Here is a 126,951-nt window from a genome sequence, read left to right on the forward strand (position 1 = left end):
TGTCCTCAGCCAAAAGCTACACTTGAGCAATCCCTGTTTAATCCAGCTCTCACTCACCACAATGCGACACCTCAACAGCCAGGCAGAGAATCAGCTGGGGCATCTCGTGTTGAGGATGGAAAACTTTGGGAAAGGAGGCTGGGTGAATCAGGCCTACAGTGGCTCTCCTGCACCTATCAGACCGCCCGTCACACCGTCTACACCCCTCAGCCCATTGCCACAGCTCTTTGGAGAACATGAACCAAATAATCTGCCTAACCCCTATTGGTGAGGATAAAGTGCGAACCAACCCCCCAGATGAGAAGAAGTCTGGAGAATTCTTCTCCTTTCTCTTGAAGAGCTGTCAAGGTAAGAAGAACCATCTTTTTTTCTGTTTTCCATGCTAGATTGTTTATTTAACTTTAAAACTTTAACGTTTTTAATGATGGATTAATTCAAATAAATGAATACTTTAATAATATTGTTATTATAATAATTATTATTTTTTAATATTACAGTATATTACCATTTCAATATTATTACCTTTTTAACAACATAAATTACAAGTGTCCTGAGTGGTCCTATACTGCATTTATAATTTACAAGTTAAATATTTTGAACCTTAAGTTGTAATATTTTTTAATTTCTAATGATAATTAAATGATAAAACATGTATATAAAATTATTTAAAAGTTAATAACAAATAAATAAATATAGTAAAGTAATGTAAAAGTTTTTCTTTGGTTTGGTAGGACTGTGGGGAACAGCTCTAAAGAACACAAAGGAGAATCCTGAGCTCAATGTCAAAGCAAATCTCAAAGAACTGCTCATCTACATTGTTTTTCTAGTGGATTTGGTGTCTGTGTAAGGTATTAGGTTGATTGTATGATATACTGTCTGAATGATGTGTTTGTATCAGTGGTTGGTTACCTGTTGCACAAACACCTGTTTAGAGGATGAAACCACTAAACGGATTCATTGATAATGGATAAATATATAACCAGGAATATTAAGTCAGACAGATCCACTATCTCCATGAAAAGCATATATGAATCTAAAATTGCTATAGTGTGATTACTTGCTCTTCTGTCTTTTGATTGCACTGAATGTAATCCTGTTTATATTGTGCTCCATCCAATTATGATCCAGAGATGTTATCGCTTAAAGTGCTTGTAAAATGTCCCCTGCCCTCCTTTTAAAACACCACTGCAATTGTTTCCATGGAAAAATTAGTCCTGAAGGACACAACCAGGACGCTGCTGATAAGAGCTCAGGTCAGGCAATTGCGCGGCTTTGTCTGTGCGAGTCACTTGTTTCTGGGGGCAATTTGTGTGCTCAAACAAGTACCCTTTGCAGCTTCATGACGTTGAGCATTGCAATGGATCAACTTGAATGAAGTGATGTCCTTTAATCTGACAGTGGTGAATGGTGGTAGCACTCTGTGCAAAGTGCAATAAGTGATGTTTTGTTACTGATTGTAACCTGTTTCTCAAGCAGTTGACCTATGCTGACCAGCGCGCCCCTACTATTACTCAACAAAAGCTATGACCAATCTCTTTGGGAACGGTGGACACTGGAATCAGCTTTTTCCTCCATTTGCACCAGGATGGCATGTGTGGACAGTGAGTTTAATCTGCTTCCTCTTATTCAGATTTGGAATGAAGACTCAGGATTTTAAAGTAGAACTGTCCTCTATTTATCAAGTATTACATAATTCTAAACAAAAAAATTTTTGCGTTTCCAGGTCATTTTTAAAGTATAGTGTGTTCCAACACACAACTTTCACATCTTGTATGTTGCCGAATATATTTCTATAGTATTATATACCTATTATAGATATAAAAGATAGACGTATGATATGTTATTATATATCCTCTATACTGATATACTACACATCAAAAATATACGAAATTTAATTATTATATTAAATATATACTGATTTATATAGAGTTATATATATAGTATAACTAAATGACATCTCCAGAAACTTAATTGAAACAAGAAAACAAACCATATCGTACATAATATATATATCATTATATATGATAAACACACACCATTTTTTTTTGGAACAAATGAAAATAAACTAGCTCAAAATATTGGATAACAACTATGATAATATGCTTTTAGCTCAAAATATATGCTTAATTTTCAGTTTTTTGGGTGTTGCCTAATCACCTACATTCTCTTCATATAATATTCGTTAGTATATTCTTTTATATAATACTATAATATTTACTAACAACTTCTAATAGTACATTAAAAAATGATCTTGGGTAATCCACATTAATATTTTCTATTAGTATTTTCAATGATTTTTAGATTTGTTGTTTTAATATTGTTTAGGATTAATATTTATGTGTACTTTTAAGTATGTTTATTTTTTTTCTAGGTTAGAACGAAAAATTAAAAACATCATCATAAATGTTTTTACTATTCATGGACGGAATTCCAATACAGTAGCCAACAGTCCCCTCTGACTCATCATTTTTGTCTCTAATCTTTTGCAAGTACATGGAGGGTCCATTACTTGACAGCCTGTACATGTGCCAAGTGGTATAATGATGAAACCTCTTCCGAAGGAAATCAGTCCTTCATTTACTAACGAGAACTTGTTGTTAGGAGTCCCTCGCATTCGACAAGGCTCAAAGTGAAGAACAACGCCTGCAAGGTGCACAAACGACATTCCCGCAGGAGATTATGGAGTTTTTTGTTTAACGTGTATACAGTGACACAAAGGAGGATTGACCAGCATGTTTTGGACTGATCCAACCGGAACAGCGGTATGTGACATTTGTTAGGTGCGGTCTTATTAACATTCATATTCTCTGCTCTTTCTGGTGGTACTGAAATGTATTTAGTTTTTAAATATAATCTCATTATTCTTCAGCTGGCAGTACCAATTCAGAAAAAGAAGCATCAAAGGGTCGAATCACTGAGGGATCCACTGACCACATACAGCTGGGAGCAGGGCCATATTATCAAGACCTGGGCCAAGAGACCAAAGCAAGAGAGCCGCTGCTAATCCTGCACGGATCCTCAAAGACAACCTGGGCTCGATCATGGAACCCTCGGGTTCTGTTCACTTGACTTCACTGCATACAATGGCCAACATCAACCGCTTCTTGCGTTCTAAGGTACTTGACCTAAGTCAACATCATACAAGCATTCATTTACAATGACTTTTGCTTTTGTTCTGCATGTCCAAGAATCATATATTTGCTCTGGTTAATCAATAAAATTAATAGATAATAATAATACTGTGCTACATCTGTTATTTAACATAAACGGTCCGTTTTCGAGTACAAGGCATACCTAAAGATACTGTACGTCTTATTACCTAGGTTATTTAATTTAGATCTTTTTTATTTATATATCTATTATAATTAGAAGTTAATAAAGAAAACAAACATAAAATAAAATTATAAACATAATTATGAAATAAGTAATATTAAGCAATCTGATTTAATTTATTATTTTATTCTTGCATATATATAACAATAATATAGTAATATAGATCATTAAACACTCACTGTTTTCTTCTTCCTTCATATTAGTGGTTGAAATTTTCCAGCTACCTGGGGAGCAATTCCAATCCTACCCAGATCGTACTGTAAAGCTGATTCGTTACGTCCACCACGTGGGATTTCTTCATCATCGGCTGCGAGATTTCGTGTTCTGTGTCTTCATACTCTATTACACTGTAAGAGGAGATGTCTGGAATTCCGAATCCACAAACCTGTCCCATTTCAATGCACTGGAACATACTAGATATATTAGTGATACGGTAGGAGGAAAACTGACATCATCCATCATTATCAAAAGTATTCTGGCACAATAATAAACAAATCATCATATGATTTGGTAAAACATTATTTGACAAGAGCAGACTCTAATAGTATCTGTGCTTTTTTTATCAGCGTTGCTTTGGTGGCTAGACTAGTCTTCACGTGCATTTCGGGAACCATCAAATTTGATGAGATACTTGGAAACCTTCTAGAAATCCCTGACATCTATCCTGATTTTGAGTTTCTTGCCATTTTTGGCAAACCCAGTACACACCAACATGAATGCAGTAAATTGTGTTTTTTTTGCGTTGGATTAAGGTAAATTTCCTTTCTTTCTTTCTGTTGTCATTTTTTAAAAAAATATATATTGTAAAATATATTAACAATGTGGCCCATTGTTGATATTGTGATGGCTTCAATCTTGTGCAGATCTTCAAGTACATCAGTGTTCAATAAGACGAAGACCCAGCTTACATCCACACTGGCTCCGCTGTGCTTAGACATCTTTGGATTCGTCCATTTGGTGTTCTTCATTGTGTTCTTTGCATATGCTCCATCTGGGTTTATCTGCTCTTGGGAATGGAAGTTGAAACATTCAGCCACATTTAACAAGTGCATGTACAGGGATTTTTTTAGGGGGGGGGGGGGAAAATCATATAACACTATTTATAATTTTTTGTTTTTAGTGTTTATTGGGTCAGTCAGGAGCTTAAGAGAAAATTAATGTTTAATGCTTTTAATATGTTCTCTCTGCAGTTTCACACAGTTTGCGAATCATCCTTGGGAGATTTCGATTATGTCCGGGCCATTATGTGACCCTGTGTCGGTGCAAAACACCAGTAGGTACTTGGACCATATACACTTTGTTTCTCCTAATGGGTTGCTTTGTCCGTCCTTTGTGTTTACTGGTAATAGTCTTCAGGTCGCAATGTGGCAATAATTGTTTTGTTCTAAATCATAATTTTCTTTTATCAATTATACCTAATAACCTGATGGTCGCTCCAGAACATGGTTTCGGGCCATCATCAATGATACTTACTCGGAGGTGAACCGTCAGAACGCGCTTCTGCAGAAGTATGAGTTCCAGATTGCAGATCTCATCAACAGGTGCGTCACGCCACCAGTGCATACAGTAGCTACATCTAAAAATATATTCATTTGATGTTTGGAAAGCTGTGTAACACCACAAAAACCTACACTGTTTGTGATTAGATTTTTTAAATGGTGCTTAAGGAAATTATGCTGTTAATTTTAGGAGTGTATGAAAAGTATCCCTTCATGAAACTGAACCTAGAAAAAAGAAAAGATCTCTGATGTTTCAGAAAGCCGCTGGATTCAGGTTCAAGTGAGCTACAGTTGAAAGATTGCAAGGGATGCAATTACGAAGAGGAAGAGTCTCAGGTGAAACACTAAACAACTTCAACGTATATTCCCCCACATTGATGCCGTAAAGAACTCCACGTATTCTTCGTGTTGTTTGTCCCACATCTTCAGAAGGTGGTCCTGCTTACCATGAGTATCACAGCCACTTTCTCCAGATTTTGAACCAGGATGTGAACCAGAACTTGGGACAAGCAGGTGAGCAGGAGAGAATGAAACAATGAGGCTGGAGAGAAAAAAGTGTGTGGTTTGATTTATATTTTTGTTTACAACGGCTGGTTTGGGCAAGTTAATTGTTGCCTTCATGGTGACCCTCTCTTAATATAATATGGAAGATTTTTTTATATTTGATTTAGTTACCTTTACGTTTTATATCCATTTAGCAGACACTTTTATATCCAAGCCACTTACAAATGAGGCGCAAGATTATAGCAATACAACCAACAACAAAAAAGAGGGCAACAATATATAAGGGGTTTGATGACAATATCCGGGTTAGTCTAAACGCGTACACATGAGTGCTTTACCGCCTCTTTCCATTCATCTTCTCATTAGGACACACTCCGCGAGCTCCGTATCTTGAAACATGGTGCGAATCAGCAGAGGACCCAGAAGAAGCCAGTTCCCTGGGTCGTTCAGAGGTTGTGTGCTCAAAATCAATTGTTTTCCACTTCTCTGTCAGTAGCAAAAACCTCAGGATGTGTTCATGTTTGGTATTATTTAATACTAACTATTTATGAGTTTTGATTTATATCTTTTTGGTTTAACGATTACTTCAAGCTTTTACTAAATTTATGTGCTTTTTCTCATTTTTTATATTTAGCTTTATTTTTAAATTTAGCAAAATTTCCACTTAAGAGTTTATATTAATATATCTTTTACTTCAGCTTTTAACATGCTCCTGTTTCATTTGCAGGGCGTGTAGATACATTTCAGGCTGATGCTGTAGTGTTTTCTGACTTGATTTCTAAGTAATTTTTTTCCTTTCCATTCCAGACTGGTTCACAAAGTTGCCCAGCCTTTGAAATTATCTTGATCAACTATATGGTCCAAAACTGGATGGTTATCATGGAGACAATGAGCCTTCAGACATTCAGCACAGACCACAAGGAACCGCGGATAGGCGAGACTGACTAGAGATTATGTGAGTTTTTTAGATCTAGAGAAGTTATAACCTCATACCACAATGAATTTTAGATATGCAATTTTTAAATTTACAAATAAACAACATTTTCGAAGATTGAAATACATTAATCTGGCAATATTATAGAAGATTAAGATAAACCATTCGACCTGTATTGTGACAGAAATCCAAGACCGCATCTTCAGGAGGGAATATCAGGTTAACCCTGTAAAGATCCTTGGCTCAGGACCTGCATCTTGTCATTAGCTGCTCCGATGGTAATATGATGACTCGTTTTGTACTCAGACGGCGGATGGCCAGTTCGTCATGGACAGGTAGTTCCTGGCACATCACTTGAGTCATCAAAACCTGAGTTTAAACTGACTAGAATAGGCTTCCAATCTAACCTGGTCTGTGGATAAACATAATGCGAAACGCTGACTAGTAGACGAAGAAGGTATTTACTGATAATAGAGTAGTAACTACCGTTAACAGCCAGCCAGCAGACACGCAGAAATATACGTCTCATAATGATGTTTTACATGTCGAGTACGCCCTCTTTTTTTTCTTTTCTCTTCTTCCCCTCTCTCTTTTTTTTTTCTTCAGCCATTAAAGAAGTGATATTAGCAGACAAGTCTGATTATCTTCCCCTGTAAAAGCTTGCTTAAATGTTTGAGCAGTTTAATTGATGTGATTGTGGATTCATGTCAAAATACAATTTTTTTCCCCTCTCGTTTCGGGGAGTTTCAGCTGTGTCCGGCTAACGATAACTATTTCTGTACGAAAACCTTCCTTCATTTTGAAGAATGCGTTTTCATGAATACTTAGTTCTCATTAAGAAATTCTTCTGTTCATCTCCATAATTCTCATGGCTAACAGATTCTTTCCAATCATATAGTATGGAAACTTCACTGAGAGCTAAATTTGTGGAATAGAGTTGACCGTTGTGGTGGTACATTTGAACATACTCTGTTATGAAATCTTGGCATGTATAATTACTCGTTGGAAAGTTAATAGCTACTGGTAGAGATGTTTTTCCTCTTTCTGCGTTTCCTTTACTTTTGTGATATGACCCACTTGTAATGGTATTTATATGTGAAGCACATCACGCTGATAAACTAATATATATATTATATATATATATATATATATATATATATTTATATATCTCTATATATATCTATATATAATATATATATTATATATATAGATATTAGATATAATCTCTCTATCTATATATAGATATCATCTATCTATCTATCTACTATCTCTTGGAACATATTGTGTGTATATTTTAAAAGATATTTAGGTAATATTTATCTTTCTATTCTTCCTTCCTAATGCCAATAAAGCAATTAAATAACTGAAACAGCAAACACAAATGGTGATTACATATGTTTGAAAGCACACATAATTCCGTTTAAAAAAACATTGTTTCTTCTTGCTAAATGTTCATTTATTGGCTCATTTACCACTAAAAAGAAAACGTGGACAACTGGCTAAGATGTATTTCGACACACTTTCTGCCTTTTACATTCAATGCTTTGAGCAACCTCAATATTATGGTTTGAACATGCAATTCTTAACACCTAACCCCCATGAAAAAAAAAAGAAGAAAAAAACTTCCAAACCTTTTCTTCTGGCTACTCATCAATGCCACGACCGCATATTTGTTAAAACAGCAAAGGGGAACAATTTACAGTAGTCTCTCTACAAATAAATCTACAGCTCTCTACGAGGGTCTCAAAGTGTTCAATTCGAAATGCAGTGTGTGTGACCGGGCAAAAATTAAGGCTTGCTTGTAAATGTCAGTCACACATGTAACATTTTGTCTAACATACGCTGCATTAGTTCTGGCAAAAGTCCGTCAAGTAGAGGCCCATGCTTTGAAACCTTACCCAGGCCAAGATATCAAAAGATATTTACAGGTATGGCCATCATGACCTTTCTCCATAGTGAACGCAAGAGATTTCACTGTCTGTAAATTGGAGTAAAAAGATACATTATACACACAGTATCAAAGAGCTCTAGAATCGGAGGAGAACAGGGAGCTAATGTGGATTAAATATATACCACTGCACATAGAAATTCATTTACACGTCAACATTTACAAGACACAGGTCCAATGAACCCCCAAAAAGTGCCTTTACTTACATTTGTTTGCCAAATCAGAATTCAGAATGAATTTTTTTTTGTTGTTGTTGCTGTTTGTTGTTTTTGTACAAAATGTAAAGTCCATTCTGTAATGAATAACCAAACGCATGATCAGCTATTCAGGAAGAGAAAACAAAAAGAAAATACTTTGTTCAAAAAACCATTTAAACCACAGGCTTTCTGTAATGCACCTGTGAAGTTCCTGAAGCTAGGTTTTAAGGGAAAAATCAGCAGTTTTCCTCAAGATACGCAGTAAAAATAGGTGAAGGGCAAGAGATCCAATACATCTCCTATTCCACTAAAAACAGGGGAACAAATCTCGTGAATGAATTCAGATTTCCCATTGAAGGGGCTCATCTCAATTGCCTCTTTAATCTAAATTTGAATCTTTACAATAAAGCGATTCCTGCTTCAGATCCAAAGCTTGTAGGAAAAAAAAGATAATGTGCACCTATTAGTCTTTAGCAACCCTCCTGTGAGAGCAGGGATATAAAGAATTGAGAGGCATGTGTTATGAAGAAACAAGGTCAGATCACTGTGTCTGGTACCCAGCCATGCCAAAGTTAGCCTGGTTCATCACTGGGCCAGGCTGAGCCTGAGAGGGTTGCGTCCCAAAACCTCCCACCCAGGCCGGGGACTGTGATTGTCTAGAACAACGAAGAGTGGACGTAAACATTTTCAAGTTCCTGCATATGTAAAACATAATACATAACACACACACAAAAAAAATTATATATATAAAAAACTTACTCTACACCAAATCCTTGCTGATTCCATGTTTTGCCCGTACATTCCATAGGAGGGCACCTGCCAGCCATTCGTCATGTACTGACCGTATTGTTGAGGATTTTCCATACATTTGAGTTCCAGTGTCCCCACTGACCATACTCCATCTGTGATTGGAAAAATCAAGAACTTGAACTTTTTACTTGGTGTGTCTAGGTAAAAACATATGCTGGCCTGATTCAAACAACGTCAGTATGGGAAGAATTTAATACCAAATTAAAATGAGAATATGATAAAGCAAATTCACAAGAATTACCGGCTGAACATTTTTGGCCATGTCAGGTGACTCTTTGCCCCAGTAGCACTTCACAACATGACCTTCGATGGTGGTGCCATTCACTGAGACGATGGCATGAGCAGCACTTTCATGAGAGGAGAACCTGAGAGAAAATGATGCTGCTGTATGTCATGCTGTCTTTGTCACCACATGGCTAATTAAATCTTGACACTCCTTTAAAAATAACAAATCTATAATGCATAACAGAAAATAATAAAGAAAAACTAAGAAACATTTCTTATAATTAATGTAAAAAAAATAAATAAGAGATGTGCTGCTTAATATTTTTACAGAATCTGATACTTTTTTTCAGGGACCTTGAATAGAAAGGTCAAAAGAACAGCATTTACTTAAATTAGAAATCTTTTGTAACATTATAAATTTCCTTACTGTAACTACTGCTCAATTTAATGTGTCTTTGCTCTTTAAAAAAATAAATAAACGCACTGTCCACAAACGAGGTGTTTTTTTTTTTTAAGCTTTAGATATGTAATAAGACTAAGAGGTTGAAATTCTTTTTTTTTTTATACATCATTTTATGCTGCCCCACTTTTGGGAAATCAATGAAATATTAGGCTGACATTTAGCCTTTTTGACATTGCCAATTATTACTATTATTAAGTACAAATGGTAACAGCCATTGAGTACAAGTCATCATCCACTCTGCTCTCTCGATATCAACCCTTACTAGTTAACCACAACAAGCAACCATTCACATCTTGAAACATAATTACAGGTGCTTCTACAATATTTTACATTACACACAGACTGTGGACAACCTGTCTAAATATAAGAAAACTAAAAACAGAGAAATAGTTGAATCATACCTGATAAAAGAATAACCCTTCTCTGGAAAAACTCTGATCTCCATTATCTGTCCGAACGGAGAAAACGTCTGTCGCATAAGGTGTTCTGTTTGAAGAGAACAGTGTAAGTCACATGACAAAGCACTAAGAGCGAGCGTGCATACTAATACTCAGAACGGGAGCGTAAACGAGCAAGTGCAGACGTACCTGTGAGACCTGACTGAATGCCACCGCAGTACACCGTGCAGTTCTGAGGACTCGACTGGTTCACCACCTCATCAAATCGCAGCTGCTTGGAGCTGTCTGGAAGTCCCCCCAATTCAGTCATGTTAATTCAGCTCAACTCTAAAGACAGCAAACTAATAAAAGACAGAGTGGATCAAAATCTGGCTTACTGTCTTGCACACTCTTGGGGGCTGGAGGTTTCCGAGTTGCCCAGTTAGTCCGGATTTGCCGTCCACCGAGCCACTGACCCCCCATGTGTACTATGGCATTCTCAGCATCCTAGAAAAGAAGAAACAAACATAAATTTAAAGCGAAAAAACAAAACTATAATCTCTCAGCAACACTTCTAATCATTTATTAGTTCATCTGTGTAATTAGGAAACTACCCACATAAATGTCCTAGTTTTGCTTATAATTACTTTTACTAAACTGACTAAAAAATATTACTCTCAAACAGAAAACCACTAACAACAGTCTGACTCATTCCAGTAGGCTGAATATCTGTAATACTACAGCTAAAATATTGAATTGTAGTAAACAGAAATAGAATAACCTTCACTCTGTGTTCCTGTACTGGAGCCTTACCAGTTTGTTATAGAAGGACACAAATCCATACCCCTTTGATTTCCCTGTTGTCATATCCTTCACCACTCGTGCATCCCTGCAAGAAAAACGTAACAATGGAAAAGTCAGTCCACAGACAGCGTGCTAGAGGATCTCCAGACTCAAAAGTGTGTCCACTTTTCAGTAAAACAAATACTAAAATATATATTTTTTTTGCTATGATATAGTAAGTTAATATAAAAAAAAATACACTAACACTGTACTGAGAAACACTGCTATGATATCCTAAGTTAATGTATATATATATATATAATATATAAAATAAAAAACAAGTACAAACTAGTCATGCAACCTACACTACTGCATGTATATTTAAAAGCTCCTGCAAAGATTTCAACTTTTCCTGTGACACAACATAATGATCCACTCTTCATCTTAATCACTAGTACTCAATCTCTCATAGCATCAATGTCATTACCATGCATTCCTAATTTGAACAGTTGTTGATCTACTCTCTCTAATTCTACTCAAGAGTACATAGAAATATCAAAAGAGAAAAGGAATTAAACGGCATACATGGCCTGTTAACAGATTTCTTTATTTTTCCTGGTCAATTCTTTACCACCAATATGGAGTTTGGGAAGCTGCAAATTTCGAGAAATTAACATTTTCAGAATTTAGAAGAATCAAACTATCAACACAACTAGGAAAAACCATCATAAAACAGTTTTTACAAGCAAATATTAATGAATTATCTGAGGTTTGTTAAAAGTCTACACTACGTCAGCGTTAATAGGAAAATACTGCAGTATACAAATATGAAAAGCAAAGAGTAAATAGAAAAAAATCTACATCTGAGTTCCCAGAGTGCACAGTTCCTTGCTGTTAGCCTTCAAGCTCCTGTCCAATCCTATGAGCATTTCTGTAAAATAACCAGAGCTCTATTAACTGACACTCAGAGCTAAAGGAGACTCTGAAAAGTTTGCACAGTAGCAGTGTATCATGTTTTGGGAAATCAAAACTACTTACCAATTTTGGAAAAGCGGTGGAGATTAGTGATGAAAAAATTTTAAGGTGCACTTTACAACAGATCGATCCGGGGGGACACAATATTGACTATACTGCCCTGTGCTTGCTGATAATACCCAACACGGGGACTATTAAAATCATCAATGTATTAAATATTAAATTTAGACCAAAATTAAGGTCTCTAAAACACTATGACATCCCGTTCTCAACTGCTGTGACAAACAACTGTGCAGCTTTAAAGAGACAAGAAAGTATTTCATATATGAAAGTTTCATTACTGACAGAAATCTAATCACAGCACAAATGACAAATGTAAAGTAAATTTTTATCTTTGCAACAATTTCTTACCAAAATATGTAAATGTTGAGAAACACCAACAACAAAAACAATGCATTTTAAAAGCAAATGACTAAATAAACTTTGAAACCGTTTCCAAGATTTTAGGAAAACAGGGGACAAAAAAAAAAAAATAATATACAGAGATCATTTGGCTCAAAGTAACCAAAAACCACCAACTTGACATTATTCAGACATTCCACAAAAAGGGTGTGATTTCTGGGAACTTACGAGATTTTCCCAAAAGGGTGCAAATGCAGCTCTGATGTCATCGGTTGTGATCTCAGGGCTCAAATCTCCCACAAAAACATGAAAGTGATCTGCAGAAGGATGACATTTAACACATGTAACTACATTTAAGAAGAATCAACCACTATTGGCATAATACAAAAAAACTTACTGGATGTGTCTTTCTTCTGACTGCTAGGAGTGGTTGCCCAATTTACCTTGACTTCCTGTTAATAAAATACACTTCTTGAAGGCATCATCTTTGGTAACGTGAGATTCAGGGTTCAATGCTTCACAATAAACATTGTTATACTTGATGTACCTTCCCCAAAATCTTCCTTCCGTTCATGGCGGCCAAAGCAGCTGCGGCGTCTCTGTGTTCAAAGAACTCCACAAAGCAATACGGATCATTGCTAGTATGCTGCAAAACAGAAAATCCAATAGAGTTCACCTTCCTGCTGCTATCGGACTGCTGAGAAGAAAAGCCAGGAAAATATATTATTGCAAAGTCATGGGTATTGTGTGGAAGACTGTTTAATATTTTCAGTCGTCACTTTGCCATTCTGGTGTGATTTTAAGAAAATGTAAGAAAACCTTTGATTTGTCTGTTCAAATATAGCTTTAAAAGCAAATGTATTCCAAACATTAATGCTAATGTGTAGTTTGATTTCATTTCCACACAAACCCATTTACATTGACACTAACATTTCAGGGAACGTTTGGAAAAAATGTCATTTGTGATGGTTGTTTACCTCTGTTATCATTTTACAACTTTTACATGGCCCGATCTGAGTAAATAACTGAAGGATCAAGTTCTCGGTTACATCTCTTGAAAGATTCCCCACGTAGCTGAAAATGCAGATAAAACATATATTAAAAATTATAAACAGTAACTATAGACTGGCCCACATAATTTAAACAGATAACACAATAAGATAATTAGCATTTTTAATAAGATCATCTACTCTAGGTGTAAAAAAAAAAAAAAAAAAAAAGAAGTGCATCTTTAAATGAGTCAGGCATACATCGGACAGCCCCTTTATGCCCAAATGACCTCAGGACGGGAACACATTACCCACAACACTGAACTAATGAAACCTATGAGCGACAGTTAAACAACGAGTTAATTCACGAGATGTTTTTTATCCTACATTGTAGAACCAAACACAAAATTCATACTTAAAGTAAAAACAGCAGGCCTGAGATTAGATAACAGGCCTGTACTAAAACAGCAGACGGTGACATGCTCGTTCAAACACATGAATACTGAATATGATAGTTTACTGATGCACACATTAAAGCCATATACCATAACTTCTGAAATGCATTACAAGTTTAGCTTTGTTCATTACATTTGCCTTGCATTTAATTGTTTTGATGACTAGCCGGTTTGCCTAATTAGCCGCTAGCTTAGCTTAATCATGCTACGGCTATGTTTCCCACAAACGCCGGAAAAAATAAAGGCTTGCAGATCTTTCCGCTGCATGTAAAGTCTGCGATAAGGACTGACCGAAACTCTGCCTATTATAAGCAGTGATTACTAACAGCACACGATGTCAACAACGTTGGAAGGACGTCGTTTCTGGAGCTAAATTAGCTGTTAGATAGAAGTGTGTCAGTAGTGCTGTAGATTATTCGCTGAGCACTGACAGGGTTTGTGTTTTCAGCTACTTACAGGGTTTTTGGGTGGCTCTCGTCTTCCATTCTCGGATGCCGGAAGGAGTGCTACCAAAACTTGTTTTCAGTATCTCAGATGTGGTTTATTTTTAGGATGAACAATACTGGACTGGTGTTATTTTCAATCTTGAGTAGAAAATGGCGGAACCCGGCCAGTCAGGAAGACAGTCACTGCGCATGCGCAGAAACACAAACAGCCGGCTCTGGAGGGCGACGGATCTGACAGATTTATTCAGCCTAGCCTTTCAGGGCTTTTTGTTTATAGTGACCACTTGTTAGAGCTCCAATGAATGCCTTAAGTATTTGACAAAAAAAAATAAAAAATAAAAATAAAACACTTAAAATAACACAGAGACCCACTGAACCCAGGTAATATTTAGTGATTATTAGTGTACTGATTACATTGCAGAAATGTTGTTCAGGAATGAAAAGGTATTTCCCCCCATGTGTATTGTGATAAAAAATAAAAATTGTTGCAATGTATTGTTATATATTTAAGGGCATGTGTGATTTTTAGTTTTACAGTTCACATATTGAAAAATACAGGAATTTGACTTCACACGAATAGCTTGCGTTTTAGAATTTTTTAACAATGTCACAAACCTGGTTTCAGTCCTGATTTTTTTTTTTATATATTAATATTTATACTAGTTCAGTGTATTATTAGTGTATATTATTTCCTCTTCTTAACATAAAAACCAAATAATTTCGGATCATAGAAGCAAAACAATGACAGAGATCAGACAGGTTTTCCCTGAAATGTGTCAATACTGCCTGTCTTAACGTTAAAAGAGCAACAAGTGTGCTCGGTCTAATAAACCGAGGTGGAGGGGATTAAAGTGTCAGGGAGGATCTGTGTCCGGACGGTCAAAGGGTAATTTTTGGTCACACACGTGGGCTTGAACCCTCAGCTAGAAGTTTCTCGGTAGTCTTCAGAAGGACCCTGCTGCTTCGAGAAACCCGTCCCCGTTTACAGCACGTCATCAGACGGACCCTTTAAAGCGTCTGTGGCGGCTGTAATGGCACAATATTCGGGAGCGAAGCAATATCAGAGTATGAAAACACTGTCTCCAGTCGAAACGATGGCAACTAACGATCCTCTGCCACCGGGGTGGGAGATCAAAATCGACCCGCAGACAGGTTGGCCGTTTTTTGTGGATCACAACAATCGCACAACGACGTGGAGCGATCCGAGGCATGACACGAAAAAGGTAAGACAGGTTTTGATTTTGCTTTTGGAAGTTGCGCTGTCAAACGTGAGCGTTTTTCAGGCGATTTTAAAAATGCAGAACAACATATGACGTGCTTTATAGATTACTTGGGCATTGTGGCATTTCAGAGGGTGTTTCATCGAAAAAGACAGTTTTGTTGAGTGCGTAGGCTACGATCCCACTCAGTACATCCACATCATACTTGATCAGACACCGACTGTCTAGGGTAGAGGAGCCACGCACTTGATATTCGCCGAAGCTCGCGCGTGAATCGCTGTCAGCTCTGTGGAAATAGCGCGTCGCGTGCATTTAAACGGCCTGACGGCGCATAAACGGGCGAAATATATAAGTGTGATGATCTCAGCTGAAGTGATCAGTATGTGACGCACTGCAGTCATATGTGAGAGTGTTAGAACGACTCCACAATGTTTATTTAAAGCCTCGAGAACTATGCACACTGCGCTTGTTCTCCTCATCCCTGGAACCGCACACAGCGCGCTAACGCGTTCCTCAAAGTTTTCCTTACATGGGGTTTCAGAAAGATCCGCCCACTCACCGATTCTGTCATTCCCAATGAATGGGCTTGAAAGTTACAAACTGGAAGTGTCAGACTGTTCTCCGCACACCAGGTTCAGGAGGTAAAAAATGTTGGGGGGAACACGGGGGCTTGCCAGTTGGCATCTTTCATTAGATAGATCAACACTTGTCCGAGGTTAGTGTCACCAAGAATCTGCTGGAAAGACACAGCTGCCAGGAGATAAACTGAGCGCTACTCTTGGCGTCTGTGTCAAAAAAACAAGAAAAAAACAGAGGGCATGAGGTCATATACACTAACCAGCCTATTCTCTCTGTTTAGCATCTTGGTTTTGAATCTTTTTTTAAAACTATGTTAACTGTCTTAATTTCATAACATTATAAACCTTAAATCAGGCATCTTTAACCTATTTGAGGCCTGGACCGATGCGTATTGAGTGCTGAATTTTGAGCTTGGCCTGTAATAACATGCATATATTGCCACATAAATGTCTTTAACATATTTTGTTACGTTTACAATACAGTGCAGAGATTTGTACATTACATTTTTATTGAAGATGGAAAATAAAGCAATTAGCTGAACTTTAACTTTAAGCATTTAGTATAAGTTGAGGTCATATTAATGAAATTTCAGCTGAATTTTGCAATCATTGTCAATTGTCAGTAGTGTAGCAAGGAATAAAACAGTCTCTTTCAAAACAAGCATCTTTCTGTTGGGCAACACAACAAATCATGTGACCAAACTGAACTCGAGTGAAATCTTCGCAGGGAACTTTTTTGCCATAGTTAAATGTGAACTCCCAGTCACGTAGACTCCGATTGAAATGACTTGTAATGATTGTAAATGTGACCAAACCTTCATTCAGGGATAATTGCCTCCCCGTTGAAAACCTCTGTCTTAAATTATGTAGCAGCTCTGCTGTTTCAACATCAGAATGGGTGTTTCATGATGATTTGTTCGGGATTTTGTTTCGTTTGATGTTTGTTGTGTCTGTGCAACTGTGATTTACATAGATGAGTAAGGGAGGCCCTCCCCCTCACAAAGAGTATTTTAAGACACAGTGTCAACAGCACAGGAACCCATTGAAAAATGCTACATAGAGTGAGTCATGGCATTAGAATCGGCAGCATTCAGGGTATATCCTGTAAGCCAATGCCATCGCTTAACAGTTGCTGTGCACAGTGAGTTTTTTACCCACTCATGTTTCATGTTTGTTCCCGGACTGCCTCATCATTGAGAGATGGTGGACTGACCTTTCTGTGTCAAACAGATGAGAGAAGACCCAAGACATAAACTGAGTTTTACACTTAAGTATTGAACTGAAGCAGTGACTGAGCCTACTAACATGCTCGTTCGTTGCCTGCAATAACATATAATATAATTTTACATTAGACAGATATACAATGGGTGGAATTTGCAAATGACAAATTTTGACTGATGTGACGCTAATAGGAAAAATGTAGCAAGTGGAAAATACTGTTAATCATCACATAATGTGCCATATGGAGTATCTATATCTAATACAAGAGTTCATAAAATGTGTATCATCATAACTGATAATACTAAGGTTAATACAGGAGTACTTCCTTTTTCAGTTCAGATTAATCATGAGAACAAAAAACGTCTACACACCACTATCTCTGGCTTGTTTTTAATATTTTTGGCCATAGCCAAATCATTGGTGCAAGTCAAAATATTTTGTCATGCTGTCTGTAATTCTATTTTTGATAATTGGAGCTTTATCAATAACCCTGTCAACCACATGCTCGAGTTATTTGCCTTCTCCTGCAAAACAATTTGTCGTATAGCTTCTACATACTTCAGCAGAGCCGAACTGAAGAGCATCATCAGAGGTTATATAAGCATTACTGGTATTATGATGCTAAATATTTTGTCTCGTCATTACATGAGGATACAAGTATTATGAATATAAATAGTGAGTTCATTTTGAATAGACTTGATCTGTTTACTTATGTTTTTTTTAAATGTGTTTTTCAGATTTTTTTAAATGGCCCCTCTATGTCCCCTGAGTCACCTCAGGACATGCACAAATCCTTTATTCAAGAGATGAGGCAACCAATGCTACGCCAGGGCTACATCCCCATCCCAGTCTCCCATGAAAACACTGAACCCAGGTTGCAGCAGTATCCGAGTTTCTCCTACATCCATCCAGTAGTGCAGCAAAATTTGAGAACAGATGGACGTACGCCTTCCCCGACCCCAACAGCACACTGTCGGCCTCGATCTCCAGTGCAGTCCCCATCAGAGGCATGTTTGTCTTGCTCACCTGCTTCACATGGGCCTGAGGTAAGACCATTAGGAGTCAGATATCTCTATTAGACATGGCAGTCTCCGTCAGGTCAGGATATGGATTCATTGTGAAAGGTTTGCATTAATTCATGTACTTTGCTTCCGAAGTTTTCATTTTTAAGTTTTCCTTGGGCCCTGTATTTTCTTTTCAAAATGTGAAAAATTGAGTCTTATAGGTTGCTGAAAAATGACAGCTGCTAAAAGTTGCGACATAAACACACATTATTGCTGAATCATATGTTCTGTCTGTATTTACTCTGGCACTTCACGTGAGGGTGTGTCGACCCTCGCCCACATTTTGAATTTTCAAAATAAGTTTATTTAATAGTACTTTATATATATGTTACATTTTATTTTATATTAAAAATATTTTATATATTTATACATTTCTTTTTTTCTTCTTATCTTTATTTTTATTTAATCAAAAATACAGTAAAAACAGAAATATTGTGCAATAGTTTTATCTCAAGCAACTTACAAAAGAGGAACAAAGCAACTCATCAAAGAGTCTACGATCGCAGTAATACACAATGCTAGATTCAAAAAAAGCATTTACTTGAAATAGAATCGATTTATTGCTTCCTTGCTGAATAAAAGTATTAATTTCTTTCAAAAAATATTACTTTTCCCAAACTTTTGAATGCTAGGGTATACATTTCTAGCTATTTCCGAAGTCAAACTATATTTTTATTTGCATCAGGTTCATCAACAACAGGGCACACACAGACAAATGAGTGGCCTTCATCAACAGCCCCGACCCAGCAATACAGGTCTCCGGACAGGCTACATCCCCATTCCCGTGATCCACGAGGGTATAGGGTGTGCCTCACAACACCAGCCAAGCCAAAGTTCTCATCCTATGCGAGAAAAAATCCCAATCTACCGTGAACAAGTGCCCATTCAGATTCAACAGAATAAAACTGCCAGTCCTATCCCGGTCCCCTTGAGGGCCAGTCACCAGTCATGTCTCAGATCATGGGAGAGAGACCCCAGGTACGCGTGCTATTTATTAATATTTTATAAATAGCTGGTGACTTACATAAGCTCAAGCCATCTTGTACATTTATGTTAATTTATGTAACATTTAGTGTGAGAAATACTAGTGTTCAGAATTAATGTATGAAATTGAACTTAAGTGAATTTGTTACTATTGCCAGGTCCAGCAACACATTGGACACGCAGCAATACCACCTAAAGCTGAACAACCAGTCGAAGAAATTGTCAGACCGCCTGCATTTGAGATTCCCATTCAAAGAGTGAGTGATGTTCCTCAGCAAATACATCATCACCCAGTACTACAACAACAACAACCTACGCAAGCACCCCAGCCAAAAGCACAACAAACCGTACCGCAGTCACCACAGTTATCAGAGACATCCAATATTACCATACAAGTTCCTCCAGCACCAGAACCCCAGGAAACCACTGCCCCTCAAACACCTCAAGAGGTCCCACCCCCACAATTCCAACCTGAGGAGACTTCAGAACAAGATCTGAGCCACCCAGGACTGATCAAAGTGCAGCAGATATTGGAACGTGTGGAGAACCTGGCACAAGATGTGAAAAGTTTCGATGGGAAGAAAAATGATAAAAGATACTTGATGCTGGAGGAGATGCTGACCAAACAACTTCTGGCTCTGGACTCCATAGATCCTGAAGGTCGCCCAGATGTGCGTCAGGCTCGAAGGGATGGTGTCCGCAGAGTTCAGACCATTCTAGATGAACTGGAGATGTTTGGAGAGCCGACAGAAGGGCTGGCTTGTGACACATACCCTGAGTCGAGTATGATTGACCAGGCAAACTCAGAGAAGGTCAAGGAGATTTTATAATTGCACAAAGAAGGCACAAATTTGAGAAGAACACTAATCAAATCTCCATTCTTGTTTTTACTTGCGCAATTATTATTAGTTGCATGCATGAATAATTGAAGTTTTCTGTTGGAAATGATCTAACGTGATTTGTTTACTGAGTGTAATCATGTGTGCTGTTATGTGATGCTGCTGTTGTCAAATCACACCATGCAAGTGTCTTGTAGCAAAAGACAAAGTGGTGACAGGTTATGTTCAAAAACAAATAAAAACGAGGCCTTGAACAGAAGAAAGTATTTTAACATTCAAAAAGTATCTTTTGTACCATGTTGAATGAATGAATGATAAAATGTTTTTGAATATTCCTCAAGAAGTTGTTAATGAAGAAGTGGGCTGTTATAGTGAAACGTTTTATTTGATTTTTTAAAATTTTCATTTGTGGGTAAAAAAGAAACAAAGGCATTCATTTTGATTTTGGCATATTAGAAGGTTTATATATATATATATATATATATATATATATATATATATATATATATATATATATATATATATATATATATATATATATATTATATAATATATTATTCATGCCTTTAAATATAAATATTTTAACATCATGCAGGAGAATAATTAATGTTGAAAGTGAGCTTTGCTGACAGAATTCCCTATGATGGTTTGAATGCTTGTCAGTATTATTATTTGTTGAATGACAGTGGTACAAATGATGATATATTTTTATTCTATTTTTCTGTGCCAAAATGAACATTTCCAGTATTAAGAATGTTCAAATGTTGAATTAAAAAAAAAAAAAAACATTATTAAATTCTGACTGAATATATGGTTGCCCTATGATTAAGGGCCTGGGACTTATGATTAAAGCAGCCCGGATCACTCCAAAGTTATGGTGATTTATGAACTCGACAGGTACCAAAACAATCACATTTTATGAACCTTGTGCCCTTGAGGAAGGCAACTTAAACACTTGCTCTAAGGGACTAGAAATTAGTGCACCAAAAATGACTTTGTATAATGTGTCAGCTCAGTTCAGTTTAAAACAAAGTGCTGTATGTCTCACATGACTGTTGTGAGACCTTCTTTTTATCTCAATGACCTGTTACTGACTCTGATATCGTACTAATACTGCAAACAAAACTGGTTTCAAATTCTGTTTTGTGAAATAGTATGCAATGTTCATTGTTCACAGCTTGGTTATTTGCAGTTTGTTAAAATGTCGACATGATATGGTGACATAAGCATGACTGCAAATACAATATAATAAAGCACTTTGCTTACATAAAGTTGTATGGTGTGTAATATACAACCACTTTTTTTAATGTACACTGTGAAGAGTAACTTTATATGGATCATCAAATGGCTTATTAGATATCATTCTACAGTGTTAACCGTATTATAGGGCAAGATTATAGTATTATGCTTACTAAGACTGTGCATAAAATGCATAAAAATTAAGAATAATGTAATATCATCTGTTTTTAAGAATGATATAATAAACATCAATATTTACAAACAAATTATGAATTCACAGTTGTAAGAAAGAGGTATAGTTTTACATGTAGGTCAAGCTGAATCACAGTGATTAAAAAGGTGATTAAATTCATCAAAAAAAAAAAATGTTAAGAAATGAGTCAGCCTTAAAAAATAGAGTCTTAGGCGTATTTGCAGAAAAAATGTTTCTTAAAAACTCAAATGAGACCAGGGCATTATGTAATCAGTTGGGGATATTATTACATCTAGATGCATTTAATTCCTTTTAGGATACGATTCAAAGGCTGTAATGTACAAAGGCATTGTGGAGAGCTACAGCTACAGCTTTACCAGCCAGATAGCAAGCAATGCTGACTACTGCATCTCTCCAGTCGTTTTAGAATTGATAAAAAAAAAATAATAATATAGTCTATCTTATATTACTATTAATTTAAAAGAAATCCTAAACAAAAAGTTAGGTGGTCTTATAAAAACATGTTCATAAGGCCTACAATTCTGTGAGTTTCAAGAGGATTTTACTATGTGGTTATTTCATATGACTTTTTTTATATGATTCCTATGGAAACATTGGATATTTTTTTGGGACCATTCACACAGAACCTGTGTCTGCATTCAAAAACATGAGGCAGGGCAGCTGAATGGGAAAACACAAAGGCAAGTAACGTGATTTTAATTGGGTTTTGGCACTTGCTATGAGAACATTAAAAAAATCAAGAACATGATTCAAAAAGGTTAACGGTCCTAAAAAGCCACACTTGTTCTTCTCATGGTCAAAAATGACTGCATTGGAAACATATGGGAAACAAATTTCAAGTAGCTAGTGGAAATGTTTGGTACTGCTCCCAATCAAAATCTTTCTGAATGCTCTTTTTTTGTGATATCCATCTCAAATTTGGGACACAACTTGTTTAGATGTATGCTTTCTATTTCTATTTAATATAAAAAAAAATTAAAATTTATTTTTTTTGCACATTTTTCATAATAAAACTTAAACTAAACTCACTTTAATTTAACACTTAAGTAACTAACTTTTTTCACTTAAGGAATAATATCCAAGTGTCTTTAAAAGAGAACAATTTTTTTCCTTCATTCAATCATTTGATGCACCATAATGATTCTAAAGAAAATAATTCATATAATTCATTTCGCACAATGCTCAACAGACAGACTCATTATTATAACTTATTTAGACCCACACAACAACCATAGATTACTTTATAGGCTTGGCTTGGAATAATGCCAACTTTTTCAACCCTTCAAACATGGCACCAGTATTATATTATTGAATCAGGTAATCAGTTATATAAGTGTCTTCAAAATACAATTGCAAAGTAACGATCTAACATAAAACAATAGGCTACATCAAAACAATTAAGTAACCTTCTGCAGGTGGGGCATCTCAGTCACAGATGAACTATGATGTGCGGCGTGACGGAGGAAGTCACGTGTGTGAATAACTGGAGGAAATTGTTTCAGTCGCCGCTGCTCTCCTCAGTGGAAATATTAGACAGCAGTTGCGGGGAGGCAGTAGGAGTCTGAGATTTTCGGTGACGCTGGGCGGAGCTTACATGAATATTCATGAGTTTCCTGTTTCGCGTTAAAGCGTCTCTGATAATATTAGTGCGTTGTCACTGAAACATAAACGATTTTCAAAAAGGTATGTTTTAGCCTAGAATGACATTATGCTTAGTGTATTGTTGTTTTTATTACTATTGTTAATATGCAAAATAATTTAAAGATTGTGATTGTCGTAATGATTTACCTGATGTAGGCTACGCTCCAAATGAGCCTACAAAACAATTAAGCATTTTTATAATATTAAGAGTCCTTAAAATGTGTCGTTTATTAACTGTTCCAAAATGTATCTGTTGTGCCATAATAAAATGTATGATGATTATTCTGTCATTCCTAATCGTTTGCTCAATCATTCAAAAAAATGTTTTTAATAACAAAGCAAAAGATGAATTTTTTTTAATGCACACATGAACTGGAATATAAAACATTCTTAATCTCTGTATTTATTTCTTTATTTGTCTAAAAAATATACATTTAGTAGATAAAATGCACTATATAGTTAAACAAAAGTGTACAAATGTCTTTATACACTTTATTATTGTATTTAATCATATACACATTGTGGTGCACTTGACAATCATTTTGACTCAAATGTGTATTGGTCAAGTTTTGAAATCCACAACCTTGCAGTACTTAACAATTTTTTTGCTTATTTTCTACAAACTTATAAACAATTAAAATGTTTTGTAGTTTAATAGAAAGTGGCTATATCAAAACATACAGTAATTTGTATATTTTCATTTCAAAGATAAAAGTAGATTGCTTTTGCTGAATAAAGACTTCAACTGATTCGGTGTTAAAAGTTTTATTAACCGATGTGGTGAAGACATTACATAAATGACATTTACTACACACCTGTATAAATATAAAATACATGGTCATGTTTTGAAAAAAAAAAAAAAAAAAAAAAACAGGTGAAAGCTACACAAGGATGTAACAACTTGTATATGTGTTCAGGGATAGGCCTACTGATCAACATAAGCAAGCACATGTTATATGGACTTCTGTTTTAAGTAAATTATTAAATACATTATTAAAGTAAATTCCTTTATGAACAAGAAATGGCAAACAGAAAAATTTATGCACCATGAACAAACTCAATGAAATCAGTCTAAATGTTGGGAGAAGAAAACATGCTTCCAAATCAATGGGATCATATTGTTTATACCACTGCAGAATAAGCCATTCAAGAATGACCCACATGTTTTTAATATTAGTGGAATATCCACCAACATGAAACTTTTTTACAAAACCCTTTATCCATGAAACATGTTTTATTAGGTTGTGCTTGGTTTGATTACCTTTGATTATCTTGATTCCAAAAGTGTGGATTTCAGGAACAAAATGTAGTAAAACTTTAAAACTGGTTAAATAATACAACATTTGTATCAAATAGTAGGCTATACAAGTTTTTTTATTTTGCATATGATTTGTTTAACTATTACACTGATAAAGTACACATCCACCATCCCCTGCATCAGATAAAAAAGCAAAAGTTAATTCTGAGAACGTTTACGCATGTCTTCATCTATGTGTGCAATAGTGGCCTCATATATAACTTGACAAAAATATAAGTCTCCCCCATTAGAAGAGCTTGTAAGCTATAGGAAAAAAATAACAGGCAGAAGTGCAAGTATCAAACTCTGCTGATTTGTAACAGATATATTAATTACAAACAAACAGCTTCTCCACATGAACTGTAGGCTGTCATGCACTTCCATGTGACACCTTTTTTAAGGAGAAAAAAAAGTTAAATAGTTGTTACTACATAAGAGTCTTTATATCGTTCTTCATTTCTCACCTTACAGTCTTACAATACAGTGAGCAAGTTTGTGCCACCATATGCTACACAACTTCAAATGACATACTTTTCATAGCAAAACAGAGGAATATGAGAAAATATTTAACAGCTACTGGCCCATTTACTTGTAGCGTATTCTAACGATAGGCTGCTTCTGGCAAATCAGTGGCTGTAATCGTTGAGTAAACATTTAAAACAGCAAACAATAACATTTTGTGCACAAACGAACAATTATATTCAACATTTGCTTATCTTCGTTAGAAGCTGAAACGTAATTAACCTACCTTGTTGAACAGTTTTTGTGATCCGGTGAAAACGTACTAATATTATCAGAGACGCTTTAACGCGAAACAGGAAACTCATGAATATTCATGTAAGCTCCGCCCAGCGTCACCGAAAATCTCAGACACCGAATATTTCAGAACACCGGCACTAGAGGAGATTTTAAGAGAAAGAATATTTAAGTGACACTAAATGCACCGACGACTCATTTTCGATGATCGGCTAGTAGCTCACATAAAGACATGATGCGTTATCAGATTATTATAAAAATTTACACAAGTACACAGCTAGCAGGCTAGCTGGCGTCTATTGGACTGCCAGTGGACGAAAAAAAAGCGAGCTGTCGCATTTCCTCGTTTCTCGGATCGGGAACAAATCCAGCGGTTTGGTGTCGAGAAGCTCGTATGTTTTGGTGAACATGGAGCTGTTTCAAGCTAAAGATCATTATATTCTCCAGAGCGGAGATAACGCGCTGTGGTGCAGCAGGAAGGATGGATCTATGGCCGTGAGACCGGGTAATTCTTACATCACTTTCTTATACACTGTACATGTGTTTAATGTTTCCGTTTTCACTGTCTACATTGTTGCCATTTCTTGTGCATAATAGCTGGTCACTATACGCTGCTCCAAAACAGAGACCAGATGAGTAATTTGTGCTCCTTTTGGAGAAGTTGGCTATTTAAAATCATTGTGAAATTGTACAGACATTAAAGAGATGGAAATGTTATTTTCATATTTGTCGATTGAGGCTGCTGTCTGAAAGATGCCCAGTTGTTTTGTTTTCATTGCCCTACTTTTAAAGCAGCGGCGCGTGTTGACATGCGTGTCAGTGCAGACCTCTGGTGATGTTTTTGGTAGGATTTCGTGCCTAAAACCCCTTTTTCTTACTACAATCATTTGGGGTTTGAGCGTTTGTATGTTTTGGTCAAGGGCGTTTAGATGTCAGCCTAAGACTCTTAAAGGGATAGTTCACATAAAAATGAGAATTCTGTCAGTATTTACTCACCATGTTATTCCAGACCTGTATGACTTACTTTCTTCAGTATATGTTAGACTGAATGCTAGGCACTGTCAGGCTCAGTTATGATTACGTCTTCATCTTTTTTTCCCAAATAATGAAAGTGAATGGTGAAAGCCTTTCATTCTCTAAAAATCTGCCTAAAATCTCCTTTTGTGTTCCAAAGGAAGAGTCATACAACCCCTGATAGCACACGTACATCACAGAGACGTCTGCATGTACATCTACAAGATGTATTTTTTTGAGCGTGTTTGCTCATGTGCATCTAGAAAATGTTTTTAAGATGTTTATGATTTAGAATGTATGTAAAACTGACATCTTAAAGACGTTTTTCAGATTAAGCGATATTTAACAGACATCTTGCAGATGTATGTGTGCTATCTGGGAATTAAGGGTGAGTAAATGAAATTAAATGGCTACTATATAATACAATAAACAAAAAGAATATTTTGTATAATATATTTTATATATATTTAGTTTATTTTTGCATTGGGTCCAGTTTGACATTACTCTTTCCCAATGGTGCAGGCTGCATCTGTGAATAATAATAATATTTAAGCAGTTTACAGGGCTTACAAGTGACAACCAAATGGCCTTAATTAAACAGTGATAAAATGTCAGTTGTAAATAAATATTTAAATGTCCACTGTTGATGTATTTATAAATATGCTGGCCAGAGCTAATGCTGTGAGGTGTTGCACAGGGGAATTATATAGTTACACTGTTAAATGGCGAAGGTTAAAGTGAGAGTCAGACATGTGACTGTTCTTCTGGAGAAAGAACACAGGCACAGTAGATAGTCAAATGAGAGTTTTCTGCCCAGGCTTTAAACCAAGAATTTACTAGGTACCGACGCACTTCTCTAACCTTATATAAAATGGTTTGCATGCTCAACCATGACATGTGTTTAACTCTCACAATGCAACCCTTTGTTCCATTTTTGGTCATCTTACCTTTAAAATATTTACCTATCCACATCACTTTTATATCTTGTCAAGTCTAGAACTAGATGGTCAGCTAGTCCATCTCTCCGAGTATCAGAGACACTACAGCCTGTGAAGATTTGGAGGAGTTCTAGTTGTTTTTGAGCATGTGCATGCAGCCAGGCTGATCGGGTTTAGGTTTCAGTGCTTTTCCATTATTTAACTGGATAAGGGTTTCCACTGTATGCAATAATGCATGATGCCTACAGTCTCGGTTCTTTTGAATGAATTCCTAACACAATGCATCATGCCATAATTGCCATCTTGGCTGAGTGAGGATATACAACTATAGTAATTACTACTGTGTTTATTATTTATTATTCAGTGGTTTAGTGTGGCAGATTAAAGAATATTTCAACCAAAAAGTAAAATTTATTAGCATTACATCACATGCTCAACAATGGTTCCTCTGCAGGGAATGGCTGCTGTCAGAGTGAGAGTCCGAACAGCTGATAAAACATCTCAATAATCCACAAGTAATCCATATGACTCCAGTCCATCAGTTAATGGCTTGTGAAGTGAAAAGCTTTGTGTTTGTGAAACACAGATGTATTCATAATCCAAAAACACGCTTCCAAATGTCAAATTAAAGGCTATCCACTTCAAACTTCTATTAGAGACACATGTGAGATCACACTGATGTATTTTTAATTACAAATTGTATTATAATTATAACAATTTGAGTGCAGTTTTAAATGTCAGAATTTCTTATTATTTGGTAATCGTTCCTATTAAGTCATTGGGGCTACCAAGACATCATTCAACTCCATGGATGTACCAGCATGGCCTAGTAGTTGGAGATCTTCCCTCAGACTGGAATGATCCCCAGAGCCAGGTTCATGGTCATTATGGAGGGTTTTTAGCAGCTTCATGATGCAGCTCATCCAGCTCCGACCCATTCATCATCAGACTGTGAACATCTGATGGTTGAGTGCAGGACAGCAGCAAAAGTACAGAGAGCATCTACTTCCAAACTGGATTTCTCTCAGATGATTGTAGGAGCCATAAAGCTACCATACACTTAGACGCTCCAAAAAACAAACAAACAAAACATTTTACGCATGACATTTCAGACCCTGAACAACACTCATAACGATGCAGGTGATGCTAATCAATCAGCTTTTAAGAGGAGCTACTCAGCAAGTTTGTGACTCAAGTCAGCAGTCATCATTGTCAGGAACCTGCCTCAGAAATGCCTTGGAAAGTTTTTTGCAATCAATTGTGAGCAGCCACATAACCTTGGAAAGTCAAATGAAACTCTGATGCTTCTTCTGTCCCAGATGCAGTGCTGAAAAAAAAAAAAAAATTGTGTATAAATAAAAATAATAAAGATGCTAAGACGTTCAATTGTATGTGTAACGATTATAAATAAATATATATATTAGGAACTGCAACACTTATGACTTTAATTTTCATCCTCCTTTCAGCAACAGAGCTGCTGCTAGCATGGAATCCTGTCTGTCTGGGCCTTGTAGAAGGTATTATTGGAAAAATACAGCTTCATGCCGGTAAGTCTAATCATCAGACTTGTATATTTACTGTATAAAGGATGAGAATGCCATTTTAAAACTCTAATATTTGTAATACATTTGGTGACTCTTGGACTAAAACAGACTTCTAATGTTGTTATTGCTAAAATACCATTCATATTGAATTGATTTAATAGGAAGAAACTGGGTACCAGGCACTCATTGATTAACATAATGAAAGGCAGCTCCAGCCCCAGAAATATCAGCTTAATTTGGTTTATTACTCTTTTGCAATTTCTAAATGTCTTTCAGTGCTTTGTTGCCTATCTGTTCTTATGGAGCTTTATCAGGTTAAATACAGTGATGTTGAATGATTGCCATATTTACATACAATAATATTCAAAGAATATTGTGGATTCATAAAAGATCTACATATAGACATCCATTTCCATAGAGACCAGTTAACTAAACAAATGCCTTTCACTAGGTAAAAAAAGGAAGGTCTTGAGGGATTTTTTTCCACAGAAGTGAAATGATGACATGCATCATACTTTCATTTCACCATTCATTGGCTGATTTGAGAAGCCGTTGTTAACAGGTTGACTTTATATGTATAATGTTATTATAATCTCGGTCTCTCTTCCTTTTTCAGAGAAACCCTTGCTGATGTCTGTATATGCATGGTGCATTTTGTACTATTATTGATGGATAAAATAATTAGTTGACCTTTTATGCTTGGTTTCAGTTTTTTCAGTGCAAACTACACAGATAAATGAGCCATATGAGTTTGTAGCTACATATTCTACGTGCCTTACGTAACCTAATCCGGTGGGCAAACCTGATATTTCCTTGCACCGCTCCTACAAAGAACCCAGGCTGTTCTCATTAAATTTTCCAACCAAACATCTTAGAGTTGCCTGCGTCCTGGTGTGCTTTTATCTATGGATTTACATGAACTTGTCAGTGAAAGTATGACTGCATCACGCCTATCTTTGAAGTCATTGTTATGAGAATGTTTGCCATAGGAATGAATCATGCCAGATAAAGCAGGAAAATGAGGTGTGGAACTCTGTACTCATGACACACTCCCCCCACCTTTGGGCAGATCTTCCTCTGGGCCTGATTCTGATTCGCCAGAAAGCACTGGTGGGCCAGTTGCCAGGAGACCACAAAGTCTACAAGATCACCAAGATTGTAGTCATTCCACTCTCAGAGGATGAACCACAGGATCTGGAATTAGAGGTGACTAATGCTGACTGTTTGGTTCAAAATGTTCTCCATGCTGGATCTGATTAAACTCGGTATAGAAGTCAAAAGTCATATGAATAGATGTGTTGCTCTAACATTTCAACCGTTATTTCTTGTCATTGTCCTTGTTGGTAGACATTAATTTATTGGATCCTGTTAGAATTTACTGAACTCCTTCCCAAATTCCCAAGAGTATTTCAGCCCTCTTGTGTAGTAAATGGTTGACGTACAATTAGGTGCAAGAGTAGTGGTGTGTGTTTCTAAGGGGCTCCAGAGGAAGCATGATGTTTCTAAGAAGTCAGTCTCTCAGCAGATCCTCTGGGATTGAAAGAAGATGTTTAACCATGTAAGTGAAACAGTCAGAGGTCACTGTAATCCATTCTCCTGGCACGCTATCTCAGCTTGAGTAGTTTATCACAGAATAATTGCCCTCTCTTACTTTGGAATAGCAGCCTGCCTGTGTAGTTTGTCTTTAGCTGTTCTGTTTTATGGGCACATGAATCTGTTCTGGCATCAGCATCAGGCTAGTTTTAGCACACATCTTGGCACCCCCGTTAGTTTTAATTACAGGAATTAATTTAGCAGAATTTTACAGATGGACTTTGAGCAGGGAAACCGAGATGTTCATGTACTACATTTGTACTAGGTATAAATTTTTGAACTATTTAGCTTTGTTTGTAATGGTACCAGATAGTTAGCACTACCAAAAGAAGTCAACTGTTCTTTTTCCTCTCTTTCACTTTCAGCTCTGTAAAAAGCATCATTTTGGAATCAACAAACCGGAGAAATCACCCAGTCCACCGGACGACTCCAAGTTTCTGTTAAAAAAAACCCTGAGTCAGATCAAATCTAATGTTGCCGTTCCCATCAAGAAAAAGGTTGAGGGCTGTTTTGAAATTTTGGTCATTGGTATCAATACAAAATCATTTTGAGGACTAACTATTCCCATTTCACTTCAATCTGTTGACATTACATTGACATGTTAGTATGGTTATGTAAAATCATAAAAGCAGAACCTCCTGATTCTTCCATAAATTGGCATCTCTTTAACTTAGAACTGTCTCTTGAACCTCATTTTGTATGTTCACTCCCATGCAGTATTCCCCTGCCTTTCAGGTAAAAGAGAATAAAGAGAAGGAACGTCTGGAGAGGCGGCTGCTTGATGAGCTCTATAAGATATCATGGACTCGGATTCATTTTTACTATAGTCTTCTACCTATGACCTCACCAAATACAGTTCAGCGACAGGGAGAGTTAGGCAAGTCAGATCAGCCCTTGTGGAAAAAGGTGAGAAGCTGGGTTATTGTTTTACATACAGTAGTTCAAAATGTAAAAAAAAAAAGTGTTCTCAAGGGTGTGATTTAAGGTCGCAATTTAAATGTAGTTATTAGTTGTTTATTAACCCTTTCTGATTTTCATTGAGCAACAGATTAAGAAAGATTGAAAAAGACTGACTTGAGGATAATAAATAAATTTAAAATGTGTTGTTATTGATATTGGTGACAGTTATGTAAATTACTTTAGAGAGCAAGAAGTGCTTTGAGTGACGATGGGGTCCACTATTTTTACACTCGTCCCACACATAGAGGATGCAAAAATAATTTTAAGCCAAGATTCATTTCTATTTCTTAAAGAATAGCTCATTATATTTAGACACTTCCTGGAACAAAATAGTCGAGTGCTAACAGATCATGTATCTGTTATTTCCGAGGATGCAGCTACATTAAAAAACAATGAAACAAAGACAGAAGGAAAGAAGTGGTAGTGAGTGGAGTCACCACAGTGTTGTTATTAGTAATTAAAACTAAATGATTAAAAAATGGTTTTGTTAATATTGAAATAAAGCTGATCTAGGATATGAATATTTAATATATATATATATATATATATATATATAGATATATGAAAAAAATTACAAGATATACTAAAATTACTGAAACTGAAAATAGAAATATTTTTTAAACAAACTTATCAAAATGGAAAAACATTGTAAAACAAAAACTGTTTAATAAAAACTTAAAACTAGAATTAAATTGAAAACTGAAAATATAAAAAAAAAAGTAACATTTTAATAAAGGTAATTTTCAATTCCACTTCCTGCTTCTCTGTATGTTATAATAAAAAGACATTTCCACATTTACCATCTTACAAAGAATACTGATCCACTCAGAATACTGATCCACATAATATATTTTTGTTCCTTTTAGGTGGATGATAGATTCTGGAAACAAGCACATGATCAAAGATTCTCATAGACTTGCAGGTGGCAAAAACTGTTTTCTCAAATTTCTTGAAATTTTAATTGTTAATATTTGAATATGCATACCTATTAAACCTTGTTTCCGGCATGAAATAAAATAATGTAATTGCGTCTTTTTTCCCTCACAATTATGACATTTTTTCTTGCTAATGGGAGCGTATATCTCATAATTCTGTCTTTTTCCCCCCCTCAGAATTCTGAGTTTATTTCTACTTTTTTTCCCCCTTAGAATTACACTTAATTATAATTTTCATTCTCTGGTGGAAAAACTCTTCTATACCAGCCCTGAATGGTAATAATACAAGATGTCCTTTTTTGCAGGTGCCTCAAGTGGAACTTTTGGGTTGATTCCTATCATCAAAGGGTTCGTGCAAGTGGAGGAGCTGGTGGTGAACTAATAACGAGAGCTCTGATGAAGAGAGAAGCAGCCGGAGGGGACACCTTGCAGGAATACACTTGTGTGGATGATATTCACACCCCGCTTCACTGTGGCCCTCATCTCCAGACGACAGCCGTCACGTGCAGGTAGGTACAGACTAATTAATAAAGGCAAGTAATTCATATTTACTCACCATGCTGTAAAAATTATAATAATATCACTTGTGTTTTCCATCTACAAGGAATGCGCTACAAGCGGAGGCGGGGTGGATACTGATGGAACGTGGCCAACTATGTGGAAGGACGGGAGCAGATAATCCACGTGCACAGTCACACGCTGTCCTTTGTACAACGAGGCTTTGTCCCTGTGTTTTGGAGCCAAGCTGGGTATAGCTACAAACCCCAGACATCGGAATAGGAGAAAGGTGAAAGTGTATCCGTGTAATCGATTCTATCTTCAAATAATAAATGAGATCTAAACTCGCAGCACAGTCTAGCACTTTCTTTTATAGACAAAGCTATCACTGTGATGCAATCAGTGTAGCCATTGTCTGGAAATGTTGTTAGTCCTGTGGATGGCGTCAGATGTATGGAACTGGAGTTGCAACTGCTTTCATGGTTGAATTATAGTGCTCAGAGGAAATGTTGTGGCTCAGGTGTGATAATTCAGAGCTTTACTGTGATGCTTCTGCAGTGCTGTTTCTATATGATGGTTATATCACAGATGTGCTTTGTTGCAGGAGAAGAGGGAGGGAGACTATGCCTTATTTTTTGCTCTCACTTTGAACAGCAAGTTCAGATTACAAAAAAACTGGTAAGGTGTGTTTTAAAATAGAACAATTTCAGCGAGGTGAAATTACTATTATTTTTTTAAAAAGTTATATAGAAAGTAGTGCTATTCATCAAATTAAAAATTTTAAACATGATTAGTGTCAATGTGGTTCACAGTTAATGCATTCTGCTCTTTTTGTAAGACTATAAATGTGTGGGTAATTAATGGATTGTGTGAATGACATTTGTAGTGAAATAATGTGTAATATATAATATAATACTAGATAGAGGTCCTTAAGCTCACCAAGGCTGCATGTATTTGATTAAAAAAAAAATCAGTAAAAACAGTAATATTGTAAATTTTTATTACAATTGAAAATAACTGTTTCCTATTTAAATATATTGAAAATGTAATTTATTCTTATGATGGCAAAGCTGAAATTTCTGCAGCCATTACGCCAGTCTTCAGTGTCAACAATTCTAATGTGCTGATTTGGTGCAACAGTTGTTATGCTTAATATTTTTGTGGAAAAGGATTTTGAAATGGGAAAGCTTTTGTCATATTTTAAATGTCTTTCCTGTCACTTTTGATCAATTTAAATGTGTCATTGCTGAATGAAAGTATAATTAAAAAAAATAAACATTTAAATGCGTGGATCATAAGCAATAATATTTTTCAATAAAAGAAATTGAAATGTTTTTTGGTAATTTAGCACTGATTTTCTTCCCCCTCATCAGGTGATCATTAATTTAGGTGGACCAAACATGGACGCAGGAAAAGATTGATGGTGATGCTTACCTCAAACAAGTGCCCTGCTGTACAATAATACCAACCATAACATATGTTTCATTTGACTTCCACGAGCACTGGTAAGAACCCCAAAGTGTGATGATCTAAAGATCAGCCCATGCCTGATGATTTTACAAAAGAAGTCTGTTACAGATAAATCTCAAACAGCAGATTGTCTTCTTTGTCTCTTCCCAGTCGAGGAATGAAGTTTGCGAATGTGCAGACTCTCCACTGATGCACATCTTGACATTATCCGGACATGAGATGGGCCTGGTGAGTCTTTCATTTGCTCAGAAGACCTAATTCTCTCATAAGAACCGCTTTTGCTTCCGAGTAAGTTAATATCATTGATTTGCAAATAGGGTGGACAAGCAGGAGTCATCTGTGAACAGGAAGGCATCTTCCGGGTTAACTGCATGGATTGCTTAGACAGAACTAATGTGGTACAGGCAGCTATCGCCCGCGTGGTCATGGAACAGCAGGTATTCAAATTCACCTTTTAGATTTGAACACTCCACACAGATAAGTTCACATAAAAATTCAAGTTGTTTTTTGGAGAAGATCATGTGCTAAATGCCTTAAGGGTGTACATAAAAATGTGGCTTCTAGGAGCGCTTGCATATTGCAGCCACAGAACAGTGCAGTGTCTTTGCCTCACTCAGCTGCTCTCAGTATGCCGGTACATTTCAAAGAGTCTTTTGATCTGTTTGGTTCCAGCTGAAAAAAACTTGGTGTAATGCCACCCGAGCAGCCACTGCCCCTCAAAGTGTTTACAGGGATCGATCAGGTGATGTGGGCCAACAATGGAGACACTATTAGCCGTCAGTATGCTGGCACAGCTGCCCTAAAAGGTAATAGACTAAATGCCTCTGCCATGATTTTATGTTGTCCCCATTGCCCATTTACTTCACCATCTGTCAGCATGTAGTATCTAGTTTGCAGATTGACAAGTCAATCTTTTAACTGATTACCTTATTGTGAGTGACTGTTTTGTATAATTTTTATGTTTTTTATATTTGCCCATTTTTTATATTGATATATATATATATTATATATTATATAGACCTTATATATATATCTATATATTATATATATATATATATATTCCCCAAAAAATCATTAAATACATTTTGCTTTCAGTTCTATAAATTTATATGGATGTAAAAAAAAAAAAAATCATAATTTAATAAAATAAGCAATACATTTACTCATTTTATACAATATCTAAAAAAAATACTATTTAATTTAATAAAATATATATAAAAAAAAAGAAAAAAAATATGTATTTATTTTTTACATTTTGTAATTGTATTTTGTTGTTTAATTTGGGGGACCTCTAGTTTATTCCCTCAGTGTCTTTTTAAGGAGTAAAAACTGACACTAAAACTTTTAATCTCATGGCTGCCTGAAGTAGGACAGTGATGACCACCCAAGGAGTTTGTCAGCTTTTTCTGATGTATGCAATCTGTTGTGTAGGGCGATTTCACACGAACAGGAGAGCGAAGGTTAGCGGGGGTGATGAAGGATGGTGTGAACTCAGCTAATCGTTACTATCTGAACCGCTTCAGAGACGCCTACCGGCAGGCCGTCATTGGTCAGTATGAAAACTTCTCCTTTTTAGGTATACAATGCTAATATCCCAGCTCAGTGCCTCATCTGCTGTGTACTGTATCTCCGTTCCTCCCAGATCTTATGATGGGCCTTCCAGTAAACAGAAGACCTGTACTCCATCTTCAGCAAAGAGAAGGAGCATGAGGAGAAAGAGAAGGAGCAAGAGAGCCAAAGAGGAGCTCAGGAGCAGGTCAGCCTCCTGCTGCAGACATACATGCAGCTGCTGCTGCCTGATGATGAGAAGTTTCACGGTGGATGGGCACTTATCGACTGTGATCCAAGGTGAGAGCCCTCCACATCATCATGCAGTGCTTTGGAGAGAGTTCTCATTTCAAGCAAATTGTATGATGCTGTTTCAGAAAATTAAGGGACTGTTCACACTGAAGGCATTTTTGTGTTAAAAAATGCAAGACACATGGCAATTAAATGAAAATGAACTTTTTTAACAATTAGAATGCTATATCTTGCAAGAGCATCTGTCTAATGCATGATAAAAATGAAAAAGCAGCACAGTGGAATGCAAAAATGCATTCTGTGTTAACAGGCCCTTAAAATGGTATAATCATATCTTTTTCATTTATTTATTTGGAAATATTTATTGCAACTTAAGAATAAAATATATACAATAATATTCAACGTATTAAAATAAAACTGCCATAATAGTGAATAGTAAACATTTATTATGAAGCATGATTTAAACATTTATATTGTTAGTTTACTCTTCCTCCTACAGTTTATTGTCAATGGCTCAGAGGTACTTGTACAAATGTTTTTTTGTATTTTTTTTCCTATTTGGTTGTATAATAATTGTTTGGGCGACGGGAGCCATATTTCCTCCATTCTTTCGAGCAGTTTATTTGGTGGTAGGTCATGGTGAAAGATGCCTGAAAAAAACTGTTAGTGATTGGGTTGGAATCATCTTAAATCTTTGCACAAGGTTAGCTCTGTCCATATGTAATGCTTATTTGAGGTAATGTTTACACAAGGTATACTCAAATAAGCATGATAGATATGGTCAGAAAGAAATTCTAGTAAAATTTCATTCATTTTGCAAGGCATTGTCTATTGTTTCTCTTTCTCCAGGGTTTAATGGTACTCTGTTTATTGGCCTCTCTTTCATGTCGACCTTTTATTATACAGTTTTTTTTCCTCTATTAGTCTTATAGATGCCACTCACAAAGATGTTGACGTTCTTTTTGCTGTTGTCCAACTGTGCATATTATGTAGCCTAGTAAGTGCAATTTCTCCCAATGTTTATGTTTTTAAAAATAAGAAATCCTTTTTCTTGGCATCGGTTTAGTAATGCCACTTCACTTTGCTGTTGCTGTTTAGTTATGATGAGGAGGCGGACAAAGTCAACCAGTACCAGAGGCTAAGTTTAGAAGGACTTGAAAAGATCGAAATTGGTAAGAGCTTGTAGATAAACTTGTGGGTGTCATTTTTGTCCTATTAAATCAAAATGTTCTGTGATATCATGACAGTTTGCCAATGTTTGTCTTTTTAGGTCCAGAACCGACTCTTTTCGGAAAGCCTAAATACTGCTGCATGCGACTGCACTATAAGAACAGGGAGACGAGCGGTTACTTCCATACGCTGAGGGCTGTCACACGAAATCCAGAAGATGATGGAAAAGGGTTGTGCTGGGATACCATGATTTTGTTTTAGCCACTAGTTTTGTATTGCATAATTTAATTCTGTGATTGACATTATGGGTTAAGTTGGTAAAAGATATAACTTGGCTGTCTGTATGCTGATGTAGCATTTTGTGTTTGTTAAATAATTTATCCTTTCCTCTGCACTTGTTGGGTTGTTTGCATTTCAGACACACTTCAGTGCATTGCGGAAATGCTTCGTATTACAAAGCAAGCTATGGGGCTTGACGTCCAAGTTATTGAGAAGAAACTAGAGAGGTAAAAGGAAAAAAAAAAAACTTTTGTGAATTTCTTCAGAAAATGGCTTTGCTCACATTGCAGGGGTTGATTTTCTGATCCTAAACCAGTTTTCAGTGAAATGTGTTTTTTTCTGCTATCTTTAACAAAGACAAATTGTGCTGGATTGTTGGTTTGTGATTAATCTTGCTTTAATTGCTTTGTTTCAGGAGACACAGCAGACCACATGAGGATATAATGGGAATACAAGGGAAAGCCGTGGACCAAGTCCTTGGGTCTGGTTTTGCTCAAGGCAAAAGTTTCCTTTTGAACAAATTTTTCAACACTAAACCAGAAAGTAAAGCAGACAAAGACTAACGTCAACATTGGAAACTACAAGCCCTTGAGGAAACTAGGGACCTTCTCAAAGCCTGAGGTAAAAGTGAAACTTCCTCAAGCCAAATTTGCATATGAACCTCTGGAAATCAGACAGCAGTTTAGAGACTCATGATGGCAATACGGGTTCAGCAGCCCTGAAAGACCTTAACAACGAACATTCTTCAGAGATTTCCTCTGATTCTGATTCATACAACTCTGACGAGCAGCGTTGTTCAGCTTCTCGGGAAAACGTAGACTATGTGCTTCCTAGCTGTGGAGTTGTAGCATCTGTACCGCGACTCGGCAGTCGCTCGCAGTCAATTGGCAGCAGCGTCGAGCTTTGCAGTGCCCTCTGTCTCATCCGAGTCACAGGCTGTGATGACAAGACACCAGAAAGCTTGTCAGTTGGCCTGGATGGCCAGTCTACTGGGGGCTGCCTCGGAGGCAGAGGAAGCAATTCTGATTGACTTCGGGACACCTATCGATGCGTACTGCCACAAGTTCGTCCAGGATGCCAAGACCAAACCAATAGAGGTGTTCGAGGAAGTGGCTCCAGCACCCAAACCACAAGCACCTCAAGCCCCCTCAGCTCCAGACGCAAAGCTGGGGTCTTCAAATTCCCAACAGCAGCTTCCTCGCCCATCTCAGCTTGAGGTAGAGTCCTCTGTCCATGGGGCAAATCTTCTGACTGTTCAACCTGCAGGCTCTGCCACATCATGTGGGTCACAAAAGAGTCTGGAAGGCGTCACAGGACCTTCCCCTGCAGACGCCAACGGAAGCCGCGTCGTGTCACCCTTTGCAAAGATCAGGAGCTCCATGGTGCAGGTGGCTAGTTTTAACCCAGTGCCGGACTTACCCAAGGCATCAACTTTGCTGTAGCAAAAGTACAGAAAAGCCCAGAACCAGACGCTGTCAACGAAACCCAAGAGAACGAATTGCGAGCCATGTTTACACAGTGCCAGACAAGGATCATTCAGATATAACGTGTTTAGCAGATGTATTTTTTAGCATTAGATTGTGACTTCCAGTACAGTAACGGTAGCATAAGCTCACAAAAGTCAAGCCACACTCCTGATTTCCCCTCCAGTTAACCAAACCAAAGTTAACAGCCAGTGTTGAGTAGTAAGTAGTAGGTCTAAGATTAACCCGAGTTGAATCCTATACATCTCTGTTTTGCATGTAAAGAAGTAACTCTGAGTTGGATTACGACAGGCAAGTTTAATTGCATGTCGAGACCCAAGACCATAGAAATGTCATGTGACCCCAGTTGTGCAGTGAAATTCACTGGCTGTCGTACAGTAGCTGTAACTAAAATCTTTCCCGATTGGAATATCTATCAGTGGGCGGCTTAATATTTCACGTTAGACAACCAGACCGTACAGTTATGTGGATATCTTTGATGTGGTGTTTGTTCAAAAAATATACCAAAATAGGACCAGAGTAGTTGTATAGGATCTATGGTCAAATAATATTATTCAGCTGTAAGTATTGTATGTAAGTACTGTAGTAGATTCCTTTAAAACTCTCCAGTTAAGATGTTTATAGACAGAATTATATTTACATGCTCTTCAGTTTATAATCATAGCCGATGGAAACAAGATGCCCTCAGTTCTTTTGGGCTCTGTGTGATGCAATCATGCAACAATCATTCGGTCTCAAACAAAACGTTCCGTTTCATAGCATTAGCAGACAATTAAAAGCAAGGTTTTTGACAAGTCTACCTATAAATCTGTTTCCATTCAAGTCATTCAGGTTACATTTATGTTCTGTCTATAATATCTATGCCATGTCTTCAGATTTGATTTGGCTTGCAGATCATTTGGTTTCAAAATTGAGAAGTGATTAGATCATCGTTTTGAAGCCTTACTCCAAAAATGTTAGTTTTGGAAAAAATATCAAACCTTATCGGGTGATATCCAGTGGATCCTAGTCAATTATGCATTAATTACTGTTGTTTAAGTGCAGATCCTGTGGGAGGTGATGTGTGTGTATCAATAGATTCAATATCTTAGTTGGTAATTAATATCAAAGGTCTGAATAAGACACTGTGATCTCACATGAACATCAATGAGAACATTATATTGGCTTTTAGAGCTGGTTTATCAGTTTTTTGGGCCACAGTTTTTTAAAAATCCACTATGATCTTTGTTTCTCACAAACGTTATTTCTCACTCGTCTTTCTCTCACATGTACTGTAGCATAGAGTTACTGTGCAAGAGGCAGTGGGTTACCCAATCTTCTTGCAGTGCATGCACATTCAGACATTCCTGGAGCTGGTACGTGGTTTTGATAACCTTCTGAGATTGGAACTGTCTGAGCTTTAATATATGGTGGTGGCTGTTATGCAATAGTGAAAATACATGTGCAGTAGTTTTGGTGGTAAGCAGAATTTTGTTACTTTTTTTTTTTACCATTTAAGATGGCGTGCACTGGACTGCACTCTTTTTTGCTTTGAACGTGAAATGTTCTTCTTGGTAATCTTGAAGAACATTCCTCTTGTTTTGGAGGTGGGGCATATTATGTTTTTGGTTATATATGAATTTTTAATTTTCTATGCATAAAGACTTGCACTGTCCTTGTGGTGGTTCCCCCAAAAAATCTTAAATGTTGCAGTTTGTCACAAAGTGCTTTTTTTCCACTTTTTATTTTCAATGTTTGTAACTGAACTGACATGTATTACATTTAGTCTTTTGTTTGTAAATCATTTTCAGCTTCTTCCCATTTGTATATTGTCCTCCATAAATGTTTGTGAATTTTCAACTATTGTACCCAACATCTTATTGCAGAGTATTTTTCAAGTGAATTAATGTTCTCAAGCTTATTCCCCAGTACTTTTCCTATGTTAATAATAATAATATGTAAACTGCTGTATTTTAAAATGTTATGGGATGTGCCTGGGAGGATTTTTTAAGTAAATATTTAAAACAAAATAAACTGTCATTTTGATTTATTCACAACTTTGATTACAAATTAACTAGAATATAAGCATTTCAACTAGCTTATTTTGAACAGTTGGAGAATCTTTTTCTCACTGAACACTGCAGATATCACTTGAGAAATGTTTTTTCCTAGCACTCCGCTCACAGATCTCACTGTAACCTCTCCTTACAGTGTCAGTATGTGGCTCCTCCCAGAGAAGACCTCAGAATTGCCCAGAGCTTCACTATATTACATTCTTTGCATTCAGATGAAGTCTGAGAGGTTTGTGACTCCTCCAGTCACGTTATAACAGAAGAGTAATCTGGTGTTGCACTGCCCAAGACATTCAACATGAACGTGTCATCACTTGCACTTTCAGGCCTTTGCTATTTTTAACTCTAAACATGCTGATGAACCTTCTTGTAAAGCTGTTTTTAACTTCATGATTTTAATTTATAGTAATACGTCAGACCAACAAGGTCCTTGAGTGTTAGAATATATATTGCTTTGACAACTGATATTCGCATAGTTGGTAACATGTTACAGTCCCATTAGTTAAATTAATTTACATTAACTAAAATAAGCAATGCATTTTTTTTTTTACAGTATTTACTAATCTTTGTCAACTTAGTTTATTTTTCATGTTTAGGTCCACTAAATAACATCAACATATACTCATTTTAATAATGTATTAGTAAATGTTCAAATGAACTACTTAAAATCAGTAACTGCTTTAGAAGTATTTTTCATTGTTAGCTCATGTTAACTAATGTACTGTACTAGTTAACAAATGAAACCTCATGGTGAAAGTGCTATCCAACATTTTAAATAAGACTATATATACAAAGTTCTCAAAACTTTATTTTTCCTATACCCTTGTGCCATAAGTGTACATATTTGCTGTAAGGCAGTTATTTGTCACATCCGCTCCATATAAATGGTTAATACACAAAGTATCAAAAACAAAATTTTATAATAATCTTCACCAGTGTCTGTAAGGTTTCCCGCATTTAAAATGAAGTAAAAAAAAAAAAAAAACTGAACTGTACAAGAATAGTCATACGAAAACATTACATTTTAATCCAAAATATAAACAAGTATGAAACGGTTTATGTAAGTAGTAATATTTTTTAAGGCTCATTTCCATTCACCAACATTTCTGCTGCTGTGTTCTACTCATTCTCAACGCCTCTAGCTGCTTTGGCTTTCATCCAGCCATCTTCTAGACAGTGTGTTCTGCCCATTACTTAATGAGAGCGAACCTGAAACAGAATCCAAATTAGTATTTAATTGTCTTATTATGGATAACATAACTAGATTAGTTTGTGAAAGCGCAATTCAAAAAACTCACCTCGCAACAACCAGCAGCCTATGGAGGTCTTCCGCAGACATACCTCTGAGGGTCATCTTTTCTCATTTCTACAAAGTCCTCTTCTACTTGCCTACAGATCAAGAGCACCAAGCACAAGGCAAAGAATATTATTATGATGAACAGAACAATCATCTCTAAATTTTTTATTTTTTTTCCCCCTCCACTGGAGTTTTGGTTTTTTTTTCTTTTGTCTGTTTCATTTTGTTTGGGGTTTAAAAGAAAATTTTTATTAAGATTATCAGTTTGACAGCACTGACTAAATTGGAACTAAATAGTGCTGGATAATAACAACTGTCTTCTCTAGAGCTGCTTTATTGCTGAATTGAGTTCATTTCATAATTGATGAACTCTGCAAAACTGAACTGACTATTGGCTGCATCTTCTGTAGGTCTTGTTTCATAATTTGATTAAGTTTGCACTATTACTGAACTAAACTGAATCAATGCTGAACCTGACTTGGGCTGAATCTTGTGTAGAGCTGCTTTATAGATTAAATTGTATTACTTTCACAGCTAAAGAGCTTTGCAACATTAAAACTGTTATTTTCTTATTACTGTGAATCTCTGCTTTGAACGATCTGTACTGTATAAAGCACTATAAAAATAAAGGTGACTTAAAATGCTGACCTTTGTGATCTATCTGAAATGGTGTAGTTTAGAGCACGTGCCACACTCAGATAAATGCGATACTTGTTGAGCTGAGATGGAACCTGCGCCACCTGGACGGCGCTCAGGTACTTCCTCCAGGTTAGGTGGGTTCAGGTGGGCCGCAGGTGAACCTGACAGTCAGACTGAGAGAGCAAAGAAGAAAATCTTTGCAAGGACTCCTTTAAAAGTTTGTACTTTCTAATGTGCCTCGTTTTTAAAATGAACGAGCACTGATTATTTAAAGTTCTCATTTGTCATGTCAGAAGCCATTAAGGAGTCATGAAACTACTTCTAATAAACCTTCAGTGCCTTTTTAAACTGTAAAAAACTGTGTATCGGAGCTTCATGCTATTAAATAAGTGGCCTGTTCTGGCCTCTCCCTCTAATGTCCTTGTGTGGTAGAATTGCCGCCATGGCAACTAGAGAGCTGACATACAGGAATAGCACAGCACATTCCACAGGACTGTTAGCATCACGGCAAAGCCACGATTAGAGCCTAGCCAGGGAGCTGACGACAACCCTGTGGACTGTAATGGAAATATTAGGCTGTCTTTACAACTGCCCGATGGAAACAACTCCCAGGGGAGAGGCATTCAACCCCAAGTCATTTTCACCTGTTGAAAATTAAGATGCCGGTCTCTCTAATTCAGCCCAAATACGTGTGGTAATATTTTAATAATATAAAACAATGAAGAGACTCAGGCCTGATGTTCTTACCGGGAGGAGCGATCGGCACCCTCAGATAGTGATAAGCACGTTAATATTGCAGGAGAATTCCATCTGGGTGGTAGTTGAAGTCGTAATCAACCTTCTGCCAAGTGATCAGGTTCCCCAGCGCGGTGATGTTTCGCACACCTACACCCAGGACAGATAGTACACAAAGCGCTGTGTCTCTATGAACAACTCGTAAGATAAATACAACGACTGAACAACACAGAGCAATACATTCTGAAACTTTTCCTTTAGGCACGCAAATATCTCTGCCAGAGATTAGATAAGTGTAAGTATATGAACACAGAATGTCAAGTTATTAAATGGCGACTCTCAATTGTAAAGGTAAGCCTAGTTAGGACTGCTCTATGCCTTCTGAAAATTCACAATGCTGCATAAATGCCAGATTAAATTAAGCCTGCATTGATCCACCTCAACACAATATCAAAGTATTAAAATATACAGATGTAACTGCTCTGTAAATGCATTCATGCCACCTCTGAGCAGCATTTAAACAATCTGTGCAAAGACACCTAAACACCACTTCAGAATCACTTCTGTGGCACCTCTGCATTGTAAATTTGGCATAAAACTAATTAGGTCTATGTACATCTCAGTAAAAATAAAAAGGGATTTTTTTTCTTTTATTATTTTTAGATTGCTAATAATACATAAATGTCAAAACCACAAGCAGCCACTTCTTGACAACAAACACCAGACTTCCTGCTCATATGGTAGAGTCCAAAAGTGAGATCACCATTTCTCAAAATGAATATGGAGTACAAATTTTTTATTTTAAATTTTTTTTTATGCAATTCAATTCACTTGGGGTTTAAGTGTAGATGTGAAATGAACATGAATGTCTCTCTTTTGACAATGACAACAGCACTCAAGCTGCATGAACTCCACAGGTTTGTGTTAAGTCTAAAACCTGTGGATCATGTTCTCCAGCATGATACGAGAATGATCCATAGATCATCTTGAGCTTCAATGGAAGCAAGAACCTCTAGTGTTGCATGATCAATGTCACATATTTTCTTTAGGTTTACCTAGAAATAGTGCATTTCACATATATTTGCCCTTATTTTTGTCAATCCAAATGAAGGTAATCTGATTTCAGATTCTGAACTTTCTGTTTCTGAAAGTTCCTCTAAACTTTACAATCCAATTCACATTTATTTATATGCGACATTAAGAGCTACAGCACCCCTGTTCAACAAAATCAAAAATTTCATTCGGATTGAACTCAAATAGATTTAGGTGTTTAGATCAAGTCTTTTCAGACTGACTGAGACATGATTATGATGAAAAAACAGATTATTAGCCTGAAACCATTGGAAATATCAAGCCACAGTGGAGTCCCACCCCCCTACTGTACATCTAGTCAGCACAGTTCTTTCCCCAGTCGATAATCAGCGCTCTATCACCTGTGGCGTCCAGTTTGGCCCTGCTCCAGCTGGGTCCTCATCCAGAAACAATGAGGGTTGTTATTGGCCAGCTGAAGAAGTCCACCCACTCACCAGGTGCGGGTAGCTGTGTAATCTTTCCGGGGCACCATCCTCTGGTTTGTTCATGTTATGCAGGCTCATGCATAGCCGGTCATGACTTATGACTAGCAAGAAAGTGGAATCAAGTTTCAAAAGTATAAGTAATACTACTACTATTAAAAGTAATATAACTTGACGATTTATAAAAGCTCAATCTAGATGACTTACAGATGGCACAAGCTGTTGGATGACCTTGTAAAGATGCTCAGTGTATGGAGAGCTGTGGGACAGCCACACTGAGATTCAAGGTAAATTTCCCAAAGGAAAGGACATCCCCCGTCTGCTGTATCTACAATAAAAACACAGGCAAAACTTTACGATGTGTAGTTAGACTGAAGGACTACTGATAACTATGTTTGTGTATGAAATGTCACTCTTCTTGTGAAATGGAAAATTGATCTCAAAAAATGAGGTAAATAAATGGCATAGGACTTTCCACACAATGCCACAAAAGCAATAAATAATATAGTTGAATTTGGTTTGCTATAACTTAAACAGGGACTCCAGAAACCAGAAATGAGAGACGTACACATTAGAGCGATAGAGATGAGATGGAGTATGAGGAGCGAGGTGAATCCCCCAAAAGGACATGTGTGAGGTAGGTGAGCAGCTCTGCTCTGATTGAAGCCCCAGTTCCCCAAGAACACTGCTTAAATCTGAAGGACAGCATTCACAGATATACAACATCAGCAACTGTCTGAACAGATAGATACAGAAGTTCAATAGTTGCTGCCAGTTTGATTCTAAATAACTTTGAAAAATTTATTTAAAATTTCTTTTTAACATTTTATAAGAAATTAATTAGTACTTACTACTTGTCCAAATAAATAGTCAACAATTAAGAACAACGATTTTCTTATTTTAATCTTCATGACAATATTTTTGTTTAATATTAATGACATAATGGACAGTAGCAGCTCTATTTAACTGCTTTCACACCAGTGTTGTTAATGTTAACTGAAACTATTAAAAATCATTCTCATTTACACGAAACAAAGCTGAAATAAAATTATACAAACATTAAATGAAATAAAAAAAACAAAAAAACAAAAATATGAAACAAGAAAATTAGAAATGTTGCCCTCGGCAACTAAGTTGAAGTAATCCAATTAGTTATTAATTAGTATTAGTATTAAAAACTAGTATTTAATAAGTTTATAAACTATAAAACTAAATGAAAAATCTATGGTAACACTTAAAGCGTTTATGATAAAATGCATTATCATTATTCATAATGTGTTGTAAAACCTTATATAGTGTATAATTACAACCAAATTTAAAATGCATAGTGTAACAATGACTTGATAAGTGTTATAATCTATTAAACTGGTTGTTACAATTAGTCATGAGATTGTACAATGCATTATAAGGTGCATTACAAGACATAATTACTGCACTTAAAACTACTTTTATCATCGGCTTATTCATAAAGGTTTTAAGTAAAGTGTTACCAAATATATAAATGACAAATTAACAATCACCAAAACTTAAAATGAAAGTGAATATATATAAAAATTCAAATAAAAAGATCCTTATAATTTCTTACAGTCGCCGTTATTCTCCAAGACACTAGAGGGCAGTAGTGGGTTATTGTGCACTAGAGGCTGGGCATACAGCATATGCAGTCGTGGTAACAAGTGATGCTGTGGGGCTGTGAACTCTTTGCTCCTCCACAGTCTCCATGCCTTCTGTGGGGTGCAGCAGCGAAGACGCCTCTCTGAAGACAATGAAACAAATGTATTACAGTTTATCTTTACAAAACGTCTTATTGCAATTACAACTATCCCAAAATGATGCTCAGATTACCTCTCATCTGCAATCACGCTCAAGGCAGGGTCCACAGAAAGGATGCCAAATACTTCCAACATGTCATTCAGTTTGAAACCGTCCCAATCCTCATATTACCTGCCAATTACAGAGGATGGCCGAGTTACATTGCTGTCAGTGTGGGTGAGGAACAATTCAGCGGAGCGAACTATCATATTATTGCAAAGAAATTACAACGTTTAACATGTGTCTGCTCAAGACAACTTGATTATAGTGTTAGTCTAAAAAGTGGCTGCCATTAAAAAATGTCAATCTATGAAAAAACTATTTAATTGAGAGTGTGTCAAGATGATGGTTTAAGATGAACCTTAACAAGACAGGCTGGGCCCTTTTCTCCAGGCAAAGGGAAGTTGAGGTCCAGACTGGATGTGCAGTGTGATGGAGAGAGTCGTGGCTGGGAGCTTCTGTCTCCTGACGCTTCGGCTCAATGTTCCCATGAGACTCTGCAGAGCTCTGAGCTCCTGTTCAAGACGAACGCAAATCATTTTTTAATCTTGAACATATGATAGATAAAAGAACAAATCTAAGAATCTAAACTAATGTAATCTTAAATGATAGATGAAAGAAAAAAAAAAAGTCTACACACTCACTGGAACTGCATTCTTCAGACTGATGAACTTCATTTTTCCTTCTTACCTTGACTAACACCTTTCATCTATTGGGGCTGTGTGGTCCATCTCATCGTCCTCTTCATAGCTGCGCTTGTGCCTGTTTTGGGACATAGGAGGTGGAGGGCACCACTCTGGGCCTGACTGGTACCTGCGTAGCTGTTCTGAGCTGTTAAAGATAGCTTAACTTTTATACTGGTCAATAAGAAAAAGGGAAACCACCAATCACATGCTGTGTAAACTTATTTGAAGTGGAAACCAAACCAGTTTCTGGGTCCATGTGAAGGATATTTCCTTAACCCACTGAGATTCTCCTGGGATGGGAACACAATAAAAGGTCTGTCTCTCTGAAGTAACTGTGTTTTCTTGAGTTGAAGTCCCACCTGCTGATATAAAGTACAGTTTTCTTATGTCTATTTAACCCTAATATTATTTCCAGGTCATTAAATTTTTTAATACAGGTTAACATATGACATTTTTTTCTCGAAGTTTTGTGACTTTCTTATTTAGGGGTCATGAAAATGCCTGAAAATGTCGGTAAAATAATTATATTACAATTATGATATTTGTGGGGTCAGCGTTAAACAGCTGTACAGTGACATAAAAGCTATTTTTTTTGGGATGTATTTTGTTTTGCTAATTTCTCAGCTACCCTTTGAGGGACTTTACATTTATGCATTTGGCTGATGCTTCTATTTGAAGAAACTTTTTTTTTTAAAGTAACCGTGTTTATAAATATTCACATTTTATGAACAAATAAAATGTTTAAAAATATTTGATACAGTTTTAAAAATCATTAAAATCATAATTTTAAAAATCACTCATGTTTATAATGTGTGAAAAGTAGTAATGTTAGAATGTTTTACACCATTTTTCATACTGTGATTTTTAGTAAATATTTATTTAATCAAATAAGGGTCAATATGACCCCGACCATAAAAATTGTAACACAGTTTTGAACATAACAGAAACATGCTTTTAACACGCCTATGAGTTTTGATCTGAAATAAATATAAAACAACTTCTCCAGACCTAGCATATAAATACACTGGTGTATGTTTACATGTTAACAAGCCAAATATTTACTCCCCCACCCTCTGTAATATCTTGTGTATTTTTCCACATTTTACCTGCTGTGAGTAAGGACAAGTTTAGAAATTATTCAAAAAATGCTTTATCATCTCAAAACACCCAAAGGTGGAAAACCAGCTGCTTTTGTTATGCATGTCATTGAGTTTTAAAAAAAGCAATAAAAAAAAAAACCTAGGCAAATGTGTTTCTATTAGACATCTTTAGAAGTACTTACTTTAGAGTCTAACGTGGGATCATTTGTCTCATAAACACCCATGAAAAATTCTGGATCAAACATATCCTGGACCATGCAACGAAATTTCACGAGGCTATTAGGCTTCAGGTAGTGCAGGGGAACATCATTCAGAGATGGAACCTGGAAAAAACACAAAAAGAATGACACCAAAGTCAAACAGGTGAGCTTGAGGACTGATCTCGCACTAAAACCATTATTTTTCTGGTTAATAATTAAGACAGTCACCACAGAACCCCCCATTGTTGACTACGCACAGCTGTAAAAATAACATGCTTGATAACGCCCACGGCCGGTTTTTATGGCAAAGGAACCGGTTTATTGCATAATATTCATGTCATCTGTCAAAACAAAGCACTCCTCATATCTGCACACAGAGGACTAGCCACTATCCTAAACATAAGAACACAGTTTCATTTATTTCAGCAAGAATAGCGCATAACTCATGTGTCAATATACTTAAAATGTCATAAAATAAGATTTTATATAGCTAAATTTACCCATGTATGAGCGTCGTTTTGGTTTCAGTTTTCTCTTTGAAATACTTCCACAACTTTCCTTTTCTCTCCAGTCTGGCAGGTGTTCACTCTGGCTGCAGGAACACAAAGCATAGCCACATTTTAGAAAAGTTATTTATACATGGTTATTCACAGTGTAATGCAGGCTACTACATGGAAACTGATTTACAAAGTGTAGCAAATTATGACGATCACACGCTCCTCTGATGAAATAACGTTACAAGCATAAGTATCAAAAAGTATCTTACCAAACAGCCCCTCGACAACACCCAGTGGGTCACTGATCCAGTCGTGAACCGTAGGCATCGCTGCTTGATTTTGAAACACGAAATTTAATACTACTACTTCTTTGACTTGTTCATGCAGAGCACGCTTCAGAGTTCAGCAGAGCACAACACACAGTGGCGGGAAAATTGCGTCATAAAAACTACCACGTGGTTGGGAGTTTGGGTGATAAAAACTACCAATTTTTTTTGCGTCATAAAAACTACCACGTGACACCGGCGCATGATCTTTCTTCGGCTTTGACTAGTATTGTATTTATTGGTATATAAAATGGGTCTAACAAACAAACCTCTTCTACAAACAATTTGCATACATTTATACATGTATTTACATGTAAATTAATTTATTAATTAATAATAATAATAATAATAATAAGTTATACTAAATTGTAATACGTTAATAATATCATATTAATAGTAAGTTATTTGTGTTCAAGTATCAAAATGATTGATTTAAAGAGTTTCCTTAAAATGCCTAAAGTTTGACATTTATTGAACTATTCGTGTAAGAAGTACATGTTTGTACATATTTGAAGAAATATATAAAAAAAGATTAGTGTTTGAAAGTAAAGTGTTTTTATTTCCTAGCATCACAACCGTTTTTAAAACAAAAACGAAAGAAATTATACTATCGATGTTGTGTGTCATTGATTACTTTTGCCTTGGTACGTCAACGTCACGCAGATCTGTATATCATATAGTAGCTGTCAGAGCATTTTACCGGATGAACTTCTCAGACTATCAATGAAGTGTAAATCTGTAAAAATCCAGAGCTCCCCTTTATCTACCGTGCCGAACCAGGAAGTGTTGGCTGTTCCGACTGGAGGACAAGCTACGTGTAATATTTGACTGAAAATGGCTGATAGGAAAGCCAATAACATCCCCAGCAGCAGCGCAAATCTGCTGTTTTCAGGGGCTCCGGAGTTCAACTTCAGCCTGCCCTTCATACCCGTCAGCCAGGCCACCGGCCCCGCGGTCTTATCCGGAGGTGAGCCTATAAAGTCTTCAAATGAGCTGCTTTAGTGGCTAGTGATTTTAGCTTTCCTCTGTTTTCAGCTCAGAGGGCTTTGCTGTTTATGATAATTAGCTCATGCTTTCTGTAAGATTATTTTACTCTGATATCCAGTAAACATAAACCCGCATTTTGGTCAAATATTTTAAGAATTTTGTATTGATTTTATTTGCTTGATCAGTAAAGTAGAAGAACAGTTGACGTTACATATACATTTATATACGTGGCAAAGTATGTCCTAAAAGATAGCAGTGTGAAATTATCAAAATTATGAGATTACATTATCACTCACTATCCCCGAAACCACCTGTCATCAAACCGTAACTTAATTTAAATTAACACTTAATTAAAAAAACACAGAAATATCACATGTTTGTTTTAAAGAACCATTATTGCTATTTTATTACAAAAGGATGAGGTTCATTTTAAAAATGCCATATGCCAATAAAAAAGCTTCCTCTTTATAAAAACTGTCAGATATTTATGAAAACATTTATACAATCAAGAAATATCAAAGTCAGTCTTATCTCGAAGCTCCTTGAAGCTTTTCATATTTCACCTGTGATGACTTTAAAAACATCACAAACAGCTGACTAACCGATTATATTTAAAACAAATTTTCTTTGTCGTCCTCTGTGAAGATGATGTCAGTGAAGTTGGAGAAGAAGACAGTTTTCTTGGCCAGACATCTTCAGCAGCTCCTCAAGCCTCCACGTTCAATTATTTTGCCAACACCACTAACAGCAGCGACCCGTTTGCGTCTATAGGGCAGCAGCAGCCATGCCCGCCTCCAGCCGCCACCGTCATTTCCATCAACAACAAGCCCATTGCCTGCATCCATTGCAGCTAGCCTGCCTCTAAACCCACCAGTAACTCACATGAACCCCGTTCAGCAGTATGGCAGTGTTACTAATCAAATCCCTGTGGGTACATACACTCATCCACCTAATGCACACCACTCCTCCTCCTCCTCCTCCCCAGAGCTCCCAGCAGTCCTATAATCCATACCGTCACACAGCTGCCAGTAGCAAAGCTAGTCCGTACCTCATGGCTCCTGAATTACAGCAGCAGCCCCCCAGCCAAACACCCCAGCATCTAAACCCTTATTCTCAGGCCACACCAGCTCCCTCATTTCCAGACTCCACACACAGCGTTCACCAAGGTTGGTCATCAATGTTATATTTGTCTTTTAATCAATAGCTCTTAAATTTATAGTTGCAAATAAGAGGGATTTTACTGGCCCTGTCATATTTGAAATATGGTCTGCTGCCACAGTCTACAGAGACTGACTTCAGATACAATCTTGAGGATGCATTATATATTCTAACATATCAGTTATACTGTATGTATATTAAAATTATTCGATTTTTTTTTTATGTCACTTTATACTTTATTTATATTGGCCATTTACTGGATTTTTAATTGTTCCTACTCATTTCCTCCTTTATAGGTTACCTTTGCTGTCTAATTTAGTAATTTTAGTACTTCAACTTATTTCACTTAAACATTTTTGTTTGTTTTTTAAGTAAGTTTTCAGCTGATTTTATTATTATTATTATTATTATTTTTAGCTCTATTTCAATGAATGAAAATATTTTTTAATACTTTTGGTTAACAATAGTGATAAATATAATGTTGTGATAACTAAATTTATTTATTAAACATTTAAAATTAGTTATTAGTTAGTTTTATTTATTTATTTATTTTAGTTTGGAATATTTTATTTTTTTAGACCATTTTAATATCAGCTATTTGTTGGTTGTCAGCTGTAGCATAATAATCGGATTAGATTTATATAAATTAGAATTGTTATATTGCAACCCTGTATGTGTGTATATATATATATATATATATAAAAATAAAAATGCCAGTTTTAGCAAAGTCTTTTTAGAGTCTTTAAAAGCATGCATAGGAAAACAGTTTTAAAAAGGATTTGTACTTTGTCCATATAGTGATTTGGTATTTTTCAGCCTCCCCCAACACAGATTCCACCACCCCCTACAACGGCCAACATGACTGGACCATTAGTCCCTGCCAACTCAATGGTGCCATATGCTTACAATGTTTATGAACCTGTTCAACCTCACTGGTTCTTCTGCAAACAAGTGGAGTCAAAGATGGTTTGGCTTCCCTTTAGTATTCTGGATTCCATTTGCTTGGAAGAAACTTTCAACTCTGGTAAGACAGGAAGGGTTTTCATCAAACCCTCTTACACTGGCAGGAATAATTGTACAAGGCTCTGGCAATATTTTGGTATTAGCTCTTTCTGGCTTTTGATGTATGAAGCCTGCTTTTTACTTTTACGATATCTTAAGTTGAGTAATGTTAGGCTAAATGGAACTGCATCTGTCACTGTAATTTAATTTGTTTGAGATTAACTGGATTGTATTTTTCATGCATGCCAAGCATGTGGCCACGCTTAATCTTTTTCACAACTGAAATCTGTTGCTTCAGTTCAGCCAGATCCAGAAAATGTGATTGTGTGTACGGACGGAGGGCGCTATGATGTGCAGCTGTATGACCGCACACGGACCTCCGTGTATTGGGAGGAAGAGCCCACTGAGGTCCCGCGCTGTACATGGTTCTACAAAGGAGACACAGACAGTCGCTTCATCCCCTATTCAGAAGAATTCAGTGAGAAGCTGGAGGTTTGTGCTCCTCTATACATTTTTCTCATCAGTATTCACAATGCCGATTATCAGGATGCCATTTTAACTGCTCAATGTTATGTATGTTAAACAGGCAGAATATAAGAAGGCTGTTACCACTAATCAGTGGCACCGCCGACTGGAATTCCCTTCTGGCGAGACCATCGTAATGCACAATCCAAAGGTAAAATGATTCAATGCTTTTAGCAAGAAAAGACTCTACATATTAAACGATGTTTCTGTAGCATAAATCTGATTGGTTCCTCCTCAGGTGATTGTGCAGTTTCAGCCGTCTGCCATGCCTGATGAGTGGGGCACGACACAGGATGGTCAGACCCGACCTCGGGTTGTCAAGAGAGGTGTGGACGATGATCATGATGACGTTCCTGATGGTAAATGCGTCTTTTTGACCTCAGAGTTCTTGTTTTCTGACTTTATCCAGCCAAACTGGGTGATTGCTTCTGCTGTTTCTCACTTTAAAGTCAAAATGTTTCAAAACACAAACTGTCAAACAGTCCTCCACCTTCAAATGATTATTTAAAGGTATTATTAGGTATTAGGTATTATTTAAAGGAAAGTGCATAACATACCAGAATCATTGAAGAATGTTGTGTTTTCCTGTCTAGGTGAGATGCCTCAGGTGGATCATCTGGTGTTTATGGTGCATGGCATAGGCCCAGTCTGTGACCTGAGGTTTAGGAGCATGGTGGAGTGTGGTATGTTACACCAGTTTAGACTCCAGATGAATACAAATTTGTCTTTTCAGTTCAAAGTCAGTTATAAAGTCACGATTTAGGCCAGTTGTTTTAGTAGAAACAAATATCGCTGTTTCTATGTAAATCCTTAGACAATATATATTGCTTTTTTCAGTCAAACTGTGTTTGTGTTCACAGTGGATGACTTCCGCAGTGTGTCCTTGAAGTTGTTGCAGAGTCATTTCAAGAAGGCCCGTGAAGATCATCTTATTATTAGTGTTGTGTAGTTTTTGCCTGTGCAGTGGCACACGGCTCACGGTGATGCTACGGGGGGTTGACAGGTAGAGACACAACATTCAGCCACATTCAAGAGAACTTTTACTTGAATGCTGTATATCAGGCCTAAAACTAGTGTTTACATTTTTGCTTTTGCCGTGACCCTTCAGCTACCAATATGTAATTGAAATGTAATATATGATCAGTTATATTAAAAGAATACATTACCGTTCAAAGGGTTGTGATTTAAGAAATTAAAAGTTATATTCAGTAAAGAAGATAAACTGATCAAAAGTGAAAGTGACGTGACATACAGCCAAGTATGGTCACCCATACTAGGAATTCGTGCTCCGGAATGTGTGCTTTGGGGCACAATTTCCCCCAAAATATTAAGCACCACAACCATTTTCAACATTGAAAGAAATAAGGATGTTTCTTGAGCAGCAAACCGGCATATTAGAATGAGTTTTGAAGAATGATGTGATACCGACTGGAATAAATGGAGGAAATATAGACTGGATTAAAATGAAAATTCACTTTTGCCATAATGATAATTTATTAAATAATCAAAAAAAAGTCAATTAAAAATAGTAATAATGTTTTAATTTTTTTACTGGATTTTTGATCAAATAAATGTCTTGGTGGGCTTAAGAGACTTCTTTCAAAAACATGAAAAAATCACACCCACCTCAAAATTTTGAATTGAAGTATAATTTTAAAGCACACTATCTTGTATTAAATTTGCTTATCCCTCTGTGAAAAAAACAAAATGATAATTTGTTGGTCCGAAAATTAGAAACTTTTTCTTAAGAAACATGTTTTGTTGAGGTTACTGAAAAAAAAAAAATGTTGTCAGGATGTTTTTTCTTTCCACTTGGTGCTGCTTTGAAATGCTCTTGAAATCTCCATACTGTTCTGTATTATCACATCATCTTGTTTTGTATTTTTTTTTTACAAAAATATTTTTTTGTCTTTTATGTTTTTAATCATCTAGGAGGATAAAGAAGGTTACTCTGCCCAGCACAGGTCGTTTGCGTCACTTCACTAATGAAACCCTCTTAGATGTTCTCTTCTACAACAGTCCAACCTACTGCCAGACCATTATGGACACCGTGGCTTTTGAGATCAACCGCTTACATGCACTCTTCATGCAAAGAAACCCAGACTTCAAAGGCAGAGTGTCCGTGGCTGGACACAGCTTGGGTGAGAATCCTTTGCTTTTACATGCTTTAACTCTAGTGAGTAAAAAAAAAAAAACACCATGTACTGAACTGAACTAGAACTGATATTGTTTTATTACAATTTTCTTTCAATTCATTATTTCCCCAAATCTGTAGGCTCTTTGATACTTTTTGATCTGCTGTCCAATCAGAAGACCGGCTCACCTTTAGCAGGTCCAGGGACCATTGGAAGTGCTGTGCCTAATGTGAAACAGGTATCAGTACATTTTGATTGAAGATAACCATAAAATGCTCAACATATGACATGTTCTGTTTTATGGAATCCCAGGAACACACAGATGACTTATAAACTTTATTTGAATATTGTTTAATTGCTGTAGGTAAGTCCTGTCGTCCAGGCCAATGAAGTGCCTACTGTAGCGGCTGCTGAGGAAGAGCCTAAAGAGGAAGAAGAGGAGATTGGCAACCTGTCATCAGTTCTGGAGATGTTGGGGTTGTCTGATTATCTGAGCACGTTTGAAACTGAGAAGATTGATGTTGAGTCTCTGGTGAGAGCATTTAAAATTTTATTTTTTTAACATTGTAATTTTTTTTAAACAGAATATGCAACTCATCACGGCTATTTCTCCATCTCTGTTGCAGCTGTTGTGCACAATAGATGATCTGAAGGAAATGGGTATTCCTCTAGGGCCACGTAAAAAACTTGCCAATTTTGTCAAGGAGAAGTCTGCAAAACAGGCATATTTTCAATAGTCTTTAAATTGCATCTGGTAGTGTTTGCACTTTTTATTTGTCCAATTTCATGTGACACTTTGAAACACATTTGTTTCTTGGCAGATGGCCCGAAAGGCTGTGAAAGAGAAGACTGTAGAAAAAGAGGAACCAAAAAAGACCCATCCTCCTGTTCAGACTGAGCCCACACCGGATTTTGCCGTCAGCAAACTGCCAGCAGGAAGGACCATGTCCTCAATCCATGTGGATTACAACTATTTTGAAATAGGCACAGGGCAGGTAAAGCTCGAACACAGACCATGCCAAATTGCTCTATGGATCAAGATGCTTGAATGAAGGTATCTTGTCAGAACCTGATTGTGGGTCTGATGTGCGAACATGCTCTGCAATCTTGGATGTTCTTCTCCAGGTGTCGGTGGTATATCATGCTCTGGACTTTGAACCGGTGAATTTCTTTGCTCTCGGTTCTCCGATCGGAATGTTTCTGACAGTGCGTGGAGTGGAGAAAATCGAAGAGTCTTACCAGCTTCCCACCTGCAAAGGGTTCTTCAATATCTACCATCCAGTAAGTAGTGTCTTAGCTTGTCTTATGTTTCTCTACAACAGCATCTGATCTTTTGAAAACCAAAATTGTTTAGGACTAAAGTGTCAGTGTAAATGAAGAAAAATGCACACCAAAATGTTTAGCTTTTAACGTTCTCACTGTTAGCTATGTTGCTAATGCATTAATGTTATTGTGCACTCAGCAGAAATGGATCCAGTTGCATACAGAATTGAACCCATGATATTACCTGACATTGAGCTGGAGCCGGTTTTGATCCCTCATCATAAAGGGAGAAAGAGGCTTCATCTCGGTATGTATTAGACAATTTCTGTGCATTTCATGCATTTAAGTATTTTAGGTCGTGAGTGATATTTATTTGATTTATTTTGTGTGTGTCTTGTGTCCAGAATTAAAAGAGAGTTTATCCAGGATGGGCTCTGACCTAAAGCAAGGCTTCATCAGCTCTCTGAAGAGTGCTTGGCAGACTCTGAATGAGTTTGCCCGCGCTCACACCTCGTCTGCTCAACTGCATGAACAGCTCGCCATGGTCGCCAGTCAAATCAAAGAGCAGAAGAGGAAAAGCAGCGAGGGGAAGGTAAGTTAACCACAGTGAATATCCTCTTACCCTTCTCCGTTTCATCATTTCAGTGTGCACACTTCATCTCAAGCTCAAAATCTGAATCTCACTGTTTGTTTGCAGAGGAGGATAAGATGGTCGAGAGTCCTGAACCTCAGAAGGAAGAGGAGACACAAGTAAAAATGGGCATGCTGAACGGAGGGAATCGCGTCGACTACGTCCTGCAAGAGAAACCCATCGAGAGCTTCAATGAATACCTGTTTGCACTCCAAAGTCATCTGTGTTACTGGTATGTGATGTTCCTTAACAATATCATTATGTACTTGCATTGTCATGTTGTGTTTTACAAACAGAATCTTTTGTCTCTCTTCTCAGGGAATCTGAAGATACAGCTCTGCTTCTCCTCAAGGAAATTTACAAGACCATGAACATACACCCAGATCAGCCAGTGCATTGATGTAATGCTCATTAAAACTCTTCATCAGAAATCACACTACTTTGAAGATAAAATAATATTTTAAACAGTTTTCAACTCAGACTGTCTTTTCTAGTAGTCTATATTAAGATGAATACACTTGTATTATTCCATGTGTCTTAAATTAAGAATATAAATAGTGGATTTCAATAACATCACAATGGTTTAAAATGGCATTTTCGTAGCTTATAGAGCTGGGAATGTTTGAGTGCAATTACAAATGGTATTAACAAAACCTTTATTATCTAGAGTTAGTGAAGAAATCACTATGCTGTGTAAAAACTACAACCAACAAGTCATAATAAACTGAACTGTTAGTAGCTATTGTGTTGCTCTGGCTTTTTAGATCATCACAGTTATCTTCAGTATATATTTAAAAAATGTATATTTATTGGCACATAGAATTTGCTTCCAAAACTTTTATGACAGTGTATCATAAGCCCCTGACTGTTAGTGCTATGGCACTGACCAGTGTTCTCACACATGGTGCACTGTAAAAGTTTGATTTGATGCATCAAAATGCATATCGGGTCCATGCCATCTCAAACACATGGAAGACTTTTCTCAAAGTCTGAATACTGTTCCAACACAGACACTGCCAACAGTATAAATCCAGCACAGCAAGTTTAACCACATCCATCTGTAGATTAGCAACGGATCTCCCTTTTTGTCACAGTGCATACATTTTCAATAGAAATAATTAAAAAATGTAACGTATGGCTCTGTCAATTATTTGCAAAATCAAAAAACAAAGACATGCTGCATCTGTTGCATTCAATTCATTAAGACAGCTTGCACTGTTTTTCATGAATGAGGTCCAAACAATTTCTCTGCATTTCAGGTCATCTTCAGTAACTCATTTTTTCTAGTCATCATTCACACGTAGTTAAAAAGTCTTTCTAGTGCAGAACACCTCAAATTTAAATTGGCATTAAAGCAAATTATTCCAGAACGTAAATTAAATTCTCAATTATGTAAACAGTTTACGTAGTACCTATCCGTACCATCCTTCCACCACACTTAAGTCTTTTTTTTGCTGTCATAAGGTCTTCAGTAATCCATTGATTATTATTTAGAGTTGACTTGATGTTCAAATAATACCAAAAATGTCCGTTTGACCTATTTCTTCATTGCTATGTCAACAAAGTTGTGCTCCGTATTGTTGATTCTGTAGTCAATTCATTCTGCTGGTCTGCTCTGGGTTTTGTAGGCCTGCTTTCGAAGGTGAGTCTCGATCTCCTCCCTGAACACCAGCATGCCCAGGTGAGAGTGTGAAGCCTCATTCATGGCCTTGGACTGGATGCACATGCGGTACTGTTCTGGGGTCAGTTCATCTGCACACTGCTTCTCATGCCACAGGTGGAAGAGGCCTGATACAGGCATGCGGATCACAATCTGATCACTCCGTAGATACTTCCTGTACAAGTGCACATCTTCTACACCCCAGCCTTTCACTTCCAGATCAAATCCTCCTAGAAAAGAGAAACTGTGAGTTTATTTATATGAAACATAGAAACATTATATGTAATTTGATTTATCTGATGCATTGATTTTAAATTACGCCGGAATAAATGTATGTATTGATTCATTATTTCATTTTACTTTACAACAAGAAGAGTTACAAATTAAAATTACGGACATATTTGAAATTCTTAAAAATTTATTTTGTTATAAATCTAAAACTTTTTCCACAATAAAATACTCACTGACTTACCAATGCTGAGGAAGTCAGAGCGATACTGACAAGTCATGCCAAATCCAAAATCCCTCCAGAATCCGGCATCTTTTTTATGAATCTGTAAACAGCATACAACTGCATTATTCACCTTTGTATCAGTAGAAAGCCATACATTCTACAAAGATGTAGGTTCATAGAAAAATCTTGATGTACATACCAGCAGACTTTCAATGGGGGGCGGAAACTCAAGATTTCCATAAACTATAGCTGGATTGTACAAACTGAAAACCACCGGGTAGAAAACTCGTTTTCCTTCCAGGGAGAAAAAAAAAATCACTTTTATTATGAAATTAAATGGAAATTTGTATTTTTATTATAAACCTTTTAGTGTATAAAAAAAATTGAGGCATGACAACAAATCCTATTATTACTGCTTAGTTGGAAACCAAAATGAAAGAGTGCACACAAACAAACATTCAAACTTAATCCTATAGTGCAATTAAACAACAGTGCAAAACGAAAGAAATACAGATGTTTTATCTAGTAATGGGTCCATGAATTTTCAGATATAAATGCTTGTTGAGATGACAGACCTGAAGCTGTATTGAGACGACAGGTGCTAAGAAATTCCAGTGTGAAGTAGATGTCAACATCACAGAAGAACATCAACACATCCTCCCCCTTCTCCCACGCGTGAGCTCCAATGTCCAGACCGCGGCCACGCGAAAACTCCTCATCCACAGGGATCAGAGTGTAGTTACTGAAGTTTTCCTCACTGGAGATCATGAATAGATTATGTTTTAATCTAGTTTTCTCCATTCAGGATGTTGGCAAACACAGAATGCTTCAGTCAGACTATACACATAAAATATTAATATTTGCAAAGCTCAAACCTGGACATTATCCTCAGAGACACCTTCACCTCCTTCAAGCCCGTCTGCCCAAAATACACCACTGTGAGATGCACCCGCTTGTCCTGCTGTATACAAACCTCCCTGCCCACAGAAAACATTCTCTGATCACGACATTTCCAAAACTTCCAAAGGGAAAACCGCACTGGGAAACATTCCCTTGTAAAACTGTGTAACATCTGGCTGTGTTGCTGCTACCCACACAACTTTAGAAGTTCAACCATATTATCTGCAACACACAAAAACACACTGACACACATTCCCAGAATCTCTTTTACATGCTCCGTCCCATTTTTTTGTTTGAAATGTCAATAGGAATCTGCACAACTGGGAGTTATGTATGTGTAAAAACGAAAAAATTCCCACATAGATTTTGCCTCGGGTTCAAGTTGCAATTTGCCACTACTTGGTTTGAAAGCAAGTTGTGTGTAATCTGTGCTTCACTAAACTTTTGACAATTGATCTTTTTGCTGTGAAATTTTATCCAAATTTGTGCTGCAGAGATTATGTATTTTTTTCGATCAAAACCTTGAAACGAGTTCAGAACCTCCAGTTCCAGTTTTCTGAAGTCAATGGGTTTTTCTGAAATGGTTTTTGGTTAAATGCCTCAAATATGTTCTGTGGTTAACACAAGCTCAGTATACCTTCACATTTTATTATATGGCATAAAATACATCAATTAGAATCCTTCCTTCGCGATTTTTAAAGTTTTTAATTGTCTTGAAAAAGTGGCTAAATGTGACTTCAGAGGTTGTTGGGGCTGAACTGGTAAACTCGTCTACTCACTAGTTGCTTTTACAGCCTCATTATCACATTCTTGCAAACTATTCTAACTCAAATTTTCAGGGGAAAAAAAAAGACTGAAAGAGTTGTCAGCATCTTAATGCCCGAGAGGCTGAAGTCATGCCAATGTGGTGTAGTTTGTTTATAGCCTACGTTTAGCTTCCTACTTCTGGTGAATGTATTTGTTTTTGTGTTCATTTGTGAAGACTACTATAATGGAAAAAAGTGTGTAAGACTCATAAACCTCATACTGCTTGTTTTCAACGCAAAAGCTAATGGAAAAACTTTTTTTTTTTTTTTTTGATGATGCTAACCTCCAGTTTGGCTTACAATTTTTTTTTGTAAATACAAAAAATGTCCACAAATTCTACAGTGACCTCTTCACCTGAAGTTGTGCAAGAACTGAACAAAGCCTTCAGTGCGGCCTGACAGTGGCACTATGATGTTAATGACTGTGCTGGCGGTGTCTACAGACGTGCTCCTCACTTTCATGAGGGGCCCGAACGGACGAAAGAGCGTGACGTGACGGTACTCATGGGAATTTTCTTTAGCGAAGTAGAGCTCATACATAGTGCCTTTGTCCCTCTCGGTTCTGTAGAGTCCTGCCAAGCATAGCAAATACACAAGAGCAGCTTGGGAGTTACTGAATATTTTGTGCAGTGCAAAGTTTCACACCACCTTTATTTTTCTCAAACTCAACAAGCGCTGTTAAGTACACGCAAATCCCTAACCACATTGTGCGTTAAGCACATAAAGTAGTGCATACTTCTTCTGAACAGCTTTTACCTTCAAAAAAATGGCTTTCAGTGAACGTCTGCCTCTGCATGGGGATGTTGTCCTCCTGTCCGTCATCTTCCTCTGGGTTATTAATAATATCCAAACCTGCTTCTATCACCTCCACCAGCTCATCCCTCCGGTCCTTCCGCACAGGCTTCTCCTCAGGATGGCGCGTCAGGCCCATTTCCAGCTGGTACACTTTTGTGGTGGTGAAGCTCTCGAAGGGCACCAGTGCATACTCGCTCGGCAGCCTCGCTCCCGTGTTTACCTCCGCCTTGTCGATTTGTGAGTGCAAGTACTCCAAGAGGTCACCAGGCTCTTGATCTCTGCCATCAATCAGGCTCTGTGGTCCGGGCCCCTCCTTTTTTTCTTGAAGCACCCTGAGTTTCTCGCTCATCTCTTGGAGTTCTTGTTTGAGCTGCGCGATCTGTCTCTTGAGGCTGCCCGCTCGGCTGAGATGCCGCTCTTCCTTCTCCTGCAGGAGGGCCTGGTAATACTCCTTTCCATACGGATCTCCTCCCAGGCCGGGCAGCACCTGGCTCACATCCGCAGGCGGCGTGCACTCCAGCAGGTAAGCAAACAGCAGGAGTACAAAGACCAAAAATATCCCCAGGAGAAGCCAGCGCGCCCGCCCCTGCAGCGGAAGCCCCCGCCTGGGCATATCTGAGAGGCAGGGTGCTCTTCACCAGCCACCGTTTTGCATTCCCACCCTGACAAGATGTAAGCTTTAGGGAGGATGAAGTCTTTCACATTAATCCATTCCCAAGTGAAGCGGCTGAATAGGGGAGCGCGTAGTAGAGTCTCATTTCTCTTGTAATCATGCTCCTCTCACACTACAGCACACTGAACATGTTCAGATTCCTCAGAGATGTGTGACCACATACCGTCGACAACCTGTCATCCTGCTTTCCTCACTATTCCCCTCTACGAGAAATAATTAATCTAAAAAGAGATTACAATAATTAATAATATATTTTCCTTATCAGTATATTTAGACTAAACACAAAAAAAAAAAAAAATGTGGACCAGACAAGATGATAAAAATATATAAAATAATTTAACGCCCAGTAGTGCCTTGCTGTTTAACTTCAGAACAGTTAATACAACAAATTGTGATATATCCATACTAATAATGTATAATCTATTACGTGTTATCGTGTTAAGACGTTAATGATAACTTAAAAGTTTTAACAAAAGTTAAAGATCAATATTTCATATACAAGTATTTATTAATTTGGCAAGTAGCTGTGTTTTTATCGGGGGGTCGCACACCTGATCAGATCACGCTGTTTATTTTGCCGACAGCCTGTACACATTATCCCATACACTGAATTTTATGAATTTTATGCACATGTACAAATATGTAAAACGCAATTCTTCCTCTAGCTATATAACGTTCCGTGCTTGCGCCTCATTATAAACTAGCACCTAAGACTCTGAATAAAACTAATTAAGTTTGTTTCTAAATCGGCAAAAAAATACACCTTTACGCGCACAGGGAAACATCTGGCTGACTGATCTGTGGCAAAATGTTGTTGCACGCACAAGAAAAATCTAACGTTACCAATATAACTTGTGGAAGAAAACGTCGAGGTTGAATTTGTTTTAAAAAATAAACACGGAAATGTGCGACACTTACCTCGGTAGTTGTAACTGTATGAGGCTTTCTGTACCCGCTTCTTCATGCAACTGTTCAACAGAATACCGAGCATAATAAACGTAGGAGCAGATCGCCACGGGGCAATGAAGAAAGTAAGCACAATAAAAACGCAGGTTACTTCCGCTAGGAGCCGCAGAATTTCAAAATAAAAGCCCGTCTAGATGTTTTACAAAACCTATGGTTAACAAAATTCACTATAATTATGCCATTTTTGAAATTCTGCTTTGAAGATTAAAACCACTTCCTTTTTTTTAAATGGTGTGTGATGTGTATAGGTTTGTATTTTTTCTCTATTCGTGCTGCTGCTCCACTTACGCCAGGAAAAACGTTTAATGTGAGTCCCATCTGATTTAAATAAATCTTCCTATTCATAGAGCAACACGACAAACTGAATGAAACCTCACATTGATGGTTTCATGCCAAATTACATATTTACACAGGGTACTTTGGACTTGCTTTTCATATCATTAATAAATAAATTAATTCATTCATTTTTGTGGTCAAAGTATAGAAATGTGTCATGAAATCCATGCCTCAAACCTTAGGATGTCAGGATGAACAAATGTTACCACATTTGAATCTACTTGTGTAAATAATTAGACCTATTCTTTGTAACTCTTTAATGAAGTCTGAGATTGTAATAGCATAAAAACACATAAAACTTGACATCTTCTAACAGTTTTATTGATTGAAAAGTAAAGTTTTGACAACATAATGAGGAATCACACTCAGTTTTATGTATTGTAGTTATTGTTGCACAATGAAAATGAAATCACCATATGACATTAAATTAAAAATATCAATACTCTGTTATGGCAATATTCATAACTCGTAGTTACCACAGAGCAAAATAGCAACATTTAAAAAAACATAAAGTAATTGATTCTGTCACATAATCAAGAAGAAACAAACTCAGCTTTTTTTTTCCCAAATAAACATATCCAATCTTTGCAGCAAACATCTGCAGTAAGTGATGGTAAAGAAGCTCCCTTTAATTCCTGGAGTGGGACCAAGATTGTCTTGGTCATGCATTTATAACTGGTGTTTTCTAACAGAAGCGGCACAGGCACTTAAACATGGACATTAAACTGTACAGAGTCATGCAGTGATACAACACGGCTGACAGGGCCTTGTGGTAACAATCACCTATGAGCTGCGTGAAGCATGTTTTATGCAATTACAGCCAATTTAAAATCTATTACCATCCTCCCATCTTCTACACAACAGCAGAAATAAAAGGGAACCGACTTTATCATCAAACAACATATATACAGTATCATATAAATATATACACATCTCACCCACCCCCCACGTCTTTTTTCCACCACTGATTTTGGTTTGCTTTTTTAACTATCGAGCGTGTCCACAATTTTTGCGGGAGAATGCAAAGCCATCCAGTTTGCATAAACACTATCATTGGCATATCTTGTAAAGACAGGGTTAGTGGCATCGAGTCTGTTGAGCGGTACCGGGCTCTTCTCTGGCCAGTTCGGGGTATGACATGCCTAAAAAACGAGAACATATCATTTTTCTGCACTGAGGAAGCATTAAGTCCAGACAGTAAGGCTCTCAAACGAAAACTCAGCCTCAGCTTTTGAGCATTAAACAGCATGAAACAGCATGAATGAAGATTTTGAGCATGTGGTAAATAGAAGCATGAATGATTCTTTGGTCCTTTGAGTGCTTTTGGTCATTCATGTCAATATTTCCACTGAGGTGACACCATCTATTCTATGGGGGGGGGGGGGACATCATCATGACATCAGTATTGTTACTGCTGTTGGTCTTTGCCAGTTTATGTACAATCATTTTAAATGAAACAGATATTCAGTACTCTACTAAAAGTTTTTTTGTGTACTCCCAGAAATAACTGACATCAAGGAGTCTCTGCATAGCAACTGCCTTACTGCTGGCCGTTTTATTGCTTACTGTTAATGCCATCATTTTGGGGAGAGCTAACAGAGTCTTGCATATCTTGATATATGATCTAAAAGAAGAGTTTAATTCAAAAGCCTTACTGCTTTCAGAACTGACTCCATCTACTGTAAACACTCATTTTCTGTAATATGTTCAGAATATTACAGAGAGAGCACATCCAGAGCACACGGGACCTGTTTCAAATGTAAAACTTAACCTAAAGTGCTGCAAACCAGTAGAAAAATACACACATCTTACAAATAATATTTTTTTCTAACTGAACATAATACACGTTAAGTTTTGTGTATATAAATGAAAATGCTTTATTTATTTATTTTATCAGTAGTAATAATATTGTACATTAAAGCTTTTTAAAATGAATATTTCAAATAGTAGAGTACATCGGAAGCAGGTCCAAATGAAACATCTGATCCCTAGATCCAGACACTAGAGCACTAACTGAATCTATAAAACATGAACAGTATTCATAAGTCAGTGGCAACCATGCCCTTAGCACAATCACAGCACTTCCAATGGAAGGCAAAAACATAAAGTGATTTTGTTCCCTGTATTAGAATCGAGTAAATGCATGGGAAATTCTACCATAGAGCTTGTTTTCAATCCAAGTGGAGGGGAGGGTTCGAGGGAGAGGGGCGTTACTACAGTCCACTAAAGGTGTATCCTCTTCAGAGAGGGAGTCGTCATACAGCAGGGCGTCTGCTGGCGTGGAGGCTGCGAGATCCAGATAGTCCTGATGAAGGGAAACACGCAGTTATGAAAATCGGACTAGGGGTACCATAACTCTTCAGTGTAACATCACATACTTCATCATCAAATTACATTAGTTGCTAAAGGTTAGCATAACAAAATGAATGACAGTACATTTAAGTATAAATATGGCCAGCCTGACATTTAATTTATTCTAAAATATAACAGCTTTTTTTTTGGTGTCAAGTTGCTGACAGTTCATCTGTGTTCATCCATTGTTTTCACATTGTTTTAACATCATCACTTACCTTGGAGAATTACATTTTTATGGCATCATAAATGAATAAACATAGACTACCATTCAAAACTTTGGGGCCGGTAAGAATTTTTAAATAATTTTTGAAAAAAGTCTCTTATGCTCAACCAGGCTGCATTTATTGAATTGAAAATAGAGTAAAACAACAACAACAACAACAACAAAACAATAACTGCTTAATATTTTTGTGGAAATTGTGATACATTTTTTAGGATTCTTTGATGAATATAAAGTTTAAAGGAACAGCATTTACTTCGCTTTATATTCTTTTAATGTGTCCTTGTGGAATAAAAGTACTTGTATCTTACTGACCCCAAACTTTTGAATCGTAATGTATGTATAAAGTAATTAGTGTGTAATTACTATTTTAATTGGGATGTTTGACTTAAAGTTCATACATGATTTGTGAAGTTCATCAGAAGTGTCTGTGTGTGATGTGACAGAACGTATTTGTTGTATTCTTACTCTGCTTTTTCACCATCATCTTCTCAAGTTCTTTGCTGATGTCTGAGAAAGTAGGACGCTTATCTGGCTCTTGTTACCAACAACGAAGCATCAGATTGTACCTATATTACATAACAGAGCATTCATCAACTGATACAGAACATCTCTTTAAGTACATGTTGTGTCCATAATATTGTATGAGACATTCTAAAGTCATATAAAGCAAAATATGCTAACTTAAATGTTAAAAGACTATATAAATATCCCATGATGACATATTGGTTTTAGAAAATGATTTGTTCATTCAGCTCTCAAATCTACAACCCATTCAATTGATGTACACACATTTCATCCGTGCAATTCTCTGGCTTCTCCATCCTGTAGCCCGTCTTCAGAAGGTTGAAAAGCCGTTCTGGAGCGATGCCTGGGTAGGGGTTTCCACCCAAAGTTACAATCTCCCATAAGAGGACACCAAAAGACCAGCTAATGCAAGAAAACAGAGAGAGAGAGAGATGAGAGATTGTACTGTAAAGTTATAGTGGAATAAATCCTCACTTTAAAAAATATTTGTTACTTGACATTTCTTTGTAATTATTTGTGAAAATGACTAGCAATTTCTGAGTAAATCATACAGACGATTTAATTGTATTCAGACATGCTGCATTACTTACACATCACTTTGTGTGGTGTAGATGTGATCAAACAAAGATTCTATAGCCATCCATTTAACAGGAATACGACCCTAGAAATTGAGAGCACATTATGACATAGAGTATTAAGACGGTTTTCTCAAGCACAAATATTTAAATATCTGTAAAGCATAGGATGTAACAAGTTTGCCACAGTTAAAATTAAAAAAAATCAACAAGATATATCAACCTTGCTCCTCTTCACATATGAATCTTCCTCATAAACATCTCGAGATAAACCAAAGTCGGATATTTTCATCTTCCTTCCCTCTGCCACCAGCACATTCCTGGCAGCCAGGTCTCTGTGAACAAGCTAAACATATTTTCTCTCATTATAACTTTGTTCTTTAAAAGAAAACATTAAATATTCAGTGATGGATATTCGCTAAACTGCTGACACACCTTCATTTCAGCCAGGTATTGCATTCCTCTGGAGATCTGCCATGCAAAGGAGATGAGGTCACCCATGGTCAGAGCTCTCTCATCTGGGTTTTCCAAATAGCTGGAGTTGCGGTTGGCATCATTGCCCATGTAGCTGGGTCCAACTTTCCGGCTCTCTCTCAGGAAGTTGCGCAGTGAGCCATACTTTGCGTATTCAACGATTAAGTATAATGGACCTGAACAGATAAGCTTATATGAGCACACAAGGTAACTAAAAAAAAATGCATGCCAGATTAAACATAGATTTTTTTTACTAAAATGTCTTACCATCCTGGCTGCAAGCTCCATACATTTTTATCACATGAGGGTGATTAACCTGCTTGAGCAACGTGAACTCTGACAGGAGGTCTCGAAGCTCACTGTGAGATGCATTTTCTGTGGTGAAAAAAAAATGAATGCTTAGGAGTCATTACACAATTTTTAAAACTAATCCAGCTTTTGATCTGATTTTGAGTTGCATACCTTTCAACATCTTTACAGCAACTGTAGTGTATCCAGCTTTTCCTTTGAGCCGGAAAGCCGTGGCCTTCACAACCTTCCCAAACTCTCCTTCTCCAAGAGTCTTACCCAGCACTAGGTTCTTTCGAGGGAACTCCCACTTTGGATCTTCCTGTTAATAGAAAGGATAAAAAAAAATCTTTACACATCAAACAATCTCATTAATCAGTAAATCATTTCATTAATCAGTTCCAATTTATACCAAAAACATCATCATGCATGAATTAACTATGTACGTAAAGACCAAGTAAGTAAAGACACTGAGCAAGACTTACGGGTATTTTGAAGGTTTCAATGGCCACCTGATTCTCCATGGAATCTAGAGAAGCTCGACGAACATTATTGGCTGAGTAACTGATTGGGTAGGATTGGGCTGGTCGGCGGAAAGTCATTTCAGCTGAGGCGATGGGAGGCTTAGTTGTGCTCTTGTGGTAACAGTGGATAAAGTACGAGGACAGGACAATGGAGACAATGAAGGAGAGGAGGACACCAGTTGCAATGATGGTCTTACACATTTCTTCACACATAGAGTCTGAAAAACAATTACAAACAATGCAATGGATTTTTTTTTTTTTGGGCAATTTAATTTTGTTTTAACTACATTCTACAGATGTTTACATATTGCCCTCAAGAAAAAAAAAACCTAAATGTACATATACATGAAAATTAACCAGTTGTAATGAAACTCAGGATGTCCTGAGCATTTAAACTGACCATAGTTCTTCAGTAAAGGGTAAATTGTACTTATTTTCTCTTCTGGGAACCATGTAAATATCTTCTGTAGCTTCTAAAGGGCAAAAAAAATCACCTTCTGATTCATCCTTTTCACAGAAGCACTTTCCTGAAAAACAGTAGCAGGTCCCATGTCCAGCTTTGATTCCATACAGGTCCCTCTCGTAACCCCCAATTATAGGCTGACCTGACAAAAAGACACATTTATTGTTATAGTTGCTGCACTTTCTAAAAAAGCACAATTGCAGAATTATGCTGGTCTAACTAAAATGAATGTAAACTATTTTTTTTTTTTTTAATATTAAATAAAAAGGCACAAAAAACACACACACACAATAAAAACTCAAATTTTATCTCACTGGAGCAATCCTGAGGACATATGGATATGTTTTTGCTCTCAATGGCATCACAGTAAGCATCTGGACACGTTCGGAGGTCAGGGGAACAGGTGGAATATTTTCTAGATATTCCTGCAAAGGTAATACAATGACACAATTTGTCCTTTTGAATGATAGAAACAGCTCCACAGTAATACGGTAAGTGCAGTGTATTGGATTCAAGGGAATTGTGGGTAACCTTTATCTCTGCCTTGTCTCCACTGGCATGCTGTTGGGGCTCCCAGGCCTCGAGACGCCTCACACTCCCCTCGCTGTCTCTTTTCTGCACAAGGCAAAACACGCTGCTCATCCAGCTTCATGAGATTTGCTACATGGCACAATCAGATAGGAAAAACCTGGATCAGCAGCTGTTGCATTCACCACTGTCATTCTGGCCGTAAGCCCTGTGACCTGTTGACCTTACCTTCACCCTCAAAAATAACGACGAGCTGCGTCTTGGCCTGAAACTTGCTCTGCTGTTCCTCAGCAATAACTACATACTGCAGCTCTTGGCACTGTTGTCTGCGTAACACCTCAGTGTCGTTCACATAGAGCACACCGGTCTTCTCATTCGGGGTCTGTGCAAGGCCAACTGCCCTATAACATGACTGAGCATCGGCAGAGATGTTCCTGTCTGCGATCTCTAACTGATAAGTGACATCAATGCCCTTAAACTTCAGACAGTTCTCCACCCCAGACACTTCCAACTCTAAAAAAGACACAAACGATACATTAGTGTCTATCATCTGGAGTAATCTGTGAGGTAAATTGCAATTTCTTTTATAATCTAAGAAATTTCAAATAAAAAATACAGCAAAAAAAAAAATAAATAAATAAAACATTGCAATTTCCATGTTACATGGAAAATGTATTGATATTTGTGAATTGTGATGGTTATAGTTTTTCTTATGGCTATTTAACCATCTATTGCCATTTCACACAGCAATAGGGGTCAAAAAATCTAATTGTGTTTTTATCATACATAGCCAATAGAAAACAAGACGCTGTATGCTCAGTGTCGTAACGACAGCTTTAAGGCAGCATTTACCTAAAATGTTTACTTTCGTTACATAAACTCATCCTCAAGCAATCAAAGATAGATAAGTTTGTTTATTCATCAGAACAGATTTGGGGAAATTTAGCATTGCATCACTTGGAACCTCTACAGTAAATGGATGTTATCAGAATAAGAGTCCAAACAACTGATAAAAATATCACAATAATCCACACAACTCCAGTTTAAAGTTAAAATGTCTTAATGATGGATTTGTTTCTTATAAGCACACCTACTGTACGTTAATTGATGGGCTGGAGTTGTGTGGATTACTTGTGTGATTTATTGTGACGTTTTTATTAGCTGTTTAAACTTTCATTCTGTCGGCACCCATTCACTGTAGAGGATCCATTGGTAAGCAAGAGATGCAATGCTAAATTTCTCCAAATCTAATTAGATGAAGAAACAAACTCATCTACATCTTGGATGGTTGAATGGTGAGGAAATTGTTACTTTTGAATTAACTATTCCTGTATTAATGTTTAAATAATGTTTAATAATAGCTATATTGTTTAATATATACAGACAATAGCACTTCTCTACTCCTGCTTGCACATGTTCAAAATGACTAAAAACATCATTAATGCACCTGGGAGTATGTTGTAGCTTTCAGTGACATTGTGAAGAAGTAGGTGATATTGGAGAAGTGAATAGGAACCGGCAGGATAGTCACATTGAAATGTAACAGCACTGTTCCCTCTGGGCCTGGGAAGGTGGTGTCACTGACTAGGTAGTCCAACTGAAATGAGCGTTGCTCTGTCACAGACAGATTCTGACTGAGTTTCAACTCTGAGGGCAGAAAACAGAATAAAGAACAATTCAGTACATAATCTAAAAAAGCTATTCAATTATGGTGCACTCAGTAATTGTTTCACAGTTGTCTTGGACTTGTACAGGACTCATATCGGACGCTTATACAGCAGCAGCAGTTTCAGAGCTTTAAATGGTTAAAGCTAGAACTTTTTTTTAAAATTTGAACAAATTTTTAAAACACTAGGCATAATATGCTTTATACACAGAGAAAAAACTAAATGACTGGGGATCACACAACTAGAATTTCAGTTTATTCCCAACACATGTGCCTTGTTGACATGACAGATTAAAGCAAAAAAGTGTTCTACGTTCGGCTCAAAATATCAAACATGTTTGATATACTGTCAGTTTATTAATATTTGGTGAATCAACATAATTGCTTATGTGAGTGTACAGTACATGATTTTTTACTTATTAAAAAAGTAGTTTTCTTAATTTATTTATGTGTAAAAAAGTTAAAAATTTAATTTTATTTCTTATACTCACTGTATTCATGAACTGTCCCGCGGACATTTCCAAAGATGGCTTTTTCTTCCCTAAATTTGTGTTCAATAGTAAAAGTGTTTCTGATCCAGGAGTCATTCGTCATTAAGGTGCCCACTAATTTATTCTGAATTAGGTTGTGGGGTTAAACAGGCGTTGTGTCCCTGTCGTATACAAACAGAGTTCCATAGACAGTACCCTACAAAAGGAAACAGACTTCCATTATTCAATACTTTCATATTTCTTATACAGTATATGATCGTAAAAAGTCTATGAAGATGTGAGACAGTTATGTTTACAGTGCCTTATACCTACCTCACTGCGGTTAAACTCTATTTTGATGTCCTCAGTGTCAGTCCCATTCATGTAAGGAGGATTATCGTCCTCATCATAGATGTTCACGTGCAGAGAACTGAAGAACTTCTCCAGCTTTTCTTCTGTTCGTATCATACACACTAAATCCAGATGGTACACTTCACTCTCCTCACGGTCCACGGGTGCCGTGACCACCAGTTCAGAAGTGGAGCTGTCAACAGCAAATGGAGCTGGAGAGACTGAATTTAATACAAGAAATAACAGAAAATGAATCTCAATATACTGTAATATGCAGAAAGACTTAATATTTACACTGGGTTTGGTTTGTACCTGTTTCCACTGCATAACTGATGGTGTAGTTGGGGCAAATGTTCATGTGTGTAAAGCGCCGGAGCTGCCGCAGGGCCCCTTGCAGACGATTCTCTGTGATGTGGGGGTTTGAAACCTTGTCAGGAAAACACAGTGTTTTCAGCTCGACCTGACCACAGGAGGGCGCTGTGTCATTAATGAATATCAGTTTGACCTCCACTGTTGGAAGGAAGCGGCATATAGCTTTCTGCATGGGCACTGAAGAGACTCCGACCTTCAGGTTGATATCCTTCACAGGCCTGACCGAGCTGCTGCCTGCAGGACAGACATTGTGAGGTATGTTTTTTTTTTTTTTTTGGAATGAGGCATGTGTCCTTTAACAAGAGTGTAATTTATCCCAATGTTAAACTGTCAAGGTTCTCTAGAGGACACTATCATGAATCACATTACATTGCACTGCAAAAAAAAAAATATAAAAAATAAATAAAAATCAATGTATATATATATATATATATATATATATATATATATATATATATATAGTAATCAATATTTTCCATTGTTTTCTAGTAAAAATATCTAAACTATTAAAAAATCTTTTTGTTTTAGGATTTTTAGAGAATATTTAAATAGAGTACTTAAGACTTGTAATATTTCTTACCTCATTGGCAAATTGTTTATCTTATTTAAAGCAAAAACTAAATTTAGTGGATGTACATATAAAGAATCAAAACAATTTGCAAACTTAATAAATAAAGACATATTCTTGGAAATCAAAGATATTTATTATGCTTTTGCTTCATCAAATTAAGTAAGTTTTAAGCATGTTTAGATATTTTACTGGAAAAAAAATAAAACTATCATTAATATAATAAATACTTAATATAGCTTTAATATATAAGCACAAAACTTTGATACAGGAGACAGTATCACTTACATTAAAATAATGGTTTATAATAGATTATATGATATATCAGCAAAATATTGAGTAACATTACAGGAGAATATAAATTTAAATAAATATACTATATTTAAATAAAGCCATGTCAAACTCACGTATACTACTGAAGTCACTCCACTCCAGGGTTTTATTCATTGAAAGGACCCCAGTTGCCTCATCCATGTGAAACCATGATGCGTAAGTGTCTCTATGGGTGCACAAGGTGAAATAGGGCCTCTCTGTAGGGCTTTCCGGCATTGAATGGACCTGAAGGACCGGTGATCCCTGTAGCTGACCCACATAGATGCTTTCTGTGTACACCCTTTGAGGAAAATACAGTCCAAGGTGAACCTGTCCAAAATACACATGAAATGTCACACTTTGTTCATTGTGGACATTCATTTAAACACTTCCCATAATCATGAAAGCAATATTTCAGCTTCAGGCAATTTTGAGATGTTCCTACTTCAAAAAAACACAAAAAAAATATCCTTCAAATAATGTTTACAGGTGGTATTTTGTGCAAGTGCATTTGGTAAAGCAATATTCGACTGTTGATTCTCTCTAAGTGATTTTAAAAAAACATTCAATTAAAAAAAAAACTCATTTAACCTTTGGCGCTCATAATGCATTCACAAGTTTGAAATTAACTCTATCATATGTTCCTTTATTGATCTGGTGCTTATCTCAAATCTGTTGTACAACAGAAACGTCCATGCAAGCAGCCAGTTTACGCAATGAACTCATTAAACACATCCGCTTTTCTGTTGAAATAGCCCTCACTCCTCTGTCATCGAAAAATGAAACAGCTTCTCATATGACATTGACACTAGTCTTTTAATGAATTTCTCACATGGTCAATATGATGTGGTCTCCGATTCTCCTTGGTTTCACCTTGGGAAGTTTAATTACAGTGGATAACATAATACTGCCTAGAAATGAATCATTACCTGCAGGGCGAGTGTGGATGGAGGTGGGGTGGGTGGGGAGGGAAGGGTAATCTATAAAACACTGTAAGATCCCCATGTGTTTTACCAGTAAATGGAGATGCAAGTGTTCAGGCTGTAATTATATCTCTCCTGTGTTCCTGTCCGACGACGGTGGGCGGCCACTTAGGAACGTACTAATATCATTAGCAGACAGCAAAACTTAGATTTTCTATTTCTGTTGCTGCAGTTGAAGCCTTGTCTCTGGTTTCAGACATTGATTTAATTTTGCTGTGCTGGGATGACAGGAGGCCGGATTGATGGATACAATGTGGCCAACCTTCCTGAAGGATGGAGACACGGTCAGGAACACTACAACCCTTTTTATTAAATGCCTTGTCAGACACAAAGACAACACAGAACTGGTTTGTGTTCTTTTTATTTAGGGGGTCGCCAGTCACATTTGCAGACATAAAACATTCTTTGAAGACCTCATGAATTCAAAATTAAACTTCTGCAGTTTTGTAGTGGATCTAGCTTTGAAGCCATCAGTATGCTAGTGTACTGCTAAAAGGTGAGAAAAAGCTTAGCAGATACAGAAACACACTTATACAATTACATTTATCATGTAAGGAAACAGAACACAAAATGTTGATGATTTCATCTCACATTCTCAAATTTTTATCCAATCAAATTCCCTTCCCCCTAATGTCACCTGCTGAGGGATGAAGTAGTTTTGTTTTATTATTAAGATGTGATAAAACTGTATAAAGTGTTGCATGACCAGGCCCTGAAACCCAAAAAGTACTTGAAAATTCATTGCCTTAAAAGAAGCTGTCAGAGCTGTTAGCTGAAATCCATGTTGTATTTCAGGTGCGTCTTTCAGTGAAAGTTGTAAGTACCAAGTGTGCTTGGTTCATAAACCATAGCCGCAGGAGAGCTGAGGGATGGCAGCATTAATCTTAGCTGATGCAGATACTGTGTTGAACAAGCCACTGGATTTTGCCGTGACACTCATTTATCATCCGGTGTCAGTGTATCAGGTGGAGCGCTTAGCAGCACTATGCCACTCTGACATTCAGAGCAGCACTGATAGCATTTACTTTCATTTGTACTTAAATAAACACATGAAATTGGAGTAGTTGTGTGGTCCTTCTGGGACAAGGATTCTCAGACTAAGAACAATGTAATACAAGCAGAACATTGCCTTGTTGTTCTACTCTAGGATTCAGGGATTTTGACAGACAGTCACAAATTATAGAAGCATATAGACAAGGGCGATCACTTATCCAAATATGTCTATATACCGCAGTGTATACACAGTACATACATACAGAATACACAGCAGGCATATTTTCTGTATGCATAGAATACCTTTTAAAACATGTGCTATATACAACAAAGCACACTGGAACACTGTATCCCACAATGCAATGCTTTCAACTTGGCCCCGGCATTATGTGTGATGAATAAACCATAAGTAAGTACAGCCATGATTTTTGACATTAATTAATCGGACAGCCAAAAAAGTTGACATTATTATACATTTTTCTGACAAAAGTGGATTAAAAATGCAATAAAACTCTGGACCATATACTGTATGTTATCACAGAAGATAGAGAAGTATAGAAGTGTTGGCCAGAACCAAATGTTTGCAGTGATTAATGATCAAATGTCGACAAGGATCCAACAAGCATGAATAAATTGCTCTAACAACACTGCATCTTCAATGTATCAATCAGTTTCTCTCCTTAATTATTCACGTAAATGTTGTGTGATTAAATTTAATGAAGAACAAAGTAAGCACTGTTTAAGAGTTTAAATATGTCGATCTTTGTCAGTGGTTCAAAGCATGTGTACAGTATGTACATTCATTTCACATTAAGCATTTAAAGAAAACCATTAACTTTCAAATTGTTACACTTTTCTAAAACCTTTTAAACTCAATAATCAGTGTTTTGATGGCCCGAGCCAAGGTAAGAAATAATCTTGAGTCATTTGACTTCTAAACTTTTGTGGTGTGGCAGCTGCAAACTACAGCTATCCAACTGATTTGAATCATTCCAAATTCAATTTATTTCCAGGCCGTAAGCCAACAGAAAGCAGTTTATATCAAGCTAATTAACTCACGGAATCAAAAACAGTACAAAGGAGGAATGATGCTATGACATCACAAGACTGACCATGAGGTTTTCAGTGAGTCAAGTACAACAGGATGTGGGATGTTGGACGAGCATTATGCGAGTATTAAGGTGTCGGCAGAAGGACGGATGTTTGGAGTTATGACTGATCACTTGATCAGATTGAGCTCACTGCTCTGACCTCTCACAGCCACATCATGGATCATGGTTGTAAACACTATGATGCAATCTGACATATTGATTTCAGCTCACAGGCGAAATTGACTTTGAACCTAACGTGTACATACACACAAACAAGACAGGAAAAGCTTAACAAGTTAAATCCTGTGTCATATTAATTTTGAATTATACATTATATGAAACAACTGCACATTATTTCCATCAGTGATTTGTTCACTGTTGTTATGGGACAAAAGAAGGTGTGCCAGCTCTCTTCATCTTAACCTAGAGTGACTCTTGAGTCTGCTACTTGAATCATTTCTGATGATTCAACAATCTTATCAAATGACAAGAGACCAATCCGTTCTAAATAAATCCACAGTCATTGCAGAGCATTCATTTAAAATCAAACAGACATACGCGATGACCTGAATTAGCATCAGTCTCTACAATGGTGAGGCCTGCATTTTTTCAAGCAAGATCTCTCAGCAAGAGAACAGGTTAATGGATATACGACCTCTGGACCGGACTGCTCAAAGACAGGATGTCAATTAGCTCAACATGCACACCGCCACACAAATGTACCATCTATATGAGATCATGGGAGCTGGAAGAGTGCATGGGTCTTTCTTGCCATTTCCTTGAAGTCGTCAAAAGGCGGGAAACAAGCAGTCAGAGCAATCCACTTTCCATAATCCACTTACTCCTCAAAGGGCTCCATTCATGACATGCTGTATGTAAACACAGGGATGTGTTTGTTGCAATCACTAGCATTCCCATATAGCTTCATGTCTGCAGCTACAATGGCTGTAAATATCACTGTAGTGTAATCTTGATAATGATTCAGTCTGACAAACAGAACTTATATCTGTTGGGATCATCATAAGGCATGCTGATCTTGGTCTATTGCCCCCTGCCCTTTTGGCCAAGGTCAATGTGCAGAGCATCTGTCCCCAGTGATGTCCCAAACTGAGAAGTAGCAGGCCAATCAATAGCAATATTAATCAACAGTCGAGCACATTCAGCCGATAACCATAAAATAACAATAATAATAATAATATTATTATTATTTCCAATAACAATATTAAACAATTTTCACATTATAATTAATTTCAATGTGTCTAATAAAAAATACAAATAAAATAAAAATCAAGTATAAAAATTATGCTGATTATTCCATACAGATTATTCCATCTTTTATCCTAAATCAAGATCCATAAGAGACACTATGGATGTAGTGTAAGAGGACTAATCAAAGTAAACATACTTAATTACTAAGCAAATGATTAAGACTCAATCTCTATAATATAGTAATGAGAATCATTACTCTGTGACCACAACGATTTAATTAACTAAAAGGCTGCCAATTATGCTATAATTCAATACGGGACTATTATTTTTGATTATTATGGTTAAATTCCCCTCACTCTAATGTGCACGGGTCCCTTTTCTTCAGTATGCGACACTGAGAAGGTTTAAGATAGCAGAGTGATTTAAAAAGACAAGAATCGTACAATTAAATTATTGTATTAGCCAAATGCAACATGGTAGATTTCTATAATAGAATCTGAAAAGAGTACAATTAAACATACCTAAAGTGTATATCTAAAGCTGTTATCAAACAGCAACATTATCGATCATCATCAGAAATGCAATGTAATTCAGCATCCCATTAACGTAAGCACGGAATGGACGTTTGTCATTAAGTAATCTAATTTCACATATCCTGTGGGATAAGGCAGTATGTGTTTGTATTTACTTTATAATCTCTTTTGGGATTGGATGGGACATTAGAGCTCATAAATGAGGGACCTTTGAACAACATGTTCTCTTGGATGGTATCATTACGATAAGCAATTTCCAACATTATTCACTTGATGTTATAATATATATATATATATATATATATAATAATAATCCAGAGACAGAGACAAAACAACAGTCAAGATTATACTAAACACAGAAACAAAACCTGGATGCCTTTTTTCTATTCGTCTTTGGTTTGTTTTTTTTGTTTTTTTGTTTTTTTAGAATATTCTGAAATAACCTCCAGTATGATTCATTACTCAGGATGTCCCTCAGTGTTCCCCTCCACTGCTTCAAACACATACTCACAATTTTTTATGACTTTTACTTGCTGAGTCTTAAAATTCAGAGTGCATGGTTGAAATGGACCAGTGGGTGAATTTACCATGGACTATTGAGTTTGAGCTGTTAGGTCATAAAGAGCTGGCATTTCCTAAATGCTAAGTTCTTGCATTTTAAAAGTGCAATGTAAAACCAACCACATCTTGAAAATATGTAACCTAAAATGTAAATTAAGTGTTTTCATTCAAATCAGAATGAACTGACTTCACTGATATATTTGATTACACCAACAAGACTGAATTTAAAGATTAGAGCAGGTATAAATTAGCAAATTACTAATGTTTCAGTGAAAAGGATTACAGTATTAATGCCAAGGTTGCATCTGAATTTTTAAAAGTCTCAGTGTAGTTCGGACTCCACTGACTCATTTCCAGGTAATGAATGAATCTCAAAATGACAGCCATTCAGAATTTAGCACCTTTTCCCCCTTCAAACACACACAAGACCAAACGAGGACAGTTAGGTCCTAACTAAGCCGTTGTGTTGGTTGCTCATTGTTGTAAATGATCAGTCCAACACACCATGCATCAATGGCCACAAGAAAATAACATGTAAAAGACCCATGTAGAAATCGAGAGCCCCAAACGCCTTGGGACAAAATTTCAATCAATGTCTTCTTGTCCTGCAAAGCAAATTAGATTCCACTGATGCACGGGGTAGAAATGTGACCCATAACTAACTGAGGGATCTGGGCTACGACTCCAATAGGTACAAAAGCTGTGCAATTAGTCCGAATGTGGTTTCTGGTGATTCCTTAATGTCCACGGCACACAATGGATCATCATGAGGAAAACAGCCTTTATTACGATACTGAAACAACACTATTGGCGCCATTTCTACCTGCTCTAACCCTTCAGGTTACTTTTGATGGTGTATCCTAATGCATTTAGAAGGATTCAGTCATAAATAATATTTTTGACTTGAATAAAATCACTTAATTTACATTAGATTAGTTTTTTAAAACATGTATCAGTATAATGTGTGTACAAGACAATACATCTTACTTATGGTTTACTTTTGTAACACCTTTACAACCTTAAGTAATATGCTTTTAAAAATACAGTACAAAATTTAGCTAAAATTTGAAAATTGTAGGTCATTGAGCTTCATTAAAGATTTAAATGAAAGATTTGGCCTATAGAGTTTCTCATTTTCTTTAGGGTATGAACAATCTACATAGAGAATAAGAAAGTAACTACCGACATCTGTTTTTCAAATCATGGTGAAAGTAGAGATGACGATGGGGAAAATCACAGGTTTTATATACACTGCTCAAGACAGACTAAACTAAATCATTTAATGCAATAAGGTACAAAAAACATTGTAATGTATCAACTGGCATTTATCGGTCTACAATGACAGTTGATGAAAATGATTGTGCTGATGCAGGATGGGCTGGGGTGGGGAAGGATTGTGAGGTGGTCTGAACTTGATTCCCTAATGTTACTTCCCATCGGATGGCCAATCTCCTGTGGCCTGGTCATGAGGAAAGTCCTCTTGGGTTTTAGAAGTCAGAAGCCATGGCACTCCAACAGATAAAATAACAGGGTCAAAGCTGTGTATCCACAAATCAATGCCTCACACACAATACGTGACATGGGGTCTGGACTTATTTTATGCAAACAACTAGTGTGATGGATAGCTATGGGCAGCTGTGTAACTTTAGAGGTCAAAGGATATATTTGATTATTAATTGCACATATACTCTCCTTCATGAAAAAAGTTCATCATCTTATTAGTCATTCATTACTTTAAACATTTTTATTTCTGTAATTACACATGCAGCATTTACTGCTGAAAATAAACAGTATGTACAGATGATAGTGACAAAAAAAGATTAACTGATGTCTTTTGCTACCATATATTTGGTGACTGGGCAAAGTTTCTGTTTTTCATACACTCTTAAAAATAAAGGTTCTTTGGTTCAAATGCATGGCTCCATAAAGAACCTTTAACATCCATGGAACCTTTCCATAAAGGTTCTTTATGGTGTAAAAAGGTTCTTCACATTAAGAAAAAAACTGTTCAGTGAAAAGTTCTTTGGGGAAACAAAAATGGTGCTTCTATGACAACATGCAACAACCCCCTTTTGGAACTTTCATTTTTAAAGGTTAATAGGAAATAAAGAAAGAAATTTATGCCAAGAAAGTCTGATCAACAGAAAACAAGAGCTCTTGCTCTTTACACTATATTCAAGGACAAACAACTGTTTAACACTGCCAAACAAACTGTTGTTTAAATGTCAAACTATCAAACCAAGTGTGGTGACACCAGACAGAGATACATGATTACATGTATACCCAGCATGGACAAAAACCTATTGCTTTTGTCATCATCCATTTTCATGGGATGGCTTGTCATAAAATAGATGAGATCCATTTTGCGAGAGGCGCTGCCAACCATCCTGTGTCTTTAATGAGGGGGTTTTAAGCCTCATCTGTTATCAGAGCTGTGTACTCTATTATTTTACTGGCAGTATTTTCCTTTTGGAAGACAAACAAATTGTGTTTGCCCAGAGCTAAGCACACCTGCTGCACACCTGCCCTCTGACCACCTCTCGGCACCAGGCTTTTCCTTTCCTCACAGGAAAGAATCAAGGTGCTTCCGCATGATCTCTAACAAAGGTTAAAACAGGAGCCCTTCAGTAGGATAATCACCCCCTGGTGATTATCAAGGCAATATTCATTTAAATGTTTATTAAGGTAAATTGCTAAAGTCAAAACCTCTCAGAAAATTATGAATAATGCTAATTACTAAGTAAAAAAGATTAACAGTATATCAGCTCACATTAAAAACATAATGTCTGGTTGTGTCTGCAAAACTAACAAGGTTTATATAGTTAGTTTATTATTTTTTTCATTCACTAAAATGCTTAATTATAAGTTATTTAATAAGTAACTCCCTTCAATGTGATCTAGCCACACAATGCATTATGTATTATCTAGTAATATCATGATATCAAAAACTTGCATGACAACATGCAAACATGCCTCGTTTGAAAAAATAAACAATAAACTGCTTCCAACAGACCTTATCATTGCTGATTTTACTTGTATTTCAAGAAATTTACCATTTCGATTGCACAATTCCTGGTAGGTTATTAGGACCGATATACTTGATGAGTCAACAAGACCATTAAAATGCAATTTCCCGTCATCATTTAGACTGAGAGATTCAGTTAACATCAGAATGCATCTTTGGTTGTTTTGTCACTTTTCACTCTTTAAGTAATGTTCATTCAGTCATTAAATAACCTCACCACCATCAACACCATTCAGGAACCACTATTGAGCGAAGACAAATGCAACACTTTTGCATTCACACACTGCCAAATGTCTTCCGAATGACCAGAATAGCTGTAAAACCTCTGCTATGTTCCACTTTTGTCTGTATTCAAGCTGTTGCGATGTGACCATTCCTTTTTAATACCAACTGGCCACACACTGAGATTTAAGATCTATTCAGGAACGAGTTGGACTCTAGTTAACTCCAGTTATTTTGAGAGAGAGGTGTGTTAGTACAGTTGGGCAGAGGGGTTTTAAATGGGATTATGATATAATGATGTATAGAGACATGCGTATTGCTTGCATGAACCATGTGGCACATTAGAGTTGTACATATTTTGGCTTCAGCACCAGATTGCCTCTACAAAACTGTCTGGTAAATCTCTCCAGTAGCATTCAGTGGTCTTTGAATGGGGGTGGGGAGTGAAGATGCAGACCCCATGCATATACAGATTCTGTATTGTCTGTTTTTTGGAGTCAGCATAATTAGAAAATAGGATGCAAAATAAAACTAAATGTAAGTAACATGATAAATAAAATGTGTTTCATAAAATTTATGATATATGTTATTAAAAGCAGTGACAAAAACTGTAAAATACAATACTTTGCTCTTCATTACTCGAATTAATAGGCCTACATAATTTACAGAAAGTAAAAGTGACTTATATTCTTGCTTGTTTTATATAATACTCTTCATAATAATAATAATAATAATAATAATAATAATAATAATAATATAGTAATAATAATAATAATACACTTTTCAGCAAATAATCGGAATAATATTAGATTTCTCAACAAAATGAACAAATAAAAAAAATTCCATGAATCAACAAACTTCTAAACAAAACACGAGAACAGTATTCAATGGTTCTGTGTTCTGTTTCAAGTTTTATAGATCTTTTTATTTGTTTTAGCACAAGAATGCCTACCTGCCAAGCATTTCTGCCAGAAGCACCTCCACTGGTTATGATACCACTTCTTGGACCATGATATTGTCTCATCAAAACCTAGTAAGCAACCTATATACACCTTTAAAACAAGTTGTTTTCAGGATCGGGTCAGCAAAATAATCCTCAACCATTTTAACCCAAAAAACAATTTAAACTATTTAGGGTTCATTTGAGATGAAAACAAGTTCATGATGTCACATTACAGGTTCTAACGAGCTGTGGATTCTTGGCTGTAGAAGGGAATAAAAATGTCTCTGAGGAACGTAAGGTTCGCTCAAAACGCAGTCTAGTTAGGCAGCTCTCTAGGTTTTGAGACACAGCCCTTGTGTTGTCACTGAAGGATGCACAGAGGCGACAAATTCTATTTGAGTTAAAATACGACAAGTGAAGTGCTCAAGTATACAGCCTCTGAACAGTAATTCACCATTTCTAGCTCTCAACAGTTATTTACCCCAAACAAAGAGGGCTAAATAGCGTAGATTTAGCGCGAGGTGACATCAGACTGTTATGGAGTAAATCCTAACCTTCAGGACAGGAGAAGCAGAAGCAGGAGCAGCGCGATGTCTCCCCCAAACGATTCCCGCGTAGTTCCCATACTTGTCAATCATAAGTGTAATTTCACAATGAACAGACAAAAGTATTTTGATTCCTAAAAAAAAACAACTTTACAGTGTTTTAACGATTCGCGCGCGAGGGAGCCACAAAAGTCCTTAACGTGAATGTCCCATTGACGGGTGACTGCAGCGCGAGCTGCTGGACCATCAGCGCGCGCGCGCACACACATACACACACAAAGCGCAGCAGGGGGAGGTTCACATCACATCCAGCCAATTTCCTCAGATGTGTGTTTCCGTCCTGAAACACATCAGCGGCTGTCCAATGAGCCAAAGAGTTCCTAATGAAATAAAACTACATTTTGGGGGCATGCAAATATTCGTAAGTTAGAACAGGACAATATGGCTTTATGGTTCTCAGTTATGTTATGCATTATATTATTAATTATTGCTAGTTTTTCTTTGTCCGTTTACATATGCAGTGCAGACGCAGCCCACACAGTTTAAAGCAACTCAGTAATGATTAAAGAGTAGCCTACAAGTACATTTACAGGATATCTGCGTTGTAGAGAAGACCGGGGCTAGTTGTCACAGGGGAAGTTGCAAGGAGGAGTAATCATCTCAGTATGCTGCCTAACTATACATTTTCCAATTACATAAATGCATTTTTTTTTACAGTAATAATTATCTGTCATAATCAAAAAACATGATTTTTAAAAAGGTAATTTTTCTTAAGTGTCAGTTTGGGTTAACAAACTTCTTTGTAGATCTCATCTTTACTCTTTTTTTTCCTTGTGATTAAGAGTGAAAATTAGCTTCTTTTTTTTTCCCTTTTTTTTTTCTTTCTTTTTATTTTTTTGTAGCCAAGACAGTAATTGACTTTAAATACTGAGAAATATTCACAAGAGCTTTAAAAAGTAAAAAAACGCGAACTGTGATACATGGACTTTGAAATAAACAGGTCCAGTTGTATGTCAAAACAGAGGTGAAGTGTAAAAGTATGAGCAAAATAAGATATGTCAAACTAATTCAAAATAAAATTAATGAAAGTAAATAAACTATTGCAGAACATTTTATTTGCTCTGCAAAACAGTGTTTAATAAGAATCAGGTGCACAGGCACAATGATCAACAAACAGAGCCAAATGGCATTTTAAGGGCAAACCACACCCAAGCCTATTGTTCCTCACATCCTCCGAAATGTTCAAAACAACAGATCTGTGAAGAATTCAAAATGTATTGCCACTGTAAATGCCGAGATTTAAGAGAATTGTTGTGAGTTCAAGATGGTGTCGGCCTGTTTTGACAGTGTGTGAGCCAGTCTCTGTCTGTGCTATAGGCTGCTCTTGGACCAGATGACTGCTTAGGTCTCTGTGAAGAAGGTGAGCATGATGCATTACTCTGCCTCTAGAGCGACCCACCAGTGGATCACAAGGCAATCACTCCAATCAACGTCTGCCCTAATGGTAAATGTAAAATGATTAAATGCCAAATCAAACTATAGTGGAGGCCTTAAATTAAGCTAATACATAAGAGAAAGACACCAACCAAAGATGCTCTTATGTTGGTAACAAAATTAATTATCTGTCGCTTTACATCCAGAAGAGTTATTGAGGTATTTTTCATTCATAAAGCCCTCAAAATAGGGAGTATGGGAATACTATGTAAATGCCAAGAAATGTCTATCCTTTTTATAGAAATAAAAAATAAGCAGAGCCAGACAGTATGGAATATATGTATGAACGCTTATTTTATTTCTATAAAAAGGATGGTAGAATTCTGAGTAATCATTTATATTTATATATATATTATATATATATATATATATATATATATATATATATATATATATATATATATATATATATATTTTCCAGGATTCAAAAGCTCCATTTAAAGTCTTCACTTATACATATTTCAAGATTTTTATTTATATAATAATTTATTATTATATACTGTATAATAAATATTCAAAATATTTGAGTGCATTTTATAAAACATGATATATATATATATAATATTTTATATGAATAATAATTATTTTATCATTGTTCAAGTTAAATGATTTCAATGACAGTACATAACTAAAATTGTGTAAATAATATTAATATAGATTTTTTTTTTAGATATAATAATTTCTTGGCAGTGGGTCACAGTAACTGTCTGCACTCATACTGTTTATGAATTTAATTTTAAATGCACATAAATGATGGTGCTGTAAAGTCAAGTGTGAACAATACACAACAACTTTAACTATGGCCCATGAAAATACAGAGTGCAAAGGTCTTGTTTCAAACTCCACCTTTTTGTTCATTAAAATACATTTGTATGCCATATAAATATTTAGCTTACTCTGCATATTAGCCACAGGATGGTTTTGTTTACATAGCAGCATGTAGGCTCATCATCATATACATAATGCACATTAAAAAAGCTCAGGTTACTCTAAACCAGACACACAGTGGTATTTTCAGACATATGGTCAATGTAAATCAATATAGATAAGGCAATGCATATGCAGATTCATGACATTCACCACTGCATCAGTTCCTTTTGAATGTGGTTGCTTGACAAGACCATTTTCAGATGAAAGCTTGTCTTATAGAAGATAAGATCACAATTTTTACTGTCAGATTCTGTCGTCTTATAGAAGATAAGATCACAACAAGTAGAAAATAGGAAAGCATTGTTTACATCAAACATTGTGAAACTTTTTTCTTTGCATCTATATACCTTGCATTAAATAATAATGATGATAAGTACTTTATTAATAAAATATTGATTCAGAAAGTGCTTATTGTAGTAGATAAAGCCACAAGCTCTTGAACAATGTCCATCTTCCCACTGGGAAATGAAGTAGCACAATATTAGTCATTAGCCCTTTCCCAAAATCAGTTGACCAGTTTGTTTCACTCATAGGCTCTAGTTTAAATGGGGAATATGATCCTCAAAATGAAAAGCTTTCTCATTAACTAACAGAGAGAATGGGGTTCAATTGAATTCCATGCAGAGTGAACAGGTTCACATGTTTCAGCCGCTTCAACAGATCATAAATATCCTACAAAAGCAGAGATTTGGTGCACTGTATTGAAGATGATACAAAAAAACTGTAAACAAAACTATACATTACATTTGTTTTTCATGCTTCCAAGCAGTGGATAAACACTACTGCTGTGTTGAATTAAAACTACTGCTGTGTTGCCTGTTTGTTCACAAGCTTCTACAGAAGTCTTTTATAAGTGAGAGGTCAGTTGAGAGCCATTTCTGAGAACACTCTGAGATTAAATCTTAGCACACTTTCCTTTCCACAACCATATTTGCTAAGCATAGTTAAGATTAATAAGCTTATCACACTTTTAAAAAGGGACATAAGTTGACATTCCAAATTAGACAGATTCCATATACTTGAAAAACCATGAACAATGTAAAAGAAACCTTACTATATCAAATATGGCGTCTCTTGCAAAATAATATACATGGTTTGCACCAACCACAATATTTGTGAGTTTAATTATTGATGTATAAAATAAATAATAACAGAGTTCAAACAAATAATGAAATCTAACAATGCATGCTTTATTAAAAAATACATAGATAGAGTTAACAATTTTAGTTTTAGGAGTATTTTTTTTTTTTTTTAAAATACTACAGGAGAGGAGAACAAATATCAGCAAGAGTCATTAACAATAAAATATTCAAATATTATCTGCTTAGTAACAGAAGTGTATTCTTAGCAAAGACTGGACAATTATAATAAGGATTACAAGAGATAGCCTCTTGAGGACGGGACGACATTTGTCTGGGACGTATGACAAGTCATACAGGTTGGAAGGGCATGAGGATGTGAACATGATGACAGAATTAAAATTTTAAGGTGACCTAACAGAGAGACATCAGGTTCTTTTGGAAATTTTACACATATCCTATTAATAAATCTTGGTTTGCCACTAAAATTAAGATCTTGATGCAAAACCAGCTGAAAACCAGCTGCTGCAGAGCTTCCAGAGATGTGTGCTTGCGACTTTATTCGATCTCATGAATATGACTTGACAGAAAACATCAGGGTTTTTTGTGTTACAAAGCAATTTCCGTATGTGCATGAGATTTGCTGGTGTAAATTTCCCTGATTTTGCATTAGTGTGAGCATGAGAAGTGCTGGCCCCAGAAACACTCCTCAGTGAGCCGTCCAGCTTGACCCCTATTAGAGGGCTGGTTTGAAGAGCAGATGGTACCCACTCTCTCCTTCTCACAGCACCAAAGGGGGGTGGCCATGGCAACTGATATATAATTGCTACCCCTCAAGTGGTGGAATCGCTTGTTCTAATTTGTTAAGTACCACTTCAGCGAATCTTATTTAATCACTACGTTCAGGTCTTAACACAACTGACATCAAATAAAAACTCTGCAGGTGTCCATGGAAGACAGTAAATCCGATCCCCTGCGTCTCAGTTTCTTATGCCTATTAACTAATTGCACATAGGATAACACCAAATTCAGTTTTACAGACATAAAAAGAGACATTCATCACTCACAAAAAATTGGATGCAAAATGGTCAGATTTTATTTTAGCTCTTATTTAATAATTAACAATTAATTAATTAGTCAATGAAGACCCAAAGAACAGTACCGCATATGTTCTGGAAAAGCTGTTCCAAGTGAGTGTCCTGAAAACGCATCTCCCCAGCTGAAAGGAAAGTAAAATCCCAGCCAAGAGTGGTCCAACATAGACAAATATAGAGTTCATCTCTTGCAAACAAATGCACAGCAAGCTTTTCCAGATTGGGTTGACTGATTAAAAAAATTATGCTTTAAAGGAATAGTTCACCCAAAAATGAAAAAGTGCTGAAAATTAATTTACTCTTGCCATTTAAGATGTAGATGAGCTTCTTCAACTTTCTTCATCTCTCTTCTTCATGAGAGAATATGAGATGTTAATTGATGTACTAGAGTCGTGTGGATTACTTGTGGATTATTGTGATGTTTTTTATCAGTTTGTTTGGATTTTCATTCTGACGGCACCCATTCACTGCAGAGGATCCATTGGTGAGCAAGTGATGTATACTAAATTTCTGAATGAACGAAACAAAACATGTACAACTTGGATGATCTGAGGGTGAATACATTCCTGGGAAATAATTTTTGGGGGGGGAAGGGGGGGGGGGGAAAACTACTCCTTTAAAGAAAAGAAATCTCATACCAGGATAAATGAAAGTTTGGCCGCCCCACCATTCCTTAAAATCTACAAAAAAAAATACATCACACACCCAGCAGCACAAAGGACATGTAGCCCATGCAGGTAACAACTGACAGGGTCCTGAAGACGACAGCAGATCTGTGTTGTAGGATCTGAACCAATTTGACCAAGACAGCAATTGAAACATATAGTGCAGACACATATCTTTAAGATATATCTGCTCACAAAAACAGCAAAAATGACCCTTAGAAGTGCACTGTGCTATTGAAAAATCTAAATAATGGATGGACATATAGTAGTTTCTGTGCTTAGACGAAGCCAATAAGAAACATAAGCATCCAAAGTGAAGGCTTGGCACCTGCTCAGTACTGTCAATAAGTCATGTGCCTCTGTGTTTCTCAGTGCAGGATGCTCAATGGAAATTTATCTAATGTAAAAATGGCTGTGTCCCAGAGCATCGTTTATGTCAGCTGAAGTCAATCCAAAAAAAAAACTCTTTTAGGAATAAAAACAGACATACACAGGTGCTCAATAAACTGGTATGATGAACTGCCCATAAAAATTCAAGAAGGTATGTATGCCTGTACTTGAACAGGTAGAGTAGAGCACATACAGCCAGGGGCAAAATGAGGTCAACTTTTATGTAAAAAACATTTACGCAGGAAAAATAATCAGTATTTTTGCCTTGTTCCCAGTTTAAATATTCTCAAAAACAGTGTTAAGTGTTAACTAAAACCATTAAAATTGTTTTTGTAACCATTGTGAAATTAAATAAAATTTTCTAAAATATTAAATAAAAAAAAAACTTTAAATAAAAATGAACTGAAATAAAATTCAGTTAAAGTTGAAGTACTAAAATGACTAAAACTGGAAAAATAAATAGAAATATTAAAATAAATTAAAAAATATAAAAATACAAAACTGACATAAGCACACAAAATTACTGATTCTTAAAATGAAAATTAAACTGAAATCTGAAAATCCTATAAATAGTATATAAATAATACAGTATATTTACCACAGTACATAAATAGTATTAATAATACCAAAATAATACCAAAATTTTATTTAAATTTATTTTTAAGTTTTTTTTTTTTTTTGCTGCTTATAACAAACCTCAAAAATTCTTTTTTTAAATTATTATTATTTTGCATGTAGAGATCAACAATCGTATGATGCCTACTGAACATTTCAGTTACATGCCATTATTTATGCTGAGGTGTTAGATGACAAATAATTTAATGTGCACCGTTCTGAAGATGTAGCGCTGACATCATCCTGCTCAATTTCACAACAGGCGGATGAGATAAGCCAGAGTTTGGCAAGATATATGGTTGGGAAAATAAAAACTGCTCACTCTCTCTTGGCTGTAAAGAAGAGTGATCTAGTTGGACAGTGTATGTATCACCCGCCGCGTCTCACTCTTGTGCCAGTGGGGGTGATTATTTACAGGACGTTCTGTCGTTAGAGGTAAGTAAACGCGTGTTTTAGCAGCCTCTGATTTGTGCCTGCTGGAGACTCATCCCTTCTTTTGTAGATGGAGAAGTAGCTGGATTTAGAGGGTCAGGAAGCACTTTACCAAAGGTTTTTATTGACAGGTATAAATCCTTTGTCTCTTGTGCACTTAGAAAGGAGGCTGCAGAGATTCCCTGAGGATCTGAATAAAACAGATTCAAATCAATGCAGACCTGTAAAGCAAGCACTATCAGACAACCCAAATGCAGCACCGCCATAAAAAATCAAGTAGTTTAGATGATGCTCCCGAGAGGTGAAACCCCTCAAACTAACACATGCAACACAGATCCATCTCCTCATGCCTGCTGCAAAAGCTCTTAGTTTTCTCAAGTGTTACATTTCTACATTGCAATTTTTTTTAACACCCCAGGTAATTAGGTATAAATTTAAGTAATCGATATCACCATACTTTCCAAGTTTACTGATGACAAAGAATTGCAAACATTCTGTATTACAAGTTTTCTTAAATATGTTTGAATATGCAAATGAGGCATTAATGCCACAATATGCACAAAATTTGCATATAAATTTCAGAAACAGAAATCATTGGATAAAGCCATGGTTCAAAATATTTGTTTTATTTTTTTAACATATTAAAGGTTTTTACAGGGGGATTTTGGATATCTCTTTTTATCTCTTTATAAATCAGAAAATGCTGTTTAAATCACCATGTTTTCAGGAATAAAACATAAAATCAATCAAATGATATTTGGACAGAACCCTCTGTAATAACCTTCAAAATTTTAAATGTAAAGTTTGGTGTATGTAAGTGCTACTCAAGTTGGGATTTCTGGCTCAATGCATAGGAAAAAACTCATTTTGAGAATGCAGCCTTTAAGAAAACACAAGCAAATAGATCAAATGCAATAAACACTTTAAAGTTTATTTTGTATGTTTTCTTTCCACTTGTCTAAGCAAAAACAACAAGTTATGAAATCCAAATAACCCAAATTTTTTAAATTGACTAGGGCATGAATACGCTGTTTTCAGCGTCTTGCCTTAAAAGCTGAAAAAAAGTTAGTATCTTTGTTAAAACAGGCTCATTTAAGGCAACATTGTGCCTTGTGTGATAATAGACAGTCAGCATCCAAACCTGCTTGTTAGGAGGATATCCATCATTTGTATAGATGACAGAATCAATGGTGTGGAAATAGTCTGACTGGCTCTAGATTGAGTCTCCAGGCTATGCAGGCAGGATGTGGGACAATCATTGCTATGTGGGGCAATCACTCAATTTCAATCTAAAACTGCGGAGTAGTGATCGTTGAACTTTAATTAACTCAGGGTTCTTGTTTATTGGGATGGCGGAGCACAAACGGCTTCAAATCATCCCACAATCTGACAAAGGACTCATGCAAACGATGACATGACAAACTCTCTCCCTCTAGACGCACACAGTTTTATGACCGTTGCTACGGTGGGAGGTAATTTTCGTTTAACCAGTATAACGTGTGTGTAGAGCACATTAACAGCACAAGAGGCAGTTCAAGATGAGCTCTCCAGAGATGTCAATGATAATTGATTGTTTGCTTGTGCTATGGGCTGCGCAGTATTTATCGTGAAGCATGAAGCCTGCAGCGGTCTTGTTGTTCGCCTGAATCCTTAGTTATATGCTCTGTGGTCCGATCCACAATCCATATTTTCACTGACGTCAGGGTAGGGATGAAGTATTGGGGAAAAGTTTAGAGGAAAAGAATAAGACATTTCAACAGATGCTTTTACAGCATATACAAATAAGGACTATTTCCAAACAGCTTGCTATTCTATCTTCGAAAACTTGATTGCTTATCACTAAATCTGAAATAAAAAGAAGAATTTATTTAAATAGTATGCAAGTGCTATATTTTAAATAAACCATCTTTGTGTTGCAAAATCAGAGACTAAGGCAGTGTGTGAACAGTAGTGGCATAATTTTTGCTGTTGGCTAGTTTATTTTATCATGCTGTGCCTCTAGGTAAAGTGAAATAGATCTCTGTTCATTTATTTCAGCACCCCGAGCAGTGTGGCCCCATAATGCTGGCCAATATGATTCAACATACAGTTATAATGACCCGATTTGTCATAGAGCTTGGGAATAATGAAATTTAAAATACTGGGATCAGGCATCTGCGTACTGTGGGGTCTGGGCTAACAAAAAGCACACTCAAAAATCTACACTGTGAGAAGAAGAGGAGAATTGTGATTAGGGTACACACTAAAATGTGTATATAAAAGAAAATATCCTTCAGATATAATACACAAATACAAAACGTTAACAATGGCGTAAGAAAAATAAAGTAAAAACCTGATTACAAAAAAGAAAAACAACTTACATTTTGATTTTTTAATAATTTTTTTTAAATGATTGTTGTAAGCATAAACCTCACTAAATGTTGTTAGATTTATAGTAACTTATGATTAGTTTACAGCTTTATTAATCACCTTGCAGCAAATACAGTAGTTTACGACTACAGTGGTGCTTTACATAAATAGAATATGCTTGGATGTAAACATTTATAAATGTAAAAAACACAAAACAATCCACTATGTTTGTTAAAAAAGACTACAGTATATGTTAGGGCTGGTTCACACAGAACATGTTTTTCCATTCCACTTCCATTGTCTTCCTATGTAAAATGCACTTGATTGACGTGTTTGACCATTGCGCTCACACCTCACATTTTTTTGAAGCATCTCGCGCATGACACGCCATTCCAAAAAGCAGTGCTCAAGTTAAAATAAGTTAAAATAAAATCTCATATTCCACAAGCACCAAGGCTACGTAAAGGACTAGACTACAAAATGTATATAAAAAAGAATATGCAAATGTAATAAGCAAATATTTTTAATTAAATTCACTGTTTTCAAACAGGTTTCCCAAACACTCCCTTTGTCTCTCATTAGTTGGATAAACAGATAGCCCCGCCCCAAATTCACACCATTGGATAAGTGTAGCTGTTGTTGGGCAGGTCAAACAAACAAAGCAATGTTTTGCTTGTGCAGAAGTGTTTTCTGAAAAGGTCAACCTACAAATGGCTTACTTATAGTTGTTTCTACAATTTATGCTTGGATAAGTACTTAAACATCAAAATAATTACATACCTTAAGTAAAAAATCAATGTGAAGAAAAAACAACCAAAATAAAGCTCCCTAGGAAGCAATGAAGTATAAAGGATATATATCTTGGCACAAAAGAGAGATCCTATGAGTAAGAACAGACATTGTGTCAGCTTTCTGGAGGTGCATATGTCTGTCATAATTTAATGAAATGTACTCATAAAACAGATGTAATTTATGGAAGGGACATTTAGAAAAATTTGCACACTCATATAAATGGCCCAACTTCAAATCTTTAGTCCTTAACATATAAAAACAAATGAGATACAAGCTTTGCTAAGCTCCAACATTCTTTCTCATATTAAAAAACCAGCTGTGCAAGAATGCCCGTAAGCGAAGCCATTGCTGAGAAATGCAGGTCATCTGCCCCCATCATCCACAGCTTTATGTCTAGTTTGCCAGACAAAACCCCTCCATCAGCACCTGTTGTCTCTAGAGAGGGCATTCCAGCAGCTCTGCCTCCAGAAGTCCAAAACAAAACACAGAGGCAAGTTTTTCATGGAAAAGAATCCCGTAAACTCCCCTTTTGTGTAAATCCTCTGATCAATGCTGCGTTGTGCAGAAACATGATTCTCGCTTAATAACCCTGAATAAACGACTACACAATTCGCTTTAAACACTGCATATAACTTGAGCTTGCTTAACTTGTCATGCTCATTAAAACTGACAAAAAAAAAAAAAAAAAAAAAGTGGGAAGAGTGGGAATGTAGAGAGGGTTAATTAACCCGACATGGTGCAATCAAAAAACCTTTCTGCAAGTGAAAGGAAAGCAGTAAGTGAACTGTGCTGCCCCTGGAAAACATTTCTAGTAGCACATGGCCATTTCCCCTGAGACAGGGGTTTAAGCATCCTCATGCACTTCCCACCCAGCCCAGCTTCTGCTCCTTTTGTCTGTGGGACCACCCAAATGGAGCACTTAACCCTCAAATCTTTTTTTTTTTCCATCTGCCCGTTCACTGTTGTCATCTCAATCTAAGATTTAATCCCTTTTTTTGTTTCATAGACGCAAATCTCAGTGCCAACCTATAGCACAAAGGTCATAGTTTAGTTTAACTCTCATGTTCTGCTAAGACTGATCTGAAATTGACATTTTACATGTTTGGGGTCCCAGAGACCTCAATGCTGGATGTGTAAAAAATAATAGACTTCAAAATTACATAATTCTTCCTGAGAGTGAAAACATTATATACTTTTTTTTTTTTTTTTAATAACCAATACTTGTATTCAATAAAGATGCATTACATTCAGACAAATGTATTTTTGATCAAATAAATGCAGCCTTGGTGTGCATAAGAGGCTTCTTTCAAAAACATAAAAAACTGCATTGACCTCAAACTTGAATGGTGATTTAAAGTGACAATTTTACATGCAGGACATCCAACTATTTTATCAGCTTTTAAAAAAAAAAAAAAAGTTTCTCATTAGACTTACAAATGTCATTAATCATCAACATGAAACTTAATGCTAAGTATGTTTTTTTAAGCTATTAAACTTTTTAACCCTTTTTAACAAAATAATAATTAAATCAAAACTTTTTTTTTGTCATTCATGTTTTAAACAAAGAACCAGTGGAAAATTATTATGCAATAATCAAAAAAAACAACCAGACATCTGTGAGCTGAACAACCAATCCAGTTCAGTCCCAAGAGGGGTGTGATAACAATCTTTGCCTTGGAATTCATTCAGTGCAAATAACATATCATATGACACCTACCTATTTCATAAACTGTCTACAACTACAAGCAATATAACATTTGCACATACAGGGCTTTGCTGTATTGTGCAGTACCTGCTATTGAAATCTGCTTTTTTTCATTTTTCATATAAGTGTGTGTGCACATACCTGGATGAGGGCCCAAAGTAGGAATCGTGCCAGGATAACTTTATTCATTTTATGAAAAACAGAAGAATCTTTCCAGCCTATGGACACAAAGATTATTTCCAGTATTAGACTAAATACGTAACTTTTCACTTTTTCAAGCAAAATGGTGCATATTAGGCTTGCACTGTGGGCCAAATAGGTCATAATCCTATAAGTAAACTAAAGTAATTAACAGCAAATAAACAGCAGGACAATAATGCTTATCATACGTCATACTGATATCATGTTCGGACAGAGAGAGAGGATGTGAGTGGCCGTTGTGGCCCTGAAAAAGAGCTCAAGTTTCAATGCTCCCCGTGCAGCAATGCACGGCTGTGAAGTTGGCTGTGCTCACTGATTAATTCGGTGATGACGAATGAGCCTCAGCCGAGGACGCTGGAGCGGACGGACACAGACGGAGAGGCCGACACCTGCCGTGATCTCAAAGACATGTTGATTGACGGGCTTGGTGCTAACTGTTTTTTGCCTCCGCCCACAGGGATTTCAGCAGTGCAACTGAGTTTGCACGTCTAGTTCTCACTGGTCACCGGGGCACTGTCACCATCAAAGGGTGAGAAACTTTTCTGACCTTTGCCAGAGACGCACACATCTGTCCAGAGCAGCAAGGACCGCTGAGACAGAACAGCTGTTTGTCTAAGAGAGCTGCCAGCAAATCCAGGCCAATATTATAGATTTGTCATTGCTCGTTGAACTAAAAGTAAAATTAATCAATGAGACAAGAAGAGAACATGCTGAAAAAATCAATGATCTATAGTCTGTGAAATACACAGTTTAGAGAAGTCACATGTTGGGCTTTGGATTAGTTTTAGACTTTGTCTGTCATTTGTCACTGGATGTCCTTGTCTTTGGTGCATGTCCTTCAATAGGTAAATTTGATTATTTTTTTTGTAATTTGTAATTAATTTTTATTTTTTTTACATATTTAACATTTTTTTTGTCTTATTTATATGGCTAGTTCTCTTTTTCATCACAACAACAGAATAACTGTGCATATTGTACCTAAAATGTAGTCAATATTACTTATACTCAATATTAACTAGTACTCAGATGTGTTTATAGGATTATTTATGTTAATAGCAATATTTAATTTGAAATACTGTATCTTCAATTACCTGCATGCCAAAGAAATCCCATGACTATGGTATTAATTGTACCCAGTACACCCTCTAGTTCAAAAGGCTCTATTGTACGATATAAGACCTACTTAAACAGAAATTATATATTTTCTTATTTTAATCCATATAATATCAATATAAAATGCCATTTTAATCATTATAACTAGCTGTGATTTCACTTAAGCAAGTGATAATTTACAATCGGTGAGGCCATTAATGCAAATAATCCTCTGTGTGAAGCTTACTACATGACTAGTCACTAAGTCAGTCAATAAATTGATTTTGAAACCATGGAGAAATACAAGAGACACATTAATATCACAGTGTAGGAAACTGGTTGCCAGGGGCAAAGGTCAAATATACATTTTAGTTCTTTTTATATATAAGAAAGCCAACAGATCTATCAGAATCAAGTATTCAGTATTAGATATTTAAAGCAATGGAACTGGTTAATGATGATCGTTAATGATTCTCACCTTGCATGTTGGATATCAGAAGATGTCGTCCCCAAATAACCACCTGTCTATATATGTGTGGCTGCTCGTTCTGTGCAATTGGGGTAGAAACCATCATCTCCAATACCACCAGCTCCTAAATAACCACTAGTAGTGGGGATACAATGTAATATGCACTACCATTCAAATCAAAAGTTCGGGGTTGGTATGATTTTGGGTTTCTGAAAGAAGTCTCTTAAGCTCACCAAGTCTGCATTTGATCAAAAATACAGTAAAAACAGAAATATTGTGAAATATTTCTACAATTTTAAATAACTTTTTTTCTATTTTACTATTTTAAAATCTGATGGCAACATAATTCATTATTCAGTTTATTTAGTCATAGCACATATTGTTCCAAAAAAGCTTTGCAAGGAAACAGCCAATGGCAACAGTGACAAGAAAGACATTTATTGAAAAGTCTTTGGTTTAATTATTTAGATGGAAGTGCGTTTGGTCCTAGCAAAATTAGAGGCTGCACTGTGTTGCAACACAAGGACAATGACTGTGAGGTCAAAATGTTTTTTTATATTCAAGCAGAGTTAGCAGTGCTCTGCATGTGATCATCAATGTCATGATGGGTCGGACACACAGAAAAAAATCTTGAAGGAGAGGAGAAGGAGGACGTAAATGGAAGGATGAGCGGATACAAGAAAAAAAGGGGAGAGAGATAAAGGAAGATGAATCCTTTCTCCCTGCCTCCTTTTAGTGCACATGACAAACTGAAATTGGCTAATTATCCCCTCTGAAGCAGCCGCCAAACACTCATAAATCACAGATCTCATAAGAAACACACAACACGGGCTTGTACGGCCCGCACCCTCATGCGTTCACCATCTCACAAACACAACGGGACACAAATGACCATATTGCAATGCATATATATGCGCATTCGTGATGTAAATGTACAACATTACTGCCATCCCACATATATTCTCAGAGGTGCACTTGTGTAATAGTGCCAGCATTTGTGTCACCCGAGGAATTAGCTTGATGTATGAATGACATTATTATTATGTTAATAAAGGGATGAACTGCAGTTACCTCAGCCTTGACAGACACATTACACATTAATTATTGAATGCACAGGATTTATATTCAATATTATGTTTGTTTTGTTGAGTGTGACAGTTAATCTCCTTCACAAAAGTATGGTCAAAGCCTGATGCTAAAATGAATTCACATAGGGCAGTTCGGAACAGGCAGTAAGAAAGTGAGACACAACCACATGGTCTCCAGCAACAAAATGAAGATCCACTCAGGCCAGTAAAACTAAATCTTGAAAGGGGTTCCACCAGTTTTGCCGAGGAGAACATACAGGGTTAATAATCATTCAGTCTTGCATGCATATGATATAAGACTCAACATTAATAAGCTAATCAAAAACAATTGTTTGATATATTAACATACTGACATCATCTTACTGTAACCTCTAGCAATTAATCCTTATTTCAGAACAAGTGTCTTCCTGTACAGATGTTTGATCTGAGAGAAATGTGAGCCATAGAGTTTAGCCCACCTCCCTCAAGGGGATCTTTCTGTGTGGAGAGAAATTCTGCATCAGTGCCAGGACGAAATAGGTGAAACCCAAATGCTGGAGCACTCCGGGTATCCATAGCCAGGACCAGGATACTAACACATTTATTCACACAAAAACATAAACATACAAGATTACTATTACAGATTATTGATGGAAAAACACACTTATATATAATGTATTTTAATAGGTTTGCATTTAATAGTAGTCAGCAAGTCAATGGTGGGTTTTGTTTCTTTAGCTATACGAGTGCTTTTCATATAGATTCTATATCTTTCTCTGGATTCATTACTGTAAAATATTGTCCTGATTTTACAAGATTTAACAGGGATTTCTTATAGTTATGAATTCAGACCTTTTCTGTCCTGACATAAATTATCTAAAAATACACTATATCGTGGGATAATAGCATGTAAGTATATAATATTTGAAAAATATCATTATATATAACTTTTATAATTAATATACATACTTTTAAAGTTAGTTTTTTATTATTTGAAAAATATCATTATATATAATGTAGGTTCTTCCGGTTTTGAGATATTGAGCTTCAAAGTTTTTGTGTTCCATTTGACTGTGTAGATAGAACCTTATTGTTTTTTCAATAAAAAGTCCCATAATGTACACAACATTAAAAAATGTATCACATAATGTAAATACGTTGACACAAAAATAAACTGTCACGGAATAAGAATATGTGAATAACTCAATGATAAATAAACTGTCCAAGGGGGGGCGAGTTAACATAAATTTGAAACTACTTGAACTGAGATATAAACAGTATAAGTGTATTCATTTAACTATAAAACCTAATAGATTTTTTAAAGAAGTTCGATTGATCAAAGAATCGTGAAAAGAAAAATGTCCATGGTTTCCACAAAAATATTAAGTAGAACAACCGTTTTTCAACATTGATGATAGTAAGAAAGGTTTCTTGAGCATCAAATTAGCATTTTATAATGATTTCTGAGCAATGGCTGTTGAAAATTCAGTTTTGCCATCACATGAATAAATTACAGTTTAAAATATATTAAAATAGAAAAAAGTTATTTTAAACTGTAATATTATTTTACAACATTGCTGTTTTTACTATCAAATAAAATGTAGCCTTGGTGATCGTGTTGTAGAAAAATTTATATTTTACTCTTTCTTATTTACTTTCTTAGACATTGGGTGGGTTTTTATATATTTTTATTTTTCCTTTTGATTTAACTTGTGTATTTCTATGTATGTCACCTGGAATGCAACAAAGACATCACACAGTAAAACAAAGAGCCTTTGAAGTCTTTGGTGTGGGTAATTTAGTCAGGAAAGACAGAGGGGTTAGCCACAAATAAAGACCTTTAACCTCACGGGTGTGAAGACACACAAACACACAGTATCAGAAAGAGCCCTTTGAACACTTTAGTGCAGGAAAGACAAAGGGTTTGTTGACCTCAGAGATGTGAAGATAATAAAGCCCAGGGGGTTAGAAGGACCATTGTTTTTTCTGAAAACAGCTAGGTTTTGGTTTACGGGGTTAAGTGGAAATTTACAGAGAAGGAACCTTGTAAGAAGTGGGGGGGTGATAGCAGTATAAGAAGGCTGTCTGTTTTCAGTGTGATTTCAGGTCTGTTGTGTTTCAGGGTAGCTGCTGGAACATTGTGAACACACCTCTTTAAGGAAAATAAATTTCTTTCCTTAAATATAATTTGATTCCTTGTCTCTTACACTGGGATGCTATTTGTTAATAATTGTTTTTGCCACAACAATCCTTAAATATAATTTGATTCCTTGTCTCTTTTTCTTGTGTTCTTTTTGTTATTTGACGAAGTGATCATCTCAGAGCACCAGGCTCTGGTCTTACCTCGAAAATTGAGAGAGAAGAGCCAAAACTGCTTTCAGGGCCAGAGTGACTCGGCTGAGATCAGAAAGAACCCGGTGGCAGTAAAAGCATCTCAGGTAAGAGACTGTAAATTATTTTGTGTGGTGTAATTCGATATGACTGTGAGTGAACCATAGTGGCTGACCATCGCTTTGGTGCGAGCGGAGAAGGTTTTTGCGAGGAGTGAGTTGTAACCTGAGGAATTCAAGTCAATTTTCATATCGAAAACTAGCTCGTAGGTGGACGGAAGAGCCACAGGACAGAGCATTTTTTGCTACCCTTGCCGATTTGAGGTGACAAAATCGGATCTGTTGAAGACGTTTCAAACAGATTATTAGAAGTGCGTCAAAGGAAATCCAGAAGAGATGGAAGTCAGCCAATATGGGATCACTAAACAGTAGGCCTAAGCTAGAAAAAAATTTTATACACCAGTTTTCGGTCAAATGAAAAAAAAGAATTATGGGCATAAGTGTATGCTAAACATAGAAAAGCTGATCAAATATCATGATTTTCCCAAAGGAGGGACATTGAGTAAAGTAAGACTGAATGTTGTGAAAGAGTCAGTTGAAAAGAACAATGAAAAAACAGAATGGTTGTTGTATGTGTGTTCATCACTTGTGTAAAGGATGTGAGCAGACTATAGGTTGTTGGTTAGAAGAGGCTGAAAGAAGAGAACGTTAGCAAATGCAGAAAGAATTGGCATGTAGGGATTGAAATGAAAAAAAAAATGAAAGAATGTGTGTGAGAAAACCATTCCATGGTTAGAAGAGGCTGAAAGACAAGAACGTTAGTAAATGCAGAAAGAATTGGCATGTAGGGATGAAATGAATGAAAAAAAAAAATAAAGAGAATGTGTGTGAGAAAACCGCTCCACCGGAGCAGAATGCTACTAATGAAAAGTGTGTTTGTGTTTTAATATGTGCACGAGATCGGGTCAGCACCGCCGGCTTATAAACATCACTACCCCGTGGCAGAGCTGACAACCCTAAAACTGGACCACGATCTCGACTGCTCTCCGTTCCAAAGACCAGCACAAAATGCAGCACAAGCGGCAGCACGAGAAGAAGCGAGCAGCGGCAGACGCAGCAGTGCACATGCAACAAACACCAATACCGGTAAATCCTCAGCGCCCGCTGCCACAAACAGCGAAGAAGAAAGGGAGACGACGAAGAACCAAAGAACAGGAAGTTTAAGGGGACGCGTCTGAAATGGTTCCCAACACAACTGATTCAGAAAGACCGAGCACCAGCAGGCCGAGAGTGACAAGAGCAAAGACGATTAAAAGTGGAAAGATCAGCGTCACAGCTCCGAAAGACACAGCGGCTTGACAGAGCCTACGGACAGAGGGAACAAACCAAGTACGTGGGAAAGCCTTCTATTGGGTTATTTTCTGAAAGGACTGAGACCAGAACTTTCAATGGGAGCAAAGGCAAGTTACGTGGAGTGGAAGAACGGGCGCTTAACTTCAGCCCTGATGCACGCTATACATGCCGAAGACCAGCTGCAGGAAAAGAAAGACAGAACTATTTGTGTGCTACGAACGACCATGCGCTCAGAGACTGTACCAAATGCAGAGTGTGCAGGAGAGACGGGCACTGGAGCAGTGAGTGCCCGAATGTAAGGTCTGATTGAAACGAAAGAGACGGAGAGCAGGACGGAGATGGTCCGGTTCGAGGGGGGTCGGTGGCTGACTACAAGAAAGGGAAGTGAACATTTATTTCTAACACGCAAAACACGCACAAACACAAACCACATACACTGATTTATTTTCTGCTATCTGCAATGAAGAATCTGCTTGCAAATCTTTGTGTGTTTTGAGCAATGTTGTGAATGATGAAATTTTGAGCAGTGTTTCTGATGAATGTTTAAAACTGTACAAAAGCACTGGGTTTTTCTCAAATGCCAAGATACCCAATGATAGTTAAGGTAGTAGTAATTAACTTTTTAGTCGATTCCGGAGCGTGCCAGAGCACTTTACGACCATGTGACTTGCCATGTGTGCCGAAAATGACAGGAAAAGTGTATGAAAGCACTTAGGCTTCAGGCCATTTGATCTCTGAACAATTCACAGAACCATTAGAGTGTGAGACGGATGGGGGCCGAACTCTGAAACACAAGTTTCTCTGGTCGCCCAAATGTCCCGCGCCTCTAATGGCCAGAGATTTAATGTGTGAATTAAATTTGATCCTCAGTGCTGATTCCTATGGAATTAGCATTGAGGAAGCACCACAAATTACATGTTCTAAATTTGAGCCGCAGTGGGCTTACGAATGGCAGATAAAAGATGTTGATTGGGCAGAGATGATTTTGAAATTGGCTAAGGATCGAACAACACCAATCAACACAGAGTTTATGACGCCTTATAAAATGCATTGCACGTCACATGTCGTAGTTGAGCGAGACTCACAATATGAAGAAACTTGGTTTAGTGGTGTGGAGAATGAAAGTGTGAAATTTGACAAGATTTTTTGGACAGAGAATGTGTGTGTGCTCTCTGCGAGTTTGAATGAATAACAATTGACGTTGATGGTTTATTAATCTGTGCCAAAGATAAAACTACATGCATTGTCAACACTGTGACTCTCCTGAAGCATCTTGAGCAGGGGGGGACACAAGGTCAGTCTTTCAAAGCAGCAGTTTGTGAAACAGGAAGTAACCTTCCTGGGACATGTTATCAAACCAAATAGCAAAGTACTGTCTGAGAAACGGGTGCGGGCCATAAAAGAGGTGCCAAAACCAGTTACAAAAAAAACAGATGCTGTCATTCTTGGGAATGTGTGCTTACTGCAGAACATTCATTCCTAATTATGCCATTTTTGAGCAGCCTTTACGAGCCCTAATGACAGGGAAAGGGCTGAGGTCATGTGACAGACTTGTTTTGGACAAGCGAGGCTGTGGAAGCATTTGATAACATGAAAGTGCAATTAGCTATGACTCCAACGTTAGGCCTTCCTGTCATAAACTGCCTGTTTGTACAGATGGTCGATGAAAAGAATGGGTTTTATGTTTTCTGTTATTTTGAAGTTTGGTGTTGATGTAATGAGATGTGTGTTTTTTTTGTCAACAAAACTTGATGCTGTAGCTGCAGGACTTCCACACTGCCTGAGAGCAGTGGCAGCGGCCGAGCTGGCTGTGATGGCCTCGAGAGAATTTGTAGGCTACTCTGATTTGACTTTAATGGTTCCACATGCAGTCTCCATGATTTTGCAAGAACAGAGAACATCACATTTGTCTACAGCCCGATGGCTTGAGGTATCATATGATTTTGTTGGACATGCCAAACATAACTGTGAAACGATGCACAACTTTGAATCCTGCCACCCTTCTGCCCACACAGGAGGATGGCGAGGAACATCACTGTTGTCTGTCAGTGCTTCAAACAGGTGTGCACACCACGTCCAGACCTTTTAGACATACCGCTTGATAATTGTGACAATGTCCTGTTTGTGGATGGGTCTGCCTAGAAAGATCCACAAACAGGGCAGAATAAAGTGGGTTATGCTATAACGACTGGATTTGAAACTCTGAAGTCTGACAAATTACCATCACACTATTCTGCGCAGGCAGCGGAACTGGTCGCATTGACCGAAGCGTGTAAACTGATGGCAGATAAATGTGTGACGATATACACAGACTCACGATACGCTTTTGGGGTCACGCATGACTTTGGTGCTTTGTGGAAGCACAGAAAATAAAAAAAATAAAAATAAAAATCAGATGGGAGGCCGATACTAAACGCGTCTCTGGTATCGGACCTGCTCGAGGCTATTCTGTTGCCAGACAAAATTTCGATTTGTAAGTGCGCAGCGCATACTAATGATAAAAGTTTCATTTCAACAGGAAATGCTAGAGCTGATATGGCTGTGGATCAGACTGAAGATAATACTAAAGCACCAGTTGCGCACAAGTTGACATTAATCTTGACATTTCTCCTTGTTTACAGAGCATGCAGTCTTTTTCCACAGGAGCTGAGAAAAACAACTGGAAGGCATCAGGCTGCAGCCTTGTTGATGGCGTCTGGAGATCCATTGTTGGAACGCCCTGTTTACCCAAACATTTCTTTCAACATTATGCTAAGTTGACACATGGGCTAGACCATGTATCAAAAGGGGGAATGATTGCACAGATGAAAGAATTGTGGTTTACCAAGGGCTTCACAATATTCGCTGAGAATTTTTGCAAAAGATGTGTTATCTGTAATACACACAATGTGGCACGGGGCGTCAAAACGCAACTGGTATCCCAACCAGACCTAGAAGGGCCATTTGAGAACACATTTTGTCAATGAGGCTATAAACAGGTGGGTCAAATGTGTTCTCAGATATGAGAACACATTGCGCCTAACACATTGCGCCAGCGGAGGCGCTATTGAACGGGAAAATCAGACGGTAAAGAACAAATTGGCAAAGTGTTGTGAGGAAACTGGACTCTCATTGGTGAAAGCACTCCCAACCGTGTTAATGTACATGAGAATGAGAAAGAGAGTCAAAACAAATTTGAGCCCATTCGAAATTCTCTTTGGTAGACCACCATTCATGGGAATAGAAGGGGGTAAAACTCAGGCTTCCATCAACGGATGTGTGTGAAAATGAAATGTTGAATTACTGCAAAGAATTGTCTTGTCTGTTATCTAACATTTCTGTGCAGGTGAAAGCTGTCCAGAGGAAGGTTGCTGAGACGTTTCTGCATAAGATCAGGCCGGGGGGATTACGTGGTAATTCGTGACCTGAGGAGGAAGAACTGGAGGGCGAAACGGTGGCGAGGGCCATTCCAAATTTTGCTGATAACACACACAGCGGTGAAGGTCGGAGAGAGAGCTACGTGGGTGCACGTCGGCCACTGCAGGAGAGTTCCGCCCATATCGGAAGGGCAACAGGAGGAGCAACAACAACAACAAGTTCAATAATAAGCCCCAAGATCAAGCCCAAACACCAAGCACAAGAGCAAGGTCACTCAGGAGGAGTGATAAGGCTGGTGTGCAGAGTAAAGCTATTTGTGCAGCCACAACCAGAGACACTGATCATTACAAAGAGCTCCAATCCCTAGTCAAGATGGATCGTTCAAGACCGTGGTACCCATTCAGACTGCCAGGAATGTGTGGACTTTGTGAGACTGAATTCATTTTGACTTTGATATCAGTGACTGTTTGTTTGATAATTTTATGCTTATAATTGAACACATGAGAGAGGCCAGTGGTGGGTTATGTCTTTGTGGGGAGGATGGATGTACTGGATAATTCAAACTGTTTGGTCAATTGTAGTGATAGGAATTCTGATTCTGTTTTGCTTACCATGCATTATGAGATGTATTTCCAGCTCAGTACAGAGATTGGTTAGGGCTGGGACGCCCATACAAGCAGTAAAACTGACCGCTTATCAGATAGATAGTGAACACAAATGTGATGACTATGAGAGTGACGAGAGTGATGACATTTACACAGAAATGTGAAGAATGATCAGGTATACAAAAGTCAGACATGAGGAGTATAACTGTGATGAAATGACTTGAAACAATTATAATCATTTATGAGTTTGCTTAGAATTAGAAACAAGCGTGTTAATCCAAATCGTTTATCAGAGAATGATAAAGAGGAGGAATTGTTGTAGAAAAAATTTATATTTTACTCTTTCTTATTTACTTTCTTAGACATTGGGTGGGTTTTTTATATATTTTTATTTTTCCTTTTGATTTAACTTGTGTTTCTTTATGTATGTCACCTGGAATGCAACGAAGGACATCACACAGTAAAACAAAGAGCCTTTGAAGTCTTTAGTGTGGGTAATTTAGTCAGGAAAGACAGAGGGGTTAGCCACAAATAAAGACCTTTAACCTCACGGGTGTGAAGACACACACAAACACACAGTATCAGAAAGAGCCTTTGAACACTTTAGTGCAGGAAAGACAGAGGGTTTGTTGACCTCAGAGATGTGAAGATAATAAAGCCCAGGGGGTTAGAAGGACCATTGTTTTTTCTGAAAACAGCTAGGTTTGGTTTACGGGGTTAAGTGGAAATTTACAGAGAAGGAACCTTGTAAGAAGTGGGGGGGTGATAGCAGTATAAGAAGGCTGTCTGTTTTCAGTGTGATTTTAGGTCTGTTGTGTTTCAGGGTAGCTGCTGGAACATTGTGAACACACCTCTTTAAGGAAAATAAATTTCTTTCCTTAAATATAATTTGATTCCTTGTCTCTTACACTGGGATGCTATTTGTTAATAATTGTTTTTGCCACAACAGTACTTGTTTTTTTTACTTGGATGTTATTTGTTTATTTTTGTTTTTGCCACCTTTTCACAGTATATACACCAGGAAAACTATATGTATTTATTTCCTGGTTCAGTTAATTAAATAATAATATATAGTTGCAATTTCATTAAAATCTAGAACTACTACTGTGAATACACAGCAACCAGTAGCAAAGAATATAAAATACATTTTAGATAAGATATTTACTGTACATCAAAGGTCTGAACCCTTCTAGGTGTTGTGCACTGAAGAGCAGATTTATGTTCATAACATAGGCTAATGATGATTATTGCTGACACAGACCCAGGCTGAGGTGAGAAGTATTTCACTGCAGGACTCTAGAAGTGTGATCTATCCTGCCGGAGACTAATAATGCTTATCTGAGGAGATGTTGGTGGGGAGGGTGATGGGAGTGAGCGATATAGAGCGAGAGATTGATGGTAATCTGCACATTAGTTAATTGAATACCTCTTTGTGGCACGTACCAAGGGCCACAAGAAACAATATAATACTGATCATTGATCCAACAAATCAAATAAAAAGCGGAAACACTCCACCTCTGTGCATGGAGAAAGGAAGTGGTTCAGTGACTAATGGTATCTGTCAATTAAATCCCATATACACACACTTTCTACAGCAAATCTGCAGTCAGTAATTTTGCAGAAAGATTAGTTTACAATCAACGTCTTAATGCTTTAAAAGTGTTTCTGTGTTTACTGTTGTTCAGTGTGAGTCAAATTGTGAAAGGAGAAACGGTAGGGTAATTATTATTCAAAAGTGGGACTGTTTTACTAGATTTGCAATGGACCATAGAAAAAAGCATTAATTCATATTTTTCTATGATTGCTGTTCTTTAAATTATGTTCCAAGGACAGACAGACTGACCAAAATCTTCACTAGTGCCATGTTTAAATAGATTATTTAGTCAAATAATTTTCAATGAATTGTAATATATTTTGTTGCATTAGAATTCCAGTATATTGGGGGGGAAATGGTTTCTAAACATCATTCTGAGTGATCCACAGGCTGAGGTCTTAGATATGGAAAGAGTAAATTTTGCATTTTAGGGTAAAAGCTGTAATTACATTACATGAAGTTCCATAAAATCCACTGTGCAGCTGGCATGATGAAACCCTATCTGTGATAATTGACCATTAAACGCCAGGCTTGACATTTTTGCTCTGTGCACCTCTGTTCAACGGCTCCAGATATTATGATTGCCACTGGATCACTGGAAAGTATCACAACAATTTTTGTTAACTTAGTTACACATCCATCCTGCCAGACGGCTAAGCTGCTTTGGCTAATGTACAGTATGAGCACTGCTCTCCACTGACCTGTCACACGGCTCTCCCTGCCCTCCTCGCTTCACCCTGACAGTCCTAATGTGCTGCTGTGAGACCCTGGATCAGAAATTTTGGTTTCTTTCTTTCATCATTAACAGAGGGTAATTGACTTCATTTGCAAAGTGAGGATTTGGTGAGTTGAATATGTAACGCTTTCGTATTACTTTCGAAAAAAGTTCACAGTCTATGTTAATAGGAGGGCAGATTGAAGGGTTCAGGTCACACTTTGTCTGGTATCAGTCACCGCCAGAATGGAACAACAACTGTAATGAATCTTCTTGGTTTCTATTGTACTTTGATAATGCCAGTGCAATCAAACTGAGGCATGTGCACCACTGATTTTGTGGACTGTCAATGCAACTAAAATTATTATTAAATGGAAAAATAGTTGCACAAATACTGTCGGTACAAACACATATGATTTTCTCATAGAAAAGACGGTCTTTCCCACACAACAAAACAGCATCACTGGCAGTTCAGATGGAATTTTGTTTGGTCAGGATTTAAAGTTGAATCCCCTTTGACTCTAAATAAATTATATATATATATATATATATATATATATATATATATATATATATAAATATATATATATAAATAAAAATACATGAAACACTATTGTGCATCACTACTGATAATTATGTGTGCTTTTGGGACATATTTGTACTGGTTAGTGCAAAATTTAAAGCAATTCTGATTTTTGCATCAAGAAACATTTGATTTTGTAAATGAATTTGATTGTGTATGCGTGGCTTTTTTATGAACAATTGTTCTCTTTTTAACATTTCCCATAACAAACTACTGCATTGCTAGGTCTCTATACATAGAGGAATCTGTATTCATTTAATCATGCAGGCCTTTTTTTTTAAGTATTACAAGCTTTATGTATACTCTGAGAGAAAGAAAGATTAATTGGCATGGGCAAAGCATTTTTAAATGTTGGTGGGTTGGAAAAGCCTTAAATCTGTATGGTTTTGAAGGCAGATCCAAACTGTTGGACTGAAGTCCCACTCTTTTCCATTTTAATCTCAAAAATGGAAAGTAATAATTCTCCATCGATTCATTAAGCACATGCTGGCAGCTCACCAAGGCATCACAAGATCAGCTACTGGGAGACCTGCAACGTACATGGAAAAAAGACATTCACACCACATGAAAACAAACACACGAAAACATCTGGTGCATGTCTGTCTACAGCTGCTGGAAAGTTGGCTGTTTGATTGACAAGTAGGAAATGCATTATTGTATTGCTGAATGACTGACAACATTAGGTTTTATCCTCATAATCACACTTAACTGTAAACAATGCTGTCACTCAGAGTGTAGTAACTGATGATAAAATATTGTGTGCCCTTAAAACATTGTTTTCTCATTATTTTTCGATTTCAGACAGCAAATGATTTATAAATGCTCATACAGCCATGACAGAGGAGGCCTCACAGTAATATGAAAATCCATCTGCTTTCCCTTATTGATCAATACAATTCTGCTGATATGATGAAGAGGCCATTATGAGCCTTAAATTGAGTTCATCTGTGAATACTCCAGGAGATGTGCTTCGTAATAGACCCCTATTAAAATTTAACATGCAACCCATTCTCATCTGCGTCCTTTGAGGATGTTCATCCAAAAGTCATACCATAGATGTAGAAACTCATACTGAATTAAAGTCTTTTTTGATAAACCAGCACTTTATCTGATATTGGCACATTATATCTTTGGTAGTCTGTGAAGATTTATAAGGCATCATTTTAGCTTTATTTGTTAATTAAACTTAATTTGTGATATTTATCTAAAAATGACCCCTAAATAATAACTTTAGGATACATGCTAGGTGTGTGTTCTTAACTCACTCAATAATGGCTTTGAAAGCTTCAGTGAGTAAGACTGATTAAAATTTTATCAGAAAATTATTAAAAAAAAAAAAGAATAAATAATAAAATTAATGAAGCAAATATAAAGCCCATTAATGCTTAATATAGTTAACGAAAAGATTTCAACAATAGCTGTCAGAAGCACTTTCACTTGATTCTTTTTTTTAATTTTATTTAACCAATTGAAATTCAGATATTAAAATATTTTTTTAACCTACAACATACAATACCATTCAAAAGTTTGGGGTTAGTAAGATTTTGTTTTAAAGAATGTAATGCATTTATTCAGCAATGATGCATTAAATTAATCAAAAGTGACAATAAAGACAATAAATAATTAAAAAAACAAAAAACAAACAAACAAAAAACTATTGTACAGTGATAAACAAATGAACAAAAATAAATTATCTTTACAATACCCTTTGCTACCTCATCTGTCACTTGTACAATGAGGTAAACTATCAGTATTATGGATCATAAGGCCAGAGGGGTGTGGCAGTTGTTTTTATATATCAGAGATGAAATGCTGTGTAAGGTAATGCAACCTAAGCATTATGAATCACTCAGGAAATGAACGGTTGTCCTTTGAATCGCCTCACCAAGAAGAGTGCTGACTAAAGCCCTCCCACTGTAATTTATTGTAGACGTGTAACTTAGCACAAGAAAGCCAAGATGCAACTTACTGTGCATGATTGAAACACTACATTGAATTAGCAACAGTAGGAGATGCTTTTTTTATTGCGCATCAGAAAATGCATGTTTGCACTATACAGCATAAATATACCCGTGGACATGAAACTGATTTTTGTGATCAGACCCTGAGACACCACCTCAGTTATTAAACTGACAACACTCGGATCATGGCGTTGAAGTGTGTTCTTTTTGGTTTCTTTATGTATAAGAAAACACTGAGAAACCAAAGCACTGTATGGACCTTCAGATAAACTTCATTTTATCTAAACGATCTAAATTTTCCTCACCAAATTCAATTAGGAGATCAGAACAGAGACCATTACTGCTCCTTTTAGGGCCTAACCTGCTGATACAAGATTTTAATCACATGCCATCCTCTAAAGAGCACTATTAAAGCAAGCATGCCTTTGTCTTTCTTCTCTCTCTCTTTTACACATATTCTCTTTTTCACACACACTTTGCGACTACATCCATTAGTGTCCATAGTAACGATGACAAAGGTTTAAGCCATTTTCAAAAGATGGGACTATGGCACAATGTTTGCAATATAGCATGTTATAGCCAGTAATTTTAATTTTAAAAAACCCTTAGTGTTTTTGGAAGGTTTTTACTCTCTCTCTCTCGCTCTCTAAAAAAAAACCCTTCCAGGGCAAATAATGCATTTAATCACTTTAAGCTTCCTTTGTCATTCTGTCATAACCTGTAAGTTATCAAAAAACTGCAACAGAGACTAAAACAATGTTGTGTCTTTGTTTTTGCCTCTCATTAACCATTGTCGTTAACAAGTACAAAATGTATTTTGGGCAGTAACTCCCAGTGTATATTTGTCATTGTCATTTTATCCCAGAGCTATCGCTCTTTGTAATTCCTGAGCGGGTACATTTGTAATTTATATATACTGCAGTTCTCACAGTACAAATCCTGAGATTTCAAATAAAACAAGTACAGGTATCACTTGAATACTTAAATATGACAAATTGTTAAAATCAAGGAGTTGAATAACATGACTTGCAGCAGGAGTACAATATGAATGATTTACATTCAAATTACATAGCTGATGCTAATCATTTGCGATTTGTAATGTACTGTATATAAACACATCTGTGATTTTTATTTACTGCAGTTTCCACTGTAACAAGCCTGAGATATCAAATTAAACTAGTGCAGGTAAAATTGATTTCATTAAATATTTAAATGTCAAACTATTAAAATTGTAGAGCTGAATAACATGACTCTCAAGGTGAGTATGATAGGAAAATGATTCACATTCAAATTTATTTACATAAATAAAAGGTACTGTTCACCTAAAATGATAATTCTGTCATCATTTACTCAACCTTAAGTTGGTCCTAACCTTTAAAAGTTTTTTCTTCTGTTAAACATAAAAGAAGATATTTTGAAGAATGTGGGTAACCAAAGATATGATGGTCTGCACTGACTATCATAGTATGGAAAAATCAATGAGGAAGTCAATGGGGACCATCAACTATTTGGTTACCCACATTTTTTTCAAAATATCTTCTTTTGTGTTCAGCAGCAAAAAGAAATTCATACAGGTTTGGAACAACATGAAGGTGAGTAAATGATGACAGAAGGTTCATTTTTGGTTTGATCTATCCCTTTCACGCCAGTCACCAAGAAAAAAACGAAATGTTTTCATGAAAGAGTAAAGGGCTTTATGTTAGCAAAATGTCTTGTTTCCTGTTTAGGAAATTACGGGGTATATTTAACTAAATGAGCACATTTTGAAGTGCATTTGCTGTTCGAGTAACTTGTCATCACCAAAGACCAAACCACCCAATGTCAATTTGTTAATCACAAATATGAGGAAACTGGCTCCAGGCTTTTGGCTTGCGAGATTAAAAACCAAATCCTTTTTAAAAAATTAAAATGCAAACAAATTCTACAGTTATACTATATATCATGTTGATGGCATCTGATGAATTGAGGGTGCTGTTCTTCAGCTCTGAGAAAAACCATAGCCATAACAATTTCACCAGGGTGGTGGAGGGATGACAGATGCTTCTGTCTTCAGTGAAAAGTTTTGACTCATTGCTGTGACAAGGCCATATTTCATGTTATACAGCAAGGGAGTTGCAACGCTACAGGCTTTTTCTCTAGGTTGATATTCTCACAAAGAGCCAAAGACATCCACTGACATTATTAAAGTGTATAGCCAAATCAGAGATCCCATGTGTATTTTGTAGTGTTGATTTTGTTTTGGACCCGCAATAGCTGCAAAGCTCTTGTGAAATATCATGCATTTGTTAGAAGAATCTATATTAACCTCGGTATCATGAATCAACAGACCTGACAAGCCAGCTGTGATGTCATCCTCTGAGTCTATATGTATGAGATGATGTCTACATCATATTCAAATTCAGCACTCTAGTGCCAGATTACAGAATACTTAGGCTGAAATGAAGGAAACATTGAAACAAAGAACCAAAGTCTCCAGCCACACTGATAAAACCATTAAGCTTATGGAAATGGACTGTTTATTTAGTATCCAAAGGCTTAAAATGCAGGTATAGACTGAGTGGAACATCTCGTTTTTATCAGCACTGCGGTTTACAAGGAATATCATTAAAAAATGTGAATGGAGCATTTATGAATTGTGCTGAAAGTTTCACATAAAAAGGCTGAGGGAAATAAAAAAAAATGTATGGTGACGGGCAAGTCTAAGAACCATAAAAGCTTGTTTATTCTTACTGTCCCTGATAGTACAAATTGTCACTGGTGATTGCTATCGGAAAAAAAGCACTTTTGCAACACACATGGATTATCCATTACACAAACATCTTGATCTGGGAAGTCATATCCTCTCCAGCTCCAGATCTACAGCCTGCTGAATATGTGCTGATATGCTGTTTGTATTTTTACATCAATTACTGGGAAGTGAGAGGTCAAAGCCATAGCAGCTTCCTGTTTCGGGAGAGGCGTGCTTCTGCGTTTGCCCCCGAGCCACTATCAAGCCCTGCTAGGCTTCTCGATTAAATCACATCACCCTTGCTCAACAGCAATCCACTGTTCCCCTCCACAGAGGCAAAAATATATTAGAGATGATGCCTCTGTAACAAATGGCTCGAATGAGTGTATGTCCAGCCTGTGACCCCTTACAATCTCTTTAGTCCCACAATACATCTCTGAGTGAATGCCGCCATCAAGCCAATGACAACTGATAGGTTTTAATAAGTTCATAGAATTTAGAGTTCCGCTGGTTCAAAATTAAGTTACCATTTTAGGCCAAATAACTGAAAAGTCATTTTTTTTTTGGCACATACCCTCGAAATGTGTCCAGTGACTTCAGTCTTGATGACTTTAATTTGCTTTTGGTCCACTATATATATATATATATATATATATATATATATATATATATATATATATATATATATATATATATATATATATATAACACATACACATAAATACATATGCATTTTTACATTCATACACATATTTATCAAACATATATTTTACTGTATTAGCATTTGACACTGTTTTGTCAGGAAAAATGAATGATTATGGTTTGTCAAATGTGCATACTATAAATAAATTCATGTTTAAAATCAGTCATGGCTTTTGGCCATATTTGAGGAGCATTAGCAGCCTAGTACATGTTCGGGAAGCATGAATAGTTTCTCTCATTTTCAAAGAAATATGTTCCCATTCACCATATGGTCTTGTGACAGCAGTGAGATCCATCACAAAGGAATTAGCATTTCCCTCTTCCTGCTCTGGCTCTCCAAACAACTGGATGATAGGCCGCAGACAAAGCTAATCAAACTTTCAGACCAGGACAATCAGACAAAATCTCAGAAAATTAAACTATATCCTCTACAAGGCTCCTTGTATATCTCTATCAGCCATTTGCTTTTTAGATGTGATCATCCTGGAAATTGCAGATTACAATTGCTATGAACTAACCATAAACAAATGCACAGTTTATGATGCTTAACATCTGTTCCTATTGTATCAAGTATGAACCGTTTTGCCCTCACCATTTCAATGTAGTCTTGCGACCCCTTTGAGACCTTCTCTGTGTACACTGCTGCAGATATGGAAATCCAACTTTCTTTAGCCTCTGTGTACAGCTGCATCTGTAGTGGTATATAAAACAATATTTTAATCTATTTTAAAATGTAACTTATTCTTGTAATGTCAAAACTGAATTTTCAGCAGCCATTACTTTAGTTATTAACATTAAATTATCCTTCAGAAATCATTCTAAAATACTGCTTTGATACTCAAGAAACATTTAATCAGTTAAACACATTTTTTTTCATGTTTTAAGGTCAATAGAATAGTATTTATTTAAAATATCAATCTTTTGCATCATTATTAATGTCTTTTACCATCAGTTTTGATCAATTTAATGCAATCCTCATTGGATAAAAGTATTCACTACTTTACAACAATTTAAAAAAAAAATCTTACTGACCTTAAATTTTGAAAAACAGGTAATATTGTTACCTATTTATATAAGGCAAAGAGGCGCAAAATACAGTGATATAAAGCCAGAATCAAGAATGCCGCCAACGGTGCTGAGGAATCAATATCAAATACATACAGCAATGGTTATACAAACAACTGCTGTTTTTAAAAAAAAAAAAATATTGCAAGAACTTGTTTTTATTTGCTTATCAATAAGGATTCTGTGAATGCGTTTTGAAGAAAGGAATTAGTCTGTTACAGTAATTAAAAAGTAAAGGGTTACAAATATGTTCAGTTTCTACGATTTTCTCAGCTTTTGCTCTGAACAGCCTCTGTCACCAATGGCTGTGCCACGAGGGAGCTCTCAAGAATCCAGCAGTGTCCTTTTATGTAATCTGAAACCAGTCTATAGGCGTACCATCAATCTATGAAACCCTAGCCTTGGGTCTCCAATAAGGCCATGTACTGAGGCAATATTTTCACAGTGCATGATGGAATGGATCATATCGGCTGACAGAGGCCATACTCCATGATACTGACTGCTTAAGGGAAGGTGTAAAATAGGAAGCAAAGATGCATCACATTCCAAGTATCTGGAAGTGGTACAGATGTCTTTATTGAGTTTTGTGTATACTAGATAAAACTACTAATCAGACGGCAGCATTTGATGTACTTTTTTACACTTTCAAAGAAACTAAATTGAGTTGAAGCAACATTGTTTACATAATGCTTACATAAGGCCTAAATTGGAAGCCCACCGTTTATCATCTTTTATAATCAGAACATGGACAAAAGCCCTCACACAGAATATAATGGCTAATCAAATGGACATGTTGCACCCGGTGATCTCAAGCCATTGCTTTTCAATGGGACAGTGGAGACCTTTTGCGGAAAAACAAACACAGTAAGGACCATTTGATCAAAACGTGAATACACTTGATGACACAAGCGGAAACAGTGAAGCTGTGATGATACTATAGTGATGACTGAGTCCAGGAGCATGGGACAAACTGGCCCTGAGATAAATAAACACTGCGTGTACATCCAACACTGTGCCCACTTAAGAGTACCTTTAAGCATATCATGTTTGTCATGCCTCAGATGTCCATTAAGTTAAGAGGCAAGAGAAACTAATCGTTTGCAAGTGAGAAAACAACTAAATAAACTAACATTCTAAAACAGGGACTTTTAATCCAAGGGTGTACAAAACTGGAGTCCATAATTAAGCATTATATATATATTATATATATATATATATATATATATATAAAAGCTAAAAAAAAAAAAATCATTTATTTTTTTTTAAATTACAATTTGATTTAATTATTAGATTATTGTCTTTCTAAAAGCAGATTGAAAAATAATGAAATGAATCAGTTTTTTATATATATTGTCAGCCCCTAGTTTTAACAGTAAAGAAATAAAAATCTAGATTTTCTAAACATAATTTAACAGTACATTAATCATAATTTTTTATCTATTAAAGGTAAAGTAAATTATAAAAATAATAATAATCTGCATATATGTTATGGGGTTCATTCTTGCAAACTACAATTTGCTTTGCCTTTTGTACAATAAGAAAGCTAATTATTTAGTTTTAGAGGCATGCCATCTCTATAATATCAAGAATAATAGTTTTATGCACACAGTAAAATTGGTCTGTATATCTGAAAATACATAAATCCCTTTTTATTTTAGGAATAGCGGTCATCATATTTGGGGGTCTATGGCATCAAAACGTTTGAAAATCCTTACTGTAATCAAAAGCTACTAAGCTTTGAGGACAATTGCTGTCATGTGTGTTTATTTGTAGTGAAAAGTAATACAATTAATGCTGAAAATCTGATGAAAATCAGCAACACTTAAAGGTACTCTTATTTGCACAGTGCAGTCCAAATGTAAATTAGAGTTTCAGGTCAAGTAGACCACTTACTGTATGTTTGTATAATTTACTGCTTGTATTCATCACAGACCCAAAACTGAGGTCAGAGTTTCTATTTTTCAGTCCAAGACAGCCGTAAAATATCAGTCTGGAACAAAAAACAAAACAAAAAACAATAACGTCATCACTCCTGGTTAGTGCAATTCAATTGAAAACAGACTAGTATTTTTTCCCTGCTGTCCCCTCATCAGTTCTTCTTAACATCTGCTGATCACTAGCACCATCACTTAAGCTGTGAAAGCCCTTCGGAGCTGCAGTGTACTGTAATTACCAGCCAGTCCAGCTAATGGAAACTCATCATATAGCCGGGAGTTTAGTCACACTGGCCATACAATATATCTGACAGATAATGGCTACTTGCCCTTAAAAGTCTGATCTACAACATAATCTGCACTATTGCAAAGTAGACGGCGCATTACGGCATGGTGCTTTTCAAAACCCCTTATGCTTAATCCCTCACGCTCCTCTAATGTATTTCCCACAATGCTCCCCTCCCAGGGCATCTTCCAAAACAAACATGGCAGAAAAAGCTTTTCTTTGAGCTGTTTTTTTTTTTCAAGAAACGAGCAGTTTAGCAGGATCAATACAGTCTCATCTGACTCCTGGGATATGAGAAAGGCGCTTTCCTGCTGAACTTTGGAACTCAATACATCTGTCTTTTTGATGACTTATTTTCATGTTTTTAATTACAAAAACATGTATACTTTATGCATGTATGCATTATTCGGACTCCTATCCACAGTAAGAGAACAGGTTACATCATTTAGCAATCCAGACTGCCTCATCCAGAGAGAATAATGGCCAGTTTCCTCAAATGTCTGACTCAGACTAGGGAGGAGAAATAATGTCATCAACATGTAAAAAAATAAAACACTGATCCAACCATCACATCCTTATAGTCATGATGGTGGTTATTGAATTTTTAATGTTTTGTTTTAAAAAGCTTTCACTCTTTACACATCTTTAACCAACATTTTTTTAGATTAATGAATTGTTTTCTTGTTAAACCATAAATTATTTGCTGACTGATTTAAGTAACCTGTCATGTAACTGTTTACCTAAAGTAGTCCAAAAAATCAACTTTTCACCGTATATTTACAAAAACCCAGTTGATTTATATTGTTCACCACCAATATTTTTGTATTTTATGATTGTATTGTATATAAAAATGTCTCTTTGAAGTAGCATGGAGAGCAAGTTGGAAAAATAAAACAATGATACAAGAAGCTGAAGGGGGCCATCTAGAGGGGAACAGAGAGTGGAAATTGCAACTTTTGAACCATTTCACCTTTTTCATCCCCCACAATTGTTCACACTGTAAACCTTTATTGATCATCCTGGGGAATGACACATAGTGCCCAGCACCATTCTTTGGAGGAGAAGGTAAATCGATAATGGCTCGGTCTGGGAAAGGGACCTCAGTATTGATCTTAAAGAAGACTAGACCCCAGCCATACGGGGTAGGAGAGATACTGTGACTTGTCTTATGAAATCAGACACCCCCAAACAACCTATTTTGAAAATGGCTCAAAACCTGGTGACTGTTTGAGGCCCAGGTTGTTTTTTAAATATTTGCTACGGTCTCCTCCTTCCCAAAACAATCCCAGTCGCTGTTTGTGAGAGGCCCCCAAACTTTGATGTTTTAAAGGTCTTTTTTTCACATTATTATTCCAGCTTTGTTGTTAACCCCAAAAATGCAGTGCGATCAATGCACAGTGAGGTATTCTCCAAAGTGAAGCACTAAAGCCAGGTCACATTTCAAACACATGGTCATAAATAGTCTCAGTGACTGCAAAATGCAATTGGCTGCTATTAGGGCTATATATCTAGCTTATGTAAGGTCTTCTGTACCTGATTTTTAAGCAGGGTTATTGAAAAAACTCTTCAGTTAAAAAGGATCATTATTGAGGATGATGATGTTAGTTATAATTGTATATTAGTAAGAGTATACTATATTAGTATCATATGTTTATGTTAATTAGCATGTTGAGGTGTAGAGTTGAAACATTAAACATTTAAAACATTTAATCATTTAGCAGACACTTTTATTCAAAGCGACTTACAAATGAGAACAATAGAAGCAATCAGACCAACCAGAGAAAAACAACAGTATACAAGTGCCATGACAAGTCTCAGTTAGTCTAGCACAGAACACGTAGCTATGGTTTTTTTTCAAGAATAGAATTGTTTTTATTTTTTTTGAGTTTTTTTGAATAGAAAAGGTAAGTGCTAGTATTAGTTGGTCAAGTGCTGGCGAAAAAGATGTGTTTTTTGAAAATGAGTAAAGACTCAGCTGTTCGAATTGAAATTGGGATGTCATTCCACCAGCTGGGCGCAGTCCAGGAAAAGGTCAGTGAGAGTGATTTTGGACCTCTTTGGGATGGCACCACAAGGCGTTGTTAACTTGCAGAATGCAAGCTTCTGGAGGGCACCATAAGTTTGAACTAGTGAGTTTAGGTATAGTTGGTGCTGCGCCCAGTGGTCGTCTTGTAGGCGAAAAGAATCAGTACCTTGAATTTTGATGTGCTGCCGCGGCTACTGGTCGCCAGTGTAACCTGATGAGGAGGGGAGTAACGTGAGCTTTTTTGGCTCATTGAAGACAACCCTCGCTGGCTGCATTCTGGATCAGTTGCCAGAGCCTTGACTGAACATGCAGGAAGGCCCGCCAAGAAAGCATTAAAATAGTCCAGTCTGGAGAGAACAAGAGCTTGGACAAGAAGTTGTGTGGCTTGCTCTGACAGGACGGGTCTAATCTTCCTATGTTGTATACGGACCAAATCTGCAGGACCGGGTCGTTGTAGAAGTATGATCTGTGAAGCGTTAACTGATGATCAATCACAACCCTAGGTTTCTGGCTGTCCGGGAAGGAGTTATGGTTGACGAACCCAGCTGTATAGAGTAGTTGTGATGAAACAAGCAGTTCTGTCTTAGTAAGGTTGAGCTGAACGGTGATGTTCCTTCATCCAGCCAAAAATGTCTCTCAGACAGGCTGCAATGCGAGCAGCTACCGGTTTCCGGATCATCTGGTTGGAATGAGAAGTAGAGTTTGAGTGTCATCAGCATAGCAGTTTTATAAGAAAAGCCATGCTTCTGAATGACAGATCCTAATGGACGTCATGTAGATGGAGAAGAAGAGAAGTGGTCCAAGCACTGAGCCTTGAGGAACCCCAGTAGGCAAGAAGTTGTGACTTAAGAAAAAATCAGCTCTCCAGACACCCTGAAGGACCTACCTGAGAGGTAGGACTTAAACCACAGGAGTGCAGTTCCAGAGATGCCCATCTTTCTGGAGAGTGGACAGGAGAATCATCTGTGGATTTAAAACTGTGTCAAAAGCAGCAGACAGATTCAACAAGATGAGTACTGAGGATCTGGAAAAGCTGCTCTTGCCAGTTGCAGAGTTGCAGGCTTCAGTAACCGAGAGCAGGGGCAGTCTTCAGTTGAGTGGCCGCTTTTGAAAGCCAGATTGGTGTTTGCTGCCAGGAGGGTTGTTCTGTAGTACAAAACAAGAGAGTTGGTTGAACACAACTTGCTCAGTGTCTTTGCAATGAATTGAAGAAGGGATAGTTGAAGGTGATTCTTACTTGCACAGAGTGCCATCTCCATCCATAGATGCGATTTTTAGAGTCCATAATGTGAATTTGTTGTGCTCACCACCAGAGAAAAAATTGCTTTGGCCATTCCCAACTGTGGCAGAGGCTGATTAAAGACACTGTCGTATGGTAGATAGCAGTCATTTAATTATATTTATTTAATATATATGCCATTTTTTGACCATTTCAAACAACAGGCACTACAGGTTTGTATATTACATAAATGTTTATACTTTTCATAAAACTTCTAATGCATCGAAGTTCAACCTGTACATATTGTGCATGCAAATGTATCCATATTTATGTCTCTATATCACTAATCATTTATTTATTTATTTTTTTTTGAAAATGAAAAGTCACTATCAAGCCCATTTTTTCTAAAATACCTTATAATAGTAATCTAAGCTGTAGTAAACACTAACATTGTACGGGAAGTTCATCATGGAATATTAGCAATGGCCTCACCCATTTTTAGCTTGTAAACTAAAAAAGGACAGAAATTGCAGTATCTTATGAATACAAAGACATATAGCTTATACATATTTTTAAAAACTTGATATTCATACCTGTGACTTACCTTATTGAAGTCTCTCACACAGCCCTGCTAAAAGAGAAGAGTGAAAAAAAATGAAAAAAAACACATGCATGAAATTGATTTGTCTTCCTTGTTAAAGGTGCTGTATGTAGGAATTGACACCGACAGTGGTTGAACTAGGTATTGCAGTCCGATGAAAAATTTTTGGAGTTTATTTTTCACTTCCGGCCCCCTCCTCCTCCAGACTTTGCATACCACATGCAGGGTTGCCAGATTGACGACACCAACAGGAACGAGGCGCACTTGACGATGAGAATGAAATTGAACAAAGATAGGAAGGAGAAGGGACAGGAAATAGTATGTGCTAGATAAAAATGAATATAGAACACAAGCGAAAAGGGATGATACTTCATATTCATAGAAGGCACAAAATCACAATGATCTGTATCCAAACATGTTACGTTAAAGTAGAAAAGAAGAACAGAAATGATCTTGAGATAAAAATTATATTATCTTAGGACGAAAAAGCAAGAGCAAAAAACTTCTCATGTATGTGTGTGTGGCCCTGGATGAATCCTTTTACTTAATAGGGATAATTTCCTGTTTTGCCACTTTCAGTCAGTCATTTTAACATTAAATGGCTCGCATTTTTTTTCCTGGAACAGTACAGACGCTTGCTATTAGAGGTCATTGTTTTTTATCCGCATCTGCATGATTGTTGGAAAGTCCTTTCATCTGTGTCCAGCTTGTACAGGATTAATTATACTCTCTCACTGTTTGGAATCTCAAACACATGTCCTACTTTGATCAGGCTTTTGGCAGGGCTAGCCGCAGCAAGCAAAAGCAGGCCCATAGTCATTAATATTCCATAGTGCGTGCTGACGTTACCTGGTGACATTTTCAAGAGCGTCCAAACACGCAACTCGTAAGACATCCCTTCGTCGTAGTAGGATCGTACGCTCGCGCTCATGGACTCACTGCTGGTTGAAATCTAGCTGCTGCACGAGACCATATCAGCTCTCTACACGCACAGCGCCACAACATGGTAAGAAAAAACACAGATACCAAATAAAACATAATAAACATACAAACCCTTTTTACTGTTTATGTTTTTGTCATCGCACGTGAATTAACAACCACTTTGGCCATTACGAAAAGCCTCAGGAAGATATTGGAACCATGGCTGGCAAGTATGGTGTTATTTTTATTTTCACATCTGTTGTTTATTTGCCTATTATACGAACGAACAATATTTAGATAGTCGAGAGTAAAGGACTTTTTGCCGATTCAGGGTTTTGCTATATAACCCTGTTGTCGTGTAGATTTTAAAATCACAATTCTATAGTGCGCATGTTGACATTACCATATTTCGCACTGTTATCTTTTTAAGATAACAAACATAGTTTTACTTCGCTTTCTTTTCGAGTCGGTAGTCTGTTCCTGCAGCAGCATGGCGTTCAGTCAGCAGATTAGCACTGTGCTAAGAGACCATGTTGATGGTCAGTCAGCTTTTATCAGTGTTGGAGCTTACATTTATGGCACTGACGTGTGTTGTAATAGCAAACGCGTTCAGAGTCTGGTGAGCACATAGTGTAGATGTGGTTAGTGTAACGAGAAAAGAAAATGACTGACACAAATGAGCTTAATTTACCTTTTACAGATTACAGAAGTTTTGCACAAGCCTATATAAAACAAGTCTATATTTTCAGGTCAGTTTACCTGTTTTATAGCATGTTAATATTTTAAAGTCTTATTGTAACACTTTGTTTAAAGCTGCGTGATCTTTTTGCTTGAAAAGGGCAACAAAAGGGAAGAGTTAATTAGCTTAGGAATAGATCATTACTCCAGCCACCACAAGAATATGGTGGAAGCTTCTTAAAAATTTAAAAAGATAAAAGAAAGCAAAAACCAAGTCTTATTGTTGCCTTATGGGGTGTTCAAAACAACCAATCATCAGTGCTTTTTTTCTTTTCCGACACATCCCACCCTTGGGTTGGAAGGGTGTGGCACAAAACATTTCACACGGTTGAGATTTTACATATAATCAAATACATGATTATATTCTAAGTTATATCAAATATAATTATTATTATAATAACATTTTATAAATATAATATATACACACAACATTCACATAGAAAGTTAATACATTTACTAGAAGTTATGTTAAGTAAAAACTAATAGAGTAAACTAATATAACCTGAACTGCTAATCTTGTAATGTAAAACATTCACAATATTAGTTTATCTCTGTGTACATAATAAATTTTTACTCTGAGATTGCTATGATTTGTCAAACATTTGTACAAAAAAGTACAACAAAAACCATTAGACATGGAAACTGTAAGAACTATTGCAAAAACAGAACTGTTTTAAAAACACTCAGGCTGCGGAAGATTCCAGACTCTGACTATGGCAGGGAGAGTGGGAGCCATTCATGCCCATGATGAGGAGAACGCTCAGTGGGTGGAGGTGGCCTGCGTGAAGCGGAGTGGGCTTTGCCATTTAAAAAGAGTTCCTCTTCCAAAGACTTCAACCAAGGTAACGCACACTGTCGTTAAAACTGCCAGAGAGACACTAAGGAGTTATAAAACTCATTTTAGAGTTTATATACACCACAAATTCATATACATGTTTTGATGCCTGCATCCACACTTTTATTCGCCGCACCACGGTATGCACAATGCTCATAGGACATGCTGCTTGTGTGGCCCTTTAGGCTTTTGGGTTCAGTGAGTTCCAGAGTAGCCACTACAGGCTGAGAAAACTGGGTATCATCACCCTTGATATGGTTTTAAGTGTGTATAAGTATAGGTAAAGGACGAAAGTATATACGGCTCATCAGTGTACCAATTTTGTAATAAATTTGGGGCCATGGCTGACGTTGCACGTAGTGTATTTATTTTGTAATATTATAAAATAAATTATTAATTGTAGAATAGATTTTCATTATTTAATAATAAAATATATTGCTAAATAATCGAACTTTAGAATATATATTTATAAAAGTTTCAGAGGAGAAAAAAAATTTAAAATTTTTAAAATGATAATGAAGGAATTTTTTTTTCCTTCTGCGCTGATTAATTGTCAATAAAACGTAGGAATGTTGTTTAAAGAAGGTCAATTAGATGCAAGTAATTTTGATTTAAATGTTGACTGTATTCTGTCTGACTGTTTTCTCTCTGGTAGGTTCAGATCACACCCTCAGTACTCATTGAATGTGGAGGACTCTGCGCAACGTGACATCACCCTTTGCAAACCTTCATAAGATCAGGGCCTCTATCCTCTGAATGAGGACCCTCTCACTTGGGACAGCTTGTCAGTTCAACATCTGTAGCCTGTAAAACTGGGGACCAAAAAATCTTATGAAAACTTCCTTTACCTACAGTTATCAACCATATCAGTTTTGACTGTGTGTAAGTCCCTGCCTGTTACGCCTAATATTTTCCCAAAACAAAGTATTAATAGAACAGTCAGGAGAAATTTCATCTTTTAAATTATTTTACATTCACAATACATAAACGCACTACAAGATCAGAGATGAGAATTGCTTAGGACACTAAAGAGAACGACTCAAAGACATATTACCTTACTGTGCTTTATGGATTATAGTCCTTTTTAAACGTTAAATATATAGGTTGCCTTTATTTTCATTTGATGATGACCGGCAGCGATGGCATGATTAGTGGCCTCAGTTTACATTGTATTTTAGGAACTGAATATTTGCCATCTTTGTTGCCACTGTGAAAATCATGAATCTCTGCCAAAGCCACTTTGGCCTACTGTTTAATCAATGTCACAAGAACATGTTGAAGTTTAAAACATGATGCAGAAGTGAACGGCCCCGTATTCTGTAAAACAGAAAAAAAAATTAAATAGTACATGACCAGCATATTTATTTCAAGACAAGGTTTATTAATTAATATAGGAACAACAAAAACATTACACGACAAAATTGAAATGGACTGCATGACGTGGTAAAGGCCTAGTCCCCTGCGGCTGATGTAGCCTAGTGTGTTAACCTAATAGCACACACCCGGACATCTGTGGAAGGCATTTAGGTGAATGCTGTTTAGTGTTGTGCTTTGTAATGCTCAAAAAAAAAACCAGATCAAGGTGCATGCATTTCAGTGTAGTTACAGTAATTACCAGCTTATTAGCATTGAAGAGACATTTTAATGTTTAATGTAATAAGCAAGAAGGGGTAATTGTTAGAAAAACACATATCCACATCTAACGTCCTCGCCTAAGGCATGCCGCTACACGCTCCTCCCTGATGATTACAACTGTACGACAGTAGTTATCATACAAAAGAACACTGTTCCCTAACCTCCTACTTGAAGTACCCAAAAAAGTACATGGAAATTGCTGAGTAAAAACAAAAATACATTGAAATGACGAGACATTATATTAATGATTAAAAATGTAAGAAAACCACACAGTGGTCCACATATTATTGAAGTGCTTAAGGAATTACATTGCTTACAAGATCTGGTGTGATGTTTCACATGGTTACGATGTCATCATCGTGATCCTCATATCAACGACTTCATGCCCAAATTATATGTCCCCTTTTAATACGACGCTTTTCCAGCCTTAGCTATCATTCAGTTTATTTAAGCTGGAACCAAGATCCCAATCAAATACAACAGGAAAATGGGGCACAAACGAAAGACTCACAAATTAATGGGCGTCTTTGACTCGCTGAAAACACGTGTCATGAGTACCATAACCTGGAGCATGGCAGTGACTCATGATCAAACTGCCCCATCACCATGACATTTCTTAGGATGTTAGACAAAAAGGAAACACTCAAAGCGTAAGTGTTTCAATTATTTTGTAACTATTAGATCTGATGTAGCTAGGATGAAATGTGGAAAAAATTGAAAACCCCCCCTGATGGGAAGTTGAAACGGGACCTCTGGTTGCCCGTTCACAACCAGGTGGGGGGTTTTGGTTAGTTTTTCCCGATAAACAATTTCCACACACGGTCATTTAAAAAAAAGATATATTTTCTCACTTAAGTTAAAAATGAATGTTTTGTACCAACTGGATTAGCAAAGCTATCACTAGTCTGGGGCATTTAAAATACATAAATAACAAATGAACATTTGCCCAATACAGGTTCTCCTGAGCACGTACTACCATCCAAACAGGTCTGCTGTGTGTTTTCAGGTTCTACTGAGAGCCAGACTATAGCGAATATATAAAATCCTAACTCCATGATTTATCCATGTTACTACATTATTGATTGGATTTTTGTTGCTAATCTGCACTATTAATTCCTGGGAAACCAGTTCTATAAACACAGTCTGTCTACTACTCCCCATGTAAAATGTAAAGTCATTGTTGTGACAAACATTTTGCCCTGGTATCCTGAGGGTTTAAGTGGGCACACTTCCAAAGATATTAGTGGAAATGTGGGATCAAATCTATGTTGGTGGTGTCACTGGTCATAAAAATAAGACATTGACCCAATGAAAACAAGGAAAACCGCAACTCACTGGTCACCAAAATTAAATTAATATGTCCC

At 36.7% G+C, this 126,951-nt stretch overlaps 1 protein-coding gene, 1 long non-coding RNA gene and 7 pseudogenes across 2 annotated transcripts; 4 read left to right on the plus strand and 5 right to left on the minus strand.

Moving 5' to 3' along the window:
- Positions 1-8,914: 8,914 nt before the first annotated feature.
- On the minus strand, positions 8,915-14,540 carry LOC109068980 (annotated as a pseudogene).
- A 667-nt stretch (positions 14,541-15,207) lies between these two features.
- Positions 15,208-20,509, plus strand: LOC109092142 (annotated as a pseudogene).
- A 5,211-nt stretch (positions 20,510-25,720) lies between these two features.
- Positions 25,721-39,806, plus strand: LOC122147225 (annotated as a pseudogene).
- Positions 39,807-42,009: 2,203 nt separating this feature from the next.
- LOC109091935 lies at positions 42,010-50,061 on the minus strand (annotated as a pseudogene).
- A 575-nt stretch (positions 50,062-50,636) lies between these two features.
- LOC109078954 lies at positions 50,637-58,374 on the plus strand (annotated as a pseudogene).
- Positions 58,375-58,422: 48 nt separating this feature from the next.
- LOC109078956 (chondroitin sulfate N-acetylgalactosaminyltransferase 2-like) lies at positions 58,423-62,973 on the minus strand. Its single transcript, XM_042768952.1, has 7 exons — positions 62,213-62,973; positions 61,812-62,028; positions 60,626-60,727; positions 60,326-60,507; positions 59,950-60,044; positions 59,769-59,850; positions 58,423-59,526 (listed from the first exon to the last, which is right to left on the minus strand). Exons 1-7 carry the CDS (start codon positions 62,862-62,864, stop codon positions 59,234-59,236), a joined length of 1,623 nt encoding a protein of 540 aa, XP_042624886.1. The 5' UTR covers positions 62,865-62,973; the 3' UTR covers positions 58,423-59,233.
- A 2,213-nt stretch (positions 62,974-65,186) lies between these two features.
- Positions 65,187-84,118, minus strand: LOC109078964 (annotated as a pseudogene).
- Positions 84,119-88,661: 4,543 nt separating this feature from the next.
- LOC122134566 lies at positions 88,662-99,156 on the minus strand (annotated as a pseudogene).
- A 4,661-nt stretch (positions 99,157-103,817) lies between these two features.
- Positions 103,818-104,935, plus strand: LOC122147226. The gene is made up of 2 exons (XR_006161498.1): positions 103,818-103,913; positions 104,704-104,935. It is a non-coding gene; the product is annotated as an uncharacterized LOC122147226 (long non-coding RNA).
- The last annotated feature ends 22,016 nt before the right edge of the window (positions 104,936-126,951 follow it).

The sequence above is a fragment of the Cyprinus carpio genome, chromosome A13 (assembly GCF_018340385.1).
Source record: "Cyprinus carpio isolate SPL01 chromosome A13, ASM1834038v1, whole genome shotgun sequence".
Classification (NCBI taxonomy): domain Eukaryota; kingdom Metazoa; phylum Chordata; class Actinopteri; order Cypriniformes; family Cyprinidae; genus Cyprinus; species Cyprinus carpio.

What these genes read in the sequence shown, in the direction of transcription:
- LOC109078956 (XM_042768952.1), bottom strand. Translation starts at nt 62,864, where the DNA reads ATGCCCAGGCGGGGGCTTCCGCTGCAGGGGCGGGCGCGCTGGCTTCTC. An exon ending in TCTCTGAGGATAATGTCCAG is followed by an intron (nt 60,508 to 60,625) that starts GTTTGAGCTTTG and finishes CATGATCTCCAG; the next exon opens with TGAGGAAAACTTCAGTAACT. An exon ending in CTCTGACTTCCTCAGCATTG is followed by an intron (nt 59,527 to 59,768) that starts GTAAGTCAGTGA and finishes TCTCTTTTCTAG; the next exon opens with GAGGATTTGATCTGGAAGTG.